Below are 117,071 nucleotides of genomic sequence, written 5' to 3'. Positions count from 1 at the left end.
CCCGTTTTCAACTATTTTCGTGTTGATCGAGCTCAATAATTGTGAGCGTAATAGATTACTTAACTAATCGGATCACAATCACAGCTCTACTTTAGAGTGCGATGATTAATACACGTATGTGGTTTGGCCAATTGAACTTTAAACGTAATGGTAATATAACACTCACAGAATAGGCACAGGTGCATGATTAAATCCACTTTCTGGACTGGCAACTACTTAGCCACGCAGCAGCCCAAAGGGTTACGTGAATTCCACTGTATTTTTGTGTTACCCGCCAACCTCCGCCCCAACAACCCCGCATCGCTGCGTGCCACGTTGCATAAAGTCAATCGATGTCTCCCAAACTCCACGTCTTCCTCCTCCGCCCCTTGGGTTATTTTTCAGACTTTTTTTTTTCAAAAAGCGAACATAACGCTATCACGTGTGAACTCGTGTTGGCTCTATCATTTCGCACCGGAACAGCTGATTTCAATCGTCGCATTCTGGAGGTGACTTTGCTTCTTTGTTGAGACCATTATCAAGGGTCCAAGTGGTTCACCCCTAAAAAATTAGAGGTGCATAAAATATCAGCTCAAATTCAAATCATAAAAAGCATAACACACTGACGAAAGCCAACGAATATCTCTCATCTCGCGACATCTACCTCTTGACTATTTTCTCTCTCATCGCACTCATTATCTGTCTCAACTGTATCTCTCTTCATATCTGACTGCACCTCCATCGTGTCTGTATCTCTTCTCGTCTTACTCTACGATTCCAAGTTTGTCGACATTTATTTTATCGCACTACCAGCCAGGGAGCAAAGACGCCCACTGTATCGCAAGCTTTCAGATGCGCTTCTGTGGCCGTCTGGAACGCTCTTTCTGTCGATATTAGAAAGCCACAGGAGCTATGCACTTTTATATCATCTAGATTTAAAACGCATTTTTTTTAACTGCTTCTAGTGTTTAGTTTATTGTCCTTCCCCCCCCGCACCTCTGATTAGCACGTTTGGCTATGTACGGTGTGAAAGAGGCTCAACATACATACATCTATATATATATCCTGTCTATGTTCGTTCATATCACGATAGTTTAATACATTTAAATGGGGGGCGGGGGGGCTGCAAAATAACGTATGGGTCCCCAAGTCCCCAATGGGCTTGCACCATCACTCAGCGTTAAGGTGTGTATCGTGTGGTAGTAATAATACTATTAACTCTTATTTTATATCACGCCATTCATGCAAATTGCATTGCAAAAACAGAACATTGCGAACCACATTAACATCAAAATTGGTACGAGACATCCCACAGAGACACAGCACGTGCACGAGCAAGGGAACAGAGGGTGTGCACAACACGTGCCAGTGAGAGAACACCACAGAGAGACACAACACGACAAACAGTACAGATGATGAACACAACACGTGCTAGACAGAAAACACCACAGAGAGACACAACACGACAAACAGTACAGATGATGAACACAACACGTGCTAGACAGAAAACACCACAGAGAGACACAACACGGCCAACAGTACAGAGGGTGAACACAACACAAGCTAGAGAGTGAACACCACAGAGAGACACAAGACGACAAACAGTACAGAGGGTGAACACATCACGAGCCAGAGAGTGAACACCACAGAGAGACACAAGACGACAAACAGTACAGATGGTGAACACAACACAAGCTAGACAGAGAACACCACAGAGAGACACAACACGACCAACAGTACAGAGGGTGAACACAACACGAGCCAGAGAGAGACACCACAGAGAGACACAAGACGACAAATAGTACAGAGGGTGAACACAACACAAGCCAGAGAGTGAACACCACAGAGACACAACACGACAAATAGTACAGAGGGTGAACACAACACAAGCCAGAGAGTGAACACCACAGAGACACAACACGACAAATAGTACAGAGGGTGAACACATCACGAGCCAGAGAGAGACACCACAGAGAGACACAAGACGACAAACAGTACAGATGGTGAACACAACACAAGCTAGAGAGAGAACACCGCAGAGAGACACAACACGACAAATAGTACAGAGGGTGAACACATCACGAGCCAGAGAGTGAACACCACAGAGAGACACAAGACGACAAACAGTACAGATGGTGAACACATCACGAGCCAGAGAGTGAACACCGCAGAGAGACACAAGACGACAAACAGTACAGAGGGTGAACACAACACAAGTTAGAGAGAGAACACCGCAGAGAGACACAACGCAAACACGATCACGTGCACGGAGGTGAACCCAACACAAAACCGGATGGAGCGACAGTAAAGCTCCTAATAGCGGCGAAAGTAAAAACATTTTAACGATGACCCTGATAACAGTTTGCTTGATCTTATGCAGTCAATCATGCAAATGGTACCACAAAGCGCAGGACACCACTAAGTTCGTGCATCTACCCCGCTGCATGGCAGCAGCAGTGAACTAGAGAGTTTTTAAGTGTGATGTGAAACGGCCAATAATGACCAATTCCAATCGAAACTCCACAGTTCCTCAAGCGATAGACAAAAAAAGTGTTTGCCTTGCAAATGGAATATATTTGGCGTTTGAACATTTTAACACCTGTTTTATTGCCGGAAATTGTAAAACCAATTTATGTTTTTTCATCATTCAAGTCCATGTGTTAACCCAAACATCCCAATGTAGGACCACGAATCTTGGGCAATTGTGGGCACCAGATTATACGGCAGCGTTTTGAGATGTAATTAGCGTCGCATTTGTAGGAGTGACCCGAGGTACCAAAATGATAGAAGAAAACAATTAAGTGGGTATATTAAGCAAAACAAAGATAACTCAACGCACTCGTCAACAACACTGCCTTAAAATAAAAATTCATATAATTGGCGACATTTCGGGCTATAGCCCTTCATAGTGCATGAGCAATAAAAAAGAAAGGTTGTGATCGGAATTAGAATATTTATTTAGACAGGAGGAATCCGATGAGCTATGAAGCTCTTCGTCACACATGTCCAGTATGGGCGGGTGATATGGTGGGCATGAAGTCTGGCTCCAGTGCCTATCAGATTCGGGGACCCAGTAGAAGTGGGGACACTGCTAAAGAGAGTGAACTTGGGTTGAGCCAAAGGGACATTTGGTGGTGGTTACAGAGTCCACCAAAGCAACGCCACAACCTCCACAGGCGCTGGTGAGCATCCATGGGGGTGTGAGATGGTGAGAAAAAGCTTCATAGCTCATCGGATTCCTCCAGTATAAATCGATATTCTAATTCTCTGATTCAGCCGGGCTCACTGTGTAACCCGCGGTTTTGTTGCCTTTTGCTATTGCATAACTTTGAAATTGTTAAACCACGTTATTATATATTTATTTCGCATGTGCTTGTGATTTTAGTGCCACATGGCACTACCACAGGGCACAGGCCCAGGGGATTCTGTTCGTTAAACAGAAGAGGAAGAATAAGAAGACAAGAACCCCGCTGATATTGACAGACAAAATGAAAATCGACTGAAGCTCTACGACCCATCCTCCAGTTGCCGAATGCAGCCAAGCCACTTTGTAACTCTTTACCTACATTTAAGCGCATTCTAACCCCCCCCCCCGGCCCCTTCACACATATTTAGTTTTTACTTTAACTGAGCTGATCTATGAGCTGGGCGTGTTCAGGGTCGCTGCCTTCGGGCGTAGTGAAATTTGCGCGCGTTACAAATTTTTGTGCGCGGTGAAGTTCTATTACTGTAACATCGCCCTCCCCTCCTCCCCTATACTGTGGAACTCCTGCAGACGATGGTTGCCTGTTGACAAGGAGGACCTCATTCGCCAGCGCCTCGTTGCTGTCTTTGTGCGCATGGCTCAAATACCCAGCACGGTGTGAACGATTTTGACGAGCGGCGCCCGACAAATGTCGCCCGCGATGCCCTCAACAGCGAGAGACGCAATCTCTGTGTCATTGAACGATTAAACTAAAAACTGATTTTATACTTAACCAGGTAAGGCCCACTGAGATATGGATGTCTTCTATTCAGAAGCGGCCTGGCCACAAATGATAGCTTGACGAAGTGGCTTAGCGTCACGTGGAAATGTATAGCAGCCAACATACTCTAAAAGCGTGATGTTGATTCTAAATGTGGAGGGAAAAAAACCGGAGGACCCGGAGAAAAATCCACGCGACCAGGGGGAGAGACACGCAAACTTCAAATGTACAGTAGGCGTCAGGGTCGGGATCGAACACACGACCTCCTGTAGACCAGGCGAGGTAGTCAACATCTCGCCACCGTGATGATGATGATGAGAGAGAGAGACACGCAAACTCCAAATATACAGCAGCAGGCGTCAGGGTCGGGATCGAACCCACGACCTCTTGAATACCAGTCGAGCGAATTAACTAGAGTGGCCATGAAATATGTAGACCCTTGTTAACTATCGAGCGCATGTGAAATGCACTGAGGATTGCGTCCCCATGGTTAGGAAAGAAATCAAGACAAAGGTGTCACATGTAACACTCTGATAATTGGTTCTTTACCCTTCTATCTGGCAACAAAACTGACACCTTTTTACAAGGAGTCATGTTTGCATAGACCGCAATACCTGCAGTCATAATACAAACAAAAGAACATAACTCTGATAATGTGCACTGTCCTTGAAGTTGATTGATCCACACCCGAGACAGCTTTCCTTAGAGCCTAGTCTCATATGGGCTCTAAGGAAAGCTGTCTCGGGTGTGGATCAATCAACTTTAAGAACAGTGCACATTATCAGAGTTATGTTCTTTTGTTTGTATTATGACTGCAGGTATTGCGGTCTATGCAAACATGACTCCTTGTAAAAAGGTGTCAGTTTTGTTGCCAGATAGAAGGGTAAAGAACCAATTATCATATTTTTACTGGCAAATGAGGTTCCCATAATGTAACACTCTCTTTACTTGATACAGCAATCGTGCTGTGACGGTTCCACCTGAAGACGGAAGCTTGTGTTGCCTCCGAAACGTCGTGATTTTAAATTTTACTTTTATTAATTTTAATTTTATTTTTTACCTACGTGACTTTACCGAAAAAACCTAAGAGTATGAATCCTTGCAGTCACGAAAGCTTCAAATCTAGAATGTAACATTCTAGCAATTAACACATTCCAATGGGGTCTGTTTCAGTGTGGAAGAAGTAGGCAAACAATACGCCATGGACGGGGCTCTGTAAACATTCCTCGAGCGGGAGGAACCTTCCAGCGGCGTTGCCGCGAGCGAGACACTTGCTGGGCTGCGCCTCTTGACCATGCGGCAGTGCCACTGAAATGATTTGTTTTTTTTTCGGCGGAGCGGCGTACGGCGAAGCAGTCGACCACCGCAGCCTTCTGTCTGAGCGCGGCGAGGGCGAACACATCCACGGGAATTCCGGCCACCGCTCAACGTGACGCAAACATCGGTCGTGGCGCCGCGCTGTGTACCCGCTCGCAAAACGACCTCTCTCGATCTCTCTATCTCTCTCCTCTCTCTCTCCTCTCTCTCTCCTGTGCGGCAATACACACAGAGTGCCTTCCCCGTGCATTATTAATCGCATTAAGAACCAACGTCTAAATATAACCGTATACGCCGGGGCGGAAAAATCGTATTTTTTTTCTGGACAGCTAACAGTGGAACACGGCCGTACAAGGCGCCACAGGGCGCCACGGTGGCTGGGAGATGTTAACTCCATCGACTGGTATGCAGGGGGTTGTAGGTTTCGATACCGATCCTGACGGCTGCTGTACAGCTGGGGCTTTCGTGTCTCTCTCTCCCCGTGGTCTCGTGGATTTTTTCCTCCGGGTCCTCCGGTTTCCCCCACCAGTTTGAGAAACATGCCTTCCGATTATTTTGCTGCTCTACGGTGTGATGATGATGATGATGATTATTTAAGCCACTTCGATGAGCTACCATATGTGGGCCAGGTTGCCTCTGAAAAAGAGCTCAAACCTCAGTGGGCTTTGCCTGGTGAAACACGTTGTTTTAATTCTGCACTAACCCGCGTAAACAATCCCATAACATGTGAGATATTCAAAGGGCCATCTGAACACGTACACATCTCTACATTTGAACCTTATGGGGGAACCATAATACCCTGGCTCTCGCACAATGTCGGTGATGCAGTCATTTTTAGCCTGTTAATGGTCGGCGATGCGGCAATCAACTCATCTCGACGAACTGTACACGATGCACCACGAAGGGGCATTACGAGCGTTCAGGGTTTCAGCGCAATCGTCCTCGCTGCGTTTCGACATCGCGGAGTAGCACTGATGTCGGATTGATTGGTACCCCAGTCGCGGAGTTAAGTACACCGCTGGAAAAAACCCAGAAATAAAATATTTTATTGCCCATTTTGTATTATTCGGTACCCCGGGGTACCGCCATGAGGATCATCTGTTTGAAATTAGCCCTGGGAAGGGCACTGGACACCTCAACGCACACTGCTCACTTCGAATCAAAGCCCCAAGCCAGTGAAGCAATGTCGAGTGGCATCATCTTATGAGCTTCAAATTGGAGTTAACGCCGTAACGACGGATAGTGGTCTGGGCCCAGCCTGGCTCGTCCATTGGCAAGATACACGCGCGGGATTCTTCCTCCCACGTGTCCCAGTGGAAGGTCGTCCATTCACGGGTGCTGAGCAAACGATCGAAGGTCAAAACTACCTCGCCTGGTATACAGGAGTTCATGGGTTCGATCCCGACCCTGATGCCTGTGTATTTGGATTTGTGCGTGTCTCTCTCTCGCACTCCGTGGTCGCGTGATTTTTTCTCCGGGTCCTCCGGGTTTTTTTCCCTCCACGTTTAGAAAGGTGCGTTGAATGTATTTGGCTGTTGTGATTTTCCACGTGATGATAAGCCACTTCGTTGCGTTATCATTCGTGACGGCCAGGTCGCTTCTGAAAAAGAGCTACACAAAATAAAAAAATGTGTTTGAGTTTTAAGCGGCTAGTAACAAACAACACGACCATTGCACGTGTAATAGCCAGGTAAGCATATAGTATTTATACACGTACCCTCTGTTTCACAAGTGGCGGTAAGAAATATATTGACGAATAGAGGAGGGCCATGCATGTGTCGTGGTCCGAATTTTTGCCAAATTTAAACAAACAGCTAAAATATCACTCGCATTCTGCATTACGCGATTGGAGAAACAATGCAGCAACATCGACCCCTACCTGCTCCACTTGGCAGGTGTCGAGTCTCAGCGAGGCTTTCCTGGTTTACATAACAACGTGTTATATAAGATAATACAAACATAAAACAATACAAATTTCTCACGACGTTTCGATGGCAACACAAGCAATCATCATCATCAGGTGTGAAATCCACAGCAAGAAAATTTGAAAAAAGAAAATTAGAAAAACCGCCACTTTTTTTCTTGCTGTGGATTTCACACCTGATGACGATTGCTTGTGTTGCAGTCGAAACGTCGTGAGAATTTGTATTGTTTTATGTTTGTATTATTCTATTATTTCCCTTCTACGTGACTTTACCGAAAGAGCCAAGAATATGAATCCCTGCAGTCACGAAAGCTTTAAATCAAAATGTTATATAAGAGTTAGCGCAAGTGTCACATTCAGCGAGGTTGTTGTAGAGAACTTTGAAAGAAGAGACGACGGACGTGGGATTCCAAAGTGGAGCGGTGCGAAGGAAGAAGCAGGGAGAGACGCGATGTGACCTGGCAGTTGTGGTGAGTGGGTGCGTGGGTGGGTGAGTTGGTGAGTGTGTTGTTATGACCTACGCTACGAACCCAGCACAAGTAGCGATAGCAGAGGGACGAGTGGGTGACTGCCCGCTGCTGTGCATTGAATTCAGGCGCAGCGAGAGAGGGGCCGGACACAGTGAGGTTGGAACTGCCCCCCCCCCCGCAGGTGCGAGGAGTGTGAAAGTCAACCTCGCGATGGATGAACGCTCACAAATTAGCTGGAAACATCTTAATACGTAAAGAACTGCAGAGCAAAAATGTTGGCGCCGGCTTCCCGCCTGTCGGCCTTCCCAGCTTGGCTCTGGTTCCATGGCGATTGTGAGACGCAATTTGAACGAACGACGCTATATATAACTCCGGTGGCAAGATGTTTACTACCTCGCCTCGTATACAGGAGGTCGTGGCTTCTATCCCGACCCTGACGCCTGCTGTATATTTGAAGTTTGCGTGTCTCTCCCCGTGGTCGCGTGGATTTTTCTCCAGGTCATCCGGGTTTTCCCTCCACATTTAGAATCAACGTCACGCGTTTAGAGTATGTTGGCAGCTATCATTTGTGGCCAAGTCGCTTATGAAAAAGAGTTACGTAGCTCAGAGGGCCTTACCTGGTAAAATCAAACAAAACTAGTTGATTTTAGTTCAAACGTATCTTTTTTTAGTTAATGCCACGCTAATATTTTTGAACGCACGCATGTTAAAGAGTTCCTCTAATCGCGATTTAATAACCGTTGAGGGAATCATTTTAAATCTAACACTGCCCCCTGCAGTTTTCAGCACCATTACATTGCCGTTAGAATACAAAACGCGTTTGACCCCGCCAAGATTACCGTATGCTCCGGAATATAAGACGCTCCAGAAAGTAAGACGCAAACCACACCTGTGTAGAATAGAAACGCACACTAAATCACACACTTTACACAGAAGACAAAGCTCCCCCGTGTCACCCCACACAGCTCTTTTGGGGCAAGCTCTGTTCGTGTTTAACCCTGCCCATCCCGCGACTATCGGTGATCGATTGTTCAACTTTGGTGGCATGCAACGCAATCACCCAGTCTCTTCAATCGGTGCGTTTTTTTCTCTCGTGTCGTATGGAAACATGAAGGGATTACAGGGGGCGACTCTACCACGACGCCTTCCCTGGTGCGGAGTTCGCCAACACAGCTGCAGTGCGGATCGCCCTGTAATAATTTTTTTTTTAATTACTAAACTAAAAAAATTTTGCTAAAAAAAAAATGTGACAAAATCAAAATTTTCATGTTACCAGGTAAGGCACACTGAGCGACACAGTATAGCTCTTTTTCAGAAGCTGCCTGGCCACAAATTTAAGCCCAATTAAGTGGCTTATCACGTGGAAATCAATAGCGGCCAAATACTCTCAGCGCATGTTTCTAAATGTGGAGGGAAAAACTCGGAAGACCTGGAGGAAAATCCACGCGACCACGGGGAAAACACGCAAACTCCAAATATACAGCATGCGTCAGTGTCAGGATCAAACCCACGACCTCCTGTACACCAGGCGAGGTAGTTAACATCTCCTAGCCAACGTGATGATGATGAAAGAGAGAGACACGCAAACTCCACTAATACAGTAGGCGTCAGGGTCGGGATCAAACCCACGGCCTCATGTAAAAGCAAAGTTTGTGGGGGATAATAGCCATCTTCTATACTTTTGAGGCATGAGCAATTAGAACATAACACTTACTACCCAGGAACAAAAATCGTGTTACATATAATCGGAGGTGCGGGCTTAACAATGCAACCACGATGCAATGTGGATTGTTGTTGTTGTTGTTATTATTTCTTTCAGCCTGTACATTCCCATTGCAGGTTTAAGGCCTCGCACATTTAAATTACATTACTGTATTCGTCTTAACATGTTTTTTGGGAGCTTTTGGGTCTTTTCTCCCACTGTGACCTTATCCGGATTAGGAGACTGGACTGTTTTATTATTATGACGAAAATTTTTCACCCGGATAATCCATGGAGAATGGAGCACTCCACTCGCGAGGGTAGTCAAGGGTGTCGACTGACGCACGCATGGTAAACGTGTAGAGACCATGGATACAAATATTTATTTTCAGTCGTGAAAATGCTCCAGCCACCGGTGTGTAGTGAGCTTCAATGGTCAGAAATTCATTGATACACCGACACGTATGAATGAATCAATAATATATTTGTAAAATGTGACAAACTTGTCGGGTAGTGGAGGATAAACCACAATAATTTGCTGTGAAACTACCACCACGTGGCCCAACCTAAAAAGTACCACCACGTGACCCAACCCAAAAACTACCACCACGTGACCCAACCCAAAAACTACCACCACGTGACCCAACCTAAAAACTACCACCACGTGACCCAACCCAAAAACTACCACCACGTGACCCAACCCAAAAACTACCACCACGTGACCCAACCCAAAAACTACCACCACGTGACCCAACCCAAAAACTACCACCACGTGACCCATCCCAAAAACTACCACCACGTGACCCAACCCAAAAACTACCACCACGTGACCCAACCCAAAAACTAGCACCACGTGACCCAACCCAAAAACTAGCACCACGTGACCCAACCCGAAAACTAGCACAACGTGGCGCAACCCAAAAACTAGCACCACGTGACCCAACCCAAAAACTACCACCACGTGACCCAACCCAAAAACTACCACCACGTGACCCAACCCGAAAACTAGCACAACGTGGCGCAACCCAAAAACTAGCACCACGTGACTCAACCCAAAAACTACCACCACGTGACCCAACCCAAAAACTACCACCACGTGACCCAACCAAAAAACTACCACCACGTGACCCAACCCAAAAACTACCACCACGTGACCCAACCCAAAAACTACCACCACGTGACCCAACCCAAAAACTACCACCACATGACTCAACCCAAAAACTACCACCACGTGACCCAACCCAAAAACTAGCACCACGTGACCCAACCCAAAAACTACCACCACGTGACCAAACCCAAAAACTACCACCACGTGACCCAACCCAAAAACTACCACCACGTGACCCAACCCAAAAACTACCACCACGTGACCCAACCCAAAAACTACCACCACGTGACCCAACCCGAAAACTAGCACAACGTGACCCAACCCAAAAACTAGCACCACGTGACCCAACCCAAAAACTAGCACCACGTGACCCAACCCAAAAACTACCACCACGTGACCCAACCCGAAAACTAGCAGAACGTGACCCAACCCAAAAACTACCACCACGTGACCCAACCCAAAAACTAGCACCACGTGACCCAACCCAAAAACTACCACCACGTGACCAAACCCAAAAACTACCACCACGTGACCCAACCCAAAAACTACCACCACGTGACCCAACCCAAAAACTACCACCACGTGACTCAACCCAAAAACTACCACCACGTGACCCAACCCAAAAACTAGCACCACGTGACCCAACCCAAAAACTAGCACCACGTGACCCAACCCAAAAACTACCACCACGTGACCCAACCCGAAAACTAGCACAACGTGACCCAACCCAAAAACTAGCACCACGTGACCCAACCCAAAAACTAGCACCACGTGACCCAACCCAAAAACTACCACCACGTGACCCAACCCGAAAACTAGCAGAACGTGACCCAACCCAAAAACTACCACCACGTGACCCAACCCAAAAACTACCACCACGTGACCCAACCCAAAAACTAGCACAACGTGGCGCAACCCAAAAACTAGCACCACAGCTCTGCACCTCCAAGTTTTGCGAGACACGTGCGCGTGTCAAATGATCTTGGTTGTTATTGTTATTCATGACTCCACATGCACTGGCTATTAGAATTCACGTGGGAACGTTTAGAAGTACGTACTTCTGACGATAACAACAACAACAACAAAAACCCCGCGGATGCAAACCTAAAAACAGACAACCACACCATTGGGGCCACATGCGAGTCGTTGTGAGTTGATGTGAGCAAGTTTAACGTTGCGGGGAGGAGAGTAGCAATGGGTCCAATATTGAGAACCCTTGTCGGGAGGCTTCGGGAGGGATAATACTTTCGTTGGAGGGCACCGCAAAACGGCTTGGGCCAAACTTAGTTAGGCAGCTGCCTCGGTGCTTGCTCAGTAATTCCACACCGAATTCACTCGAACGTTTTAAGTTAAACACAAACAAAAATAGTGAAAATTCTTCTCGGTTCTTTCGGTAAAGTCACGTAGAAGGGAAGCGTCATTCAGACGCTGTCTCCCCGACAGACCTGGTCTTCACCTGAGGACGGCTGCTTGTGTTGTGGCCGAAACGTCGTGAGAATTATTTTATTGTTTTATTATTTTATTACTTCCCTTCTACGTGACTTTACCGAAAGAACAACGAAGATGAATCCCTGCAGTCACGAAAGCTTTAAATCGAAATTTATAGTGAAAATTGTTTTTATTTAAGGCTGCGCTACTCACAATATTCACCGTCGCTCGAGCCGAACCCAGGTTCGCGCGCGTAGCTTGGGAGCGGTTTTCGTTTGAGCGCGTCGGTCCAGACACACTCCCTGCAAGACCTTGAGCTGCAAACCCTTTGCCGTGCTGCTATAACCAGGGACACAATGGGCATTCGGGGAGATGTTAGACACGAGCCCAATGCCCTTTGATCCTTACCACAGACGCACACCGTGGGCTCAGACAAATAAAACAAGACGGGCGGTCTGCAATGTCATAATGCGTCGTGGCAAAAACCACGGGTGTTAGCGAGCTTTATAGCTCATCGTATTCCTCCAATATGAATCAAGATTATGATTCTGAGAACAAGTATTTTGGAATTTTAAGTGGCGTGCATTTGTCAAATTAGACATTTAACAATACCCGCTCCATGATCAGGGGTATTCGAAAAACAACAACACCTGCATGGAATCTGGCGCAGACCCTGGCTTCAAAAAAACACGGGAGGTGTGGGATGGTGGAGGAGATGGAAGGGGGGGGGGTGAACAAACAGCAATCGCTGTCAAATCAGTATCGCTTGAGAGAATTCGCAAAGCTCATCAGCCACTGTGCCGCGAGGACAAATGCGGCCGTGGCTGGGCTGCGTTTCGCTAATGCAATAACGCGCCGTTTGCCGAGCGATATTGCATTGCAGCCCCCCAGGGGCGGAGGAGACAAGACAAGACAAAGATCCCCCGTATAAGCTTAACATACTTTTGGGGCAAGTACTGTTAGCGGGGTTAGTGGCCATCAACACGTCCGGCCACCTTTGTCTCGCGAACGGCGACGTTTTACACATTGCACCAGGTACTCATTTGAGGCTGAGTCGACCTAGGGGAGGTCCAGGACCGTCTCAGATAATCGTCCCTGGTTGCGGGAATGGAACTCGGGTGGCCAGGTTCGTAGCGCCTGTGCCGTCACCACGTACGCACAAAGACAAAGATCCCCCGTATATCATGTAACAGACTGTTGGGGCAAGTGCTGTTAGCGAGTAGCACCTATGAAGGCCGGCACGGCACGCGAGGGGGTGGGTGGCCAGCACCACGGGTGGCCGCCTTTGTCTCCCTAGTGGCGATGTTTACCCATCGCACACCAGGTACTCATTTGAGGCTGAGTCGACCTCGGGAAGGCCCAGGACAGGTTCAGATAATCGTCACCGGTGTTGTTCGTGAGCGGGAATCGAACTCGGTTCGCCGGGTTCATAGCGCAGCGCGCTAACCACTACACGAACGCTCCCCCACGTTACGCACACACACACACAGAGGTCGGACGACACACGGACAGAGGGAATGGGGCAATAGTCCATGGGCCGTCCATAAATGACGTCACGCACCTAGGGGGGGGGGGACGGGTCAGACATTGGTGACGATGTGTGACGAGGGGGGGGCGGGTTTGTGAAATGTGACGTCACATCAAAATGCGCAACTTTAAATAAATATAGACAACACGTTCTCCTTAATTAAATAGACTTTTTAATAAATGTTTTATCCTACATCAGAGTGCAGCGGCACATTAAATACGCACTACAATGATAATAGTTTAAAGCGAATTGAAGCATGTTTTTTTTGGGGGGGGGGGGGGGGTCAGAGCTTTGTGACGTCATATTTGAGGGAGGGGGGGGTCTGACTTTTTGTGACGCCGTGTGACGAGGGGGGGGGGGGGGTCAAAAATCGTCCAAAATCGCGTGACGTCATTTATGGACGGCCCCCATGCCGTGGCTGGCCCGGGCTTTCGATGCATGATGACGACGGAGAGAGAGAGAGGGTTTGTGACTTCGGCGAATTGTCGGAGAGCGTCAGCTCGGGGCCACTTAATTAGCGGTCGTCACTTCACATCCCAATTCCCCCCTCCCCCCCTAGCGAGGCGTTTATGAATTCCATTTAGCGAAGAGAGAGACTCGGTTGTTGCTGTAGAGGCCTCTCAGTGTCCGGCGCAGCAAGCAAGGGACACGCACTGCGCGCACACAGCCTCATGCAACGCACAGGCCCTGCACAGCATACACACCACAACGACGCAAAGATACACACAGCCAACGCAATGCACCCAACACAAGGCACCAATCCCTCGCACCTTCCCATTAGCACGGTTGGCTACGTACGGTGCGAAAAAAGTTCTACGTATGTTTACGTACGTAAAAAAAAACACAACACATTCTCAAACCACTAATTAGTAGGCTGAGTATTGTTCAATTCGTAACATTTCTTAACGCGTTGCTTGCTACATATATTTTTTTAGTTTTCCCCAGGGAATAATATATTTGAACGTTAAATGAAGAGCATAGTACGATGGCCTCGATTTATATCACGATACATTATGAGATCGGGACGATACGATTATCGTGGCCCTCATATCGTATCGTCGTTATCGTCGTTATCGCCGTTATCGCCGTTATCGCGGGCCCGGTCACGGTAACTCCTCGAGCGCCGCCGACCCTGCTGCTACTGTCCGCGGTGCCACTGGACCGGCAAATATGCGGCAGTGCCCTTCTTCAACCCCAGCCGCGCTTCGCTCGCATGTTGGGCCCACAGCAGACAGCCACGTGTGCTGGCGTCACGGTATTAAACGAGCCAAATTTATATCGCGTAATTTAAAAAAAAATCTCTGTAAAAAAATACTGACTTGGGTAAAAATCACATGCATAGCGAACGTACTCAACAAAAATAAAATTATTGTGATTATGACCATGATTATAGTATACGACAATGCTTAATCATAGCTAGTATTGTCTGAACGAGATTGCAGAATTCACTGCCACGGTCCTGCGGGTCGCCATCGGAAGGGCCGGGCTGTCGGGTTTGGATTGCCGCCGTGGTCTTTGCTATCGGCCCACGGGCCCCGGACCATTTGGGCATCGGCCGTGGGGGCATTGCGGACTGAGCGTTGCGAGGGTCAGATGCTGTTGTGGAGTGACTCATGCAGCCAGCTATGGCTGCAGGGTTTTGGTAGTACATCTTGTCTATGCCATTTATTGTGAAAATTCCGTCACAGTTCCTATGATCACTGTTTCATTGCTTGCATGGCTTTATTTTGGTGATTTCGAAAAGTGTATTGGTTTAGCCATGTTTGTTTGTTGTAGTACAGAGTTAGACTGATGGCCTTAATCTTAGTTGTCTTGTGGTTGTTGTTGGTTGTTTGACTTGCATCCCACTGGGATTTTTGCACACAGCGTTGGTGTACGGTGATTTTTTTTCTGCAATATTTTGCTGTCTTTTCTTGGATTTTCTGTTTGCACTTAGTCACATATTCACTTTAAGATGTTTTTTGTTCATGTTTTTGTTTTTTGTTTGTTGCGGTTGCACCCGATTCAAGAGCCGAATGGCTCACAGGGCTATACCTAATAAATGAACTTGAACTTGAACAGCGGAAGAGAGATGAGAACGTGCGGAGGAGATGCCTAGGGGTTAGGGTTTAGGGGTCAGGTAGGGCTGGGCACAGTGAGTGTGAGTGGAACGACTACTCCTACTACCCCACGTTTAGAAACACGCATCTGAGATTATTTAGAATATTTTGGTGATATAAATGTCCAAACGATGGGCCACTTTGTTGAGCTATCATTTGTGTTAGCCAGGTCGCTTCTGAAAAATAAGTTCATGCCTCAGTGGGCTTTGCCTGGTAGGATGGGGGATGGTTGAGTTGTATTTGTATGCGTTTTGGGTGGTTTGTTTAAATTTCACCTGACGACGTCCCCTTCTCGATTATTCCCGTAGCCACCAGTCGCTTCACACTCACAGCTGACACCCCTGTCACTACCTCCCGTGGCCACTAGTCCCCTCACATCGCATGCAGGCTCTATTGTCACTCCAGTCACACTTGCGCCTCACGACAAAGATGATCCTTGGTTCAATTCCCGACTGGGGCATCGTTGTATGTCCCCCCCCTCTCGTCTGCGTGGATTTCCTCCGGGCTTACCGGCTTCTGCCCGTAGCTAATAACGACAAGAAGGCGCGTGCACATGCGAGTAGCTGAGATCAGCGAACGCACCCCAACGCCAGAGGTCGCAACCGGGTACCCGATACCCGTACCCTACCCGATACCCGGCTGCCCGTATCCGGCCGGGTACGGGTACGGGTAGCCGTCTGCGACCCTGGTGCGGCCGGGTACGGGTAGGCCGTGAGTCACTGGTGAGTAGTCGTACCCGTACCCTGGTGCGGCCGGGTAGGGGTACGGGTAAGAAATCAAAACCCGTTTGCGACCTCTGCCCAACGCTCAACAATTACACCATCTGCAGGTAACGCGAATTTCCCCAGCACGGTGACAGGCCCCGATCGAGCCCACCGAAGCGAAACCATCAAACATCTCTCCACTGCTGGTTGAAGGCCTCCCCAAATCCGCCGCCGACTCTCGCGGTCTCGCGATGAAATCAACACTTCCACCGAGCTCAAATCATTGCTCCGTCTCCGCGAATGATGTTACTTTGCTCGGAGGTTTTAGCTTTTTTTCCACCCAAACCATCTTCTTTGGCTGTCATTTCGTCACGAGTCTCGTCTATAGCCACGATTGGGTTCTGCCTAGAGCCCTCACGGAGTGGGGTTCTTCACACTCGATACGATCGCAATTTACGAATGTTCCCTCGTGAGATCAATCAGTGTTGCACGTACACACGCCATGCACAAGACGCCGCTAACCCCGCATCGCATTCAAGAGACGGTTGTGGCAAGCGCTGTTAGCGAGCATCAACTGGACATCTGTGCGAAAGAGCTTCATAGCTCATCGGATTCTTAAAGTACAAATATATATTCTGATTCTCGTTAAGAATGGCACGGCGCATGAGGTGGGGGGGGGGCATCACCAGGCTCCCGGCCGCATTTGTCTCCCCAGTGCTGCTGTATTCCACACCGCAGCAGGTACTCACTTAAGGCTGAGTCGACTTAGGGGAGACCCAGGACCTGTTCAGATAACGGTCACAGATTGTTACCGGCTGTGAGCGGAAATCGAACTCTGTCGGCGTGGAATCGCAGCGCAGTGCGCTAACCACTGTGCCACCGCTCGGCTCCCACTCAATATTTCACACACATACACACACACACACGATATCTTTGACATATAAACACACACACAGCTCTTGCACAACCTTCTGCTGTTGCCACGGCAACGGAAATAATTACGGCAGTAAAGTGTGACAATTAAGGCGCATTTTCGCGGTCCTCATCAAATGCGCGTCGCTGCTTCGCTCGCTCATCGCTTCGACGAAAACGTGACATTAGCATACCATTTGCATACGATTTGCAGACATCTAAAAATAAAACATCGATTTTTTTTTTTTCAAAGTCGTGATTCTATGCTTGCTGCATCGTGTGTTGCAAGAACCACCGCGTTGTGTGGATTATACGACGCACTGCCCACTCCCCCTACCTCTAACCGCCACCCTGTGTGTGTGTGAAAGCCACACTCGGAGGGGGGGGGGGTATTACAATCCGGAGTGTATGTGTCTGTGTGTGAAACGGCCTTCGTAGGTTCTCGCTAACAGCACTTGCCCCTACAGTCTGTCAAGGCTAGACGGGGGATCTTTGTTTTTGTCTGTGTGTGTGTGTAAGATGTGTTTAGAGTTATTGACGGCGAGCACCAGGGTTGGGTGCGTCTTACTTCACTGAGCGTCCTCGAAATCAATATATTGTTGTTGTTGTTGTTATTATTAGATGGCGTTGACAAGAAAGGTGAGAAAATTACGATCAAGAATTGACGCGGTTTGGCAAAGTCCCTTCAATGCCCACCCGTCCGCTCCCCCCAACCTGCCCAGCAGTATAAATGGGCACATCACGGTCAGTCTATGATCGGCAGGCCGCGTGTGGTGGGGTAACGTGTGGGTACCCCCCCCCCCCGCCCCACCTCTCCCAACACGCCCGGCCAGCGTGGAAGACAACAACAACAACAACAACAACAACAACAACAACAAACCCCGAGCGTCCCTCGAGCCTCTAAACAGGAGGCCCCTTCCGATAGCAGAGACGTGAGCGAGCAATTGCAGGGCTGCGCCTTGCTGATGAGCAGAGGCAAAGCACCCCCACCGTCCCCCCGCCCTCTAATTCCGTGTTTGATGAGTGGAGGTGAACGCGAATTGAATGCGGTCGCCTTGTTTCATTATCCACGCAGTCGCGGTGACACGAGGCGGACCTTAGCGCCTCGAAACGTTCTCCCCCCTCGTGCCTAAATTAATTGACCCCGCGTCCACCCCTCACAGGGGAGGGGGGGGCGGTGGGGGAGGGGGGTAGCGGGCGGTGGAGGCGTCCTGAGTTTGATTAAAGACCCAACAGCAAAGGCGTGCGCTGGGGATGAACGGAAGGGCGCCACTGGCGGAATGATCGTGGCAGGGGCAGGTAGAGGGGGGGGGGGATGCGATGCTAATGAATAATGAAGGTCGGTAGGAAGCGTGATATTAAAGGAATGGAGGTAGACGGAGTATTGGAGGGGGTGGGGGGGCAGGGAGAGATGAAGGCGAGGAAGGGAATACTCGAGTGAAGAAGGCAGCAGGATGTGCGGGAAGTAGCGAGGGAAGCAGGGCGATAGGGGTGATGGGGAATCATGACGGCAGGGTGGACGGACCATCGTGATGTAGGGAGACGGGCAGAATGGGAGCGAAGGTGATGAGAGGCAGGGAGGGAGGAGAGAGCGAGATACGAAGGGAAGCAGACAAAGGCAGGGAGGGGAGGGTGAAGAGGAGGGACGGATGGAGAGCGAAGGGGTTTCCAGGTCATTTGGTTCGGACCGCGGGAGAAGTCGAGAGCATCTTCCGCACTCTGGTCGGAGCCAGGGTGTGGGCTGGAGTTCCGCCATGCGCGGCTGACCCACGCCGTGCCGGCCTTCAGGGAGCAGTGGGCGATGGAGGAGGCCGTGTGCTCGGTGGCAGATGACGGGGAGCTCTGCATGCAATCATGAGCTACTCGTCGGAGGCCGTTGGACTGCGAGAAGGGCTGCGTGCAGAACGAGAGAGAGCGAGAGAGTGAGCGAGAGAGAGTGAGCGAGAGAGTGAGCAAGAGGTGGGGGTTTTACATAAAGCAAAGTTATAAAAATAAAATTACGAAATGATGAACGAAGCAAAGTGCCGACTACACCGAGCATCTTCTTGTTTCCACTGATCGTAAAAAAAAGAGAAAGAGAACAGGGCGAGGGCGCATTTGCAAGGGTGGCCTGCTGGGTCACCATAAGGACGAAAGTAGAAATAAATGAAGTAACACGTGAAATGACAGCAACGAAGCGAGTGGGGATCGGAGATAAAAAAACAACTGCTGTGTCCATGAGAAATCGAAACAAATTGCACGAACGTGAATCACTGTTAAATAATACATTCCATGCAGGTTATGTAGGCTCTTCCAGATGATTTATTTTTAGATTGATCCATAATACAATTGCTAAATGACTCAACGCATTCGTCAATAACATTGTGGTATAACGCATTGATACATTTTTAAAATATATATTTTATATAAAATAGATCACATTTCGGGCAATAGCCCTTCATCCTACCACGTCATTGTCCGAAACGTCGCACATTCTATTTATATTTGATGTAAAGGCCAATGTGTTGACTTCTACGTTGTCACTGGTGCTTGAGCACCACTGGTAACGTATAATCACCATACGATGTCGCGTACAATTGTTATTTTTTGGTGATTTTCTTTGAACCTATCAACGTGACTTTACCGAAAGACCCAAGAATATAAAAATAAGTGCAATGACGTTAAAGAAACATGAAACAAACACAGGGCGACTGCTCTACTCGTATGTAAACGTATAACGAAATATGACGATGCATTTCAGCAGGGAGGGAGTGAGATGGGGGGGAGGGAGCAGAGAGGGTTGGAAGGGAGAGAGGAAAGGCAAAGATGCAGGCAGTGTGGCAGAGTGAGAGTGGGAGAGTGAGCGAGAGAGTGAGCGATAGGTGGGGGTTTTACGTAAAGCTAAGTTTAAAAAAAAATTACGAAATGATGAACGAAGCAAAGTGCCGAATACACCGAGCATCTTCTTGTTTCCACTGATCGTAAAAATAAAATAAAAGAGTGGGAGAGAAAGAGAGAAAGGGTGGGTGGGAGAGAGAGGGTGGGTGGGAGAGGGAGAGAGGGGGTGGGAGACTTGGGTGGGAGAGAGAGAGAGGGGGTGGGAGACTTGGGTGAGAGAGGGAGAGAGAGGGGGTGGGAGACTTGGGTGGGAGAGGGAGAGAGGGTGGGTGGGAGAGGGAGAGAGAGGGGGTGGGAGACTTGGGTGGGAGAGAGAGAGAGGGTGGGTGGGAGAGGGAGAGAGAGGGGGTGGGAGACTTGGGTGGGAGAGGGAGAGAGAGGGGGTGGGAGACTTGGGTGGGAGAGAGAGAGAGGGTGGGTGGGAGAGGGAGAGAGGGGGTGGGAGACTTGGGTGGGAGAGAGAGAGAGGGTGGGTGGGAGAGAGAGGGGGTGGGAGACTTGGGTGGGAGAGGGAGAGAGAGGGGGTGGGAGACTTGGGTGGGAGAGGGAGAGAGAGGGTGGGTGGGAGAGGGAGAGAGAGGGGGTGGGAGACTTGGGTGGGAGAGAGAGAGAGGGTGGGTGGGAGAGGGAGAGAGAGGGAATCTCTCTCCCTCTCTGTGCAGTCCACGTCTGTCGACGTGGGCGCAGAGAATGAGGAAGGAGGAAGGAGGAAGCCGCACGGCCGAGACGTGGATCGCGGAGGCAGCGAATCGACGTCGCGTCTCTGGGCAGTGTCCCCCCCCCCTCCTATCCCCCCCCCCGACTCCCAGCCCCCCTCCCCCACTTCCCCACACAGGCCACCACAGCCCCGCCTCTCCACAGCCACAATATTTCTCGTTACCCTGGAAGGATAACATCAAAACGCGCACGCCGACCACGGAACCTCGGCACGCGATTGTCCATCGCGGCGTGCGTCACTGAGGAGCCGCGTGTGGGTCAACAGGTACCCAGATCGTCACGGGAGGGAGGGGGGTGGGTGGTGTGTGGCGGGGGGCGAGGGAGGCTGGAGTGAGTGGTGGGGGGCTGTTTTTTTTTGTGGGGGGGTGGGGCAGAGTGGGTGGGGGTAGGTAAGGAGGAGGGAGTAGTGCTGCGGTGGGAATCAAGCCAGCGTGGAGCCAAGGACAAGCTCCTAGTGAGAGACAGAGATAGAGAGAGAGAGGGGCGGACGGTCAACGCTCCACCATTAAGAATCTGCACGACCAACGAGGGGAGGCGACAGTCGGCGAGAGGCATCGGTACCAAGGACAGCGGCTTCCGCACCGGCAGCGAGAATCCGCGCCCATAACGGCGGCGCAAGGGGACGGAGACTCTGATTGAATGTCAAGGGCCTCGCTCGTACAGAGAAGGGTCCAGTATAGGGGGGGGGGAGGAGGGGGGGGGGTACCTAGAGGGTACTAAAGGGGTTCCCGCGGGGGCGCTCGAGTCCCAGAACCTGCTCGCGACTGCACGGGCGGTGGAGCCGTGGAGCTGTTAGCGCGGAGATGGAGCGGTGAGGAGGGATCGCAGTTCTGCCGCGGCGCGTCGACGGGGATTCATCTCGGAGCCTCTTCCCACGCAAGCCAGCGCCATACAGTATACATTGGTATACTGTATAGCTACAGTACGTACATATCGGACACAGCACCAAACAGTAAACATAGATGCTCATGGCTAAACACACACACACACACGTGCACACATCACCGTACATAATACACCCCTATGTATACACCCACAGCACCATGCACACACACTCACAGTAAGCATCATGCAGTGTAATACCAGGCGTACACACAGCACCATGTACACACACACAGTAAGCACAATGCAGTGTCATACCAAGCGTACACACAGTAAGCACCATGCACACACACACAGCACCATGCACACGCACACAGTAAGCACCATGCACACACACAGTAAGCACCATGCACACACACACAGTAAGCACCACGCACACACACACAGTAAGCATCATGCAGTGTAAATACATTCAGCGATCCATACGGTACAGACAAACAGCACCACACATCCACACAAAGATCACCCATATAGCCTTCAACAGACTGCTGTTAGCGAGCACCTATGAAGGCCAATACGGTACACGAAGAGCGAGGCGTTGGCCAATATCACACCCGGCCACCTTTGTTTCCCCAATGCTGATGCTAACACACCATGCCAGGTGCTCATTTAAGGCTGTGCCGACCTCTATACACACACACAGTGAGCATCGTATACAATCGTAAATCCACGCGCACGCATAAAATCAGCAACACCATGTACACAGCCCACGCTCACAACACAGTACACGTGTTTAACAACACAGTACACGCGTGTAACAACACAGTACACGTGTGTAATGACACAGTACACGTGTGTAACAACACAGTACACGTGTGTAACAACACAGTACACGTGTGTAATGACACAGTACACGTGTAACACAGTAGCAAGCGTGTAACAACACAGAACACGCGTGTAACGACCGTGATTAGCATGGTTGGCTACTTACGGTTCGACAGGAGTACAACATACGCCTAACAACAACAGCAGCAGCACACACGCGTGTGTAACAACAACATACACACGTGTAACAACAACAACAGCAGCACACACACGTGTAACAACAACAACAGCACACACAGACACACGTGTAACAACAACAACAACACACACACGCGCGTGTTTACGCGCCCACTGCAGCAGACACTTGGCCGCACTGGGGGAAGTGGAGGGGGGGGCGAGGCTCGTCCACGATGGGATGCGGAGGGAGCAAAGCCGACGCGATCGAGCCGCGCTACCACGAGAGTTGGACCAAGGAGACAGAGAGCACGTGGCTCACGGGCACCGAGTCCGAGGTGCCTCTCTCCGCCATCCCCGCCGCGCCGGGCAACCTCGACGCGGCGTCCTGCGCCGACAGCGGCGACGGCGGCTCCCTGAGCCTCATGAGCGCCGGTGGGTGAGCCGGAGCCCGAGCCGCATCACCGCACGGTCATCATCACTGTCATCCTCGTGCATGGTCCATTGATTGGTTGATTGGGTGGCCGGCTGATTGGCTGAGTGGCTGACTGGCTGAATGAATGAATTATTGGTTGGATGAGTGGATATTTAGGTGGCTAGCTGACTGGATAAACCAATGACTGCCCGACTGATTGGTTGGTTAGCTGGTTAACTGCACTGGATTTCCGGCTCGCTGACTCTCAGGCCGGATAGAATGCCGGACATTGGATGGTTGGTTTACGGACTAGGTGGTTGGTTGACTTGGTGATTAGCTGGCTGATGGATAGGCTGGCTGGCAAGTTGGCTGGTGGACAAGCCAGTTTCCTGGCTAACGACCTGGACGGGTGGACTGGCTGGCTGGATGACTGACAGGCTTGCACACTGGCAGACTGACTGTTTAGCTGAATGGCCGGCTAGATAATTGGCTACCTGACTGACTGGGCAGCTAGGTGACTTGCTGTCTGACTGACTGGCTGGACAGCTGACTGTAAGGGCGGCTTGCAGAGTGGCTTAATTGCCTGGCAGGCTGCCCGGAAGCTCACTGGATAGTTAGCTGGCTGATGTGTTGCAATGGGAGAAGTCCCATTGGGGATGTATTATTTTATTATCAAGAGAGCTCTCGTGGCCCATGGTTACATAAGGACCATAATTTACACACACACACAAACACCGTGTTACAATACATACGATATACTGAAATCAGACAATGACAGACTCACAAAATTTACTCAGAAAAAAAACCAAAGGCGGAGGCGTGCTTGCGCACAATTGACGCACGATGGACATGAGCAGACCACAGATGAAATTACATAAGCCTGCAAGCTCACGTTGTGCGTGCGTTTGTCAATGTGTGTCAGTCGCCCTCCAGCAACAACGAAGGGCAGAGGAGCGACGCTTACAATGAGCGGCTAAAATATAGCAATTTGGCACTGTAGGGGGTACAGCTGGTGGTGCATCTACCAGTCATCTCAGTCAGCCAACCCATGGCAACTGCTGGGGCTATCCCGAGACATCTTCCTATCAGCGAGCCTTCGACGCTTCACGTGGCCCCAAAATGCACCTAGCCTGGCACAGGCGCCGTGGTGACGCCACCGTCACTAAGTGGCGAATGGTCAGGTACTGGTATTGGTTTGTGGGTAATGTGGGGAGCGGTCGTGTAGCGGATAGGGCGCTGCGCTACCACCGACCCGGCGACCCGAGTTCGAATCCCGCTCATGGCCAACAACAGTGACGATTTTTGAATCGGTCCTGGGCTACCTCTAGCCTGACTCGGCCTAAAATGAGTACCTGGTGCGGTGTGTAAACATCGCCACTGCGGAGACAAAGGCGACCGGGCGTGGTGCTGGCCACCCAACCCCTCGTGTGCCGCGCCGGCCTTCATAGGCGCTCGCTGACAGCACTTGCCCCAACAGTCTGCTAAGGCTGCACGGGGGATCTTTTTCTTTGTCTCTATGTATTGTGGGGGGCGGTCGTGTAGCGGCTAGGGTGCTGCGCTGCGTCCTAACCCGGCGTCTCGAGTTTGATTCCCGCTCATGGCTAACACCAGCGACGATAATCTGAACCCGCTCCTGGGCCTCCCCTAGGTCAACTCAGCCCTAAAAGGAGCACCAGGTTCGGTGTGTAAACATCAGCACTGGGGAGATGAATGCGGCCGGGGCATGGTGCTGCCCACACCATCCCCTCGTGTGCTATGCCAGCCTTCATAGGTGATCGCTAACATTACTTGCCCCAATAGTCTGTTCGAGGCTATACGGGGGATCTTTGTATTTGTATGTGGGTGTGCGCAAATTGTGTTTGTAACAAGTCATCCGTAGAAGCAGATGTAATAAGAACTCCTTGATGGCATCAGGACATAACGTGAACCAATTTTTGATAGTAAAAAATGTCAAATGATCTCAGCGTTATGGACTCTGATGGCTTTGACATTAATAGCGGGGTCACCCACACACACCAGAGGTGTGGACTCGAGTCATGTGACTTGGACTCGAGTCAGACTCGAGTCATGAATTTGATGACTTGCGACTCGACTTGGACTTGCATAACAATGACTTTGTCCCACCTATGAGATGTGGACTCGAGTCATGTGACTTGGACTCGAGTCAGACTCGAGTCATGAATTTGATGACTTGCGACTCGACTTGGACTTGCATAACAATGACTTTGTCCCACCTCTGACACACACCTACACACCCCCACACACACACACATGGGGGGGGGGGGGGTTGCGGCAGCGCAGCGGTTAGTGCACTGCGCATTCAAACTCAGCAGCAACACGATTTCGATTCCAGGCAATGGATAACATCAGTGGTGAAGTGATATCTATACTGCCCACCCTTCCCGTTCACCATCCTGTATTGCTGTCCGCCGTGGTGAAGTATGGTCACCAACCCCATGACTGACACTGCGGGGAGGGAGTGGGCTTCATCCAGCAGTGGATTGACAAAGGGATGTGAATGATTAGAAACATGAGCGATAGTTAAATGCTTAGAACAACTGTGCTGATCAACTCTACCTATTGGGCTCCGTGTAGCATATTCCTGTTTGGGTGCCAACCGTAGAATCAATTCTATTCTGGATGACGTCGACTATCAAATAACAACACCAACAATATCATCATTATTAGTATCATTCCGCTTGTCAATCCATGAAGGCCTCACTCGATTTTGAAGACAGATTTTCAGGAGGATCCTGCCGAGTGTTTCGCATTAGGAGGGCGTTGTTGTTGTTGCTGCTGCTGCGTGTGAACCTCTAACCTTCGCTCCCCCTCCCGCCCCAACAACCCGTCAAGGGAATGTGGAATTTCCATCTTTGGCTTCGGAATTCGGCGACGTGTCGAACACTTTTGCCCCGGCTGCACATGCGAGGCAGGTCGCTCTGCATGTGCAGCCGGGGCAGGGCGTTCCTGTTGCCACACGATCACTCGCCGCTCATTTCGGTTCCGTCCGAGGGTGAAGCTCACCGATGCAGGGTGCCGTGCGCGCTCAGGGTTCCAATAAAATAACTCTCTTATCGTGTTTGTCATTTATATAGCGCCTTTACCTTCACCAAAGGCGCTTTACAGCAATTATATATTTTTAAAAAAATGGTACGTAGCATGATAATCGTTTGAAATGAAGAAACGGGGTCATTGTAAACGGGGTCATTGTAAGCGGTGGTGTAGTTTTGATGCGGTAAAACAAGAGGGATTGATAAGGAGGGGTTGGGATAGGCCTGTGCGTAGCTGGGGGGGGGGGCGCCAAAAATCTGGAGGGCTGGAAAGGAATGAGAGGGGGGGGGGGGGTCTCAAGGAGCGGGATCCGCCAGCGCGCAGCCCCGCACGACACTGACGCGCCGTGCCCGCGCCCCTCTCTCTCCCGTCACTCGACCGGCAGGGATCTTTGACGACGGCCTGGCGTACCCGGCACAGGCGTACGTCACGATGAGCCAGTCGGAGCATCTGCACCAGGCCGCTGGGCCGAGGGACTCCGCGCTGGAGGACGCCGACGCCTCCCCCCCCGAGGTCCCTTCGCCGGTCACGGGCGAAGGGTCGAGACGCCCCTCTGAGCCCCCCATCGGCGCCGCCGCCACTACCGGCGAGGCGGCTGCGGCGGCTGCGGCGGAGGCGGTGGCGGTGGGCGGCTCTCCCGAGCGCTCCTCGCTCTCCGTGGAGCTCTTCCCGGCCACGAGGACGCACGCGCACCACGCCAGCACGGGCGCCGAGATCACCACGCTGGAGAAGAAGAGCGTCATCCGCACCGAGGAGGTGGGAATTCACCGCCATGATCGTTCACCGCCTTGATCGTTCACCGCCTTCATGATTCACCGCCGCGACAATTCACCACCTCGATAACTCACCGTCGTGATCATTCACCGTTGTGATCATTCACCGTCGTGATCATTCACCACCTTAATCATTCACCGTTGTGATCATTCACCGTTGTGATCATTCACCACCTTGATCATTCACCGCCGCGATAATTCACCGTTGTGATCATTCACCGCCGTGATAATTCACCACCTTGACAATTCACCACCGCAATAATTCACCACTGCAATAATTCAATGCCGTGACCATTCGCCACCGCGATAATTGACCACGGCAACAATTCACCGCCGTGATATTCACCGCCAAAGCTGCAATAATTTATGAACCGCGATTAGGTGTAACGAAATGCACGAACAAAAAAGTGTTTGGGCGAACGTTTGCGAATACCGTAAACCCAAATACCGGAGCTCTCATCAAGCATACCAGGCCGGGCGAGGCAAGGGTCGGGGATTTGCTGGGCGCTGAAATTCCCCCAGCATCTCAGAGCGCCTTGCACACGCAGTCCCACCTCGAATCGGCCGTTGTTTATTTTGTGTGTGGACCATGCCCACGGCTCAACTTTGCGAACCACAGCTCACTCGCTCGCGTGGTCGTCTTCGTGTAGAAACGAGCGGGTCTGGGGCCGTTTCACAGCAGGAAGCAACATCGGCGAGATGTGATCGTGCCCTAATACGGTGTCGGGCAACAGCTCTCGGCTCCGCTCTCTCTCTCGCTCTCTCTTTGCATTCCCATCCCTTTAGAGCGTTGGCGGGGATCTTGGCTGCATCGCGTGAAAAACGAGTTGCCCTGGGGCAATGTCCATTGTTCTGTTAAAAAAAAACATTTACTGCTGATAATATAAAATAGGTATTTGTTAGCGCGTTTTCCATAAGCATGTGTGTGGTTAGTGCGGTCTTGATTAGTAGTAGTATGTAGTAGCTACTACACGTGTAGTAGTAGCTACTACATATGTAGTAGTAGCTACTACATATGTAGTAGCTACGGGCCCCGCACTTTCAAGGGCCCCGCGCGAAATGCTTTCAAGCTATCAATTCCGGTTCAGTGATTATGCACCTGCTCTATTACTATAGCGCTATACCGCCCTGCAACTTTTATGAACGACTGGGTGTTTAAGGTTAGCGATTTGTCATATAATCTGGCCGTATAGCAAATGATAAAATACAATTACTTTACTATGCAAGTAAAAATTGTGTTTTCATATTTTTTATTTGGGGCCCCTTTATAACACACTAGCCCAAGGCCGTAGCCATGGAGTCAACATTGGGGGGGACCAAATCTCCCAGGGAGTCTGGCCCCCCCCCCAGAAAAAAAAATCTAAATTTAAAAACTAATTTCCTGCCATTTCCTGCCTAAAATATTAAATAATTCACTAACACATAAGATGGTCTTTTAATTTATTTTTTACAATGTCTAATAGTGTATTGTATTACATTGCTCACTTTTTTATTTTTACCTTTTCTTGTTTCATTGTATGTAATGGCAGAGATTAGGGAATAATAAAGTACAACCATAACCACAATCATATAAACAGAAATCTATTGTATAGCAATATATTATAATTACGGCCTTGCACTAGCCTATAGGCCCGTCCAAGGACGGGTCGATTGCAGTTAATCTGAAATATTCAATCGAAAATCATGACCCGCTCATGATTATTAAATGAGGGGGGTGGGGGCAGGGGTCCACGTGAGTGACGTCATCACCCCATGATAATTATTGATGAGGGGATGGAGCTCCATGTGGAGTGACGTCATCCGCTCACACATTGCCACAGGTCCCGCACGAGCTCAATCCAGCACTGCATAACGCCTCCTGTTTGACTGCCAGCAAAAGTAAAAGCGTTCTTATTTTTCATACTTTTCATACTTTAATACTGGCAAAAAACAAAGGGGATGTCCCGTTTGTGATGGTAATTTGCGTCCTCCTCTCGCCGGCAGACCAAATGGCAGGCGAACCGCATGTCCACCAAGCAGGTGACCATCACCATCACCAAGAGCATCCGTCAGATCGGCAAATCGGGACGCAAGCCCGATGCCACGGCCGCCTCTGCCGCCAAGCTCCAGACGAAGTAAAAGCAGGTCCCGTGAACTCAGGACGGGAGGCTTCGGAGGTGAACTCGGAGAGTCGGGGGTGGGGTGGGGAGGGGAGGTGGTGGTGGGTCCGATTTGTATCCTGCCGGCAATTTCGACCTCTCTCCTCCTCCTCCGGTATCCATCAAAGACAAAGAAACTCGCGTGAGCTGTTGGCGAGCACCGATGAAGGCTGGCACGGCACGCGAGGGGGTGGGTGGGTGGGGCAGCATCACCGCCCGACCGCCTTTGTCTCCCCAGTGGCGATGTTTACACACCGCACCAGGAACTCATTTGAGGCTGAGTCGACCTAAGGAACCCGGTCGCTGGTGGTTGGCCGCGAGCGGGAATCGAACTCGGGTCGCCGGGTTCGTAACCGCGACACGACCGCCCGCTCCCCCGCACACACAACGATACAAAGACAAAGATCCCCCGTATAGCCTTAACAGACTGTAGGGGCAAGTGCTGTTAGCGAGCACCTATAAAGGCCGGCACTGCACACGAGGGGGTGGGTGGCCAACACCACGCCCGGCCGCCTTTGTCTCCCTAGCGACGATGTTTACACATCGCACCAGGTACTCATTTGAGGCTGAGTCGATCTAGGGGAGGCCCGGGACCGGTTCAGATAATCATCACCGGTGTTGGCCGTGAACGGGAATCGAACCCGGGTTCGCCAGGTTCGTAGCGCAGCGCGCTAACCGCGACACACGCGCACACACACGCTCACACACACACTCGCACACACTCACACACACTCACACACACACACGCTCACACACACACTCGCACACACACGCACACACTCACACACACTCACTCACACACACACTCACACACACACTCACTCACACACACGCTCACACACACACACGCACACACTCACGCTCACACACGCACACGCGCACACACACACACACGCTCACACACACGCACATACACTCACACGCACGCACACACTAACACAAACTCACACTCACACGCACACTCACTCACACACGCTCCCCCGCACGCACGTGCACACAATGCTGGCGCTAACTTCTTAGCGCACCATCGCGCGTCAGAGCTCAACACTGCCAAGCAAGCCGGCAGCCATAGGGAAACGTCTCACGGCTACCATATGAAGTGTTAACACGGGACGGGCCTGACCAGCAGCAGCAGCAACAGGGGCAGGAGCAGCAGCAGCAGGAGCAGCAGCAGCAGCAGCAGCAGGAGCAGCAGCAGCAGCAGGAGCAGCAGCAGCAGGAGCAACAGCAGCAGCAGAGCAGCAGCAGCAGCAGCAGCAGCAGCAGGAGCAACAGCAGCAGCAGGAGCAGCAGTAGCAGCAGCAGTAGCAGCAGCAGCAGCAACAGCAGCAGCAGGAGCAGCAGCAGCAGCAGCAGGAGCAGCAGCAGGAGCAGCAGCAGGAGCAGCAGCAGCAGCAGCAGGAGCAGCAGCAGGAGCAGCAGCAGGAGCAGCAGCAGCAGGAGCAGCAGCAGCAGCAGCAGGAGCAGCAGCAGGAGCAGCAGCAGCAGCAGCAGGAGCAGCAGCAGGAGCAGCAGCAGGAGCAGCAGCAGGAGCAGCAGCAGCAGGAGCAGCAGCAGCAGCAGGAGCAGCAGCAGCAGCAGCAGGAGCAGCAGCAGGAGCAGCAGCAGCAGGAGCAGCAGCAGCAGCAGCAGGAGCAGCAGCAGCAGGAGCAGCAGCAGCAGCAGCAGGAGCAGCAGCAGGAGCAGCAGCAGCAGCAGCAGGAGCAGCAGCAGCAGCAGCAGCAGGAGCAGCAGCAGCAGCAGCAGCAGGAGCAGCAGGAGCAGCAGCAGCAGCAGCAGCAGGAGCAACAGCAGCAGGAGCAGCAGCAGGAGCAGCAGCAGCAGGAGCAGCAGCAGCAGCAGCAGGAGCAGCAGCAGGAGCAGCAGCAGGAGCAGCAGCAGCAGCAGCAGCAACAGCAGCAGCAGCAGCAGCAGGAGCAACAGCAGCAGGAGCAGCAGCAGGAGCAGCAGCAGCAGGAGCAGCAGCAGCAGCAGCAGGAGCAGCAGCAGCAGGAGCAGCAGCAGCAGCAGCAGGAGCAGCAGCAGCAGCAGGAGCAGCAGCAGCAGGAGCAGCAGCAGCAGGAGCAGCAGCAGCAGGAGCAGCAGCAGCAGCAGCAGGAGCAGCAGCAGCAGGAGCAGCAGCAGCAGGAGCAGCAGCAGCAGGAGCAGCAGCAGCAGCAGCAGGAGCAGCAGCAGCAGGAGCAGCAGCAGCAGGAGCAGCAGCAGCAGGAGCAGCAGCAGCAGCAGCAGGAGCAGCAGCAGCAGCAGCAGCAGGAGCAGCAGCAGCAGGAGCAGCAGCAGCAGGAGCAGCAGCAGCAGGAGGAGCAGCAGCAGCAGGAGCAGCAGCAGCAGCAGCAGCAGCAGGAGCAGCAGCAGGAGCAGCAGCAGCAGCAGCAGCAGCAGGAGCAGCAGCAGCAGGAGCAGCAGCAGCAGCAGCAGGAGCAGCAGCAGCAGGAGCAGCAGCAGCAGCAGCAGGAGCAGCAGCAGCAGCAGCAGCAGGAGCAGCAGCAGCAGGAGCAGCAGCAGCAGGAGCAGCAGCAGCAGGAGGAGCAGCAGCAGCAGGAGCAGCAGCAGCAGCAGCAGCAGGAGCAGCAGCAGCAGGAGCAGCAGCAGCAGGAGCAGGAGCAGCAGCAGCAGGAGCAGCAGCAGCAGGAGCAGCAGCAGCAGGAGCAGCAGCAGCAGCAGCAGCAGCAGGAGCAGCAGCAGCAGGAGCAGCAGCAGCAGGAGCAGCAGCAGCAGCAGCAGCAGCAGGAGCAGCAGCAGCAGCAGCAGCAGGAGCAGCAGCAGCAGCAACAGGAGCAGCAGCAGCAGCAGCAGGAGGAGCAGCAGCAGGAGCAGCAGCAGCAGGAGCAGCAGCAGCAGCAGCAGCAACAGGAGCAGCAGCAGCAGCAGCAGCAGGAGCAGCAGCAGCAGCAGCAGGAGCAGCAGCAGCAGGAGCAGCAGGAGCAGCAGCAGCAGGAGCAGCAGCAGCAGCAGCAGCAGCAGGAGCAGCAGCAGGAGCAGCAGCAGCAGGAGCAGCAGGAGCAGCAGCAGCAGGAGCAGCAGGAGCAGCAGCAGCAGCAGCAGGAGCAGCAGCAGCAGGAGCAGCAGGAGCAGCAGGAGCAGCAGCAGCAGGAGCAGCAGCAGCAGCAGGCAATATTTCAGAAACGTGCTGTTCCTAAACAGCACGTGCAGTATTTTACTGTCTCCGATGGTGCACACGGGATTTAAAGTAAAGCGGCTGGCCATGATAGGAATGCACAACACAGAATGTTTTCGACTGCCTTGCCAGATGGGAGGTGTTTCCACTCGTTGAGGTTTCCCAAGTGCTCAAGATGAATGTCGATCATTCGACATTCATGCAAAAAAAAATGCCAAGGTTACTTAGAAGAGGGGTTAAACTTGAAATCTCACTGCCAAAAACGAATTTCCCCAAACCCCCCGCTCCCTCCAACCCTTATTTCTGTATTTGTTTTCAAAAAGCCACTTTGGTTGTGGCTTACATCTTTAGAGGCACGAAGTTATTCATATATATTTAGTCGTTTTAAGTGTGAAAACAGCAGGAGCAACAGCAGCAAGCGACTCGCAAAGCCCAGCAAAGAAGCTCACAAAGCCCACCATTTATTTGCGTTACATCATTACCTCCCTCCCCCCACCGTCTCGAATCGTCGTGGAGTCGTTTTTTTTGTTGACACCGTGCCGTCCGTCACGTATTCTGTCAATGACGGGGGAGGGGGGGGGTTCTTTCTTTCGGGTCTAGTCGTTGAACGTCGTCGTCGTCTCTGGAGTGTTGTGAAGTCGCTTTTTGTTTGTTTTGTTTGACCAGCTCGTCCGCCACGCACGGCGGCCCAAACGGCCCCACGCGGCGCCCTCCGAACAAGTTGGCCTAAACCAGAGGTTGCAAACGGGTTTTGATTCCTTACCCGTACCCGGCCGCACCAGGGTTGCAAACGGGTACCCGTACCCGGCCGTACCCTACCTGTACCCGGCCGGGTACGGGTATCGGGTACCTGATTGCGACCTCTGGGATGAAGCCATGTTGCAGGCGCGGGTGGGTTGATTCTAGGAACTTGAATTGTGAGAAGAGACAAGACGTTGGGAAATGAGTGACAAACAGTTACTCACCAGTGACTCACGGCCTACCCGTACCCGGCCGCACCAGGGTCGTAAACGGGTACCCATACCCGTACCCGGCCGGGTACGGGTAGCCGGGTATCGGGTAGGGTACAGGTATCGGGTACCCGGTTGCGACCTCTGGCCTAAACTAAAAAAAGTGTTTTTTTCTTGTTCAGAGTTATTTTTTAATACCATATTCTCGAATAAAGACACCGTCGATTGCTACGAAACCCGACGGGCAATCGTTCGCAATTTTCTTTTCGACGCGATGTTGCAGTCCCCTGAAATTATATTCTTAGCTTTTTTTTCGGTAAAGTCACGTAGGTAAAAATGTTTTTATTTATAAAAGTAAATAAAAAATAAAATAAAAATCACGACGTTTCGGAGGCAACACAAGCGTCCGTCTTCAGGTGGACAGGTGAAAGCTTGTGTTGCCTCCGAAACGTGATCTATCTATCTATCTAGTTATTTATTTAATTCTACTTTTATTAAATTTTTTTACCTACGTGACTTTACCCATAAAACCTAAGAATATGAATCATTGCAGTCACGAAAGCTTCAAATCTAGAAAAAATACCCCCTGAAATTAGTTCGCCGAAAGCCACCGCTGGTGGGACAGAGCCCCCCCCCCCCCTCTGCCTCGAGCGGAGTTCTTCATCGCAAGGCTCACGGGGGGTCCACTGGGGGCCCCTGGTGGCCTTGAATGCGCCCCCCCCTGACTATACACAAATGCATGGGCAGAGTGTTGCCCCCCCTCCACCACCACCAAACTGGACACCTTTGTTAATTTATTTTCAGTCGTTTACGATTAAAATGTAAAATAAATTACGTGCACCTGCAATTCATTATGTGAGGGACAAAGCGAACCCCTGACCCCCCCCCCTCCAAATATAGAAGTAAAACTTTGCCTATGCACAAAAGTGAAAACACCCCCCATCCTCATCGTGCTGTCCGATCCCAATGGTTTCAAATGTGTGGCATCCCTCACACTGATGATGTCTCGTCGGCGAATGTGGCCCCGACTTCTGAAAATTAGTGAAGAACACTGGCTTAGAGGGGAGCTCTAGAGAGAGAGAGCCCCTGTGTAGATGGTATTTGGCCTACTCTTCCACGCTGTAAGAGGTGGGAGTACCCAAATTTGACCACACCGCACGTGGCCTGCCGTCGACTAACTGCGGTGACGTCCGCATTGCCAGTCCAGTTGTGCTAACCATCACTGCACCAAAGGAGCATCCCAAGAGTGCATGCAATGTATTGTCCCATTAAGGACCTACTGGGCACACACATGGTTGCTAACTATAGAGTAAAAGCGAGTTGGTATTCCATGGAGCAGTATTAAAAGAGTTTTTTTTTTAAACGCAGCGAGGTAGGACAAATGATAATCGACAATCTTTAGAAGTCTCGGGACAAGAGATGTGACTTTACAAAGTGACACGCACGGAAATGGCGATGTGCAAAAACATCGAGCGAGGATGTCAGGCGAGAGGTTAGCAAGACCAACAACAGGACGCGAGGAGGGTGGGGGGGGGACACGACATGGGATGGTGGGACGAGAGAGTCAGATTATAAGGAGCGCACTAGGGTGCGGCCAATCAATGGGTTCCGTCCCCTGCAGTATGTACAGGGAACACAGACCCACGTTCACTCTCCAACGAGGTCCCTGAGATCTTCGAATCGCCTTAAGTATCATACAGGTTTTTTTTAAATCCTTAAGTTCACTTGCTTGCTTGCGCGCTTACGACCGTGCAAATCTTTCGGTCGTTTTTTAACCCACTTCCCGTGATCCAATCGAGCTGACATTTTGCACACAGACTCGTTGTGCGTGACAATTTATTTTCGTGAAAATTTTTTTTAATGGTGGCAGGCAATCATCTGACCCATAGGTGGCAGCCATCTCAAGCCAGAGGACGAGAGGACTCTAGCCGCCACGCATATAAAGGATTTATAGTGAAAAACTTTGTTTTTACGGGTTATTTTTTTTGTTGGGTTAGATCGCGTAAATATAAATACAAATGTTGCTAGGGTGATCGGGCTTTTGCCAGTGCAGCCTCCAAGCTTTGGAACGAGGCTTTGCCTCTTACGAACAAGACAATCAGAGTAGTTAGATATGGTTAAGGTCGTCTTGATCACTCACCTCTTCAAACCTGGTAGTTCTGCCCGTTTACCCTGCAGGTTCCGTTTATTCTCTGCTTTCCATACACGGTGGCGCATTGGTGGGATCTAAGGATTAGATTTGCTTTACAAGTGTAAATGATTATTTTATCATTGGATGGAGGTGGCATGGGTGGGGGCATTTCCATGACCGAGAAAGGAACAACAGAGCAGTTTGTGGCTTCAAGACACGTGACCATAGCTGGGGCTCCCGGCTAACAAAAAAAAGCTACAACGAGCAATCAGGTGAAATAGTTCTTCGGATAAATAAACTCACACGGCTCCAGTGCGTGCGATGTTTCATTTACAGCCGCTAGAAGAAATATGTATACATTTTAAAATGCTTAAGATGTCACCACTGCTCGCCACACTTGTCTCACCTGTGGTCGGGACAGCGCAATGACCTGAAATGAGTCCCGGGGTGGCACAGCTGCGGCCACTCGTAAACACACTTATCTTCGCGTGACACACAGGCGCTACGGCTCGATGGCTCTCAACACGGCGCAGAAGAAACAATAAGCTTACGCATTGAGAATAGCGCCTCTTTTCTTATTATTCTACAGCTGGACAATAGACCAATGTGTCCCCAAAACACACACAAAAGGCACGGTTTAATTGAATGTCCGGCGAAGGCAAATTGTGCTTATAACCCAGAGGCGAGCCTGTTTGTAATCCTTTGCATATTGCGTTCAACTCTGCAAATACAATAATCACCGCGCGAGCACACACACGGGGCACTTGCAAATTCTAATCTCGTTGCTTGTCACGTATTTAAATGATTGATGATTTTCTATTATAATACAAATCTTCAAATAACATTTAAAAAAGAAAACACGAGGTGCTTTTATCGTCATGCTGCATGGACACAAACGAATCTTATGCCTCGTTCATCAACGGGAATTGTCAGATTTGCATTGTTGAACTGTGGATCTGTGCGCTCCATTGAGCATTTTCATGCCGTATATTACATCTCTGTCGTATGTTACATTTGTGAAATATACGGCAGTGTAGCAACTCAGGTCACCGAATCAATAGCGCAGTGCCCCCCTAACCACTACACCCACCACTTCATCCGTATTTACTGAGCACGATGCGCTATTGCGGAACATTGAGGCGAGGCAAGATGGCACAGCGCAAACACTCGTGTCTCAAAGCAAGACGGCTTCTGCGTGAAAAATTCTCGACTCGGGAGACTTTCTGCGTAGAGCTGTGGGGTTTCCTCTGGGTGCACCGGTTTGCTGCCCATATCTGAACATAAATAGGCAACGTAATTGGCATTGGTCACAACGTCCCAAATTGCTGAAACATGTACTTGCAAATGACTCGATTTGGGATCACCGCACGGCATGATTTTACTGCCGCGAAAAATCTGCCACGGCCCTCCTGAAAAGGTGTCTTGGAGACTCAATTGAGCCTTTCCTGGATAAACACGCACAATGATAAAACGATGGTTGTAAGCAGTACTCGGTTCGGCGAAGAGATACGTGACGTCTTGACAATGTTGCCGTTTGCGTTTGCACAGGGTCCAATAGTTTAGGTGGAACGCTCTTGCCAACAACAGCTGGTAACCTCCGCAACATTTGTTTAACAAGCCTGTTGACGAGAGACCCCAGAATGTCGAAACCATTCCACAGTTTACTTGCTTAAGCAAACGCAGATGGATTATATTGGTTTGATTAGCCCGATGGACTAATCCACATCTGTATTTGCGTGTGGAAAAACAGAACAGCGTTTCACTCGTTATTTTCTTGTATGTTGACGACACCCAAACCACAACCAGACCACAACCTGTATATTTTGATGTAAAACAGCGACACGTGACGATGACATTGTGTCTGATAATCACATGGACCAGTGTGACCTTTGTGGCCAATTTACGGCCCCCAACCAATTCAGCTGTGCAAATGGAAACCCTCCGCCTCCACCCCCGTGGCCTGCCCCTCCCCCTTGATCCCTCCGGTGATGGCAAGCATAATAAATTCAGCTCTCAACGCACAGAGCATTTAGAGTATTCGCTCAGTATTGTGGCCACTTTATCGAGGTTCTTGCAACACGACTCACTGGAAACGTATGACACTCGTATAGCGTTAACACGCTGACAACTTCACATATACCATACACAGAACATATAATTAACGAAATCTTGTAATTAATATCAATAGCTAGCACCGTTTGCAATTATCACGTAATGTACGCGTACGCAGTCGTTTTTGTCAATCCACTGCTGTATGCGGGCCTCCTCCCATGCCCTCTACAGGTCATGGTGGTTTATGTGGCCATACTTCACCACGCTGGTCTCTGCGGGTAAATGAAAGTGGGCAGCACACACGTTGGGATCCGGCTCAGTACAACAAACGGATTTAGCTGCACTGTCTCTTTGTTAATGAAATCAGTTTGCAACATTTATCGCAAAAAATATTTTAACAAAGATTAAGTCAAATAAACCAACGCATGATGTAGCTTATGTGTTGTAATGGTTACTAGACGATAAACTGGGATGTGCACATGATTGTATCCGCCCAGGAAGCTCAACTGCAGAGCCAGCAGTTCGCAATCGGAAACTTGCGAGTAAAATTCCTGGTAGGTGCAAGGGAGGGGGGGGGTGTTGACTCAGCTAATCATCCCTCTCGGGTCGATAAAAAACTCCGACTTTGTGTAGTCAAAAATAATTGTCCTCTGCACAGACTCCCTCCCCTCCACCACCCTCCCCTCCCCGCCATAAGAATGTGGAATTTCCATCACTGGCTCAGAGCTGCAGACAAGAGACGAGCACATTTCGAGGCTCAGTTTGAGCAGGAAACCAGAAGTTCCTTTGAACCTCTGGTATTGCAGAGTGGCTGCAACCAGTGGAATCGGTTCGAACCCCGTGGGGCGAGCGGCCCAGCCCCGGCACCTTCACTGACAGCCGCCAAGACAGCAGATGAACACCTTTCCTCCTCTTCTTGTTGTATTTTTTTTATTAGAAAATGATTATTTATACATGGCAACCAAACGCACGGACATGAAAACGTCAACCGACTACAGTGAGATTTAGAGGTAAAAAATACTAGAATGAACGACGAAAAAAAAAATATCCCACTCTGGACGACTACAAATGGTATCACCTCCCAAAGATGCGATAAACCTAGGGTTGCTTCCAAAGGGGGAGGGGGGGCAATTCTATCGTACACACGGCACAATCAAGATTCCTCTCTTCAGGCTGAACCAGGTGCAGAGCCGCGCGATTGTTTTTCAAAGTTAAGAGCGCCCCATGCCCTTCTTCATCATCATCATCAAAAGCGTTGCAGGCGTCTCTCCAGAAATCTAGGAAAGGGCACCTCGTTCTGGCGCGACCATCACTGCCAATTGCAACACCAAGAACCATGCCGTACAAGCCAATTATCGACATTACATGGACCGCCCATTCACAGCTGACATTTGATTTCAACAATGCAACCATGCACCTCCCCCCCTCCCCCCATGCTGAAATCTGGGTCATGGTGAACCTCCCGCGATATAAAATGCTTTCTCTAGAGCGGTGCGACAAAGAAAGAAAAACAAATGTGAGCTGTTAGCTACATTGGATAATAGCATTTGATATGCGGAGCAGTTTTTACATAAGGGAATTCTGAATCCGTTTGTGATTGAACGCAGTTAACGTTGCCCTGTATATCACATTTTCACATATCGGCAAGGGGTAACGTCATTCGAGTGGGGGGGGGGGTAGGGGAAACAAGTGTTAATACGCACTTTATAATGGCCAGAAAAAACACAAAGATCCCTCTTCTCTAGTCCAACTCGTGTCACCACGGGCAGTCGACAACACAGCATTTGCAAAGCCCACCGATGATTTGGCGCGTCACAGTGCACGCAGCGCAGCATCGACGGCCTGTCTGCAGGGGAACGGCGATGGCGCTGCTGCGTTTGCCATGGACGCGTTTTTCCGTCATTGTTCAAAATGGAACCGCGCAGCCGGAATCCTGGAACCAATGTACAAAGCAAAAAAAAAAGCACCAAATATTTGACAAAATTACGGGACTTTGGCTGCTAAACTTATGGGATGTGGCCTGGCAGGCCCTCCAGGCATAATCTGTACATCTCATATTCTACCAGAGAATATTCATCTATTATAATTTACCTGGATTCTCGAATAAAGGGAACATATATTTAGAGTCAATTCTTTAAAAATGCAAATATACAGTTATGAGAAGAAAACAAATATTTAATGAACTCCTTCTACATTCTCCTGTGGCAGAAGCGGGATATAAAGTAAATAGCAGATACAGCAAGATAACCGCCACGTAATAGCCGTACGGCGTCAGCCGTGACACAGCAGCGCGTGCCGTGTTTCAGTGCTTGCCGTGACAGCAGACCCAGAAGACGGGCCCGCCAGACTATAGAGAGCACCGACAACAACAACAACAACAACCCGTCATCGCGCTAAGCTCACAACACTCATGCATAAGGACGGCGCAAGCGCGACAGCGTGTGGAACTGTGGAGCATGAGCGGCGGGGCCCGCCTTGTCGTTTCGGAAGAGCAAAACGTCATCCGAAGGGTCGTCGATAAAACGCCGCCGTCGGAGGCTAGGACCGACCGCGACCGCTCTCTGCGCAGCAAGCTGTGACGCCGAAAGTTATCGCCTCCCTCGGGCGGTGCCGTGAGAGCGAGGGGAGGGGGAGGAAAAAAAGAAAGCGATTCCAGTGTGAATACTGTTACAGCTGCCGAGAATAAAGTTAATATTTAATGTTCTATTATCCAATGCCAAACGTCGTACATTTCGGTAGAAGGCTTTGCGCAAGTCGGAGGCGAGCAGACGCGTGGGAGCGTCAGGCAGCAGGGACAAAAACGTTGGGCTGTTCCACGCGCGTTGGTGCGCATCGCGTGCCGGTTAAAAATGGTCCAACTGTTGCCACCCGGAAGCCGTTTGGCCACAGATTATATGGCTAAATGGTTAACGGGCGGTAACGTACGTCACGTCGACATCTGTGAAAGACGGTCAAGAGGCAGGGGGGGGGGGGCGGAATCAATGAATAGTGTTCACTCAAATTGTGAAAAGACGCGCCCTTAAAACCGGCTGCAGAATTTGTTACCAAGCTGGTTAACGCTGAGTTTTTGTACAAAAAGGACTTTATAAAATGTACAACAGACACAAACACCCTATGTTTTGACGACTCGAGTACCAATCGCTGCATTGGCAAATGACAGCCGTTTGGAAACAGAACCTAAAATGTAGGTTAGCGCACACCCCCTGCGAACACCAGTGTTGCAAGAAAATGATATCACTTAATTATAACAACCAACAAACCCCCCCCCCCCCCCCCCAATAAGAGACAGTTTGTTGAGTAACATTTGGTTAGCAGACCTGCTTTCAGGAAGAGCAAGTACACGAGCACTTCCAATTACATTTGCATTACAGTATATAAATGATTCGTATAAGCCACTGCTATACAGGATATAATAATTAATAATAATGGGTGTAGCTCTTTTCTTAACATGCAAACAGTACTTAAGCCTATGCAGTCGTGCACAAGACTTCCTTGCTAATGTTAAACAGTCAACACTCTTACCCAGATTAATTTGTTCCCTTTGTTTTTTGTAAAGAAAGACACCGCTGTTAATTGGGTAACTACTCACTGCAGTTGTTGCAGTTTTGTTCTTTCGCCCAGGCCAACATCCCCCCCCCACCACCCCGCGTGGAACGCCCTTCCCTGGGCGTGCCTTCTTTGTCGTGCGGAGGTCTTCGTCCCCTTTGCCAACCCGGAGAGCTGCCGGGTTGGCTTCAAACGTCGCAGAGCGAGCGTACACGAGCCAGGCCGAGCGTTACCATGCAAGGTAATGATTCACAACAGCGACGCGTTACCGTTTTTTTTTCTTTCCCACCTCCACCACCCCCTCACCGAAATAAAATCTCACAGCGCCGTCACTTGCGAACGTCGGCACACCCCCCCCCTCTCCCCCTTGCTCGCATTAGCAAGAAGGCACCCCTCACGGAGCGGTAGTGAATCTCAGCGGACTCGAGCGAAGCCGACGTCCCCCGCCCCGACGCACGCGCCGCGCCGACGATGAACGACAACGTCCGCGCGTCACAAGCCGGTCGTTACTTTTTTTTTGGTACGGTTGCAGCAAAAGTTTTGGGGGGTCATCGTCCACCCACCCCCCGCCCCCCAAGGGCCAGGCAGGCAACCGCCCCCCGCGGGTCGGCAGCACGTAACGGTCACCGTCACTGCAACCGAATCGGCGGCACTTTGCCGGCGCAATACCTGGATCGGTGGCGACCCCTGGGCGCACCAGCCGACAGCCGCGAACCGCCCGACGACTCGCGCGTACGACTCCGCGGCAGAAATGAGTGACGGACAGGAAATCGATTGTTCTAAAAATTAAAAATTAGCCTCCGCGTTGGTGGTGGACGGGGGGGCGGGGTGTGGGGCCCTTGATAGATATGCGGATCGGCGATGCCAGCCGAGGAAGCTTTCAAACCGGCGCTCTTGCGTGGATCGCCGAGAGGGCAGAGTCTCGGCGGGGGGAGGGTGTCGGCCGGGCGAGACCGGGGCCATCACCAGCGGGCGCCCCCGGCGGGTGCGACCGGCGCCATGAGGCGGATGCGCGCCTGGTCCACGACGTCCAGGAGGCTCTTGGCGTCCATGGCGAGCGCGTGCGCGGCGGTGAGCATGTGTTTCTTGTAGTCGTGCTGCAGCGTGGTCATGGCGTACTGCTGCGCCAGCTTCATCTTGCCGATTAGCTCGGCCAGGTCCGAGTTGAGCACCTTCTGCGCCATCTCCACCTGCGCATCCCCGGCATGGGCGGCAACACACCACCCTTACACCTCGATTTCAAGACAAGTATTAACTCTTATCTATCATGCATTCATTCGTGTTGTCTCACACCTCCGGCTAGCACCGTTGGCTACATACGGTGCGAAAGAAGTTCAACATACGTACCATACATTGTTGCTGATTGCTTGGCGATTTGGGCATGCGGGTCTATGCTAGGCAATCATGATATATATATAAAATCATGAGCCAAATGGGCCAAGCCAAGGAAGCTCCCACCACAGCCGCTGCATCAAGTGTTGAACGACTTAAAAGCCAATGACCTGAATCCAACTCGTCACTCGTGCAACACAGGGCTCCCCGGTTTTCCTCATCGACCACAGGGCAAGTGCTGTTATCGAGCAACTCTTGGGGCGGATGTTCATATACCGTTCCAGGTACTAATTTTCAGGCTGAACAGACCTAAACTAAACGAAACTATTTTTTTATTGTATCAAGTAAGGCCCACTGAGCTATGTAGCTCTTTTCAGAAGCGACCTAGCCATAAGTGATAGCTCAACGAAATGGCTTATCATCACGTGGAAATGTATTGCAGCCAAATTTCTCTAAAATACTCAAAACGACCTAATGAAGGCCAAAGAAAACATTCAGATATCACAAAGCCATGGACTGATAAGCATAGCCATTGGTGGGATTGGACCGCAGTGCGCGAACCACCGCACTGCCGGTTCCCACTCAAGTCTCCGCTACCACCAATGCTTTTCAAAATCTGTTGGTAAGCACGTGGACATCATCGTGTCATCCGAGACAGACTGTAAGCAGAATGGTCAGGGTAACTATAAATATTTACGGTCCTTTGTCAATTCACTGTTGGACGAATGCCTTCCCACGTCGTGTCGGTCCTAGCAGTTGTTTGACCATACTTCACCACGCTGGTCAGTGCAGGTTGGTGAAGGGAGGGAGAGGGGGATTGGACCGATTCAGATATCATTCACCACCGATGTTGGCCTAGGCTGTGCATCAAACTCAAGTCTCCGGGTTCAAGTCACTGGGGTTCACAGGGCACCCCGCCAACTTTGCAAATCGGAAGGCGGTCACGGCACGCACCTCTCTGTGAGACGAGGACGGGAGCGTGGGGATCGCCTCGTCCACGCTGGCGAGCAGGGTCCTCAGCGACAGCCCCACGTCCTGCGGAGAGAGCGGCGACACAGTCACTTTCGGCGCGACGCTCGCGCCCAAGTCCCGTCGCACGACAGCGGCACACCGCAAGCAGCACGCGCACACACACCGCACCGCCGGGTGCGTTCGTGGCGAGTCGGCGCCCTCACCTTGACCATGGCGACGTACTCGTCGGGCGCGGCGGGCTGGATCTTGGCCGACATCTCAAGCACGGCCTTGACGAGGGCCGTCACGTTCTCGTACACCTTGTCGTTGGTGCGGTCCAGGTCGGCCGTGGGGGGCGGCGTGATCTCCTGCGGGGGGGTCTGAGTCACACGCGCACGACGTTTCGATTGTAACTCTGGTGGGGGGCACGGGGGGGCAGTGCAGGGGGTGGAGGGGGGCAACTCAACTCGTGAATGCGTGACAAGAAGGAAATCACGCCACGAGCTCTGCGTAATGTCCGCGTGATTATGTAACGCCAATTCGTCTATGTTATTCAATGTTTTCGAACTAGGGTTGAGAGTATTTATGCATTAGGCTGTCTGTCTGTCATCTCTCTGTCCGTTATGGGGAGGGGGTGGGCACTAACTGATTAAATAAAGTGAAAGTTGGATATAATGACACCTTGTATAAGCACAGTTCTCATACGAGTAACACATTCTTACATTCCACTGGTGGTTAAAAAGTCCAACGGCGGCTTCCGATAGAAGCACACGACTTAAACTAATGCACGTTGGGAAACGGTAGATATAATCCATGCTTACGCATGATTTGTCTGACGTTTTTTATTGTATTCATATTCAACAGCAAGGCTAGGGGAAGAGCAAGCACGTGGGCTATACAGGTCGGAAACAACATGCTGCATCAAAACATAAAAGCGACTGTTAGTCTCTATAAGAGCGGTAAGCATGCACAACTATTGCTAAAAAGCTCAAAAATAGGAGCAAGGTCAAAATGACACGCAACAATGAAAAGGCCACGTCGGGACAAAGCAGCGCACAGCAACACACGGCTCTCAGCTTACCCTCCAGAGCTGGTAGGCACGCAGATATCGGTAGCAGCGGCACAGAGCAAAATAAAAGAAAATATAATTTAACATTAGTCACGGGCAGACAGAGGCATTTGCGTAAAATTTGCACAAACACAGGAAAAACAAGCTCGATTCAACGGCGACAGATGCAGGTGGACGTCATTAGAAGGTCGGCATGTTTGAGCGTTAGCCCAGTAAACGTAACCACCCGGACAGAGAGCACGAAGCATAGCTGATGACATGCATTGTAAAATAGCAAATGTTGGATTAGAAAAGCAATTAAAACATAATGCTCATGCAAAGGGTAAAAATAATTCATTTGTTCGGAATGTCCTTTTGCAAACATCCAGATTTTATTACGAAATGATTTGCATGAAAGCAAACCTACATACTTTATATCCCAGTTTACAAGACCCTGCTGCCATGTCATATCAACTGCTGCCATTCTGCATAAATTGTCGTTCGTGTCCGTGCACCTTGAATTTCCACAAGTGTGAAAGAATATTCCAAAAGCAATTGCCAATCTTGTTCTGATCTGTCGAGCATCCAATGCCAAGCGATTTTGCGAGCCAACATCTCGACACTGATGAAGCGCAAAAAGGGGACAGCAAGCCACAACCAACGGGATTTCTTTTTTTTTGCCACGTGGGTTTTTGCGTTTGAGCTCTCCGGCTCTGCCGCCGTCTAAGTTTGGTTTGTACCGCGTGCCGTTCGAAGAAGCTCGGGAGCTAAACGGACATGACAGCGAACAACCAGAAAAACACATCGGAGAGGAATAATTGACCAAAAAGTTTCTGCAGATGATTTGTCGAGAGACCTGCACGGCAGCCGCAACGTCTCCGAGCCTGCAACATTTGGAAGCCCAAGTCTCCCACGTCAATTCCAAGTAATTTCATTAAGTGATGCCAAATGCCTTGTAAGGCAAACCACTCGTGAAACCGAAAGCTATTTTCAGATGTGAAGCCACACTAGGGTAAACGCAAACCCAAGGAATAGGGACATTGTGTGTGTGTACGTGTGTGTTCGTGTGCAGAATTGTGCCTTAGCAGACAACGCTCAAAAAGACAACATTTTAAAAACCTCCATGTTCTTGGAAACAATTATGGGGGGGGGGGATGTTTGCACTTTTTAATAAAAAAATCCAAATTGAATTTGATTGTGGCACTAGAATAATGTTTAAATTTTCATGAGGTAGGTCAGAGTTCACGAGAATATTACTCGGAAATATATTCGGAGACAGCACTCGCAACTCGCACTGTTGGCCTCTTAACCTTAAAGTCAATCCCAGATGAATTGCTGCCAGCATAAAAATGTTTCGTGAAATTAGGATGCTTATCGACAGACAAAAGAAAAATTTCTCGCCCACCGCTTTGATGGAGGGGAGCGGAGGTGGGGGGCGACACTATAGACTGAACAGTGAAGATTGGCTCTTGAATCAATTACTTCAAATTGATGAAATTACTTCATTTGTCGCAGCCCTTGTGAGCACAGGAAGGCACGGGAACAAACCGGCCTCGTGTACCGCACGCACAGCTTGAGCGAAATCCATCGGGAGGACCTCGCGATTGATAAGCAATAGAGTCACCGTGCTCTGGGAACAAGCGCAAATCAAAGACGTCACATTGACAACTAGGCAACTGGGCTAGGGCGGGGGACACTTCGCTGGAGGGGGAACGACGGCCAATGGATGAGAATGGGGTGACACCAGGGGTGGAGGCGGCTAAAGGAGGGAGAGGAATTGGATCACTTCACGTGCCGGAGATGGATGGTAGCAACGCAGGGACCGTGAGCGATAGTGATGGCGTGGGAAGGAATTTCGCCCAGTAGTGGATGGGGCTGATGATGATGAAAGGCCCATGGCACGCGCTGCGGTGACGTGGCGAGGCCGTCGCATGCTTGCTGCGTGTTGCAGGAGTTCACGCCGTCTGCTACGCAGCGGAGGTTACTGATCCCGTGGCATCATTTGAAAAGAAGAAGGCCATGTATGATGGTGACACGGTCCAGATTCGATCGATAACTCGCAAATTGCTTCAATGAAAAACACCACGTAGCAACATCGACCCCTACTGGCAGACTAATGCCCATTTTCAAGCTGGTGCTGAGTATACCTTTGTGCCACATTGAGACAGCTGCCACTGGTAGTACCCCTAGGCCAGAGACTGCAGCAGTGCAGCATTGGCATGGTCGAGATGTTAGGCCGAGGAATTTAAACAAGTTTTACATTCAAATGCAAATCCCTTCTCTGTAACCGAGACTGTCAGGCAGGCCGTTGTCATCCCCAACTGAGTGCAGCTGGGATTTGAGCACGTGGTGCCAAGGGTAGGGCCCCCCCCCCCTCACCTTAGGGCCCCCGTTCTGGGCTTCGGGGGCGGCGGTCACCATGGCGGGTAAGCCGGGCGGCTGGGTCGGGGCGCCCGGGCGAGGCGGCTTCCTGGGCGGCGCCGGCGGTTCTGACATGGTCGACCAAGGGAATGCAAGGTTTCACACTCGGCGAGCCACATTCACGTTCACCTCGCTTCATCTCAGAATCAGCATCTTTATTTAAGACTGAAGGAATCCGACGAGCTGCTAAGCTCTTTAAAACTCAGATGTCCGGTCGTAAATCAGAAGGCTCCTGTCGACCCCAACCGCCGGCAGAAAACACGGCGGTGTAGCGACGGCAACGCACGTTACACACCTCGAGGGATCTTTACACATTGCAGTAGAACCCCTCTTAATGACCACCCCTGTTAACAACTAATCGCTTAACGACGGGCCTCCATAGAGCGCAATGTGTTCGCTTCCCGACCATTCCCCTGTTAACGACGGGCTCACAACGAGCACGCGACCGACATTTTCGGCCAATCGGCGAGCTACAAAGTGGTCTGACCAGGCCTCGTCCAATCAGCGACGTTTATTCATGAGCGTTTGGGGCATTGTTTCCATTCAGTGTATGCTGCGCTTTTGAAGTGGAAATGTGAATTGCATAACGACCAAATCACGTAATGACCGTTTTCGTGGAACCAATTACCGAGGGGTTTAATTGTACAAACGTTAAGTGAATTTCGTGGAAATTGTAAATTTCAATGTGGCCATTAAATAAGCCAATGCTTGAGGTTTTTTCGAGCAACTTGTGCCAATATTGTATAACTACTGTGACCCATCAAGGAATATAAAACACATTGATAAACGTAACAACTGTCGAGTTTTGAGAACTTCACCCTTGTAAAACTGTTCAGAAATTAAAACCGGATGCGTGACAAATGAACCACTCACCGGGTTTTCCCACTGGCTGATAGACGGGTTGGTGTTCGGAGCTCTGTTGCAAAGCATACGTTCGAAACGATGAATAGGTGAAATATAAACAAAGCATTTAAAACCCAACACAAGAAAAAAGATAGGTGTGAAACTGCGTCGGCGGTCATGCACGAGCATAAATAACAGAACCTTGACACGCTCAGTCAATAACGCTGCCCTAAAGAGGAAAATATATAACAATAGCCGATGTTTGGAGCAACGGCCGTTCTTCATAGCAGAGAGAGCAAAATAAAATAAGGTTGAAAATGAATTTACAGCCCGATTGTTCGGTGTAACAAGGAAGAGGGGGGTGGCCCAACTAAAACACGGATGAATGCCAAAACATGCGTAATTTTACGGTGTCAAACAATATTTAAACCATTTACCTCAGTAGAATGGGGGGGATGGGAAGACAGTGTTGCTGAATGTTCTTATTGTTTCTTAGAGTAATCGGTTTGCTCGGTCGATCTGGGTAGCTAAGTGCGCATCGGGCCATTGATCCCCGACGAGTGAGGAGCGGCTAACAACAAAACCGGCACGTGAACATCACATTGTTTTGTCGCAAACACGATTAATCCGCAACCCGGATATAATCCGCGGGTAAACCGGGAGTTGACTGCACTGGGTGATTGTTTAGGGTCAGGTCAGGTCACAGCACCATTCCACGATATCCGCTGTCGTGAAGGCCGTCACTGTTCCGGGACGTCCAGTGATCTGGTTTCTGGAGAAAGAAAATCTTGATTTAACGAGAAAGAAAAACCATGCGTGCGCATGGTTTCTGTAACACTTTCCAACGTGTGTTCGTCCAGGGCAGAATGTAACCGCTGGCAACGACGCTTGCTGTCACGCGAGGCCCCGCAAGGAGGCAGCGTGTCTGGAGGCCACGACGAGATGGCACGGCTCGGATAGCGGGGGCTCTGCCGGGGAGGTGTGAGAAACGCCTTGAGTCGATATCGCCGGATTTCTCGACACGGTCGGTCCCCTAAGTGCAACGTAACTTTACGCAAACGAGCGCCGTTCTTATTGGATCACCATTACGTGCGTTACCACGCCCCAAAGTGAAAGGCAGACGGACAGAGCTAATGCTTTTGAGCTTAGTTGAAAAGTGTAAAAAAAGAAACTGCCACAAAACTTAAATAACAACAATGTTTGGGTTTAACTACAGACTCTACAAGAGGAAGGGGCAGATAGATTCCAGTCCAGCTCACACTCGTTTGCACCTGATGAGTTAAATGATGACGTCATCTACTGCTGCTCTATTTAAGACCGGGAGCAAGAGCAGAGCCTCACCATTCTTGCGAATTGCCCATGATGCTGGATGCAATTACCAGCGAAACGTCGTACTCAAAAATTGTAAATGTTGTGATTTCACTCTTCAACACACCGGTAGGCTAAAGTAGTGAACCATTCGTCTTTTGTCAACGTGACATGTTTTTGCTGATTGGCCGTGTCGGGTGGTGGAGGATTACGACACATTTATAAATAACGCGATCTAACCCAAAAAAGTTTATTATGAATAATATTTTGTCGCGAAAGCCTACACGTGTTAAACTCACACTCGTTTCTCGTCGAGAATCATAAGCTACACAGTGCTGAACAGAATGTATTACTGCAGTCTCTAGAAAAGCCTGACACCCAGCAAATAGAGAAGTCTGCATGGCATTGCACTCAACCTATAAATAGCCAGTATCCAGACAAGGATGTGCTTTAGCCTTGGGTTTGGAGTATAATTAGACTTAAGATAACATCCAGCCTTAACGGGTATTATTACCATTCTCAAGAAGGTTAGGGGAGGCTGGACTTAGATAGTGCGGGAATTTGTTGAGAAACTACAAACAAGGTACAACGAGAAGGGCAATGGAGATGACACTGGTACAGAGCTCGGGGAGCAGAGGGAGACCGAGGGTGAGGGGGGAGGACGCGGTGGAACGAGATACGAGGACAGTGGACGTGACTCGAGAAGAGGCGCAGAATAGAAGCATGTGGAGGAAGAAAATCTGAGGAGCTGACCCCATGTTAAACTAAACTATGTTTTATTTTACCAGGTAACCGCCCACTGACAACTCGTTCAGAAGCGACCTGGCCACAAATTATTGCACAACGAAGTGACTTATCACGTGGAAATTTATACCAACCAAATGCTCTGAACGCACATGGATTCTAAATGTGGAGGGAAAAAACCAGAGGACTCGGAGAAAAATCCACGCGACCACGGGGAGTACATGCAAACTCCAAATATACAGCAGGCTTCAGGGTCGAGCCCACGATCTCCTGTATACCAGGCGAGGTAGTTAACATCTCGCCACCGTGGTGCCCCTTGCAACAATGGGATGTCTAATTTGGAAGATAACATCCTAAGTCGATAACAAATGCGCACCAAACATCCCTGGCCCCCAAAAGATTTTGCTCATACAACCATGCATTCGAGCGAAGCAGGACAGAGTTTGTACCAGAAGGCGTTCCTCATTCTCTAGCCACTTCTCATCGGCAACCATATCCTGCTGCTGCTGATGCAGCCGTTGCTCCAGCAGCGCTTGCTCCAGCTCCATGACCCGGCGAGCATGCTCCGGTCCGTCGTAGGACTACCGGGAGAGAAAATACATTGCTCAATATTAGGCGCCTCGTAGATTTTCGCGGTTGTGCTGCATGGCTATCCCGACATGTTTTTGTTGGGGTAGCGCAACGTTTTGTTCGCCACGATGTCCGAAATTTCGGAAGAATCTGCCAGAAACGACGAGCAAAACGTCGGGAAGTCGTGCCAAACACCCGCAACTCGAAAACACATCGGAGAGCTGGGCACTGAGCTGGAAGCTGCTCAATGTGTGCATCTGTGTTTGCTGTGAAGCTCCCAGAATCACTCACTTACCAAGGTAAACAAACGCAGGTGACAGGATTCACTGCCCAGGGGCTGGGTGGAATGATGCGGTGCACAATAAATACTTTTACATGCAGAGACAAATATGGGAAAACGGCGGTGATGCCTGCTTATTTATTTTGTTACTTATATTCCCTCTAAGGACAAGTCCACAATTATTACGTAGTTAAAAATGTAAGAGCCGTTCGTATTTTTGTTGCCGTGTCTTCCTTCGCCAAACACCCCCCGTCCCCCCCGCCCCCCACCCCACGTTCGCTGGCACCAGAACACACCTCGCTGCTGATGGGGCGCGCAGGCGAGAGCTCGCCCGAGTGTGGCTGGATCCAGGTGTCACTCAGGGGACCTGTGCTCTGGTAGATGGGCCCCGCCACAGCTGGCATCGCCACCGAGGATCCCACCGCCTACGGGATCAACAGATTTTGCAAGCTGCTGCTGCTGCTGTTCATTCATCAAGCACAGTCGGCCAAGGACCGTTGCGTCAAGCATGTAACCTCTTGCGACAGCATTCACGTAAACCGCTCTTGCTGCTATACCCCGGCATCTCGAGTAATTTGTTTGATCCACGGATCACGGGGGTGGCGCCATTCCTTTGAGGGTTGCAGTCCACTCCGAACATCGACCGCCAATGGAAGTGCGCAATCTGCTGCAGGAGTTTGCGCATCAAGGAGGGGCTGCTACTGCTGATAAACAACTATGGTCAGCTTCCACACCATGATTTCCCAGAGCCGTAAACGCACGGGATTATAATCGTCACGCGTGGACTATGGGGTTATCAAACGCGCGCCATTACAGGCATCTTCGGCTTGAAAAAACAGCTGAACATCATTTAATGTTTAGACCCTCGATACAATTCAAGGTCTGGGTTGACTCATTAGTTGGGGGGGGGGGGGTGGCGGAGAGTCCTCTTCTGCTTAAACTCATCGCCTAAACCACAGAGAAAAAAATCAATTTGACAAAGGATAACATAGCGACAGAAGGCAGAGGAAGACGTGGTAAGAGACGGAAGCGAGATGAAACTAGAGAATTCGGAGGCCGCGACTGAACAAGAACAACGAAGGAGAGGAAGCAACGGAAGAAAACAGGAGAGGCCATTTCCCGGGATTGGGAAGTTACAGGCCAACAACAACAACAACCTCATCGATAATTTCACCACAGGTCAAACGAACCGCTCGAGTCAAAATATGCACGTAGTTGTGTGTGGCGAAAGCTTGAGAAATTCAATTGCCCGTCACGCAGCTTAGCCCCGAAGACCACGTTCACATTTTTTGTTACATTTATATTCCAATCGTGACCGTGAGTGAGCGTACCTGGTGATGGTTCATGTGGGGGTGCACTGGGCTCCCGTGGGACATGTCCACCACTCGACCTCCTGGAAACGCCGGTCTGCTTGGCTGGAAATGTAAAGCGTTCATTCATTCATTCACTCGCCCACTCACTTATAAAACCAACAAAAAAAATGTTTGCTCGTGTTTACAGCTCGAGGCATGAACATTAACCAGTCGCTATAATTAATGAATTGGTAGTCCGTGACAACTAGGGGCTACGCAGTGACGAGATATAATCTCCCTCGCCTGGTATACAGGATAGTGGGTCTGATCCCGACCCTGACACTTGTATATTTGGAGTTGTCATGTCTCTCTCCCCGTGGTCATGTGGATTTTCTCCGAGCCCTCCGGTTGTTCCTTCTGCATTTAGAATCAACATGCGTTCATGATATTTGGCCGCTATAAATTTCCACATCGTTGAGCTATCAGTTGTGGCCAAGGGTGGCTTGTGAAAAAGAGTTAGATCGCTCAGTGGGGCCATAACTGGTAAAATAAAATAGGTTTAAAAAAATATTACTAGAGAGTGGCTGCTAGACGCCGGGAGAATTGATGGAAACTGCTCAAGTGTAAATACACAGATATGCGTCGTACAAAAACAGACACTTGAGTTTTGAAAGCCGAAAATAGCTGGGGGGGAAAAATAGGCATTTCCACAAAAGTCAAGAGTGTGGAGGTTGCTGTGTTTGCTGCAATTGTTTTTTGATTTCCCATCGATCAGCTCCCAAATGCAAACGACAAATTGTCTAGAACTTCACCTCGTCATACGCGGAAAAACATAATAAACAATATATTTCAAGAAAATATCTCCATACAGTAATGACTTTGATATTGTGCTGTGCCCACGCAGGAGACAGGCAGCCAGTCACACGGAGAGGAAAAAAGGTAGGTCTTGAGCCTGGATTTAGACAAGGACATGGAGTCGACAACACGGACGGCTCGGGGAAAGAGAGTTTTAGACAATGGGGGCAGCATAGAAGAATAAACGATCTCCCACTGAATGAAGGTTGACTGGAGACATGAAATGAACGTCATTGAATTGGCTACGAAAATATGTTTTAAAGGCTTGGTTGCTTGAGTGGAGAGTACGTGGAGGGGAGTAGAGTGAGGTAAGAGGAGAGAGGGAGGAGAATCGTGAAGACGGTGAGTTCAATCTTCATATTTATCTGGGATTGCATTGGGAGCCAGTGGAAGGATTTGAGTTTTCGGGCAGAGTAATCTTGGATACGGGGGCCACGGTGGTGAGACGTTAACTTCCTCACCTGGTATGCAGGAGGTCGTGGGTTCAATTCTGACCCTGATGCCTGTATGTGCGGAGTTTGCATGTGTCTCTCCCCATGGTCGCGTGGATTTTTCTCCGGGTCCACTGGTTTTTCCCTCTTCAGATAAAATCAACATGCGCTTAGAGTGTTTGGCTGCTATAAATTTCCACGTGAAAAGCCACTTCGTCGAGCTGTCATTTGTGGCCAGGTCACTTCTGAAAAAGAGCTAAGAGCTCAGTGGTTCTTAGCTAGTAAAATAAAAATAAAATGAGTTTCATAGATCAATTTAGTAAACAGCCAAGTGGCTGCATTTTGCATCATTTGGGAGTTTGGAGGCCTACGTCGGACTCGGGGAGACCACAGAGGAGAGGGCTGCAACAGCCGAGTCAAGACGCGACGAAGGCATGCGCAGGAGATGTTCCACAGACAAAGGTTAAGATGGTCCCGAAATAAATATAGCCTAGACCTGGCGAGGAAAGCCACCGGCAAATGAGGTTCAAATGCTCTTACTTTAGGGGGTGCCTCGTCGGCCCCTCCGGCTGTCCACGGCGGCGCTATCCGCCGATGATCCCTCTTCTGTCGGTCCTCCTGCTGGGTCTTCTCATCCTCGTAGATGTCGCTGCACCCAGCAAGGCCACAAGCGTGCGGACCACGGAATGCCAGCGTGCGTCAGTTACAAACCGTGGCTCCGTCAACGCACGGCTACGTTATAGCATCGTTGTTAACCCTTTCCCAATCTGATGACGTACGTGTGCGTGTACAGTGGCGATGTTTGCACACTGCACCAGGTACTAATTTTAGTCAACGTAGGGGAGGGCCCAGGATCGGTTCAGATAATCGTCACCGGTGTTGGCCATGAGCAGGAATCGAACTCGTGTCGCCAGGTTCCTAGCGCAGCACGCTAACCGCTACAATATAGCTCCCCACCGACCGACACACACGCGCACGCCCGTGCACCTTAGCTGCTGCTTGAGGTCGAGAAAGCGCGGCCGCTTGCTGGGGTCGTAGGACCAGCACTTGGTCATGATGCTGTAGAGAGTGGGCGGGCAGTTGTGAGGCATGGGCAGACGCTCGCCGTTCTCAATGCGCCCGATGATGTCGTTGTTCTTGACGCCCTGGAAGGGCTTCACTCCGAACATGAGGATCTCCCACATGCACACACCTGCAAATGACAGCAACAGCTGGATTGGCGTTGGCCGACGAAGCTTGTACTCATCTTATTGCGAGTCAAAACGTCATGCATATTCACGTACGTATGTATGTTCAACTACTTTCGCACTGAATGTAGCCAACCGTGCTAATCGGAGGTGCGGGGGAAAGGACAACAAACTAAACACAGAAAATTACTCTTTAGTTCTTTCGGTAAAGTCACGTAGAAAGAAAAAAGTAAATAAATAATAGATCACGACGTTTCTTTCTATGTGACTTTACCGAAAGAACCAAAGAGTAATTCCTGCAGTCACGAAAGCTTCAAATCAAGATTAAACACAGAAAGCATTTCAAAAAAAAAGTTTTCAATGCAGATTTTAAAATGCATAGCTCCAGTGGCTTCCAAGTATTGGAAGGAAGAGCGTTCCAGACGGCCACAGAAGCGAATCTGAAAGCGCGTGATGCAGTGACCGTTTTAGTTCGATGGCTAGCCAAAAGCCACTGCCAGGATGATTAGAGTTCGCGTGATGTTTTATGTTCCTTTACGAGATCAGCAAGGTATTGTGGTTTATTTGTGGCAGGCACTTTGTGTAATGAGTGCGACCCTGTAATGTATACGTGGGGCAATCGGAAGCCAATGCAGCTCGGCGAGCACTGGATGGACACGGTCAAATCTTGCAGTACCCGTCACAACACGTGCCAGAGAATTGTGTACACGCTGCAGCTTGGTTATAACAGACGTCCCGTATCGTCACATAGGGGCTAAGGCGCCAGTATTCCCAGTTGAGGAACACATGGAAAGTCATGAAGCAATGAAAAAAAATCCGAGTTATTACATTCGATCAACATGCCAGCTTACCGAACATCCAGACGTCACTGGCGGAGGTGAACCTTCGGAAATTTATGGATTCAGGGGCCATCCACTTTATCGGCAACTTCCCTTTGGAGGCTGTGAAAACATTTTTTAAATGTGTTAATATTTTAGTCTGTTATTTTGAAAAAGTAGCTAATTTATCCCAAAGGAGACCTTGAGAAACAAACCACTTTACAAAATGTCTCCGTGCAGAACGTTAAATAATACATCCATTAAAATAAAACCATTGGGCAAAAACTTCATCTTCGGCACGCCGATGATGAATTAATCATCGGATTTTGAGTGCGATGATTGATTGTGCTTTAAGAAAAAAAATTTAAACTTAACAACCCGACATACTACTTACGTACACGCAATCGACCAGGAGCCAGCAGGAGGCCTCTCGCAATCACTAGGCCTGCTCAGCTGTGCCATCGGATGTTTCACTTCAGGAACCGAATTCAGTGCCACCCCCCCCGCCCCCCTCGGAGCTCAACGTCGGGCGTCGTGCCCAACGACAGGGTGGGCCACGACCCCGAAATTGCAACGGAGAAGGCTCTCTGCACCTCGCAATTCATCATCAACAGAGTCGCGCTCCTTTGACCGGGCGGGTAATGGGCACCCCGTCGGGCGTTCTCCCGCCGGCAGCAGGCAGTCAACAACCCGCCGCACGCGGAGGCATACTAATGGTACAAATAATCGTTGTTGTAGCTTATTCGCTGCCTTTTCACAATGTTTCAAGGCGTAAGGACAAAGATAATGAAGAAGACAACGGGTGGGGCAAATAGGGGGCCGAGAGGAACAAAGTACATTTTAAGAAAGCTATTGCAGATGTGCATTTAGTCAGCACTTAATATATCAACAATAATATCTGAGAGGCCAATATCCAATGGTAGGGTGCTCAACAAGTAGGGAGTTCCAGAGAAAAATTCCTGCGACCACGGGGAGAACATTCAAACTCGAAATATACAGCAGACGTCAGGGTAGGGATCAAACCCACGACCTCCTGCATACCAGGCGAGGGAGTTAACATCTTGCCACAGACAGCCAATGCAACGATGCATACGACGGCAGACGCGCGGGAAGGAAAAGGAGGCGCACACAGCGCAGAGCGAGCAACCGTGGTGCAGACACGGTGTGGTCGCGGTGCGGACGCTCGCCCCGTACCCTTGTAGTAGGTGTCGTCCTCCATGTGCCGCGACAGCCCAAAGTCGGCGAGCTTCACGCAGTCCGCCGACGACACCAGCACGTTCCTCGCCGCAATGTCTCTGTGGTGTGGCGAAGGCAAGACACAAGCTCGTCAAGCGTCAGAATCATCAGAGTATGTATTTATGCTGGAGGAGGAATCCTACAACTATTTTTACGTTACCAGGTAAGGCCCACTGAGCTATGCAGCTCTTTTTCGGAAGCGACCTGGCAACAAATTATAGCTCAACGAAGTGGCTTATCATGTGGAAATTTACAGCATCCAAATTTTAGAAACGCATGCTTCTAAATGTGGAGGGAAAAACCGTTGGACCCACAGAAAAATCTACGCAACAACGGATAGAGATTTGCAAACTCCAAATATACAGGCGTCAGTCGGGATCGAACTGACAACCTCCAGTATATCAGGCGAGGGACATAACATCTCGCTACCGCGAATCCAATGAGCTATAAAGCTCTTTGTCTTAGATGTCAGGTCGAGGCGGGTCACAATGTTACAACAATAAACAAAACAAAAACGCGTTTGGAGTAGTCAACGTAGGGGAGGGCCCAGGATCGGTTCAGATAATCGTCACCGGTGTTGGCCATGAGCAGGAATCGAACTCGTGTTGCCAAGTGTAGGAAAGGTAATCAAACGACTAAACTAAATGTGTGGCTCCTTTTATGAGGATAGCGATTTGTTTTTTTCACAGACTGCCCTATGCAACTGGGCAAGTCTCGAGAGCACTCTTCCACGCGATTCCAAAATATTTGAAAGTGCACCACCCAGTGGCAGCACAAGCTGACTCGGCACCCAGTCTGCAAGCGGGCATCAGTCTTGCGAGCCGGGGATAATGTCTACTGCTGCTGCTGCGAGTAATACCAATTGTGGTAATTATTCTCAATGCACCGCTTGATAAAGGTATCTCTCCCCGCCGTGTTGGTCGCGGAGATTGTTTTTTTGACGACACCGGTAGGTGGTGAAGGGGAGGCTCAGGATGAGAGGCAGATATCACCCGCGACCGATGTTAGCCGTGGCCGGGATTTAGCATCAGTTTGTTGCTCGGTTGGCTACGTACGGTGCGAAAGATGTTCAACATACATACATACATAGTGCGCTCACCACCGCATTTATCGCTTCACTCTAGAACCACATAACCGAGCTAAATAAAAATGCACACACGTTGCATATTTTTTCCATGAAAAAGAATACTGCAAAATACCTTAAGAAACTAAAAGGTGCTCTTGTAAGTTTGGACTTAAAAATAAGCAATAAATATTTCAAGTAGGACCTCCACCAAAGAGGCGGAACAAGAAAATCAGCGAGTGTGCAGACACGAGGTGGACTATTACATCGCAGGATCACGAGAGATGGTGGCGGCATGGGGAGGACTTCACCAAATTTTGGATTGGCCACGGCTGATTATGACGACGATGATCATGTTGAACGATATTTGCAAAACCTTTCCAACACAAATATATTTCAAAACGTTACACCAAAATAGGAGCGTGCACTCGTTACCTGTGCACAATCTTTTTGCTCTCCAGGTAGGAGAGGGCCGTGCTGAGCTGGTAGATGTAGAGAATGAGCGTGCCCAGGTCCAGTGTGTAGCAGTTTGACTGCAGGTACGAGCGCAGCTGCAAGCAAACGACAAGATAATAACTCACCAACATCCTCAAAAGACAAAGATACCCATATAGCCCTCTACGGGCTCTTGGGGCAAGTGCTGTTAGCGAGCAGCACCTACCAAGGCCGGCATGGCACAAGAGGGGTGTGTGTGGGGGGTTATCAACGCCACGCCTGGCCACCAGTGTCTCTCTAGTGTTCCGTTTACACACCACACAGAGTCCTCATCTAAGGCCAAGTCGACCTAGGGGAGGCCCAGGACGAGTTCAAATATTCACCACGGTTATTGGTCATGAGCGGAAATTGTACTGGTGTCGCCGGGGTCATAGCGTGGTGCGCTAACCACTACACTACCGCCACCCACCCACGTCCCCACAGCGGACAACGCACAGGGCACAAACAGGTTAAAAACGGGCATCAGATCGGATCAAACTCCATTTTCATACAGCCTTGCAGATAACGACAAATGAAGTTCCAGGGCAATTAATACTCATTAATTCTTCCGTTACTGCCAAGCTCTGTGAATCGATATAAAATTGCAAAGAGACAATTAGTGGAAATTGCTCAGACGAAACGTACTTTTCTTTTACGTTGCGTTAAAAACGGTCACGGCAGAAACCGCCGGCGAAAGGTCTTCCGTGTCACAGGCTGCGCTATTTACCTCCCCGTACTTGCACAGCTCCATCACGATCCATATGGGCGGGTCCGATATGACGCCGATCAGCTTGACGATGTGCGGGTGATCAAACTGCCGCATGGTGTCTGGCGTTCCCGCAAGCCGAAGCACAACAGTCAATGCACAACATTATCCTTTTACTGGCAATTTCAAAACCAGGACAAGAATCAATAGTACGAGTGTATGCCTAAACGAGTGACATTCACGTTGTTCTCTGCGATGCATTTTTTTGAAGGCCGTTGTCAATCCAGAATCAGAATATTTATTTATACTGGAGGAATCCGATGAGCTATAAAGCTCTTTTCATAGAGGTCCAGTAGGGGTGGGTCACAACGTTACAACAAACAATACAAAAACACAATTGGAGTGCAAAGTATTGGAAAGGTAAACAAATCACTTAAACATATATAAATAAAAGTATTTTTTTATCTTACCAGGTAAAATAATAAAAGTAATAATGGAAATAAAATAAAATCATTATTTTATTTCCATTATTACTTTTATTAACTTTTAATTTTATTTTTTACCTACGTGACTTTACCGAAAAAACCTAAGAGTATGAATCCTTGCAGTCACGAAAGCTTCAAATCTAGAATTACCAGGTAAAGCCCAATGAGATATTAACTTATTTTTCAGAAGTGACCTGGCCACAAATGATAGTTCAACAAAGCGGCTTATCATGTGCGAATCGTGGGGGTTGTTTGACCATACTTCACCATGCCGGTTAAGGCAGGTTGGTGTAGGGGCCTTAGACTGGTCACATCTCACTCGCCATTGATGTTAGCCACGGCTGCGAATCAAACTCAATGTTGTGGGCTTCAACGCTCCGTGCACTAACCGCTGCACCACTGCTTCACCCTCCCTGAGCAAATGAATGGCCTCAATGATTTATTTTCATTTAGGCCGTGCGCCCAGTGGGATGTGTGTGGTAGGTTGCTGTGTTGGACAGCCCTTATCCCAAGCAATAGGCGATAAGGGGCCTCCGGGAAAGGGGTATAAGGGGCTAGGCCATGAGATAAGGGGCCATCAGGAATGTGGGATAAGGGGTGAGGGCATGGGATAAGGTGCCTCCGAGAATGTGGGATAAGGAGCTAGTACATGCGGTAAAGGTCCTTCAGGAAAGTGGGATAAGGGACTAGGGCATGGGATAAGGGGCCATCAAAAATGTGAAATAAGAGGCGAGGGGCACTGGATAAGGGGCCTCTGGGAATCTCAGCGTAGCTACTTACACGCCTCTTGAAGAAACTTCTCCCGAACGCTGTCCGAGCAGCTCTCCTTGCACGTCTTCACAGCCACCGGCATGTTTGGGTCGCTCTGTGTGCACATACAAAAGCATTCGGCATAGGGAGATTTAATTGGGGGGAAAAAATGCGTATTAAAAATAGAAAATGCTCGACATGTGGGAACGACATATACAGCATGCGCCATTGGTGTATGCATCAATAATTTAAACAACGCACGTAGTAATAATAACGAAAAGACAACCGCCAAAATAACACGGACAATTTTTTTTTACACGCGCAGGGTGTGCAACAAATAAATGTTTTATATATCCGAAGAACATTAATAACGTAACAAAGACGGTACACGGTCAGCAAATGTAAATGCCTGTTCCGACTCACTGGTTCCTAACCTCACATGCATAATTCATTCATTCATTCTGCCAGCAAGGAAAAAAAATAGAAAAGCAACACATTGTTTGGTGTGTAATCCCGGTTGAGGCACGCACGTCCTTATAAGGTTTCCAGTGCCTGCCCAGCTACACGGGGAGGCTCATTAGGCGACGCATACGTGCACGTGGGAAGGGAAGCTCACCGGACTCTTGTAAATGCCCTTGTGAACATCTCCAAACTGCCCTTCCCCTATACACGTCACCAACTCCACCTCGTCCCGAGGGATTTCGTAGTCCCTTGCTGCACGAAACAAACAAGCAAGCGAATGAACACAAGCGCAAGTGCTCGGGCACAGTAGATGGGACGCACTTTAAGTGCACACCTGATATGATTAACCGCTCCCAGTTTTCTGTGGAGCCAAGAGGGCATTTAATGGGAAAATGTAAGCTAAGCCTGACATTTTGCAGTCTCATGCCATTTTAAATAACTCCGATAACAAAGCGGCACATTTCTGCACGTGCATACAGCAACACTTTGGGATGTTCCTCGACTCAGTCGAAATGTGCCAAAGGTAAAAAGAAGCTCGTCATGCTTTCACATATCACAAGGCGATTGGGGGATCCTACATTTCACGATGTGTCTGCGTGTTTACGTATGTCTGGGTTGGGAGCGGGCGGGCGAGCGGGCGGGTGGGTAGGGGTTGCGGGGTGATAAAAAAAAAACAAAGAACAGTATCAATTACGTTTTTGGATGCACGAAGCTCACAACACAACGCATGCTTTCTTCCCAGCATAAATCAATAAAACAATAATGTAAAAGCGCGATGCTTTGTACGAACGGCACGAGCAAATGGAACGAGCAGTTGTGTTCGTAAGGAGCGAAGCCCATACCTTCAACTATCCCACTGCTTTCTGCATTGCCATTCAGGGGAAAATACCAAAGAAAGAAGTCCAGTTTATGTTTCTACCAACCCTTGCACAGAGACCGGATACACATAGCACTACAGAAGCATCGCAAATACAAGAAAAATATACACGGTCAGTTTGCAGTGAGTGTCGCTAAGAGCTGGAAAGAATATCGGGGCTCTCAGCATTGCAAAAGCCAGCGCTTCAATTACCGAAAGCCAAACTGGCAAATTAAGGGAAGACCGCGTGTCGCGTCGCGGTAATGATCTCCGCTGCGCCATGGCGGCTCGGCAAATTTGCTGCCGAGACCGCACAACCAGGGCCAAGGAGCAGCTGCTTGGCAAACCCTGCCCCTGTCAGGAGCATGGCGGGGGTTGGGTTGGGTTGGGGGAGGGCGGGGCGCCCTGCCCGTAAAGCTGAAGCCGCCATATGGAGTCGAACATCGCGACCGTCGGCGAAGACACCGCGAGGATTTGCGGCAAACGCGAGGATTGGTGGGGGGGTCAAGGAAAGAAATTTGCGGTGGATGCGCGCGATTTTTTTAGTTGCCAAGCTCTTCGCCTCGATTCTCTCGCAGCGAAAAAACTGGCGGTGGGACGGCTCAATGGCCTCCACCCATGCGAGCGGCGAGCCACCTGAGATCCGTGTGCCGAAGGGCACCACCGTCGTACGAATCACCTCTCACGTGTAGGTCCCCCCCTCCCCCGCCACTCTCACGTGACCGTCGATTTGGAAGTGATTAACAAATATGACAAGAGGTGTGCGAGGGCGGTCGATCGTGAAAAAACTCGGAAAAGAGCTGCGGGTTACTCACTGGACGGCATGTTGTAAGTGTCTTCATCGTCCACGATCTCGGCGTAGTCGTCTGTATCTGCAATCGAGGAATCGCACATCGTGTTTGAGAGCGGCTGAAATGTCGAGCTCTTTGCAGACGGCATTCGGACGGCGAATCAAAATAAATAAATTATATCGTGGAAAACGCTATTATTATTAGCGCTTACGGGACACCAAAGGCCACGAATGGGTCCCCTTACTAGCCTGGAATCCATCGCAGCGGAATAGACAAACAAGGAGAGAATAGAGTTTTGTCAGCCCATGAGTGGGTGGATGGGCAATTGGGCAGGGGAGGAGGGGGAAGCAGAACGCGAAAGTGGGTGGGCGTGAGATTATCAGGCCTCCGGACACGGAGAATGTGGCAGCTCTGAATGGGGCCATTGACGTGCCGGAGGCATGTGCGGGCGGGCGATATCCACCGAGGCGACCAAATTTACTGCCGCGTTTATTATCCTCCCGTCGCGAAGCGGCCGGGGTCTGTTCCTCGCGGCCGCGGCTGGCCCCTCTTAATTTACAAGCCGCCACCTCCGCCTTTGTTTCGTGATACCGTTAATTAAACGTCGGCCTCAAATGGCCCGACGGCCATCCGCACACCCGTCGTCCGCGCGCGCGAGGTGTTAACAACGGCAAAACGCGACTCGGGCGACACGTGTGAGGGTGTGTGGCGCGGTTAGCAAGACAGCGGGTGAAACAGCATGTAAGACGTGTTACCGTCACTAGTACTGCTGGCTGTTATGTCCAGTGGGCATGTATGCAGCGGAGAGGAAAGGGAACAGACAAAGAGAAAATGCACGTGAGAATACCTGGGGTCGCTACAAACATCTGCGTGCTGTCGCCGGTTTTACATCGTGCCCAATCAAACGCAACGAATACGCCGACACGGCGACTCTGGGACGGTACGACCGAAAGCCGGAATAACAATTGAACAAAACGAGCTGGGAAGGCCGCAGTGCTGACCGGCGCTTCAGCAGCTCGCGCTGCGCACACGCAACGCCCACCGTCTCTCTCTCTCCCTGCTGACCTCTGCGGCGCATGCATGTTGAAGCGTTTTACGCGCGTGCACGTCAGTCGTCCCCCCGTCTGCACGGTCACCGGGAAGAAGGTACAGAAAGGCCACGGCGACGTTTCATATGCGTAAATGAATCGATGGATTAACGCGAGTAAAAAAAACCTGGGAACTCTTAAACCAGTGGCTGTCGTCAATGCTTGCTGCTCCAGTCAGCAGATGAGTGCTTCGAGCATGCTGTTAGAGTAGCAGCTCAAGTGAAGTGAACAACAAACGGGAGTGCATGGATCGCACCGAGGCAAGCTTTTGCATTCTCTGCAATAGTTTTTTTATACAACAGACGTTTCGTGCATGTACCCTTTCATCACCCGATTCACCTGGATATTAATAGGGTAGTTCCTACAGCAAGGGTGGAGAACCTCTAACTTACTAAGGGTCCAATGTGACATTCAGACACCCTTTGGCAGGCTCACGCATTAACACCCACTTTAGCGCTATCCATTAATAATGCACCAACAAAAAACACAATGCTCATGTCGAACAAGTATTTTATAAAGACCCCTTGCAGGGACAAAGGCGACTGATCAGGCTCAAGTTAGAAACGGCGCTGTTGCCAGGCCAAAAATATTCCCCTCTAGTAGCCGATCAGTGCGACCAAGATGCTCGCAGAGATGGATAAACATCGTTTGGAAGCGCCGTTTCACAGTGGCAGATCTCGTGTGGCTGTGGGCCCGTGTGAAACCAAGCCACGGGCTCGTGTCTGGCCCGGGGGATCGTAGGTTCCCCACCCCTGCCCTACACAAAATAACGCCACAATGCAGTTGAAAAAAGGAGACACTGGCCAATTTTGCAAGTGGTTTTACAACTCTTCCAAGACACTGTGTGGTGGGGGGGGCAGTGCAACCCTTGAGCAGCACACGCAGGGATTAGTCACACGAGCAGCCACGCAGCACACCGTCTGCTGCAACGCAGACGTCCGCTCACTCAGAATGTACCCTTGCGCCGGCGATGGGAACAGCTCAGAAAAGGGAGGAAAAACAGGTTGCCTTTCTTGGCTGAAAAATGAAAGAAAGAATATATTCAACCCTCTCGAAAGACGAGCGAGCATGAGAAGAGACAATTAAAACAAAACAAGGAAGCTGGATTGGAGAAAGACGGGCTTGTTAAAATTCATCCCAACAAACGCAAGACGCAATCTCATGGTGCCGGTGTGCTCACAATAGGGCACCGTGTGACCGTGTGCTCGAGTGAGTGTCTCCGGTCATCATCCCGCGATGAGAGGCGGCAGCAGCGTCACACGGGGAGAGCGTTTGCATGCCGCATATCACGGTCACCATTAGACGCTTGGCAGGAGATGGAGCCACTTTTCCGCGGCTTGAAGCACCAAATTAAGCATTCACAAAGGGGGACTTCGCAGATACATAGATGTACTTCGTCTCATAAGGGCGCTATTATGCCGAGATGCTTTTCACGAGTGACGTAAGGCGGGACGCGTATAAAGATAAACACCGTGCACGCAAGCCATTAAAAACGCCCACATACATCTTTCTGCGGAGCAGGACGGCTTTTCATCTAATAGGAAAGGGGGGGGGGGGGGGAGATAATGCACACAGTGCAGTGCAGGGGAAGGAATGGCTACCAAAAGAAGCAACACTCAATTATTTATGAGGCTCTCTGACAAGGGCAGCTCACACGGAGCAGTCCCACCTCTCTGGGATCGGTCATCTGCAAATGGCCATGTTGTACTTCTTGCTATGGATTCCTCCACCCCCCCCCCCCCCCCCCCTGGAATATTCAGCTATTGCAATTAAGCCCACTGTGTGAGGCCATATGCCAACATCTCCTCGGAAAAGCCAGAGGTAAAATAAATGGGGGTGGTGGGAACAGGGCAGGAATTATTTCACTTAGGTTGCATTTATTACATTATAATGCCCATTGGGCGTTTTTTTAATGTAAAAATTTGACGACAGGTCAAGTGCACATACCCGAGCCATAATCTCAGGACGAGACAAAAGCAATGTTTACACGTGTTGCTATAAGTTCCAAAGCATGCCGTTGTAGATGCGCAAAGTGCGATTGTTTAAATTCGTGCAACTGTTCCATTCAGTTTTGTCTATTTAAAACAAATTTATACTCTCACCCTAATCAAATATTTGTGTTTTGCTTTGGGTGCTCGTGTCATGAGCGGGTGTATCGGTCATAGCTCAAGCGAAAGCAAAGGTGGAAACCAAGTGATACTGTCCAGGACTGGCAATGCTGGCCATCGTCCATTTTTCAGCAACTTTTCATTTTATTTTTCTCATTCAACTTTTAGTTTGTTTCATTACCCTCGATTATCCCATGATAAGTAACACCCCCCCCACCGCTCTCAAGGGAGCGTCTTACCGGCAATTATAAATAAAACCAGAGCACGTCAGCATTCTGCCGAACTGGTGTCTCCGGACCCGCACTGCAAACATTCATTTGGAACGATCGTTCGCTTAACCTTTGAGTAAACAAGACAACGGCTTGCTCGGGCAAGTTCATGACCGAACGCTTTCACGGCAGTTTTCAGCCTGCAGCGTAAGACCGTGCTGCCCTCTGTTGGCAACAACTCGCACACGCGCGCATGTAGAGGGCATCCATCGCTTACCAGCCGGGGTTACTTTCTTCGTTGCTCCGGCGTGAGCGGCGTTATTTTGGACCCTGACAGATGAAAGACAAACGAAACCCACATTGTGCATGTCACCGCTCGGAGTTCAAACATGCCTCGCACAAACCCAAGTAAAGTCTCTCCGTTGCAGGGTTGCGTTGGCCAAGTTGCCGAGGAGTTACTCGTATTTGCCTTGTTGAGCCGTGAGATTATAATTCGATCTTGTTGCGCAATATATCAGACGCCCGTTCTACTTGAGTGGTTAAAGTACAGGGCCAGGATGGAGTAATTGGGCACTTTACTCATGTCACATTCTATTTGTTCTGTGGACACTCATTTACATTTAAACATAAAACATCTACTGTCAAAGTGATTTGGTGCACAGATGAGCATTGAAGCGGTGTTCATCTCCTGTTAACAGCACTGAGCCACTGATGGAAATTCCCCATTCCCGTGGCGGGGGCGGGTGTGTCCATAGCACAACCAATGTTGACGTCCCCACAAAGTGGTACTCATTGGAGGGCTGAGTCAACCGCCAATCAGGAATTGAACTCGCCTACCTTGGCAACCGCAAACATTTCAAACTAACAGGAAGAGTTAACAGACCCAAGGACAGCAGCTCTTGACTTCCAAGCGAAATGGGCAATCGGTAACACAATGCCAATGGAACAACTCAGACGGCTCTCTCTCTCCGTCTCGCACACAGCAACACAACACACAGAACGACGTGGAACAGGTCACTCACTTTGGAATGGACGGCAGCGCTCTCTCTCCATCTGTGACAAAAAAGACACAGCATTTGAGCTCCTTCAACATCGCCCACGTAGCAATCCAGCGAGGAAATCGCGTGCCACGCATCACAGGCAAAACGATCGTGGAACGAATGGTGTATCACGGCGGCCGGCCGCCGAGCTTTTTCGCTGCGTCTCCTGCCCAGCCCTGTGTTCAGGGCAGGTTAGGTGACGTAACGTAGCACACACGCACACACGACACTCCCACCCTCCCCCCCAGGCTAATCAGACGACTAAGCAATTTCCTAGAGCCCCTCCCCTCCTGTCGAGCGGGGGCCTGCCCTCTCCCCGGAACTCTCCAAAGTTACTGGCCAAACATCTACGGCTTGGCGCAGTTGGTAACAGAGACAAAGATCCCGCCCCACCCCGGTCTAGCCTGACTGTGGGGGCAAGTGCTGTTAGCGAGTAGTGCGTATGAAGGCCGGCACAGCACGTGAGGAAGTGGGTGGCCAGCACCCATGTCCGTATCCCAAGTGGCGATGTTTACACACCGCACCAGGTATTCCCTTAAGGCTGAGTCGACCTAGGGGAGGCCCAGGACCGGTTCAGATATGTCACCAATGTTGGCTGTGAGCGGGTATCGAACTTGGGTTGCCGGGTTCATAGCGCAGCGCGCTAACCGCTGAACCACCGCTCACCCATTTGGTAACGATCACGGCGACACATGTTTGCCAAGGTGCAACTATTTCTGTTGTGAAAGGTAAACACGATTCCAATAGTTTATATTTTTTTGGGAAACTGACAAATATGGATTTTTCTCTTCCATCCAGAGGTTTGCACTCCCCCCCCCTCTCTCCGTGTGTGTGCGTGTAGGAGACAAGATACAAATACGGACTTTGACGTTTACAGTGCCGGTTAGTGACTAATCAGCACGGTGGTTATCGACGAGCATGTCATCGCAGGTACATTGCAGTCACCCCAGACAGGAAGACGGATTTCAACATTCATGACGGGTACTACAAACAAAACTTTTTTTTTCAACATTGATGACAGGTACGACAAACAAAACTTTTTTTTTCTTTCCGTGCCACAGTTGGGTTTTATTTTGTTTGTTTTTTCTGTCACACAGCTGCAACTGGATAGTCTGCCTGTATGAATGACAGCTAATTGTTATTTGCATTCATCCACAGCAGGGTTCACAGCAGATAAATGATCCGTCAAATAATTGGTCAAGGGAGTGATGACTCACCACAAGCACTGGGTAGGGAGAAACAGATTTCCCCGGCACTACTCGCCCCCGCAGATTTTAATACAATTGCAGACCGTATGCGAAAAAGGTTTGCACGTATAAGAAAACCTGATGATGCAGGCAGTGACGAGAAGGAAACCGGCACTATTTGGACACACGTGTAGGATGGACAACAGGAAAATTAACGGCGTGTTGTTCGGTGACACAAAAATGGAAGGAACCGGAAAGAGAGGAAGGCCTAACAGCGAATGGCTTGACGATGACCACCACAAGAGATCAGTGCCAGAAAGATGTGGCACGACTTGAGCATATTGGCACAAGACAGAGCAAAGTGGAAACAAATGTGCAGCGGACACCTACAGGCTGACGATAAATCGTAACGACGATGACGGACCATATTTTCGGTTAATCCCACGGCTTCCTTGAGTTGTGGCGAATGCGCAGAGGCACTTTGCAATTTGCGCTTATTCATATTTTATTCAATACATTATAAAGGGACGCTACTTCTTTCGCTTTCGTGGATGGTTTAGGGGGGTTAGGGTCCAGGGTTTAGAGTTCTTGTTATAAGGGTTAATAATTACAGTTATTGGTTAGGGCTCTAGTTATAGGTTAGTAATATTGCCTCAGGAGCTCTTTTCTTGTTTGGCATCTAGTTAAGAGTCCATCCTAGAAACTCGCCCAGCCGGAGGAACGCTGGCAAACTCAATGAAACAACGCAAACTTACAGAATACATATCTTGTTCAAGACACAAACATTTCACCTCCTGGCTTTGATATACTTTGGAGACATCGGTGTAACCATCAACCACATCAAAACATCAGTAGGCTAATGAGCACATCTCCCTCATGAACGGAAAATTAAAGACAGCCCACGGTAGTGCAATTGTGGCCATGAAACCCAGACTATGGACCACACAGTAAACCATTGTAGTCTACGCTCCTTCAAGGGTGGAAAAGCACAACCCACGTGAACTCTCCTATAGCTCTCTCGTGGCTAACAGAACTCGACATTTGCATTTCGCTCCTCAACACATTGCTGCCATACACTAAAATAGAATAGTGCTCACGTAACCCCCCACCGCATCATTGGTCACATTGTATGACCCCTAGAAGTAGAGGTACGGCGATTAATCGACTTACATTTTTAAGTTCATGATACGCACGTCGAATCGACTGCGCGAGACTCACTGCAAGTTTGAAATCGTACATTTAGTAAGTAATTGCAGCCGGCTACGTTCACTGCAATAAAAAAAAATACAAGAACTGATCCTTGAATCAAATCGCGACACTTCATGGGCAGGGACGAACAGGGGCACAGATGTGAATCACGACAGCTCTACCGAACCGTGGCTGTGAACTACTGTTGATTGCCGCACGGACGGAGGGAGGGGAAGGAGGGAGGGAGGGAGGCGTACCTTTGAGCTGACGGAGAACGAACGACTTGCCGGTGGAGTTTGCCAGCCGGCAGTAGCCGTCGATGAGGTCGGCCATGTTCTCCGCGATCGTGAGCGAGGGTGTGGTGATTGTGAGTAGCTGCGGGGTGGAGATACACGCGTGAATGGACACCACGCTGGCACCAACTCTATTCGTCGGACGTCCAGCGATTTAGTTTTTAAAGGTAAAAGTGCAGACCTGATTTCATGAAATTGCTTGCACAAACCACTGCTGACAGAAGGGCCTCCAATAGCGGGAGCCCTAGAAAGCCCCTCTAAGAGAGTTCTTGGCCTACTCTTCCACACCGGCCAGACATTCTTGGAAGAGGTAGGAGTACCCACACTTTACCCCACTGCACGGAATGTGTCAATTGATGAACCATGCTGTACCCATTGGTTGGACAGAGCGGGGTGATGGGGAGATTCAGCTGCTAACATATCTCTTAATTTCGAACTGCTTGTTGTGCTTGGTTTGTTGTCCTTCCTCCCCCGTACTTCCGATTAGCACGGTTGACTACGATGGGAAAGAAGTTCAACATATGTACGTACGTGCAAATCAAACCGTCGGCCTCTGGATCGTAAGCCCAGCACGCTGCTAACCATTATAACGCGGCAGCATCCCAACTGTATACCTTGATTTAAAAAAAAATATTTCAGGTCATTTAATTTAATGTCAACATTGTTCAAAGCAATAGCTGGAGCTAATCATTCGACGGATTTAAAGCGATACAAGGAATTAAGTCAAGTGCATAACTAAGAGACGCACAACCAGTCCATTTATTTCCATTATACGACAACAAATATGAATTCATAGAGAGCCTCCCATTTACTTTAAACATCACTCAGTGGGCTGACCGACCCATTAGCAGATTAGTTGTGCATTACGAGCATGCATGCGCACTACCCGTGTGCTTTTTCCATGCCCACTTCGCTTCATTAGTTACACTCTCAAGGCACTGCCCTGCGTTCAAGGGTAGGTGTACAAAACAAGTCCGACATCGCTTGGTAGCCGCACACTAAATATATCCTGCACACGAGAGCCTATGGGGGATTGACAAACAGGTGGCCACAGTCTATGGCTGCAAGGCTGTCTACGTTCACGTGGGTAGAAGTGAAAAGCGCAGCCCTGCGATCGCTTGCTCCACACCCCCGCTGGCAAAGGGCCTGCACTAGAGGGAGCTCTACAGAGCCCCCCCCCCCCCCGTGTTGAGGGTGTTCTTTGCCGATTCTGCGACACTGGCCAAACGTCTTGTAAGGGGAGGGAGTACCAACACTTTACCCCACTGCACGCAACATGCCGATGAACTGTGCCTGCATTAATTGCCGTAAAACAAAAATAATGTGAAAGATCTTTGTCAATCCCTGCTGGATGAAGGCTTCACCATGCCGTGTTGGTCATAGAGGGTTGCTTGAACATACTTCACCAAGCCGGTCAGCTTGAGATTGTGAAGAAGGGGGTGGACGAACCAATTCAGATATCACTCGCCACTGATGGTTAGCCGTGCGTGGCCAGACATCAACCTCAGGTCGTCTGTGTTCCGAGTGTCGTGCGCGTACCAACGCACCCCCAGCCCCCAACTACATTATTACACTTGCACCGTTGCTCGGATGCATTCACAGCACAGTACAGGAAGGAGGCTTGCACAACAAAAGCTCACTGCGGGAATTGAAAAATAATGTCGGTCTCAAATTGCCGCGCAAGGTTATCGCAGCTGTGCCAATGTGTTTTCTCGTTGTTGGGGATGACGGCCAACGTCAGGGTGCCGCGGTGGTGAGATGTTAACTCCCTTGCTTGTAATGCTGAAAGTCGAGGGTTTGATCCCGACCCCGACACCTGTATATTTGGAGTTTGTATGTTCTCCCCATGGTCACGTAGATTTTTCTCCAGGTCCTCCGGTTTTTCCCTCCAAATTTAGAATCAACATGTGTTTAGAGTATTTGGCTGCTATAAATGTCCACGTGACAAACCACTTCATTGACCAATCATTTGTGGTCAGGTTGCTTCAGAAAAGAGCTAATAGCTCAGTGGGCCTTACATGGTAAAATAAAAAATAGTTTAAATAACTTAGTCTCACTTCACATGCTGAGCTTCCATTCACCGCAATTGTAAAAAAAAGTCGAATCATGACCCTGCATGGTGACAATGCATCAACTTGCCAGGCATGGTGAATCGCTCCTCCCACAGAAACTGTATTGAGCTGCTGAAACGTCGGAAATCATTTCAAACAATGCGCGGTTAAGCAACGAAGACACGTCGGAGAGCTAACACTGGCCTCGTCGCGCATTCACGGAAACATCTGGGACGCAAGGCAGACCGGGACGCAAGGCAGACCGGGACGGCCGGATGCTAACGACTCACCTCTGAAGCTCCGGCGATTTTCAGCTGCAGGGTGCCCTTCCTGTCGCGGTCCTCCGTCTGGGAGTACTGAATCGATTTGACTTGCGTGAAGTCGGCCAGGTGCGTCGGCTGTAGGGCGCAAGGGAGGAAGACGCGTCTGAGGCTCGTCACGCTGGGCGCACATGGCACCGATCGGCGGTAGGGCACGGTCGATGTCAATAACAGGTGCACGCGGAAGCATCCGGTGCATTACAGCGCAGGTTTACTGAAGTTGTAGACATTGGCAGAAGCGAAGCGATGGAAGTATCCGCTCGTACGCCTAAACGCTTACGACATCTGCGCTTATTTTGTTCATGTCACTTTAAAAAGTCTTCGATTGAAAATGTCAAGTTGCAAGCGTGATTATAAATGCACGTGTACAAGAAAAAAGAAGAGACTTTTGTGCAGTGATACTCAATAAAAAAAATCTGCTGATGAAGTGCCACACAGCACTTTTAGCTTATAATTGGCTGCTCGGGGTGGAAGAGTGCGTGGGTAAGGCTTGATGTTGTCAACTCATACAAAACATTGTTACCCATGGCACGCCACGGAAGGGGGAGTGGCGTCAGTTGCGTAACAGGGCGGCAGAACGGGGGGGTGGGGGGGCAAGATGAACAGGAGAAAGAAGAGATGCCGGGACGGATGTCCTCAAGACGGACAAAGAGGGCACACGGCTCGAGATCATAATCTTTAGTAGAATCATAATCTTTCATTATACTGGAGGAATCCGATGAGCTATAGAGCTCTTTTTCACAGACGGCCCAGTAGATTAGAGCAGCAGGAAGAAAGGGGGAGCACACGGGAGGAAGGGGAGGATGAGGAGGATGAGGAAATAAGTTATATGTGGTGGGGTACAGTGGTTAGTGCACTGAACCAAAACCCGTGCAACCTGAGTTCAATTCCCTATCAGTGGCGAGTGATGTGAACCCAGTCCTGGACCTCGCTTTTACCAACCGACACTGACCAGTGCGGTGAAGTATGGTCAACCCCCACAACTGACATGGCCAGAGGAGGCTCATCATCCAACAGTGGACTGAAAATGGATTTTGTTTTTAATTCACCATCATCATCTTCTTCTTCATCTTCTTCTTCAACAATTGTCTATCCACTGCAGGATGAAGGCCTCCCCTCACCTTTGCCATTCATGATGGTCCGGTGGTGCGAGCATCCACACTGCTATTTCCTTACGTTGCATTACAACGGGTTTACGTGAACTCTGCAACCACTGGAGGCGCTACCATTTTACAGCAACTGTTAAAAACCGGAGTCGAATCGTGACCCCGAATGGTGACAAATCATAAAATTTTGCCAGCGAGGGTGAAAGATTGCAGTTTCCGCTCACACAGCGTTGTGAGGCCAATGCATTCTGTAGTGAACACACGAGGGGGCAGTGTTGGCCTCGATATGTATAAAGTGAAGGCTCACATGCAGGAACAACGCGACGAAAGTCATTCAGTGCTCCACCTTCCCAACTAAAGCACCGCGGCTCATTTTGGTTGCAATTAATGAATATAAGCTTCCAGATGAGACCCACAACTACGGTACAACGTGACATAGCTCAACTCCACAATCACCAGGTTCATTTGCGTTATATAGGATTTACTTCAACAGCACTTTTAAAACGCAACTGTTCGGGCTGTTTACTCGTCAAGTTTCTGACATTTACTACTTTGTATTAACCATCATCGTCAGCCATGATCTATCCTCTGCTGGATTAAGGCCTTCCCAAGCCATCGCAAAATCCTCACGGTCCTAGCAAAGCAACAGTCCACCTAGCCAACTGCACACGAGCCGATGTCATCACTCCGTCTCCTCGGTAGACGTCCTCTTGGATGCATCCAGTCCCTTTGGCTGCTACTCTGTCATTAGTCTCGACCGCCAGCCATCATCCCTGCCAAAGCCGACTTTCCTTTGCAGTCAATGTGCTTGTTCTCTGATCCACGTATTCCGCTTTCTCGTCCCTCCGTGTAATGCTGCGCGATCCATGTTTAGACACCCCAATAGGTTAATCGTGTGCAATTTTGAAGAATTTTTTTTTTAAGACTCCACAAGTTTGGCTCTCTTCTCTTTACCATACGGAACCTTTGCTTTTAGAATATTCAATCACCTGTTGAGAAGTAAGAGGGACATCAGATACCAGTGGGGTCACTGTAAACACCCTGTGTAACCAAGCGTAGTGCAATGTTACATATCTGACTCACTGGGGACTGAGATTTCGGCGGATATGTGAAAAGGTCAGATATATGAACATCGAAAGTCGACGGTCGTTACAATGTACGTATGTACACTGAACTTCGTTCGCACTGTACGTAGTCAACCGTGCTAATTGGTTGACTACGTACAAGTACCGCACAATGACTGTATGCACACCTCTTGTCAAATTACTGGATTGGGATTACACAGGGCAATCATCGCCTCCCCCTACTGCGAAACCATCGCGGACAATGTCTGTGAAGCACAGCACCTTCGCGTTAGTGTGCTTTTTTTTCTTTCTTCCATTGAGCATAAAACCATCACGCAAACTTCGGTCATCCTCGCAGCGGATTTTGGTTAGTCGTCGGACAAAGACGGTCACTGCATCGTGTGCTTTAAGATGCACTTATGCAGCTGTCTGGAACGCTCTTCCATTCCGATATTAGGAAGCTATCAGAGCTATGCACTTTTAAATAGAAATTGAAAACTCATTTCTTTGGAACTGATTTTTGTGTTTAGTTTCTTGTCCTTCCCCCGCATCTCCAATGAGCATGGTTGGCTACGTACGGTGCAAAATAAGTTCAACATACATGCATCCACGTAAGAACGACGCGTGTACCAAATTACTAAGTACTCCAAATTATCGTTTGCTCTCAGTCTGCACTCAATCACAGAACGTGCTGGACTTGAACCGTTACTAATCGTGGAGCAGAGCACGAGGAATGGGTTAACGCTGCGTCTGGGACTCTGGGGTAGTGACACTTATAGCAGGAAGCTTGTTATTTTTGGCAATGCCCGAGGGGGGGGGGGCCGCCCGCCCCGCCCGTCCGTCCGTCAGACGGTACTCTAACGAACAAGCGGCGGAGGAAACAAAAGCAGGAGGAGGAGGAGCAGGAGGAGGAGGGGCAGGAGGAGGGGGAGGAGGGGGAGGAGAGGGCTGGTCCCTGCTGGACGTAACGTAGCGCGACAATGTGTCACATAAATCGGTGCTGGGGTTTTACTTTGCCCCTAGCATCCAAGAACAGCTCCGCATAAACACGACCCCCCCGCCGCCCCCGAAAGGCGGCCGCCGTTTAACCCCATCCCGTTCTGATGACGTGCACGTACGTCATCGACACAGAACTGGAAGACAGAAGTTAAATGAAATAACTTTATCCGTACCAAGGGGCTCCCCCACAAGGCGTGCGGCACAGTTTGGCGGCGGTCGTGTCGCTATGGTTCATTGCGGTGAGCACGACGTCTTTAAAAACAACGGCGATACGCCTCTGCAAATCTAAATTAAAGCCGAACTGCTCACGCGTTCGGAGATTCGGCGGCGAATGGGGACCCCCCCCCCCACCCCACACTCCTGCAATCTCACAGTAGTCTCAAACGGGGAAGGGTTAAATAAACCCCGGCACTCGGCATCTGGGTTGCGGCCACGTGACAGCGCTGTGGTGACTGCGGCGACGGCTTCTCAATTGCACTCAATTTCACCCACGCACACAACCCGCCGACGGCAAAACTTAAAACGCGCAACTCGATGTAATTTGCACATGCAAATGTTCCCATCCGCTAAGAAAAACGGCACTCGCACCACCCGCCCCGCACCCCCCCCCCCCCCAAGGGACGTACTTCACAAGGCGGGCCTAATCGTGTACCACAGCCGTAAATTTCATGCTTTCTCACTCAAGTTGAATTGTTTACCTAGTAAGCCCTTCGCGGTTCATAATGCCAAACTTGGCTACCGATATAAATAAGAGGCCCCTCCGCTATATAGCTGTCGCGTTCACTTAACTCCATGCAAGATCTATTGCTCGCGATTTTATTCATTTCAGATCGCAAGATTAAAAAGTGCACGCTTTCTTCAGACCGTCCCTAACCACAGAGGCGTATTGCCTCAATGGGCTCTCACGTGACTATGAATAAACTGCCTGCTGTTTAATTAAAGTGTTTGTAACAACTAAATTAAATACACAGCTGCGTAAATTCTTTGGCAAAAAGTTCAGCTCCACTGCAATCGACTGAGCACTTACAAGTGTGACTAATATGGCACACTTTTTACACATTTAATAATGCTCACCGTTTACTCACAAAAGCCCCCATTGAGCCTCAAAACTCAGGGGGGGCACCATCATCTCAGCCATGATCTATCCACTGCTGGATGAAGCTTCCCCAAGTCATCGGTCTAACGTTGCTGGAAGGGGTGGGCGGTCAGTGGTTCAGACTAACGGCAGGATGGCAACTTGCAGTGGCATGTTGGCTCAACAGCATTCATGATTTTTGGAATGTTGGGTTGAACTGGGATGCCCACAGAGAAGGGAATAATACTCAAAGCTCTGCTATATATGTATTGAAGGGATGTGGTCACGATTTTCAGATTAATCGCAGAAATCCTAAATTGAGCCGAGATACCAAATGTTGGACAATCTGAATTTCTTTTCTTTTGGATTGATCTGAAACTCTAAAGGCACAGGAAGTGGCTTTAATGCCCAGGGCACCACTTCTGTGCTTTTCCTGCCAAAAGTTATACCACCTGACATTATTTTCCTGCGATGTGGCATCAATTTTTCTAACAATATTTTAACGTAACAAAAAACTTGTTTTACCGATGGAAATTTACCTTAAAAATGAAATGATTAATAATTAAAATCATTGAAATTATCCAAATTAGGCCATAAGCAGGTAAAGTTATTAAAATTAAATACATTTAAATAGTTTTCGGGCCTGTGCTCAGCAACTATAATTTTAGATAAATTGTTAAATAAGTAGAAAATAAGTGAACTCTGAAATTGGGCCTAAAATGCAAAAAAACTCCAATACCAGATTTTGTTTAATCTGACACTCATCCCTAATGTATAGCATCATTCTCCGACACTGCTCTTTCAAAGAGGGGCACATCCGCTTGTCATCTGTTGATTCCTGCTCTTTCCCAAGGCAAGCCCCAGGGAAAGCGAGAGGCATAACCTTGACAAGTCACTGAGGAATTACTCACATCTCAACTCACAGCCTTGCGCCAGCAAACTGCCACATTGCGGACATTCTTTGTTTGGCTCTGCCGTGAAACATTTTTTTGGTAAAAGGAAATGGGAAGCCTAACCCTTCATTTAAAATGCAATCTTTACAAGTTTATTTAATATTTTTGACAAACTGAAAACAATGCAACATGTAGAATGGGACTAATTAAATAGGTTCTCTGAAATTTTGTACGGAAATTTTATTTTATTTGCTCACAGACGATGGAATATATTTAGTCTGCTATGCAAAGGCATGTGACCGTTAGTCTCAGAAAAGGTCAAACTGCACAGTCAAGTTGCATCTCAGCCGACAGATGAAATGCGACAAACATAACAAATGGACAAGCCTGAATAAAATCCCGAGCGAGGTGTACAAACAAACCAGCACGTACAGACCGACACACCGACAGCCAGATATAGATGAAATGAGACAGAGAGGCAAACGTACAGAGGCAGACATTGCAGACAGTGAGATGGGCAAGTAGGCAAAAGACAGATAGTCAGACATGCAGACAGGCAGTCAAGGAGACTGGCAGACAGAGACAAAGACAAAACACATGAGACAGGCAGGCAGACAGACAGACAGCAAGGGATCGTTGGATGTATCCTGGAAGCAAGACTCACCGAGGAGCCCTTATCAGTCAGGTAGCTGATTCCATCTTCAGGGCCAATAGCCAGCTCCACAGAGATGCTCCATCCACTCTGCCAAAAACAAAGACAAAGATCCCCCGTATAACTTCAACATACTTTTGGGGCAAGTGCTGTCAGTGAGCACCTATAAAGGCCGGCACGGCACCCGATGGGGTGGGTGGCCAGCACCATGCACGTCATGGCCATGTTTATACACACCGCACCAGGTACTCGTTTGAGGCTGAGTCGACCAAGGGGAGGGCCAGGACCGGTTTAAATAACCGTCACTGGTGTTGGCCGTGAGCGGGTAACGATTTTGAGTCACCGGGTTCGTAGCGCAGCCTGCTAACCACGGCACAACTGCGTCATGACCCACTCCGCGCACATACACCAGCTATTTAAGTTTGAAATATTCACACCGCAGGGAAACATATTTGGAACCATTGACAATCTATAACAATTAGTGTGTTACTGAAAAAGGCAAAAGTGGAGAATTTTAACAATGTCACACAGAGCATTAGCAATGGGTTTGATTATAGACTTGATCATAAACATAAAATATATGTAAATATCCTCATTTGGAGTCTACGTTGGTTGTTCAAGTTATTATTGAAGTTTAGTTGGCGAAGGAAAATCATAATAGCCACATTAAATAGTTTGTGATTGAAGTTACAGGTCAAAGCCAACGCACTTATTTATAACTAAACATACGAGGCAGAAAAAAAAACTATAAATAGGCGTATTTGCAAAATTATAAATACCGTAAAATTACATGCTCAATCACGGCCATTCAGAGAGAATTTAAAATGCATTAAATCAGAATTTTAATGGAGCCAAATGTGGCCATTAGTCTCTCCGTTCAGAGCTGGGGTAATAGCAAGTGTCATATTTCAGAGCGTGACCACTCGTGCATATATAATGGTTTTTAAAAGTTTTATATGATAAAATGGCCCATATGTATGTCCTAAATATTTAATCAGCACGACTAAATTATTCAACTGTGGCCACGTTGGCTGTAAATTCTTAGAGGACAATCAAATTGTGCAATAAATAATCATTAAGCACAGGAATAAGATTTTTAAAAAACATGTAATTTTCACCAGAAAATGTTTACGACCAATATGGCGTGTATGTGTAACGTTTAAATAAAAAATAGTTTAACCATTAACAATTAGGCAACCCCGCAATTGAGGCTCCCTGTTATCCTACGGCTATAACATCACCGCGCCGCATTCCTCATTTAACGCCGTCACTCCAAAGCGCTGTGTTCTATAGTGCATCTTTAGAGAGCTCACGAGCAAGGCCCGATGGCGCAGCCTGCCCTGTTTACTTGAGAGTTAACACTCGCCGGAAGAGGCCATTGCGGGAAACAGCAACGCCAAAGGAAGGGTAACACAGACTGCAGTGCAGCTGTACGTCCTACGCACAAACACACCGCTGCACGCTAGAATATTAATTCTCTGCACCAGCAGCAATGTCTCGAACGAGCCAACACCATTATGCGCAGCAGAACACGATCCGACTTAAGTCCACCACGGTTAAATTCCCATGCCGCGTTGTGTTTGACGGCGACATTCAGTGCAAACGAGGCAGCGCTTTGAACCCGTCTGTAATTGTGCAAATCTCTGCAAATAACGGGGGCTTCGTATCTTGCCAAACGCAATGGCATCTCTGAACAATTCACAGGCATGACAGGGTAATATATGGATGTGCCATAAGGGATTAGGAGACAAATATGTTTTGGTGGGTATTAGCCACTGGCAGAGAATCACAAGTATGCAGAGTGAATTCTACATTATTCCAAAAATGAGAGCAGCAGATGAGAAGCTGTGATCTATTATGTGCATGTTGATGGGCATTTGAGAGCGAATGCAGTGTTCCAAAAGAGAATGTAAAAGGGCAATTGAATATTGAATAAGGTGATTCAATAAGGTCAAGATAAAAGGTACTATTTTAGACTAATTCTCCATGACTGACATACAAAGAAAAGCTACGCCATTTATTTTCGGGAGGCTTCGATCTGTAATTTCTCATTAGTATTAATGAGAAAATTCGTTTGATAATAATTATCTTCTCCACATGGAAAAAGGCGACAAAGGGGAAAATTGCAGGCTGCCTCACTTACCCCAACTGCTTCTGAGACTCATATCCGTCTCCTTATCATATTCCGATTCGATTACCACAACTACTTATACTCCCTCCCCAAAGTCCCTCATCTACAAACTCCAGATGACCCCAAATATCCACTGCCAAACTACCCAACTGCGTCCTCAAACGTGACCACATCACCCCAAAACGCCAATCACTTCCACTGGCTCCCAATCCAAAGCCATATCCATTTCAAGATCGCGCACTCACTGTCTTCAAGATCCTCACCCATGTCTACCTTTCACCTCTCCTCTCACTCTAAAACCCCTCCATGCACACTCTCTAGTCTGGCAACAGAGGCTTTCTGTCAAAGGGCCCAGTCAACCTTCAAGAAGTGGGAGGTCATTCATTCGCCTCTACAACCCCAAGGTCATCTCTACAACTGCTTTCCCCGAGCCATCTGTGCATTCGTCTCCCTGGCCCAGTTCATATCCAAACTGAAGATCTTTCTTTTTTTCCCCTCTGCCAATGATTGACAGCTTCTCTCTATAAAAAAAAACACCCACTGTTTCTGTACAGCCTCTTAAGATGCTGTTGCATTTAGATGCTGAATAAATCCACAAGCCGTTCTTTATCATCATCACCGATTACTTGATGACACATAACACAAGTACGAACCAAGTCCTGTATCAACGACATATCGCATTGCATCACTAGAGCTTTGTTTTCGACCAGAAATTAAAAAAACCTTCAAAGTGAGGTGTACGGTTGAGAGACAGGCCTCACCCCAAGACCACACTTGTAGTTTTCTTGATCGAAGCGGTATATGGAAGAGAAGATCTCAAAGAACTTCAGCATGCACTGCTCTTCTGAGAAGCTGGCATACTGCCGGAAAGACTGATGGATCATTCTCCGCAGGTTCTTGGCCTGAACAGACACACACAGCCAGGAAATCAGCACAGACAAAAAACGTACAGCTGTGGCAGCCAAAGCAACATCTGGTCCTTTCAGGATTCACAATTTATAATTACAGAACGTGAATGATGACGGGAGGCAATATGGAAACCTTAACAACGAAATAAATACGACTCGAAAGTGTGTCATTCATAATCGTATAAACAGATGGATCACCGATTCATCTGAGATTTTAAGTGCATTACAACCCTACTGCAAGGCACTTGCACACAGCCATGACAGCAAATCAATTTGTCTGACCCTATTTCAGAATACAGTTTATAAATAGACATATAATCGCCGTCTTTACGAGAGAAACATACAACTAAAACTAAGATTTCAGCATGCAAGCCCATAAATATAAGACGCAATGTGTAATATATAAACATGTGCTGATAAATCCATCCAAGCCTGTCCACCCAGCCTTATGAATGGGTTCCCCACATCGAGTCGATCTGAAGGTGGCGTGTGGTGGGGTAAACTGTGGGTGCTCCCACGTATGTCTAGCGTGGAAGAGTAGGCCAAAATATCCTTTAGGAAAGCTCCCTCTAGTGGAAGCCCTTTTGCAATAGGTGAAGTGAGCACGCAATCACAGGCCTGCACCTTTGCCTTTACTTTTTTATATTATAAACACACCCTCGTGCCCAAACGTGACGCAACGCATTTTTCTTTTTTAAACAGAACGTTCCGCCGATTCGTGAAGCAGAACTGTGGTCACCTTGCACGTGTCGAGGATCTGCTTGGGAAAAAACCTCCGCAAGCCCACGTCCCTCCTGAGGAGGGGCGGCACGTACCAGAGACAGCGAGAAAAGAGGGCAGCCACAAGGGAAGTCAGTTGTGAAACTATCAACAGCACAAATACCATCGGCATGACAAATATAATTTCGGAGGCATAACGTGTTTTGTTAGAGCGCGTAAATATAAATGTGTCGTTAACACACTGCCACCCGACACAGCCAATTAGGAAGGTTTGTCACGTAAACAAAACGTGCCAATTAGTTACTAGTTCAGCACACCGGTGTGTTGGAGAGTAAACCCACAACTTTTACAATTCTAGTTCGTTTTGCTGGTGATTACAATCAGCTTCGTCAGGCAAATTTCCAGAATTGTGAAGAGGTCTTCCTGTTTCCAGTCTTAAATAGAGTAAAGGTGATGACATCACTGCGAGCCTATCAGAGGGGGGCGGGGTAATGTTATCATGTAAATTGCGATGAATTATGTTAACCTGAAAATATGCAGTACAATATTGTTCACGAAAGCCTTCGTGTTAAACTGAAAATGCCCGAGAAATGTTTGAAAACTGCGGTCAATTGTACAAGAGACGAGTGGTGAGTGTGCTCAGCAGACCTACCCAGTCCATAAAACAAAGGGAGCTGCACTTTGTCCCACCTGTAAAAGCTCTCCATAGCAGCTTAATTTATAGAGAAGTAAAACTATCTCTTAGTAAGTTAATAATTAAACAATGAACTTGTTCAATCTTTGATGCATTACAACCAAGGTTGAAATCACTGATCCATTACGGCTGTCTGCTGTATAAAGTTTTGTTGCTATGATGGACTTACTCGACGTGAAAACTGGTCAGATTTCATCAACGAGTGCGCCCCAAATACTTGACAAGATACAAAAACCAGTGCTAAAAGAACCCGTCCCGTCGCTTGGAGAGAAGATGGCTGCTTGTCGAGACTAAGGAGGGAGCACACAATTCGATTGTCGTGATTCAGGATTGACAGCTGATTCAAGGATCACTGGATTCCTCCAGTCGAAATACAGATTCTGATTCTGAAGGATCATTATATTTTACTGTGATTGTGGTGAAAGTATTGAGAATTTAGTGCAGTCATTCTCAACCTTGTTGTATGACGGCCCCCATAATCGAGACCACTTGTCCTGATGACACCCCCCCCCCCCCTCAAGGTCACAATGCACCGAGATTACATGCCCACATTTCTAGTCATCGCTGTCGCAAGGCATTTGTATCATGGTTTGTATTCGTGTATTTTGTCACTGCAATGTGGCGCTGATGAAGCCCACATACATTCTTTAGTTCTCCTACACAGTATCCATGCTGCAGACTGCACCCTTAAACTCGCTAAACCCTCTCCCCCACAGTCCCCCACACTGAAAGGCTTTCCCACCACCCCACAGGTTGAGAACTGTTGATTTAGCAGCTATAAAGATCACGTGAAAACTTTACATACGGTGCACATATATGAATCGAAACACGTTAACTTTCACATCGTGAGCTCGGAGAACGGTCGATGAATCGCCACTTTATTGCACCCTCGCAGTGCACAATGTACAAATCACTGTGGCATAACATTTTGAAATCTTTCACGTAACATTCCATAACATGTAGGGGTTAAAATAAAAAATATGCACGTGAAGTAATATCAGTCGGCGTGCGTTTGCTGCGGTGCCCGTGTCACAAAGGTTGAAAAGAGAATAAATGAATTATGCTTCTCCCATGCAATTAAGCACGAGAATCTATCTACGAACCGGAATGCCTATAGACACACATTGACAAAGCCACAATTATGACTCACTCTGTGCCACACAGTACAGTTTGAATGAAAAAGTTCCACAGTAATGCTATTCACTCTTTAAAAGTCCAACTGTCCATCACCCTTTGGAACAAGGTTGGTTATACATCACGCTAATGATATTTTATAAAAACTTTGATGGGGATAAAAAAAAAACTTTTGATGGGGATAAAAAAACCGGGCAATTACAATAAAAAGATCCATTCCTCTTCTTGGTTCTTTCAGCGTCCGAATGAATGAATTCGGACGCTGTCTTACCGACAGCCCTGTTCTTCACCTGAGGACGGCTGCTTGCGTTGTGGCCAAAACGTCGTGAGAATTTTATTCTATTGTTTATTTTTATTATTTTATTATTTCCCTTCTACGTGACTTTACCCAAAGAACCAAGAAGATGAATCCCTGCAGTCACGAAAGCTTTAAATCGAAATTTAAGATCCATTCCCTAAATTAAAACACCACAGACTATGCCTTTGGGCCGGTGATGCGGCCCAGATGTAGTGCGGTCGCCGCATTTTGCAGAGGTTCACGGTTCGAATCCAGGAGCCGCCTTGGTTAATCCTGTGAAAGCCTGATTTATAACCATAATAACACCGTCTGCTTCACTCACAGTGGACGTTAAATATTCCCCCGACGACAACCGGCAACAGTAGGCCGTTGTGTTGGCGTAGTGTGGAGAGTGGTTGTGCAGTGGTTAACGCACCGCGCTACAAACCCGGTGACCAGAGTTCGATTCCCGCTCACGGTCAACGCAGGGTGATGATTATCTGAACCGGTCCTGGGCCTCCCCTAGGTCGAGTCAGCCTCAAGTGATTACTTGCGATTAGTACGGTTAGCTATTTACGATGCGAAATTAATTAAAGTGGTTCAAATGCAAAAAATTACAAGCAAATTACTCAACTGTGATTATACGTAGCAATCATCGCCCCCTACTGGCAGACTAATGCCCCAGGTCACTCTTGCCAATTCGACTATCACCTGGTCTCTTGAATTCTCAGCTGGTTAAACAAAATAAACCTGGAAATGTGAATTTACAAGTGTGATGTTGCTCTGTTTAAGCAATAAAATTAGCTCGGTCGTTCGCGTGCCCTTGAACTTGTAAAGTAATACTCCAGGCGAGCGATCAACATGCAGTTTTACCCATCACCCCCTCCAAAATGGCAAGTGTAAATCAGTAGGTGAAAATGTACCACTTAATACATCAGCCAAAAAAAAATCATGGCGAAAAAAAATTCATGGGGAAAAAAAATTACTCACTCGAGCAACTCAAAGTTTGATTTCTTATCCAGTGCCATCTGTGGCATCTCCCTGTAGTATCTCCTGTTGGCAAAAGGACAAGTCACGCTTCGTGTTACTTCAAATATTTCATTGCGTAATTGTAGCAAAGGCGCAGTCCTGCAATTGCTGGCTCATACCACCGCTGGCAGGAGGGCCTACACGAGAGAGGGCGTTCTGGAGAGAGCCCCTCCTGTGGAGGTTGTGGCCTCCTCTGCCACGCTGGCCAGACATGTTTGAAAGGAGGTGGCAGTACCCACACTTACCCCATCACACATGACCTGTCAATCGACTCAATGTGATGCACTCATTCATATTGCCGGATGGATGGAGGTGGTGGGATTTAAGAAATTCCCCCGTTGTTTCAACCGTCAAGCTGGGAGTTCGAATCGAGCGAACTGGTTTCCTCTGGATTACAATTCCTGTGTGATTACATTCACGTGCAACATTCTTTGTAATAATAGTAAGCAAACAAAATTGGAGCTTTAGTGTTCAAAGTATATATTTCAGTTCTCTCTACAGATGTATCACAAGTAAAAATAGTAAAACAGCAGTAAGCATGTGCACACGCTACCATTTAGTACCACCCAACACAATTTTATTAACAGACACAGAACTTAATTATACGCGTCTCTTTCCTGTTAAAAGCCGAATTCCCCAATGGTGCATCACAAAAGCATCTTGTTAGCGGTCTGCTAAGTGCATGAGTCATGTGGTTCGTTTTAAGACTCTACGGAATGCAAATTGTATAATTTCGATATTCAATACCACTATCCATATCGGTGGAGAATTTACAGCAGCTTGTAAAGTATGGCAAGGTCTCGCGTCTATTTTGGAAGTGTGTGTGTACAACAGTTATTTACCGGATCTCTAAGCAGCCCAACTGCACTGCTGTGTCATGATCCGCATGTTCCGCAAAGTCTTGCATGTAGTCGCTACGCACCTGGGAAGTGAAAGGGATCATTGAGATGACGGCGCTAATGATTACATTACCACGCGCTGTGTAGGCACAGGTATTGTGATGGAAAAAGACACAGGATTATCACACAGCACTCATCGCTAAACGATAGCCGAGATGGCACCCAATCACAAACTCTGTGCTGATATTAATGAATGAAAGCCCTTTGTTAATCCCCTGTTGGATGAAGGCTTGCCCACATCGTATTAGTCACGGGAATTATTTGACCAAAGTTCACCGCAACCGGCCAGTGCAGGTTTGTGAAGGGAGCGGGGCAAGCCAGGACCAGTTCGGAGGTTTCCCGACACTAATGTTAGCCGTGGCCGGGAATCTTGTCAAGGAACATAAACTATCACGTGAACTCCAGTCGTCCTCGCAGATGGTCACTGCATCGCACGCTTTCGCATGTGCTTCTATGGCCGTCTGGAACGCTCTTCCTTCCGATATTAGGAAGCCACTGAAGCTATGCACTTTTAAATCAAGATTGAAAACTATTTTCTTTACAGCTGCTTTTTGTGTTTAGTTTGTTGTCCTTCCCCCGCGCCACCAATTAGCAAGGTTGGCTACGTACGATATGGAAAGACGTTCAACATACATGCATACATGTCTCTAGGTTAATTCGCGCAGGTGCGCAGGGACCACAGCACCACCGCTGACCCCACCTTACACATTGAAACCAAGTACTTGAGCAGCGTATCCTACCTGGTGGTAAAGGTAGGCGAATGTGGGCTTGTCTTTGCTGAAGAGGTCCACATAACGCTTGGGGTAGTATCTCACTCTTAATTCATACCTACACATCGCACGATGAACAAACACTTCAAGGTGTGGGCAACATGACCCATGTGCTCATGCGTCGGGTTTGTCGTAGTCGTGCTGCAATGCACGGCTCCCCGACGTGTTTTTTGGGGCTGTTCCGCGCGTCGTTAAGCGCTGCCCGACACTTTTCGTTCACCGCCGTGCAGAGCGAAATGATGCGGTGGAACGAGAAATGAGAACGGCGGCCACGACAAGAGGCAGGGCAGGAAAGAAGTCCGCGAAGAAATGAAACTCCGAGCAGTCGACTCCATGCAACGAAGGCGCTTTCGGCTTAGAGGAAGGAAAACGCACATGGAGATGTGCAATGCACAACCTGCGTGCGTTTGTTGAACAACACTCATCGGCTTCCAGCATAACAACCTTAAATTAAAACTGCAAAGAGCTCATTAGCTAGCCAGCCAGCCAGGGTTGCCAACATGTGGTGGAAAGTTTTCAGCCATAACACGTGGGCAACACACCGGCAGGGTTTGTGTGGCGATAATTCGAGTATTTGGCTGCTATAAATTTCCACGTGATAAGGCACTTCGTTGAGCTATCATTTGTGGCCAGGTTGCGCTTATGAAAAAGAGCTTCATAGCTCAGTGGGCCTTACCTGGTAAAGTAAAAAATAGTTTAGTTTAACATTAAAAAGTCACCGACTGCTAGCCTACACGCACAATCCCCAACAAACACGGGCAAAGCATCTGCAGCAACAATAAAAACACACGTTGACTCGACAACATAAAAAAACTCTAACGCAGTCATTCAAATTCATCAGAAGGCTGAAGTCAGATTCTGAAGTCAGGTCAGTGTTACTGTTGTGCTAAACAGTTAAAATATCCACCCCGGTAAACTTTGCAAAATGCCATTGGTTTCGTCTTCGAATCACAACGTCACTCGGTCACAAACAAGGGGCCTAGTGGGGTCCGGCGAGGCCTCGCGGGGCCCGGCGGGGCCTTGCGGGGTCTGGAGGGGCCTGCCTGGCATGGCCTGCTTGGCAGGGCCTAGCGGTGCTGCGAGCGTTACCTCCATTCCTCGGGCGGGTGGGCCGCCTCGTACTTCTCGCGCACGTACGACACGGCGTGGTCGGGGTGCAGCCAGTGGATCTCCTCCGACTCGGTGTGCACCAGGCGCATGCCGTAGTGCGCCTCAAACTGCACGCTGATCGACGCCACCATCGAGTGGATAATGTTCTGCAAACAAAAACACGTCGTGAGAAACCGTCACGATCGTCACCTCTCTCTCAACGAAGATAAAGCTCCCTCCCCCCGTAGGTGGCCACGGAAAGTGTTTATAAATGAAAGCAACTGAAATATTGTAAGTTAGAATCCTAGCAGGGGTTACTAATATTCTCAAGAAGGTTAAGGAAGAAGAAACTCAACTGATTTGGGAATGTGGTTGAGAATATACAGATGAAATCCGATTAAAAGGGGCTATGAAGATGCCACCAGAGCCTGGACAGTGCTTGGATTAGGCGACCGTCCACCATGCATAATGTGTTAAAGGCTGAAGGATAATTTTGCGGGCAGCAGAGGGCAGAGGACCAAAATCCACGGTTGTACTGTACTTCTGTGAGCTCACATGTACGATGCCCTACTTCTCAAACCGCCTTTAATCAGTGTGGTAAACCATGGTCAAAACACCACTTTTCTCGCAGGGGATAGACAAAGGGCTGTTCATGTAGTCATAAAGATATAAAATATTGTAGAACAATATACAAAATGTTTTTTTTATATATATAAAATTAAAACAAAGAAATTATGGGACTGACCAAAGCGCATGTCCCCCCCAAAAAAACACATAAATTTACACTGACGTAGAAGCCTTAAGAAAACACATGTTTTCACACGATTACTCGCAGATGCGAATTTGAATATAATCATGGACCGCCCTATGTTGCGGTCTTTGCATCAGCCAAAATTAAAGAGACGCACATCATGCAAGCGGGCACGACTCAAAACCACACCTCCCCGCATGTGTTTGTTGTGAAATATAAAAGTTCTAGCGGATGTCAGTACTATCGTTGGCTACTTAATCGCAAACCAAAAAAAAAGCTTATAATTTTCAGTCGTACAGCTCAAACGCCTGTCAGAGAAAGTTAAACGCATTTGCGTTCAACCGGAACGAATTATTCCTCGGTTGAAACCGTGCAACGGCTGCCATGTGTTATTGATAAGCCATTCTTCCCTTAATACCACAGTAGACAAATGTTCCATTTTCACATGTGGTTTAACAATTTATTATATATATTTTTTTAAGGATGAAAGAAAGCCTTGGGGGAAGGGTGACGTCGCACTTATTTCCAACTCGAGTGATACAGCCTGCAAGTGGTGGCTTGGTGGGTCACATTCTTCAAAATCAGCCATTGAATCATCTCACCTGCAATCGGCTATGATAAACTGCATGACTCCCGCATGCACGGCAAGCCGAAGACGTACAAGCACATTCCCGCTCGTGCCGATCGTTTATCGGGAACACTGGCTGCGAGATTTATATCGCATACGCGCATATCTTATCCTCCGTGAGTACCTACTACGGCTGCCACCTCTGCGTGCAATACGAAAACATGGGACGTATCACGGGAATATCTCACGATACCGGAAGAGTGGAGAACTATATGTGAATGCATTGTCTTGAGTGGTGTCTTATTATGGAAGAAGCATAAATAGGGACTTTGCTTTCCCCAGGGAAGACGTATAGATTTTGCCGGATTAGTGACCACAAAAAGAGGACAATCCTGGAAAAACCAGGACAGGTGATGTCGTGGTGAAGGATCATTACTCAAGTCTGAGTGAAAACCACGTGATTTTGATATTCAAGATGAAAATGGGGTTCTCAGTGTCCAATATGCATGAAAAATTACTGAATAGCCTAACCCTGAATAAAGTGCAAAATTATTGTAAAGTACCCTTGAAATAATTATATTCTTTGATTCAAGTAAAATTTAGATTGAGAAAGCTGTTTAAAAATCCATATAAATCTATACCCAAATAAAACCATACTGTAAAAACATGGGGCATTATATGCAAACGTCTCAAGGAACATTATTTATCTGCTGCCAGTAAAAAACAAACATGTCAATAATTTGACAAGTTGGGAAAAATCGTGCATTTGCATGGATTCTGCAATGCTTTGCAACTTGCGATTGTCTTTGGACGTAGTGTTTTAATAATCAGGATGTAAGCTGACGAGTAGCTGTCAGGGAAAACGCGCTTTCGTACTTGCTTATATGGTAGTCTTTTTTTGCTCTGTATTTCATCTCCAAGTTTTGGCTGGCTTTCTTTTGGGTTAATTCCTTAACAGAAACACAACTTTAATCAAATGTTTTGTTCCAATTCTATCATTATCATGTGCCATCCTGTTTCAGAGAGAGACACAGACAGTCGGGCAGATAGACATAGAATGCATGGAGGCTTTCAACCCTTAGATGCAAAGTAATACAAATGCCAGAGCTGTGAAGCTGGCATGCCCAAGTAGGCTCCTTTGACGCAGCACTTTCCCACCCAGTGTTTGCAATGAGGGCTTTTTGACCGTGACCCAGCCAAAGCAATTAGTGACGCACATAGCCATGAGCGGACTCGGTGAAGGGGCCTGGTGGAAATCCATCGGTACCTTGACATCCGTCGAGTCCCCGTAGCGGACGTTCTTAAACTTGCTGGCAGGATCCACGCTGTCCGAGTAGTTGTAGACCTTCAGGAGGCGCTCCGCCAGCGTGGGAGAGCGGGGCAGGCTGTAACGAGGGCCCGACGGCCCCGCCTGCACCCCGCTCTGGCTCGCGTCCACGTACGCCTTTGCCATCTCCTCTAGCACCGTCACCCCCCTCCTAGGAGGCCGAGCTCATCTGTAGGCACACAACATCACGGCGCCCCCCGCACGCCTCTTAAAAATTACGTTACCTGCGACCGCCGCCACCTCTTCCAATCTCAAGCCGCGATGGAGAAAGTCAAGCTCGAGATGAACACGCTGCACAGGCACTATGCGACGCGGCAGCTGCGAACACTTCGGTGTTAACCAACCAAAGGATCGCCAATTAATTTCAGAGAATTTACTTTTACAAGGACAAGGTAAAAGGTCAAGTGCAGCCCTGTAATTAATTTTTCACACCACTGATGGCACATAGGGCCTCCACTAAAGGGAGATCTAAAGGGTACCTTGAGGGAGCACTCTTCTGCGCTGGCCAGATGTACCGTATTTGACGAGGTGGGTGTACCCAGACTGTACCCTACCACACACGATGTCTCTATCAATCGACTGCTGTACCCATTTACACTGCTGAGTCATGGGGGGGGGTGGGATTTTGGAAACTTGCACCGTTTTTTCGATTGTTGCGCCAGGGGATTGATTCAATCCGGTGACCTCTGGATTGCCAGTCCGGTGTGTTGCCAGAGTCCCTAGGTAGGCAGCAGTCTAAAAAGCGGTGGTGGTACAGGTCAAAATCGTCTCTATTGAAAATGGCATGCGAGCAGATGAACGTTACTATAAACCTGAAACATTGGCATTTAACCGGCTGAGGCAGTTATCACAACATATGTGGGAATATTACTTCTGACACCAGAAATAATCATGCACAATGATCATAATTAATCACAGATTCATCACTCCACTGCTGGGTGAAGGTCATCTCATGTTAATCTCAGTCACGGTGGGGGAGGTGACCTTACGTCACCACGCTGCTCAGCGTTATCCATGGCCAGGAATTAAACTGTGGTGACCGTGGTTTGTGACTGCAATGCATGAACTTCCTTGCGCCCACGGTTCCCCCGCAAGGATGTAATACAATGTTGAACTTCAGTTGCGTAAACGGCTTCACACAAAGATTAGAATTTTGAGCGTGCAAGGAATGGTGAACCAAACAGCAGCTGTTCGTCCACAAATCCTACCACGCATTCTTCTTGCAAAACCCACGAACGAAAGGCACGGTTACAAATATGTACATTTTATCAACTTTACAAGTACAAAGCAATGTCTACAACAGAGATATTATTTTTCATTATCAAGCAAAAGGTAGCCAATTTTCACGACGGCCGCATCGAATAATGGTCAGAAGCTTGCAACGATAACTTGCATGACACGGTGGATATTTTACAAGCTGTCCGCATACGTCTACACTGTACTCTTTAATTCTAGAACTATTTAATGCCCAAACAACACACACACAGCAATTGAATAATGCACTTCCATCTGGTTCCATTCATAAAAAAAACCTTTCACAAACAATCAAAAATGTTAACGTGTTGCGCCATGCAATGCACTAGTCACAGCAATGGGACTATCGCTGTTGTTACATCTCAGACCATGAGGCGTGCAGAGGAATCAGTTACACGGCGCTTGCAGGGACAGGTAGAGAAACAGGAAAGCCCTGTTTGCATAGTTGCAAGTGCTCAGCAAACAACGGGCACTACTGTACTGCGACAAAACATGACGCGAACAGTTAACAACGCTTCTTCGCATACAATTTTATAGCACTGTACCGTGAGGCCACGTGTGCAGGACAGCAAAACACATATATACATCTTTCTTTTAGCAATCTATTTTAAGGGAATTCAACGGCAGCGGTCCAAACAATGGCACATACTTCTCTCTACTGTGCGCGCTCAACTGAGGCGTAAAAAAAATGAAATAAATTGAGCCGTTAAAAGATGGGAAGTTTTAAAGCGGGACTTTAATTCCGCGGTGTAAAAAAAAAGAAGTGGGCAGTAGTTGGGAGTGGGGGGGTCGTAACCCGTCCAACACAAACACGGGGCCGGAAAGCAAAACCCGGCGTGCTCCCTCCAGCACAAACACACGGGGATGGCCGGACACGGACACACGGGGATGGACACACACACACGGACACAGACACACGGGGATAGACACAGACACACGGGGATAGACACAGCAACAACAACCGCCATTCGCCACTAAGTGGCGGTGACGTCACCACGACGCTTGTGCCAGGCCAAGTGCACCTTGAGACCACGTGCACCTTGAGGCCACGTGAAGTGTCGAACGCTGGCAGGAGGTCACGGGGCAGACCCAGCAGGTGCCACGGGTCGACTGACCGAGATGACCCAGATGACTGGCTGATGCACCACCTGTGCCCCCTACTGTACCTACTTGCTGTGCTTTAGCCACCCGGCGCTCTGCTCGTTGTTGTGAGCGTCGCTCCTCCGCCCTCCGTTGTTGTTGGAGGGCGACTGCCTCCAACTGGCCAGCGGCGTCCTTCACGAGCCTCCTCCACAGAGGCCGATCTTGACACCGCTGGTACCAGTCATCGGCAAGTCCACTCAGCTCCACGCCCTCCTGTACCACATCACTCCATCTCTTCTCTAGCGCGTGCCGCGCCCGTTTAGCCCCCTCGATCCGGCCGAACAAAAGCTGTTTAGGCATGCGTTGGCTGGGCATGCGGGCTACATGACCCAGCTAACGCAGCCTTGCCTGCCGGAGGAGCTCACCGATGGGACTTTGCCCAGATCTTTCAAGGATTTGTGAGCTCCTCACACAGTCCAGCCTGGTTAAAACCAGGATGGATCGTAGGCAGGCCAGCCTAAATGTTTCAACCAGTGAAGATGCTCCATTAGGGGGGTCCACGGGATAGACACAGACACACGGACACAGACACACGGGGATGGCCGGACACGGACACACGGGGATGGCCACAGACACACGGACACACGGGGATGGACACAGACATACGCGGGGCACCTGTGCCATGCTGAGATGCCATTTGCATTTCCTCCTCATTTTGTCCACCGCATTTCGAAACGAGCCCTCCCCCAGCACCCCAGTGAAAATGTTACTTTCAATCGATCGCAATGCATGCAAATGAACGCACAACGACCTGCTGTGACGAATTGCAACGGGCATCACTTAGATTAGGACGGACAGGTGAACGGTAAAGGTGCGGCCCTGCAATTTCTTGCTCACGCCACTGCTCGGTCAAGGGCATCCCGTGGAGCAGGGGTCCGCAACCTGCAGCCTCTGCACGGACTGTAGGAGCAAGTGCTCCGAGCGAGCACACGAGGGGGATTGGGTGGCCAGCACCACGCCCCGGCCGCCTTTGTCTCCCAAATGTTGATGTTTACACACCGCACTGGGTACTCATTTGAGGCGGAGTCAACCAAGGGGAGGCCCAGGACCGGTTCAGATGATCGTCACTGAGACTGGCCGTGAGCGGGAATCTGGTCACCACCACACATTACACACACCCCAGACAACTCTGTCGCTGCATGCGGCACAATGCAGTGACAAAAGTGACTGAGCGTATGGTATTTGAATTAGAAACACAACATTGCCTGCCTGATCAAATGCATTGTTCCCCTCCAGTAATCGATTATGGCTCAAGATGCTCGCAGCGACAGGATAAAACAAATATCTCGTCCGGCCGTTCCTAAATCGTAGGCCTGATGTGGCTGCGGACCGCATTATTGTAAGTTGTGGGTAGGGGTACAGCCCCGAAGACCGAAGGTTTCTGTGTATTTTTGTTGAATGCCAATTAAATGCTGAACGTAAAAGTTTGATTTGCTGAATGAGAATGTGGTGTCAGCAGCAAATGACTCTCTGGAAAATAAATAAAGAACTGAGCGTCGGGCCCAATTTGTCAATGACTTTATGACAGGCAATGTTGTTGTAGCACACAGCTCAATACTGTACACCATGTGTTACACGCCAAGTGAATTACTCGGATGTAAGTACAATGAAGCTTAACTTCCACTGCACATTACGCCTGGTGAAAGCAGGCCGCTTCCACATCGGTGATACGTAAAATGTTCTCCTGAACCCAATGCTCACACAGACGTGTACTTTGCTGGATTACGCTGCCATTATTATCCCCACATCGCCAAATCAGCCGTGCTGGCGCATTATGGCTGTGGCCGCTCGTCTCCTCTGTGATCGTACATCCAATCCGCCCATTAATCTCGGCGGCCGGTGGCAGTGACAGACACGGAGCCACGTGCATCTCTCTTCGTCATGTCCTTGTCCAGGCCGTGCCGCAGCCAGCCTCCAGACCAGGGAATCGAGGGATATTTACATATTCAGCAGTGGGCAGTGAGCAGAATACAGATCTGTTATCCTGCACATTTGTTTTAATGTTTAAAAAATATATAGTGTTCAATTGTTCTTGATGCGACCCAGGCTACCCTCGTGAAAGAGGCAGTTGCTTCATGTTTCTCGGTGGCTTTATTTGATCTCCTGGTTAAATAAAGAGCGCGATATAACACATGTTACTTTTACAGAAAGATTTTATATGTACGTAGTGTCGCCGGTTTATTTCATTCATTTAAAAAAATCACATGCTGCAATACACCAGGACATTAAATATATATTGCCGAGTTTGAGAACTACGAACATGAAAAGCAAGTTCGTATTTGCATATAACTGGAATACTATCGCGATTACAAATTTTACTTTTAAGTGTTACACAAATTCATATCGCTACAGCTGGATGTCATAAGCCTATAAGCCTGGACTCATGGTCGCTCAACCAATCTGTCCAGCTCAGCCAAACCACTCAACCGTCCCCCATTACGCTCCGCTGTGCCGAGGAGATGTTCTGGTCGATTAAATCGCTGAACATGACAAAGAACTAAACACCTGTTTCCATAAGATAACTATGCGTATACTGGCTGTGTGTACGACAAATACTGGGGAAGCAGTAGTGTCTAAATCGATTAGGAACTGCATTAGTATTGAATACTAATCGGTCAAATGTGGCATCAAAAGTAATGTGCTTTGAACACCATCACTCAAGAATGTGGTAATTGTAATAGTTGCAAGAAAACCAATATATCCCAACTATGAATGGACTAGATCTACAATGCTTAATACATGATGCAGATTAGTCAGTGTGAGCACAATACAAAGTATTACAATACAGACAGACGGTGTATGTTTCTACTGGTGATTCGATGCATTGCCACGATTCAGGGGCATTATTCCATTTGAGAATAGATTATTTATTCAACATCGCGGCGAATGGTAGCGCCTCAAGTGGTCCATTCATTGAGTTTATTACAGTGAGGAATACTGACTGCTGTGTTGTTTAAATGCTTCACATTCTCGACCTGCAATCAATAAATTGCTGGTTCAATTCAACCTCCGGGCACCAGCAGTTGAAACAATGGGGCAAGTTTCTGAAATCCCTCCAACTCTATCCAGCAGTTTCGATTCAAAGCTTTCGTGACTGCAGAGATTCATATTCTTGGTTCTTTCGGTAAAGTCACGTAGAAGGGAAATAATAACATAATAATAAAACAATATTAAAATAAAATTCTCATGACGTTTCGGCCACAACGCAAGCAGCCGTCCTCAGGTGAAGAAACATAGCTGTCAGAAAGACAGCTGCTTGCGGTGTGGCCGAAACGTCGTGAAAATGTAATTTTATTATGTTTTATTTTCATTATTTTATTATTTCCCTTCTACGTGACTTTACCTAAAGAACCAAGAATATCTATCCAGCAGTATAAATTATCGTATGTGGTGGTGGTGGTGTAAAATCGTGGGTACTCCCACGTGTCTTCCAAGACGTCTGGCCATCCTGGAAGAGCAGACCAAAATACCGCCAGAGCTTCCACTAGAGGAACTCCTGACGCCGGCAATGGCGTGGGCATGAAATTTCAGGGCTGCACATTTAGCTTTTTATTATCGTGATGTTAGCCATCCTTAAAATAACTGGAGTATAATTAAAACTGCACTGTGGCCATGGGCGACTGTTCCATAACCACATGAAAACCCTTCTTCTTGGTTCTTTCGGTAAAATCACGTAGAAGGGAAATAATAAAATAATAAAAAAATTACATACAAAATTTTACGTACATTTTTTTAATAATGACAATTTGCATAATAAAAGAATGTTTTATTTTTATTATTTTATTATTTCCCTTCTACGTGACTTTACCGAAATAACCTTGAATAAGAATCCCCGCAGTCACGAAAGCTTTAAATGAAAACACACCAAAACCGTTTTATGCCCACGAAACAATGCGACTGTGGTTCATCGTTTACACAACGTGAAACGGAGCAGGATGGCCCCTCTACAATTGCTACGACCGGTTGCTATTTTTTTTACAACTACGGCACCATCAACATACCACGCTGCTATGCAGGGCGATTGGTAAAAAAAGGCCCTCCATAGTTTTGTTACAGTACAACGTCGCCTACCCCAATCGTTGGGGGGAGTGAGATATTGGCAGGTAAGTGCAAAGGTCAGGTGTGTGAACATCTATAGAAAATGAGTTGCACCACTGTGATTGCCACAGTTGGCCACGTACGGTACGAAAGATTTGCAACATACAACGAATTCTGCGCTGGGTGTGGGTGGTTGATTGGTCAGGGCATACATTTGAAGGTCGGATATGCGACGTTGCACATTGCATGTGATGATGAGATATTCCACATTGTTGCTGCAATTTTTTTAAAATGCGAAACGTCTAGAGCCTATATTCTCAGTACAAATGTTCAGTGACGCTGTAAAAACGTACATGGTCCGCCAGAATTGTTTTGTGCACCCACGTGGTAGCAGTGTGTTGAGTTAATTACAAGATGGCGACAGTCCAGCAGAAAGCTCAATGTGCTTTGCGGTTCATCATCATCATCAACCAGGATCATCAATCCATCTCTGGATGAAAAGCCCCCCAAGTCCCTACCATCGCACATTGTCCAGCGATCCAAGAGTACACCCAGAACCTGCGCACGAGCCAATGTCATTGCTCAATCTCCACGACTGTTCTCCTCCTGGGCACTTTTCCCTCAAATAGCTAATGAGCGTTAAAAAAAAGAGTCTAGAGCTCAATAATAATGTCTATCCCTTCGTCTATCCACTGCTGGATGAAGGCCTCCCCACGCCGTGTTGGTCAAGGGGTCATTTAGCCATACTTCACCATGCCAGTCAGCATGGGTATGTGAAGGGGGGTGTGGGGTCTGGACCGTTTCAGATATCACTCGCCACATAAGTTATCCATGGGCAGGAAGTGAACTCAGGTCATTGGGTTCATAGCGCATTGCTGTAACAGTAATCTCGTGTGTAAGGGCGGCGATGTGAAAGTGATGTGGGCTAAGGCTGATGCATCAATTAGAATCAATTCTTTCACGAACAAAACATGCATTCAATAATGCGCACAGGACTCTTACGATTTGCCATTCATATTCATTTTTTTGTTATATATAATAATGGATTCTCGAGTTTGATATTATTATATGCACCGTAGTCACAAATAAGCATGGAATCATGAAACTAAATCATGACAATTCATTGAATAACAGAAGGGATGAATGATCCTTGCTGGGGAGCCAATATATTTCTGCTGCACGGCCGTTAAAATATTCTGGGTGCAATATCAGGTAACTACAAACGGAATTTTAGAAAAACCGCGAGAAGCACATCAGGATATGAGCACACCAAAGCAGCAGCAGCACATTGGCTACTACAAAACCAAGTTGAATTGAGGAATATAATGGCTTCCATGAACGCGAAAGCATTACGTGCAGCTGTAAACACAACAACAATGCGACCACCCAAAAAAAAATAGCTGAAGGCCACAGCGTCTACAGCTTGGAAGCAATGCGGCTAGACAGACACAAAACACCACGGCGGCTACAACGAATTATAATATTAACAACTTCACGTTAAGAGCACCCTGCGCCACACCAGGACTCTCGCATGCTGCAATGTCTCCACGCGACTGTTTAGGTTATGGATTTTTTAACATCAACTTCTGAAATAAAAGCTCTCTTACCCTATTTAGAGACGCCAAGGATTAAATAACCCACACTGATCGCGCGCGGGTTCCATTTCTGTCAATGCAAAGGTTGTGTCTCCTGCTTTTTGGTTTTACGAACCTAAAACGGTGTTTCCGGTCGAAACAATGCATGTTCCACTTAAATGTCCCTTTAAATACTGCACAAAGACAAAGGTCGCCCGTATAGCCTTTTACCAACTGTGGGGACAAGTGCTATCAGCGAGCATCTATGAAGGTCGGTGGGCACACAACGCGGGCGGGTTGGGCCAACACCACCACGCCCGGTTGCCTTCGTCTCATACCCCCCCCCCCTCCAATGCTGATGTTTACACACTTACAACAGGTACTCATTTATGGCGGAGTCGACTTTAGGGAGGCCAATGATCTGTGCAGATAAACATTACGTTCGCTGCAAGTGGGAAACGAACTCGAGTCGTCACCTCCGATTAGCACGGTGGGCTACGTACGGTGCGAAAAAGATTCAACAACGTACATACATAGGGCAGTGCGCTGACCACCACGACAAAACCACTTCCTACAACACGTGCACGCACGCACACACACGCACATTAAATGCACTGTACCTTAATGTGGTCACAGTGGCGACACTAAAACGTGACATGAATAATCTTGTGCGTGCACAATAGTGCAGTCACCACAGGAACTGCTCTACTCACAAAACCACTGACAAGCCTAAATGTTACATGAGCAATCAATAGCTTGTGCACACAGAACGGTAACACTATTGTAGTCACTGCCCCTTTATGTTGATTACCAAGGGGAATACGTTACAGGATAAGCTTTTCACACGATACAAAGTGCCTGTGTAAAACTTAATTCGATCATGAAAAACCAAGATAGATCCACGTGCCTGAACAAGGTTTTCAATCGGTGAAGACTACCCGCTGTGACAAACTTTGCCAAAAAACACGGTCACTGGCAAAGAAAATTAAACAAAATCTGAAAACGTACACAAAGGAAAAATGGAGAGGCGCATGCTTTGAATTACACCGAGAGCCAGAAAGAGGCCCATATGAATCAGCGAAGAAAAACACGAATCAGGAGGAGACGTAGTGACTGCTGTGGCAAAGTAAGTGGCCTTGGGCAGAGCACATTGCAACTACAAGGGATTGATGGCCGACGGAATGGAAGCAAAGGGAGGGAACATACTGAGGGGTGTGATAGACAGCGCAATCAAATCTTATTTGAAGCGCAGCTCATGATTATGATGTGGATGACAAATACGCTTTCCTAAAAAAATCTCAAGCATTCTTACAGTAATGCAATGTCTGCGAGGCCATCCAAGGTTAGGGAACGTATAAGAAAAGGTGAGTGGGCTACATGAGTTTAACACGGAAGCCTTTCGCGACCAATATCATGCATATAGCTTTTTGGGTTAGATCGCGTAAATATAAATGTGTCGTTAAACCAGCCACCACCCGACATGGCCAATTAGTAATGTTTGTCATGTAAATAGAACATGCCAATTCATTACTAGTACAGCACACCGGTGTGTTGGAAAGCAAATCCACAACATTTACAATCTGAGTACGACGTTTCGCCAGTAATTGCAGCTAGCATCATCATAGCGGACAGCCAGATTTGTGACAAACCTTACTAATTGGCTGTGTCGGGTGGTGGCGGGTTTAACGACACATTTATATTCACGCGATATAACCCAAAAAAACGATTATGGGTTACATGAGCATACACACCTATCCAAGATGACCATGGTATTATTTGGCGTAAAGTAGAAAATTCTCATGTCAGTGAACGGGTTTTGAAAATTCACTAAGCATTATTTCTTGGCCCCAATATGAAATCATATAAAAAAAAAATGTCAGTAGCAGTCTGCATAAGCCAAAGGTAAACAATAATCCCTAAAGTATTTATGCATTTAAAAAAAAGCTACATTCGAACATGAAAGGGCCTATTGTGTTCTAGTCTCTCTGTGTGGCACATAACAAGACTTTGAAGGATACGCGTGACTTTACAGAAATATTCTAAAAGCTCGTTTTTGCTAAAGTGGTTTACTAAACTATAAAATGACAAGACGAACAATGAATTTTCTGGCAATGCAACATTTTCTGGGAAATGCATCTATTGAATAAAAACACGCTCTGACACCGCCGTAAGAATAATAATTTGTAAAAAGTGAACATAGTTTATAAAATAGTCAAGGCAAAACTGGGATTTCCGGCTGCAGTCTCGCACCCTGGGGAAAATGCTTCCAACGCCGAGTGGCCGAGCCGTGGCCGAGCCATGGCCTGTCCGGGACATGCCGGGGGTAACGCGCAAATCCCAGAATCAGCCTCCCGGGGGGACCAACTCACCGCACCGACATTCCTTCACGCGGCGTGCACGCGAGAGAGGGCTGCACCCTTCCGTCTTCAATAATTACAACAGAAGCCCCGCGTTGGGGCCCGGGCATGCTCCGCGAGGCGAGTTCGCAAGCGCCCTGCTCCCCCCCTATTTGGATGGCCTCGAGAAAAAAATGATTACATAAGCAAGACCGCCGAGTTAAGCACTTGTGGACAATTTGTGAGTGATTCACGTTGCAAAGTTTATCCCATGACAGTATTCCCCAGATTATAAAAAAACGCTTTTTCCCCCTCCTTCAATATTATAGAAAAATGTCGGGGGGTGGGTCAAATAATCCGAAGCACACACAGTCTTCCAGAAGACGTCATAATCGAGGTGGTTCAGAATCATCTTCCGGAATATGGTTCTCCGTAGAAATACATTCCCAAGCAGAGGACTGAAGACACCACCACAAGTTCAGGAGAGTCTCCCAGAAGACATCTCTCCTCGTTTAAAGCTGCACATTCATAATCATTTTCTGAAAGAAGGCTCTCCTTAGTACTGTATTCTCCAGGTTATTAAACTAAACTTATTTTAAAAGGACCTCGAAGTTTGTCTTACTTTCCCAAGCGTCTTATCATGCTGAGAACTAGCATGTGGGAATGCTATAAATGTAGTTGTTTAAAACAATTTATGCTCCCTGTACTGTTAGGCAATACCCTGAATCTCCAGAGCTGCATAGCTGAGGTCCATTATCATGCACGGTTGTTACAGAGCTGCGAAAGACAGCAGTGTGGGTCCAACACTCTCACTCAAATGTTTTCCGAGAAGCGTTAAGTGAGAATTTGTTTTGCATCTCATCCGCTGGCAGAGAAGCCGCACCGATGTTTACGTCACACTGGTTATCATTGCACCACCAGACATTACCACCCTCTCCATGTTGAGAATCAGCATGCTTGCACATGTTTAGGAAAAAACTACTACACTGCTATGTACACGCATGATGACTGACAGTCGAGAATAAAAGGATGGAATGGCAGCCAAGGAATGGAACTAGTTTAGGAGGGGCGTAGGTCCACCGAAAAGTTTGAACAATGAAGTCTCGTGTACAGATTCTCAGTGGAATGTTACATCACTGGATCATGAGCCATGGTGGCGGCTTGTGGAGGCCTTCATCCAGTGGCTCGACCATGGCTGATAATGAAGATGACTCAGCTGTGGTGTTGTGTTTTTCAGACGGAAATGTACAAAAAAACAACCCAGGTTGTTTTACCATTCTCTCCCGTGCTGGTGACACCGGCTTGGTGAAAGGAGGCCCAGAATTCGTTCAGATATCACCCGCCATGAATGTTAGTCATGGGCAGGAATCAAACTCGGGTGGTTAGGTTAACAGAGCAGTGTGCTAATTCACTGCACCACTGCTCCACCACCCAAAAGAAAGAAAAACAACCTTCTATAGCAAGCCACGATATATTCCAATGATTTATATTGGACATGCTAATGATTTATATGGGGTGATTATTTTTGCAAAAGATTAAAAATTGGCCCGATTAACCTAAACCACATTTTTTGTTATATACTTGCTGGTGGTCTATATACAGGCCATCATTAATCTTCATTAAGTCAAATAAAAAAGCCACCTTGCATTGTACACAGCTCTATGGTAAGGAACTGCGAAGTGCCTTGCGTTGTATGTGTTTAACAGGAATTGGAGGAGAACCAATATAAGCATGAAATCAAAAGCCTTGGCACTGTCGGTACAGATGGTGCAAGGCTTTAAGTTGTAAAATGTCTCACTTGCTTAATGGTTAACACACTATACAAAAAGTCCAGAGCAGAGTACGGCAATACCGGAGCCTCTTCCCTGTGTCAGATGCCGATTGATTTTTGTTGGCCCTGAGGCAGCGTTAAAAGCACCATTTTGAGACCCCACAAATGCAATGGACCCACATAGGCTTTGGTAGGAGTAGGTGTACCATGTTCTCCAGATTATAAGACATTCTGGAAAAGTAAGGCTCACCCCAAGGTTGAGCTCAGTGTGAATAGATTCATACATATTTGGTAAATGTTTGCTTTAAAAAACAGATTTTTAAAAGTGTCTAACTATTCAGAAACTATGCTTGTAGTTCCACAGCTAATAATGCTATCAAGTTTCCAGAGTTCGACAGCCATGTCCGGGAATTTACCGACAAAATGACTTTAGTCTGATGAGCTGTGGGTGAGTTTTGTCGCAGACTCATGGAAATGAGTCACCCTGTGGCCAAGAGAACACCCTGAATGCAGTACGAGGCGTTCCGGAGACGAGAAACTCACACTTGCTAAGGCTTCTGTGCTGCACTACTGCGACCGCTAATAAGCGAGTGTCACATTGTGTCATCACGCTCCCTGCAGCCATACCAAGGCGCACAAAGCATCCCAACAACACGCCTCACAGCACCCCCCCCCATCTCGCCCCCTCTCCCTCCCGGTCTCCAGTTTCATTTTTAGAAAGTGACGACTTCTGTACTCCCTGCTTCAATGGGAAATCATTCCCCTCCAGCACGGCAACGCAGACGTGTCCGAGAGGCAATGCTTTCCCTCTCGACCTCCCCCCATCGCTGCGAGGAGGGGGAGAGGTTGTGCCTCTCTCGTCTCCTCCCGTGCCCAATGTCTGAACCCCCCTCTAATCGTTGTCCATATGTCGGGCTCGCGCCACTCATTGTTTGAAACCCGATTAAACGATGATCTCACGCGCCCACCAACTGCTACGCATTCTGTTAATTATATTTTGCCCTTTAGTGAAACGTCAACGGATGTAGGTGTACACGAACATCCCAAACAAGCACCTGATCCCATGGAAGAACCACCGGGATTGGATCTACCTCGAAAGCGATGGTTCACGTTAAATCGAAGCCGCCTGCCTCATAGCGGATACACCTACTGCCTTCGAAAGAGGAAATTCAAAGGAAGAAGTTGGTGCAATTGCGGAAACACCGACCAGAACGTAGACCACACAGTGAACCACTGAAGCAATTCACTGCACATCAACTGAAGCCATTTCCTGACTTCGCCTTTGTGGTCAAAGACTTTTCAGCTGCTATTCACCCAGCCGTAGAAAAGATTATATTTCTTTGACACAGAATGGTGTTTGTGGGATTATGCATGCATGTGACTGCTGCCAGCCTGCATCTTACTCAATTACGCACTGCCCCTGTCACACGGCACAATGGGCCGGATCCACGTTGTGACGAGAAAGCCAAAGCACATCACCTCGGAGATATTTCCCCAATGTCGGTGATGGACACTTACATTTCCCTCAAATATTGGACAAGAAACATTCGCCAACAGCTGAATTGTGCCCAGCATATAGTATCTGGACAAAGCTGTAGCAGACGAGCACTGCACGATCAAGGCAATGGATGGACAGGTGTATGACCAGGTACACACACACATACAGAATCAGAATTCTTGTTTATCCTGGAGAAACCCGATGAGTCATTCAGCTTTTTTTTCACAGATGTCCAGTCAGAAAATTACAACAAACGATACAAAAAAGTAAGGTAAGCTAATCACAAATAAATACTGTATATAAAAACTGTTTTTATTTTACCAGGTAAAGCCCACTGACCTGTTAGTTCGTTTTCAGAAGCAACTAGGCCACAAATGATAGCTCAGCGACGTGGTTTATCGTGTGGAAATGTAAAGCAGCCAAATAATCTAAACACAAACTGTTGGGGCAAGTGCCAATTCGTGATAACTTATGATGGTGCTGGGGGTGTGGACAGTATGTCTCCCAGGTATTTGTGATCGCAACACCGGTGCTGGCCCAATAGTACAGGGATTCATCAGCCTTGGTGGCGGGTTTAATGACACATTTATATACGTACGCGATCTAACACCAAAAACAACTCTATTATGGCTTAATCAACCTTGCCGTGCTTACCCTCGCACATCCGATTAGCCACGGTTCGCTACGTACGGTAACGAAAGAAGTTGAATACACAAATACGTAGAACATCGGGGAGGCCTAGGTCAAGTTTAGATATCATTCGCTAATGCTATTAGCCGCGATCGGTAATCAAACCTTTAGTAGACATGCTTTGCACATATGCCTATTGACGCGAAAGTGCATTTAGACACCCGCGTTCGGTTGCATTAAACACGTTAAGTATATCTCTCAAATTACACAGACTAATTAGAAACTATGCGAAATAATCGCATCAACTTTTGCCGGTTTACGCTAACGAACCACTGGGATTGCAAAGTATCGGACGAACATAAATCGGTGCTGCAAAACGGACAACCATAAAATCAACAAAGCCGAGCAAACAATACAATATCACATCAAGTCAAAACCTTACAGATGTACCTTTCACGCATGTAAATTGCACAAACTAGAATCAATAGAAATTACATCCGCCCTTTCCGAATAATCATATAACACAACAGCTTTGAAAACATGGTTTACGTTTTAATGCAATAAACACGTGATTTGTTAAACCGGATGTAATCAAGCAGTTTACTTTATTTCATTAGATAAGCCCGTTATTATAAAAGGGGGTTAATTACATCGTTTGCACTAACTCGACTTGGCTTCCTTCGCGTAAATGGAGACGACGATTAATACACGTTTCGTGAAATCGATCGCAAAAATACACTGGCTAACTTACGATTTAAAGCTTTCGTGACTGCAGAGATTCATATTCTTGGTTCTTTCGGTAAAGTCACATAGAAGGGAAATAATAAAATATATAAAACAATACAAAAATTACCACGACGTTTCGACTGCAACACAAGCAATCATCATCAAATTTCCTTGCTGTGGATTTCACACCTGATGATGATTGCTTGTGTTGCAGTCGAATCGTCGTGATCATTTTTTATTGTTTAATATTTTTATATTTGTATTATTTCCCTTCTACGTGCCTTTACCGAAAGAACCAAAAATATGGTTAACTTCCTTACTTAACGTAACCCCCAGTCCTTATATAAACCGGCTTTTCTCCCATGAATAAATCGGTTTCACTAAAGCGGCTTTCACTTTCCTGCGTGCCTGAGCCCGGTTTGTCGAAATCAACATTTTCGACTGCAACCAAACCCATTCATGCAAGACCGCAGGCGTGTTATCACAAACATTGCAAACGGTGACCCACAACCACACACATCCTCCCCGGGTTCCTTTACACTTAATTTCTCACGAATACTAACCGCTGGAGCTCAAACCTGACTTGCAGCTTAATGTGGCACAACTAAACACAAACCGCAGCAGTGCGATTGCGGCCATGCAACCCAAACTATGGACCACATGGCAAACCCAGAGGGACGCATATGAATAGATCCGTACATTATAGACACATGAACGACAAGCCACAGCCGTCACATAACCCTTACTATATACACCATACAGTAAAGCCATATACACACATGCTCATCAATATACGTAAGCCCCTCGACATACGTACACATTCAAGACAAGCCACATCAGTCTGATTGTAGCCACATAACCCTTACTATATACACATTACATCAAGATACGTAGGCTCCCCGACATACGTACACATTCAAGACAAGCCACAGCAGTGAGACTGTGACCCCAGAGTAAAACCACTGCAAGCTGCGCTCCTTCAACGGAGAAGAAATAGCAAAGCCACTAACTCTCTCTCTCTCTTGAAGCACTCTCTTCGTGGCGACAACATCCAGACACCCTGCACACACTGACCATCGTACGCAAGCCTGTAGATAGCGTGCACTGGCATCTTGCGCCGGTCGCGAGGAGGGCACAAACACTGGGGACCTGTCACTGTCACCGCCACCGTCAGTCGCCTTTGTGCCGCCGCGTTCATCCCCCACGGGCCAATAATCAACAGCGGGTGCCTGCTGTTGCCGTTTGCTCTGCTGTGCAAGGAAGGTCGTCCTGCCAGCAACGTAGCAATCTCTACGAGCTCCCCCTCGTAGCATTAGCGATGGTGACGGGCATTGTGTCCGAGCGAGAACGCGGTCTTCCCTTCTCACCCTTCTGATGAAGCAGCAGTGCCGAGCGCCACCGGCAACCACCTCCCACCGCCGCCGCCGTTCGTCGTGCGCTCTCTCTCTCTCTCAACACCCTCCCCCCACCCCCTCCCGTCCGTCTTTGTCTCTCTGCGTGCTCCCCGCGAGCTCCCCGTGCTCCACTCTCCGCTGCTCCACGACCTGCGTCTCTCGCTGCAAACACCCCCCCACAACCCGATCCAAGATGGCCGCAACCAGCACTCCCGGCGGCCCCCGCGCGGTCGGCGTGACGTCACCGCGCCGCCTAGCAACCACGTTGCCATGAACGCCGCCTCCACCCCCACCCCCTTTCCTCTCTTCCCCCCGCCCCCCGCCCCCCTTCCCGAATCACGTGACCGCAGCACGAGCGAGCTGGGTCGAACCGAGCCACAGTGCCTCCTGCCGGCACGGCGACGTGTAAACACGTTGTCCTGCGGAGGGAGCTGGTAGTAGGAACACGTTGGGGTGCTCGGTCAATGGCCAGGGTCAACGGCGGCGTGGTGTATTCCGCAAATATGGCCGACTGTGAGGGCGGGCACAAGCCGGCGTGAGTAGGTAAAAGGTTGAGTTTTATAAGGGCACCACGGGGTGACCAGCCCCTCCCCACCCAGCCCCACCCCTCCCACCCCCCACCCAGCCCCACCCCTCCCACCCCCACCCGTCCCACCTCCCACCCAGCCCCACCCCTCCCACCCCCACCCAGCCCCACCCCCCACCCAGCCCCACCCCTCCCACCCCCCACCCAGCCTCACCCCGACCACCTCCCACCCAGCCCCACCCCTCCCACCCCCCACCCAGCCTCACCCCTCCCACCCAGCCCAGCCCTCCCTCCCACCCCCCACCCAGCCCCGCCCTCCCCACCCAGCCCCACCCTCCCATTTTTGGATTCACGACGGACGGACGGTCACAATAATCCCCTGTGGGCTGGTGGAACCAGGTGGTTCCTACCAGTATAATTGCCTTTCAATATCTCGTCATCATTATGTTAGATTCCAATTAACCAGGTCCCCCCATGTGATGTTAGATGTCAACTAACCAGGGCCCCCATGTCATGTTAGATGTCAACTAACCAAGGCCCCCATGTCATGTTAGATGTCAACTAACCAAGGCCCCTATGTCTTGTTAGCTTTGGTCTCCCAAACTCAAATGCGTTGAGGGTTTGTCGTGTATGTTGAACTTCTTCTGCACCTTACGTAGCCAATCGTGGTCATCGGAGATGCGAGGGAGGGACAACAAATTAAATATAGCAATCTGTTCGAAAGCAATGAGTGTTAAATCTAGATTCAAATCTGATGTCCGTGCACTCTGCCAACGCAATATCACCAATTAATTGGTTTAATATTTAGTTCATCTGTGAGACACACGACTTTTGGGTTCGGCCACGTCATGATATTGCCAGTCTATGTCGCGAAACCCTCCACCACCCAACATCTACAACAATATTGTATTGTGTATACAAGCATATAACGTGTTAATTATCTTTTAAACGTAACGGTAAGTTTTGCAATGTCGGATGCTGGAAGGTTTCACGACATGACTGCAAAGAGCTATGTGTTAACTAATTTTATTATCTAATTATTAAACATACCACCTGCAAAATCCCTTGATTCTTTTTATGCTACACTTGTATTATGGGTTATGGTTACGACGACGCATCTCAAACCCATGGATCACAGGCTGCGGCGTGGATACTGTGCAGGAGAAATTACTTAAGGGCCCAGTGGCCTCAAGGTTGCCGCGATGTCGCTGCACCGCATTCCGCGCAATAACTAGCAACAGAAAAATGTTCCAGCTTCCAAAAGTTAACGGTCAAGAATGTTTGGTATTTATTGTCTTTTAAGCTAGGACAGTGGAGGCTCTTTCCCCAGCAACGGTGAGCAAGGACTGTAATTGCAGCGCTGCAACCAACTTTTTATTTTGCCATTCCAAGTTTCATCAGGAGTAGAGGGACTTCGTTCGGAATGAAAACAGCAACAAATTAAGCCATGTTGGCTTGAGAGTGATCTGCGAATGGTGTATGAAATGTGCAAGTGACCATTTTTATTTTGAGAAAGCATTAGATTGATAGAATACACGGTTAAAAGCTTAAGAAGCCGAATTATGGTATGAGAAAGACTAGATTTGCAGCTTTCGTGACTGCAAAGATTCCTATTCTTAGGTTTTTTCGGTAAAGTCACGTAGGTAAAAATAAAAATTATAGAAATATTAATATAAATAAAATAATAATAAATCACGTGATTAAAATAAATAAAAATATTAGAAATAATAATTGAAAAAAATTGTGAGTTATTATTTTATTTATATTAGTATTTCTATTTTTTTCTTTTTCCCTACGTGACTTTACCGAAAAAAACCTAAGAATGAGAAAGACCTTGGGCGGAGGAACTTGTACTGAAACCAAGTAAACATGCCAATCTTTGCATATGTGGTTGGAAACGTTGAACCAATGTTGACCAAACGTTCCACGTTCACTGGGTCGTGAGAATTCAGAACGAAACATCAGACCAGGTTGTGTGATGTCACAGGAACCGTTCAATTTGTATTCTAAGAGTATCACGAGCACTGGAACACCGTACAGAGGGGGCATTTCAATTGCGGGGAAAGACGGTGGCCATTAGATCTGGAGATGATGCGGCTGATATCAAGCAGTGAGAGCCAAGGCAGCATCTGAACAAGGGTGGGAAAATGTGGATGTAGTGCCAAAAAGACGGGAAAGAGTAAACAAAATAAACTCCGTTGTCAATAACATTGCCTTAAATTCAAAGTATGTAACAGGTGACGTTTCAGGCAGTATTCCTTCTTCATAGCACATGAATAAATGGCAGTGTATAATGAAAGTTGGAGATTGCACTTGACACTTTAGGGGTCTAATAATAAACAAATGTTTAAGGTTGTTTGAGCAGTTTTGTAAAATGGCACATGAAGTTACCTAATAGTAACGATTGCGTAATATATATGCAGGTTAGCAAAGCGTGGATGCAGATCAAATATCAAGATAGGGGGAGACAGACAAGTCTAAACAAGAACACTGAATTGATTTAAGCAGTTTAAAATGGCAAGTGAATGCCGCCTGGTCAACCCTCTAGCGTCTTGCTTAAAGGGGGGCCATATAAAATTCAGGGGGGGGGGGGCAGTCAATAGTAAACTTACCAGTTATAAAATGCTAAATAGGATCTTTTACGTCGATTGTGGACTTTTCTGCAGCTCGACGTGCATGAGAAACGGAGGCAACGCTAATCACGCAGTTGTACGAAGTGTTGTACAATGACTCCTAAAGTAAAAGGGGAAAGTCTGGGTCTCCCACCTCGTCAGTTTAAGACCACGGCATATTATATGGGAACCTCATTTGCCAGTAAAAAACCAATTATCACTTTGGGGTTGCCACTGAATAAAAGCACCTATAATGGGGCTATATGGATGACTGCAAAATGCAAGAAATTACATTAACCCTCCCATTCTGATATGTACACGCCATAAAGAGCGAAAACTTGATTCGTTCCAGGCTTCATAGTGCAGGGCCCGTCCAACTTTCTCATGTCTCTGCTTGAATGGGCACTGCCACAAAAGCCCATTGTTTTAACCCTTAAACCACTATACATTTACACAAAAACTTCTAACTCAGCGCTACGGTAACAATTTCCTAAAAGTTGAAAAAAATTGGCAGCCCTATGGACTGTAGTTTTAAACTCTACCTCGCATGCCAATCCCACTCGAGTACATTTTAATTTAGCAAATAATCTATACGACCAGTTTCCTGGCAGCATTTAACACCACACAGCAACAAAAGACACGTTCAACTGCAATGTTTATTACTTTAATGTGCGTCACAAATGCTGGACAATCTTTTCCTTCTGTGATGTTTCCACTGCATTTTGATCAACATCATCTTTTCAGCAACTAATAAACTGTGCAGGTTACTCAAAGAAATTAAAAGCGCTTGCATTAAGCACAAAGATGGTGGTCCGCTGAAGGTAATGAAAGACGATGGTCCTCTTCTGGTGACATCTTGGGTGGATTGACAGGCGATTCATTTCGCTTTGCCGGTGGCCTTCTGGGCAGACTTTGTGACCTTCCCAGTTGTGGCAGCCTTCTTCTCGACGGCCTTGATGACACCAACAGCCACCGTCTGCCTCATGTCACGCACGGCAAAGCGTCCTGGAAGGAAAAAAATGCAAAAAAATTGTCAATGTGCCCTCGTCATTACAGCTGCACCCACTGAAATGTTACGCATAAACCGTAAAGCATTTAAAATGTACGTTCATAAACAACTTGGGATAACTCTTAGTCATCTCTCAAGACTACTTACCCAGGGGTGGGTAGTCGGAGAAGCTCTCCACGCACATGGGCTTGCCAGGAACCATGTCAACCATGGCAGCATCCCCAGACTTCAGGAACTTGGGGTTGTCCTCAAGCTTCTTGCCAGAACGACGGTCGATCTTCTCCTTCAGTTCAGCGAACTTGCAAGCAATGTGGGCAGTGTGGCAGTCAACCACAGGCGAGTAGCCGGCGTTGATCTGGCCAGGGTGGTTCAGCACAATCACCTGCACAAAAAGAGTAACAAGATGTTTCATTATCGTTCGCATTCCACACATGCTCAATACATTTAACAAGTCGGCAAAGCTGCCTCAGAATTGTACAAGACATAGCATTGTTCCCTTGGTTACTCAGTGCTATATACATACAAGGGTTGTGGCATATTAATGGAAAGCCCAAGACCCGTCAAGAATGGCCAAAGAAATTCCTGAATCTAAGGAAAAATTGGATGTGCTGGGAGGTAAAGTGTATAGACGAAAAAAAAGCCGATGGGTCAACGTAGAAGTTGACAGCAAGACTCACTTAAGTTCACAACAGGGAAAAACGCACTTGTTCATCTACCCTCGCCTTTGACGACGAACATGTGTTTACCTGGGCGGTGAAGACACCAGCCTCCATGGGCGGGTCGTTCTTGCTGTCACCAGCAACGTTGCCTCGACGCACATCCTTGACGGACACGTTCTTGACGTTGAAGCCAACGTTGTCGCCGGGAACGGCCTCTGTGAGAGCCTCGTGGTGCATCTCCACAGACTTGACCTCAGTGGTGACGTTCACGGGAGCAAAAGTCACCACCATGCCGGGCTTCAAGACACCAGTCTCAACACGACCCACGGGCACTGTGCCAATACCTGGGGGAGGAAAACAAGAATTAAAAATCGAAGCATTTTAAAAATATTGTAAATTAATTGAATTATCCCCAGGCACAACCTCCGCATGAGATAACACCCTTGACATACCGCCAATTTTGTAGACATCCTGGAGGGGCAGGCGGAGGGGCTTGTCGGTGGGGCGGCTCGGGGGCAGGATGGCATCCAGAGCCTCCAGGAGAGTGACACCAGAAGCATTGCCATCCTTGCGCTCGACCTTCCATCCCTTGAACCACGGCATCTATTGTCGGTGTACAAAAAAACCACAGTTAAGAGTACATTCTTGAAAACTTCTGGCACGATAAAAAAAATGGGACAGCTATCCTTTATACAAAACAAAATTTAAAATTTACAGGTGAAGAAATTAAATTACGTTGGTGCTGGCTTCCAGCATGTTGTCTCCATGCCAGCCGGAGATGGGCACAAAGCCCACGGCGGCCGGGTTGTAGCCGATCTTCTTGATGTAGGTGCCGACTTCCTTGACGATCTCGTTGTAACGGTCGGCGCTGTAGGGGGGCTCGGTGGAGTCCATCTTGTTGATGCCGACGATGAGCTGCTTCACACCCAGGGTGTAGGCGAGCAGGGCGTGCTCACGGGTCTGGCCGTTCTTTGAGATACCAGCCTCAAACTCACCGACTCCGGCCGCAACGATCAAGACGGCGCAGTCAGCCTGAAATAATTATGGGTAAAGGGGGGTAAGGGCACAATAAAATGTGAACATTAACACTTGGTTACATTTCAAGACCTATGTTGTTTCAATACTTCCACAAAAATGCTATGACTGAACAGTCCTTTGACAATCCACTACTGGATGAGGGCTCCTCACATTGGCAACAAAACTTTTGTCCGATTATACAGCAATGGTAAGTGCAGTTTAAAGGTACACGGGATCCCGGGTACAATGGATTTTGCTGCACTGCCATATGCTGCTCACACCACCCTACCACAGCCTTCAATGCTGTGCATGGTCACCCCTTGTAGCACAGGCTCAAAGCCTGCCCTCTAACTGGAGACCTGATGACACCTGGCACATTGCTGATTGTTAGGCCGTTGGGCATCAATTACCGAATATTAAAGGTTTAAAAAGTGTGAACATTCATGCAAAGGAGTGGCTGTGCACTGGTGTCACAACCCTACCTGCGATGTCCCGGTGATCATGTTCTTGATGAAGTCCCTGTGGCCAGGAGCGTCGATGATGGTGACGTAGTACTTCTGGGTCTCGAACTTCCACAGAGAGATATCGATGGTGATACCACGCTCACGCTCGGCCTTCAGCTTGTCCAGCACCCAGGCGTACTTGAAGGAGCCCTTGCCCATCTATAAAACACAAAAGTCACAAAAAAATGCTGAGGTACACTTAACAAGTTAATACAAATGGAGCAAGCCTTCCAACTACATGCTCACGCCACTGACAAAGGCCTTAAGAGGAAGCTCAAGCACACCTCGTATTTGTCCAGCTCTTCCACACTAACCAGGCATCTTGGGACAGATGGGAGGACCCATTTTATGCAACCACGCAATCGACCTGCTGATTAGTGGTGTACCAATTAGTTTGGACAGGTGGTAGTTAAAAACACGGCCAAAGTTGAAACTAAAGCCAGGAGATAACTCAATCGGCAACATGGATTGCAAGTCCAGTGTGCTAATAAATATTACACCACAACAGCACCCCTACAAAAACATTACAGGTAGGAACAGGTTCCACACTGCCACCAGAGATTATTTGTCTGTCGTGCATATGTCTGTCGTGCACGAATGCGCTGTCCGACCAAGTTTCAACCTGCCCACTCCGAAGGAACATGTTTAACAAGACTGGTCGAGTACAAATGTGTGTGCATACAACGACTGAGCAGGGGGGCACAGGTCACGTACCTCGGCGGCCTCCTTCTCGAACTTCTCAATGGTACGCTTGTCAATGCCGCCACACTTGTAGATGAGATGGCCGGTACTGGTGGATTTCCCAGAGTCGACATGGCCAATGACGACGATGTTAATGTGGATCTTTTCCTTGCCCATGATGGATGGAGGTGGTTGCCTAGGCCGTCAGCAAATGTGAACGCTGTTGATGACAAAAGGAAAAAGCACGTCAGCCAAACGCCTCATTACAAAAGGGTCAGAGAACATGCAGCCATTAGCAAGTTGGATTCAATGTTACAACAGATTTTCTACTTAATGACTGAAGTGAAACGCCAGCAACAAGCATGTTAATTCATGAGCACCCAACACATTTTCACAACCATTCCAAACATGCTGCAACTACAAACATGCAATGGTTGCAACACTTGCTCTCATAAAAAATTGCCGTTTCACATAAAACAAAGGCACGCTTTGTATCGTCAGCCATATTCCCCACGTTAGCAATTAGGGGTAGACAAGTTTGAGAAATAAGCTGGAGACTGCGGTAAGAAGAGTAAAAAAGGCTGGGCAAAAGGAGCGATTTAAGCCCTGGAGCAAGAGCAGCGGCTAGGAAAACCATCGGAAGGTCCAATGTAGCATCCCAGAGAAATGAGGGTAGTGGTGCTATGGGGGGGGGGGAGCCAGGGAAAAAGCCAACGCAAGGGAGAGAGATGAAAGTGTGCGGGGCGAGTTAGAAAGGACTTGAAAAAGACAACGTAGCAGTGGAGTGAACCAAACCAATTAAAAAGTCGTGGGGGGGGGGGGTGACGAGAAGGGAGAATCAAGCCGAGACAATTGCGCCCCAAGTATAATAAATGTGAGCACGTCAAGAACCAGCAGTGACAGGGGGCTTGACTCCAGCACTCGCTACGTTTGCGAATTACATCCATCTAAAAAAACTCGTCAAAGTAATCAATCGATAATACATGCAGGCAATCGTGCCCCCCCCCCAAACTACAAAAAACTTGTCAAAAGAGCTTCCTGCAATATTGTCGCCTAAACTAGGCACGGTATCTTGGCTAAATTAGCATAATATTACAATAATTAGCAGAAAGGCAGGAGGGTGAAGCCATAGAGGGGGGGCAAGATCACGCCGAGTGAGCCATATGCATAGAGCCGGCAGGGAGGGAGATCTGTAGAGATGTCGGTCAAATAAGTCGCGAGAGATCCTTCAAGAGGCAAAGGAGGAACCAGTAACGAGTAGAAGAGGGGGGGCGGCGAAGCAGAACAGGGCCACGAGGGAGTCGTGTGAGCGGGGGGGCGAAGCGGCCAAAGGCGTGACAACCAACAACCAAGAGATTCGTAAAGACGTCAGCCGGGGGGGGGGGTTGGTAGCCGCAGCAGAGTCTAAGAATGCAGAGTAAACCAAATGAAGGGAGCCGTAAATGCAGAGAGGAGAGCGGAGAGAGCAGTGGGGGCGTGGGTGGACAGGAGCCGGGCCGCCATGTTACACCGCGACAAAATGGCGCCGCTACGTGGAGCCTCCATCCCCGCCCAGACCCCCCCCCCCACACTGCCCCCTCCAAGCATTGCCGAGACCCCCCCGAGATCGTGGGGGGCCGCCCCCCGCGACGATAAACCGGGGGGAGCCCCCCCCCCCCCATCGTTTTTCTCGTCGTCTCCTGCTCGGTAAGGCCCCGGCCATAACGTGGAAGGAGTCTTCCACCCACTCCGCCTCAACCCCCCTCCCCCCCGCGCGGTCTCCAATTTTGTTAAATTAAAAGCATACGAAGCGATTTAATTGTATACCGACAAAGCAGCAATTTGCACACCGAGGTAATCGATTAAAAGTTAGACTAGAAAAAACGACACGCGGTGTTGCGTCACTGACCGGCTGAGCGCGCCGGCATCTTTGCCGGGCCTTGCTTTGTAACCAAATAAAAAACTGAAAATAAAATTACAAAATCCAAAAGTAGTTTAAACCACTCGCCTTTACAGCACGACGGTGCAGGCCGGAGAACACTAAACGAGAAAAGGAAATTAATATATCGCTCTATAGCTAACCACCAGTGGAAGGCCTATAAAGACTTTACAAGTGTATCCGGCCTTGCCACACAAAACCCAACCAACTCAAAACCGCGACACAAATAACACACTAAAGCGTCGAAAAATATCGCAAACTAACATCGCGGCACGACACTACAACATCACCCGCGTCAAAATAACACAATTTCCCAAACGGATGGCCGAAGAAAGTGCGAGATCTTAAACGGATTCCTTTGTGTTACCGCAAGCGAGAAGCCGGCAAAAGCGACGGAGGGCCGCGTTGAGACGAGACCCACCTAAAGATGCCACAAGCGAAAGAGGGAGGCGGTCGGCGTGTCACGTGATTATATAAGCTCCGGTGGGGGGGGCAATGACGTCATCTGCCGCAAGACCCCCCCGACCACCCCCCACCCGCACCCGTCCCCGCTTCAAACTGCTCCCGTCTGGATCGATTACTATTTTGGACGCATAGAATCGATTAGCGATTCGTTCGTAATTAACGGTAATAATTACCAATGGGGTTATTTATCGAGGTGGATGGAAGGCACGAGATGGCCGCCGAGCAGACGGCGGAACTCGACGGCGAGGATACAGAACCGAGAGACATCGCAAACGAAACGCGTACGAAATAGGAATCGATGTCTCAGAATCGATTCTACAACGTGGAATAGAATCGCCATGTGGTATAATCAAATTCTTCGGTTTCACATCCTCATTCATCATCATCGGCCATGGTCTGTCCACTGCTGGCTGAAGGCCTGACCCCACGCCTCTTCCCAGCGTTAACCCCCCTCCTGTCTCTTCTGCACAGACGGATTCGTTATGCGCCGTCTCCACGGCAGTCGGATTACTTGGCCATTTAAAGTATGCACCGACTAACCGATTCCCGCGCGCTCAAAAACCCGCGCGCATCGAATCGTACGGGGCCCCGCCATAGGGATGTGGAATTGTCACCACTGGACAAGGGGCTGCACAAGCTGGAGATGAGCACTGCCTCAATGCGAATTTGGAGCAGGAAAGCAGTTTACACCGTAGGATAAAACATCAGCAGGTTTCGTCGAGTTAAAGGTTCCGATTCTGAATATAATCGGCGACGTTTCGGACAATGGCCCTTCATGGCACATGAGGCCAGAGATGAGAGAATACGATTCGTTGGGTGCACTTTACACCTTGGGGCACGATACATTTGTTGATTAACATATGTATAGTTACCTAAGAGGGCAGCTATTGAACACCACACCACTTACAAGCACGCTTCTAAATAAACTAATGATAACGCTCAAGGTAAAATTAAACGTTGCTGAACGTTGCATTGCCGACGAGCTGGACCATGCTCAAACATCGCCGTTTACAGCAAAATATGCAAAACAAATGGGAATTATTTTCAAGATTTTCAGAAGACCGACTCATCATCATGTCCAGTGGGAGTGACCGGCTGGAAAGGTTAATGGACAAATGGGTATAGCTCATCGGATTCTTCTAGTATAGAGATTATGTAAGCAGAAACTCCTTTCAGTGGCTGCAAAACTTGGGACACAGGATAAACTCGGAGCAAAACAGTGGTCATCATGTAACAACGGAATCCGCTAGAGAATTGGAGACATCGGTCGGAACGACAAACCGGGAGGGAAAAAAAAATCACAGCAGTGGACAACACTGAAAAGTTGCCCAAAGCATCGGAGACACACGGAGCAACGTGGATTGAACAAGCTTATAACCGCAGGTTAACGACATCAAACCAGAGATAAACAACAGGGGGAAGTGGAGGGGGCCTTTGGCGAGGAGCCATGGGGACAGCTGGTGGCCAAGACACAATGGGGGTTGCCAAGCCATTGCACCGTAAGATTGCGACGGCTTGGGAGTGAGCTTTCATCCAGCAGAGGACCGACCCCATGCCCGACGAGGATAACATAATGGTCACGCCCAATTAGGAATGGAAACGAATCCCAAGGGGACGTTAAGCAGGGAGATGGAACGATGTACTCGGTCCGTGCGCATGCGCCAACTCTTGATTCGCGACGATTTTTGGAGGCCTCATCCAGCAGTGGATTTACCAAGCCCGATGGTCGTTTCATGTCAACGAGTTGCAACCAAGCCGCATATCCACACGCATTTAACCTTCCGATATTAGGAAGAAACAGGCGTTACGCACTTCTAAATCATTTCCTTCGCAACGGCTGTTAGTGTTTACCGTTCTGGCCACGTTACGGTGCGCAAAAGTTCGTCGCACGGCACACGCACAAAGCCACTTTACGGCAACGAAATGTTGAATCGATTCCAATGCGCGCATCTACGCGGAGTTACTGGCCACCAGCGGCATTCGTGAGCACTTCACCGTCGCTCTCCAAACTGTGAATCATCAGCATCAGCAAGCAGTGACTCACGAACAATAGCAGACACCGCCACGTGCTACACGTGGCGCTGCGATCAGCTGTTGGCCACGTGGGCGCGGCAATCCGG

The 117,071-nt window shown here is 48.6% G+C and overlaps 3 protein-coding genes across 6 annotated transcripts; 1 reads left to right on the top strand and 2 right to left on the bottom strand.

Annotated features, from left to right (window-relative positions):
* The first annotated feature begins 22,469 nt into the window (after window positions 1-22,469).
* Window positions 22,470-28,950, top strand: BAALC (BAALC binder of MAP3K1 and KLF4). Its single transcript, XM_078603436.1, has 3 exons — window positions 22,470-22,985; window positions 26,402-26,772; window positions 28,773-28,950. Exons 1-3 carry the CDS (start codon window positions 22,787-22,789, stop codon window positions 28,905-28,907), a joined length of 705 nt encoding a protein of 234 aa, XP_078459562.1. The 5' UTR covers window positions 22,470-22,786; the 3' UTR covers window positions 28,908-28,950.
* A 9,141-nt stretch (window positions 28,951-38,091) lies between these two features.
* PTK2 (protein tyrosine kinase 2) lies at window positions 38,092-105,761 on the bottom strand. Of its 2 annotated transcripts, XM_078613698.1 has the most exons (31): window positions 105,535-105,761; window positions 89,138-89,366; window positions 86,552-86,718; window positions 85,433-85,520; window positions 84,636-84,715; window positions 83,755-83,817; window positions 80,679-80,733; window positions 79,793-79,933; window positions 76,913-76,990; window positions 71,082-71,189; window positions 68,705-68,822; window positions 66,055-66,085; window positions 65,310-65,362; window positions 61,652-61,708; window positions 60,135-60,232; window positions 59,549-59,633; window positions 58,305-58,405; window positions 57,539-57,654; window positions 55,999-56,099; window positions 54,838-54,927; window positions 53,787-53,991; window positions 53,340-53,448; window positions 51,553-51,636; window positions 50,518-50,646; window positions 49,821-49,952; window positions 48,029-48,091; window positions 47,350-47,392; window positions 46,435-46,544; window positions 43,232-43,387; window positions 43,011-43,091; window positions 38,092-41,914 (listed from the first exon to the last, which is right to left on the bottom strand). In XM_078613698.1, the coding sequence occupies exons 2-31, from the start codon at window positions 89,321-89,323 to the stop codon at window positions 41,687-41,689; spliced, it is 3,156 nt and encodes a 1,051-aa protein (XP_078469824.1). In that variant the 5' UTR covers window positions 89,324-89,366; window positions 105,535-105,761; the 3' UTR covers window positions 38,092-41,686. The 2 variants fall into 2 exon arrangements, with proteins under 2 accessions (XP_078469824.1, XP_078469834.1); XM_078613708.1 differs by lacking the exon at window positions 48,029-48,091.
* A 3,576-nt stretch (window positions 105,762-109,337) lies between these two features.
* LOC144732250 (elongation factor 1-alpha, somatic form) lies at window positions 109,338-115,007 on the bottom strand. 3 transcript variants are annotated; one of them, XM_078613678.1, is made up of 8 exons: window positions 114,908-115,007; window positions 112,602-112,788; window positions 111,867-112,046; window positions 111,103-111,399; window positions 110,820-110,970; window positions 110,455-110,711; window positions 109,856-110,090; window positions 109,338-109,704 (listed from the first exon to the last, which is right to left on the bottom strand). In XM_078613678.1, the coding sequence occupies exons 2-8, from the start codon at window positions 112,743-112,745 to the stop codon at window positions 109,577-109,579; spliced, it is 1,392 nt and encodes a 463-aa protein (XP_078469804.1). In that variant the 5' UTR covers window positions 112,746-112,788; window positions 114,908-115,007; the 3' UTR covers window positions 109,338-109,576. The 3 variants fall into 3 exon arrangements, with proteins under 3 accessions (XP_078469804.1, XP_078469796.1, XP_078469812.1); XM_078613670.1 differs by having other exon boundaries at window positions 114,854-114,963; XM_078613686.1 differs by having other exon boundaries at window positions 114,556-114,933.
* Between the last annotated feature and the right edge of the window lie 2,064 nt (window positions 115,008-117,071).

The sequence above is a fragment of the Lampetra planeri genome, chromosome 2 (assembly GCF_965212315.1).
Source record: "Lampetra planeri chromosome 2, kcLamPlan1.2.h2, whole genome shotgun sequence".
NCBI lineage: Eukaryota > Metazoa > Chordata > Hyperoartia > Petromyzontiformes > Petromyzontidae > Lampetra > Lampetra planeri.
Note: the sequence above shows the minus strand (reverse complement) of the source record. Positions and strands in the feature narration are given on the sequence as shown.

Bases quoted from the DNA above. Each gene is read 5' to 3' on its own strand.
- BAALC (XM_078603436.1), top strand. From the start codon at position 22,787: ATGGGATGCGGAGGGAGCAAAGCCGACGCGATCGAGCCGCGCTACCAC. The intron at 22,986-26,401 runs GTGGGTGAGCCG...CTCGACCGGCAG, and splicing joins CCTGAGCCTCATGAGCGCCG to GGATCTTTGACGACGGCCTG. The intron at 26,773-28,772 runs GTGGGAATTCAC...TCTCGCCGGCAG, and splicing joins GCGTCATCCGCACCGAGGAG to ACCAAATGGCAGGCGAACCG.
- PTK2 (XM_078613698.1), bottom strand. From the start codon at position 89,323: ATGGCAAAGGCGTACGTGGACGCGAGCCAGAGCGGGGTGCAGGCGGGG. The intron at 84,716-85,432 runs GTAGGATACGCT...TTCACTTCCCAG, and splicing joins TCGCCTACCTTTACCACCAG to GTGCGTAGCGACTACATGCA. The intron at 54,928-55,998 runs GTACGGGGCGAG...ATGTTTTCACAG, and splicing joins GGACGACACCTACTACAAGG to CCTCCAAAGGGAAGTTGCCG.
- LOC144732250 (XM_078613678.1), bottom strand. From the start codon at position 112,745: ATGGGCAAGGAAAAGATCCACATTAACATCGTCGTCATTGGCCATGTC. The intron at 110,971-111,102 runs GTAATTTAATTT...CACCGACAATAG, and splicing joins TGCTGGAAGCCAGCACCAAC to ATGCCGTGGTTCAAGGGATG. The intron at 110,091-110,454 runs GTAAACACATGT...CTTTTTGTGCAG, and splicing joins CTGGTGTCTTCACCGCCCAG to GTGATTGTGCTGAACCACCC.